A 144,179-nucleotide genomic window follows, 5' to 3' on the forward strand; every position below is an offset into this window, starting at 1 on the left:
GATTTAGCGACTTTTCAGACCCTCTAGCGACTTTTTTTTAAAAGCGACTAGCGACAAAAATATAGCGACTTTTTGTGGTGTTATTGGAGACTTTTGGAGACTCTGAGATGAACCCTCATGCTCTTCAGTTACTGTCCCCGTCCCACAGCACTCACAGTGCAGTCTCACAGTCAGAGCAGACCCCCACCATTCCACGTGCACACCGCAAATGAACTGCGCATGCGCCGCCGCTGACCTGACCCCGCCCCTTATTTACAGAGCGGGATGTACATATAAATGCATCTTCAGTGTAACACGAAAAGAAAGGAGGAGGGTTGAACGTAGAGCAGCAGTTCCTGCTAACTGCTACTCTTATGCTAACATTTAACAACACAGCAAAAAAACTGATTTATGTAATTTACGTAAAAATTATTTATACAAAGCTTTAAAGTCATGAACGTATTTTGAGAAGTGACTGCCTATTTCAAAGGCAACAGAAGTTCTTCATTTGTTCTGAGTTCATTTGTAGTTCTAACATAACATATCTAGGGTGTTTTTTTTCTCTCCCACATCGTTATTCCTTTACAGCTTCAAAAACATATATTATGAAAATTAGGCGATGACGTCATTTAGCGACTTCTAGCGACTTTTCGGACAGCCAATAGCGACTTTCCTTACTGAAGAGTTGGCAAAACTGTATGTATCCTGCCTCCTCCTCCCCTGGCTGGATGGCGGTTGCAAGAACGAGAACGGCGGGGAGAAAGTGGGTGGGGACAGAGCGAAAAGACCGAGCTCCACCGATGGTGGAGACGGCGCCCACCGCCTGTTATGCAACGAGGCTGCTTCACTGCACCTCACCTTTAATCCGGGCGGGGAAGCGAGCTGTGAGCTGGGGGCAGTGACGAGTAGGCGGAGCAGAAAGCTAGCATTACCTCTCGCCTCAGGTGTTCATGCTGATCTGGCTGGCAGCATGAGCATCTTTTAAAAAAAGCTGACAGCAGAGCGAGAGAGGGACGAGCAGCAGCAACAACAGAAGACTGAAGACAGAGCTGAAAATTTACTTTAAAAAGGACTGAAAAGTCTAGCTTTAGCCATCGAAAAGCATGGCTTTGGTTTTTTGTTTGCTTTGTGTTTATTTGGTATATGTAATTAAAATCTGGCTGCTGCAAACATTTCTCCTGCCTCCAGCGTCCTCCTTTTGCCTGCGGTAACGCATGACATGCTACACTCTGGTAGTCTAGAATGCTGCAGCCAGTGTCCCTACAAGAACTAGAAAGTTTGACCAAATTTGCCCAGTTTTATCAAACCTACACTGTTGCCAGTTAAATTCTGCATGGAGCGCAAAATTATTTTCCTTACATATAAAACAATGGCCTCTCCACTCAATACCTGAGTGTGCTTATCTCTTGTTATGACGTGTGTGAGGTGTGATGGTTCACATAGGAGTGATGGTTCACAAGGTGCTGGCTTACTAATAGTATCCTGAATAAAATAGCATTAATAAAGTTACATCAGGTAGACCCTTTTCATACAAAGCCCCCCAGCATTGGAATACACTTCCAGTCAGTGTCCTGGGCTTGTTTAGTCAAACCTATAGTAATTCATTTTTTTTCCTTTAGATAACTGGTTCAGATCTGAGGTTTCATGGACCTAGACTATTGTGGCATACTGAGAGTATTGGTGCTCTTGTCCCACTGCACTCACATGTTCATTCAACTTAGTTGACAGTGGAGTGGAGGGGCACTGACATTTCAGGAAGTTATATCTTTATTACCTTCTGTCTCTCCCTTAGGTTTAGGCTATAACAGCTAGACCTTAGTCACTCTTAGCAGAGCTGTTGTCCATTTCTTTGCTGTGCCTTGATCAGGTGCACATTGCTCATCACTCTCTGGACCAATTTGATGAAGATTGAGTTTCCTGCTGTTCAGTGCTATGTAAACCTCACCTGTATGCCATTGAACCTCCTGATGACATTATTTTGCTATCTGTTGTCGACCAGAAGAGGGTGGGTTGTCCTTTTGAGTCTTGGTTCCTCTCAGTATTTCTTCCTCTTGCTCTTTTCTTGCCACTTTGACTTGAATTAATATGAAAGACAGCCCGTCCTGGGAGATGTTTAATGTCTTAATATGAACTCTGTACAGCTCATAATGTCAAGCTGAAAAATTTATAAAACTATGTAGAGACAAGAATGCCCTAAACTATGTAATATTAAAATTACCAGCTAAAGTTTACATTTTCTTTCTAAGATTGGTCTATGCTTAGTTTCAGGAATGACAGGAGAGCTTTCACAAAGAGGGAAATATTTGTTGTGTGCCATGTATAAATAGTTATAATCAAAGTCAGAGAGTCAAAGGCAAAGTAAAAAAAAAAATCAGATTTCTTTATACACTGCTCAAAAAAATAACACTTAAAAAATACAATATAACTCCAAGTAAATCAAACTATTGTGTGATTAATTAAACTGTCCACTTAGGAAGTAACACTGATTGACAATCAATTTCACATGCTGTTGTGCAAATGGAATAGACAACAGGTGGAAATGATTGGCAATTAGCAAGACACACTCAATAAAGGATTGGTTCTGCAGGTGGAGACCACAGACCACTTCTCAGTACCTATGCTTTCTGGCTGATGTTTTGGTCACTTTTGAATGCTGGTGGTGCTTTCACACTCATGGTAGCATGAGACGGACTCTACAACCCACACAAGTGGCTCAGGTAGTGCAGCTCATCCAGGATGGCACATCAATGTGAGCTGTGGCAAGAAGGTTTGCTGTGTTTGTCAGCGTAGTGTCCAGAGGCTGGAAGCGCTACCAGGAGACAGGCCAGTACACCAGGAGATGTGGAGGAGGCCATAGGAGGGCAACAACCCAGCAGCAGGACCGATACCTCTGTCTTTGTGCAAGGAGGAACAGGAGGAGCCCTGCAAAATGACCTCCAGCAGGCCACAAATATGCATGTGTCTGCACAAACAGTTAGAAACCGACTCCATGAGGATGGTATGAGGGCCCGACGTCCACAGATGGGGCTTGTGCTCACAGCCCAACACCGTGCAGGACGCTTGGCATTTGCCAGAGAACACCAGGATTGGCAAATTCGCCACTGGCGCCCTGTGCTCTTCACAGATGAAAGCAGGTTCACACTGAGCACACGTGACAGTCTGGAGATGCCGTGGAGTCGCTCTCTGCTGCTTGCAACATCCTTTAGCATGACCAGTTTGGCAGTGGGTCAGTAATGGTGTGGGGTGGCATTTCTTTGGAGGGCTGCACAGCCCCTCCACACCTCCATGTGCTCGCCAGAGGTAGCCTGACTGCCATTAGGTACCGAGATTAGATCCTCAGGACCCTTGTGAGACCATATGCTGGTGCGGTTGGCCCTGGGTTCCTCCTCATGCAGGACAATGCTAGACCTCATGTGGCTGGAGTGTGTCAGCAGTTCCTGCAAGATGAAGGCATTGAAACTATGTACTGGCCCACCCGTTCCCCAGACCTGAATCCGATTGAGCACATCTGGGACATCATGTCTCGCTTCATCCACCAACGTTGCACCACAGACTGTCCAGGAGTTGGCGGATGCTTTAGTCCAGGTCTGGGAAGAGATCCCTCAGGAGACCATCTGCCACCTCATCAGGAGCATGCCCAGGTGTTGTAGGGAGGTCATACAGGCAGGTGGGGGCCACACACAATACACAATGAGCCTCATTTTGACTTGTTTGACTTGTGTGTGACTGCAAATCCAGGCCTCCATTGGTTAATAAATTTGATTTCCATTGATTTTTGTGATTTTGTTAGCACATTCAACTTTGTACAGAACAAAGTATTCAATGAGAATATTTCATTCATTCAGTTCGAGGATGTTATTTTTGAGTATTCTCTTAATTTTTTTGAGCAGTGTATATCGCTTTTTTTCAACAGGCGTTGTCACAAAGCAGCTTTACAGAAAATCCAAGTCCAAGCCCACATGAGCAAGCTAAGGGTAAAAGTGGCAAGGAAAAAGTCCTTAAGAACAAGAGGAAAAAACCTTGGGAAGAACCAACGCTTAAAGGGCGAGCCACCCCGCTCTGGTTGACACCAGATAGCGAAACAAAAACACAAGACAGAATAAGATTTTGCAACTATTACATTAATTAGTAATATTAAAGTATTGAATACAGAGAAGACTAGAATTTGGACATTTGTATGTAGATTAACTAATCTAACTAATGACTACATTTAGAGGCCTATTAGAGTAACAACGAGAAGCAAGGTTGATAATTGAGACCTATTGTTTTCTTTGATTCCACTTCTATTTCTTCTGGGCCTTATTCATCTCATTTATAGAAATAAATTTGTATAGGAACATGAAAGTCTGTAGGTTCTTTGCTGTTCCCATTGGTGTTTTCAGTCAAAAATGCCGGCAGCACTACCACAGCACCATCTTGCGGTGGTTGTCAAAAAAGCGCCAGAGTTTCAACTGTTGGACTTCTATGTTCTCTGGTCATGCTTTTCAGCTCTATCAGAGACCCTGCCTCAATGTGGAGACAGCAATCCTTGGTCTAAAAGGTCTAACGGGTACAAAAATGGAGACCAGATCAAGTTAATGAATAGGAATAAACAGAGGAAATGCCAGAGTACCCCCTGCAAACACCATTACGTTTAGACAATGTAGTGTTCTGGTGCCCCCAATGTTGTCTGCTTTGTGCTCTCTCACAACATTGAAATGTTATAATTGTGATGTTGTCTGACAACTTTCTAGTAGGTTGCAACCATGTTGTGACAACCTTGAGGAGACAGCAAAAGTAATCAGTACTACGTTGTCTGTACGTTGTCACAACTACCTAGAATCCTTGGAAAGTTCCATTTTATTCAATAGTAGTTTTTGATAACAAATGTAGTTTATTGGTGCACAGAAATAGATCTGTGTGTAATTAGGCAATTTAATTATTTACCAAATAATAGTAAATATGCTATCATGTAATAAATTTTGGCATTATCTGTCTGTTAATCTAATAACAAATAGACCTATCAGTGATAAAACTGTTGTATAATGTCAATAATTCACTCAAAGTCGTGTAGTTACATGGATATTACTGTTGGTGTGATGTGGTCGCGCCTTGTATCACCATACCGTAAGCTGCTGTCAGCCATGGTGGGCTCAACAAAATGGAGCAGCTGATATAGAAAACTAGAACACCTGTTTGAAATTATTGGCTCTCCCACGATTGTATCATAAAAGCACAATAAATAGTTTAGCAGGAATTCAATTCTTTTGCAAAAAATAAACAATTTTTTAAACGTAGAATAACAAACAGGAGCAGCGCAGACTGTCTCAGTGTTAAACATTTTGTCTGTTTTGGTCTATTTTAATGGAAACTAATCAAATGAGAAAAAAAAAAACTATCAGAGGCGTTGCCAGGCCAGGTGTAGGGAATTTTAGCCTAAATTTGACCTCACAGGGCACTGGAACCTGCGTTAAGCACTGTTATTATTTGCTAAAATTGTAACTCTGATATTTCAAAACTTTTGGGAGTACATGCAAAAATAACTCCACTGGAGTGACTCATTTCATTTTTGGATTTTATACAAAAGCACAATCCTCAGTCTGGTTGTTTTACTCTTAATGCTCTGCAACCTGAGGGGAGCAGGACAAAAAGTGTGTGCTGGGTGAGTGGGGTCCTTCATGATGCCAGTGGCCCTTTTTCTGCATCTAGAGGTGTAAATGTCCATGGTGGTGGGAAGGCTTCCATGCCACACGGTGAGCACAAAACGCTCTCCACCACACATCTGTAAAATGAGGTGAGCTCCCGAGTCCAGCACACCTCAACCGTCTGAGGAAGTAGAGGCGAAGATGTGCCTTGCTGATCAGGCTGGAAGTGTTATTACTCCAGGTAAGATTTTTACTTACTCCCAAGTACCTATAGCTGGAGACCACTTCCACTGCAGATCCTCCAATGTGTAGGGGGAGGGGAGGGATGGTGTTGCCCCTTCTGAAATCCACAATCATCTCCTTTGTTTTCTTCACATTGATGCAGAGATTGTTCTCACTGCACCAACTCTTCAGGTGTTCCACCTCCTGCCTATAGCCAGACTCATCACTATTTGTGATGCATCCAACCACTGCCGTGTCATCCGCAAACTTTACAATATAACAGCCTGGATGGATAGCTGAGCAGTCATATGTGAGCAGTGTAAACAGAAGAGGGTTCAGCACACAACCAAAATGATGGTGGAGGAGGAGATATTGTGGATCCTCACAGACTGCGGCCTGTTAGTCAGGAAGTCCAGGACCCAATTGCAGAGAGAGGTGCTCAATCCAAGTGTATGGAGTTTGTAAGCCAGTGTCTGGGGAATCATGGTGTTAAAGGCTGATGTGAAATCCACAAAGAGCATATGGACATAAGAATCCTTACTCCCCAGGTGAGTGAGGGCAGTGTGGACCACAGAGGAGGCATTTTTTCGGTACGCGTACTCGTGTGGATCCAGTGATCCTAACCAGTTTTTCAAAGCACTTTGTGACTATGGGGCTGAGGGCTACTGGCCGATAGTCATTCAGTCCTGTCACTGTGGAACTCTTAGGGACTGGAATGACAGTGGCAGGCTTCAGGCAGGCGGGGACAACTGCCTGGATTAAAGAGGAGTTGAAGATGTCTGTCAGCACCTCAGAGAGTTGGTCTGCACAGCATTTCAGCACACGCCCCAGAATGTTATCCGGGCCAGCAGCTTTGTGGGGATTAATCTTCTTCAGGATCCTCCTTACCTCGGTTTGTGTCACACTGAGGGACTGTTCTCCAGGTGGTGGAGGGAGTCTGGTGTTGGTGGGTGTGTTTGGGTTCTCAAAGTGCGCATAGAACGTATTGTGAGCATCAGGCAGTGAGGGGTCCCTAGTGCACTATGCATCTCTGGTGTTGTAGTCTGTGATGAACTTGATGCCCCTCCACATGCTCCGTGGATCCTGGGAAGAAAAATGACCCTGGATCTTCCAAGCATACGCGGCTTTGGCCCTCTTTATGCCTGCCATCAGCTTACATCTAGCTCTCCTGAGTTCCTGTGAATCACCAGACCTGAAGGCAGCAACCCTGACTTTCAGCAGAGATTGGACCTCTGCATTCAGCCAGGGTTTCTGGTTCGGGTAGTATGTCACAGTCCTGGTGGTGATGACATCCTCAACACACTTGCTGATGTATCCGAGGACAGCAGATGTATAATCCTCTAGATCCAGCTCCACATCATGCACAGCAGCATCCCTGAACACCTGCCAGTCTGTGCACTCAAAGCAGTCCTGCAGCACAGAGTCACCATTGCTGGGCCACACAGTAATGGTCTTCTGTGTGGGTCTGGAGCATCCCAGCGAGGGATGGTAGGCAGAGACCAGCATGATGGAGATGTGATCGGAGAGGCCAAGGTGGCGGCAGGGCACGGCTCTGTATGAGCCTCGTATGTTTGTATACACACGGTCCAGTGTGTTATTTCCCCGTGTTGGTATGGTGACATGCTGATAAAACTTCGGCAAAGTGTTTGTCAGGTCTACGTGGTTAAAATCTCCAGCCACCCCATAAAATGACTCCGGGTGCTTATTCTGAAGCGAGCTGGTGTGATCATGTAGCTCCCTCAGTGCGTCATTAGCTTTACCATCAGGCTGGATGTAAACCGTAATAATGAAGTGGATCAGCACAGTGTGATGTTCTGCTTTTCCCCCACCCAACAAGTAGTGGTGAAAACTAAATACAGTACATCACTTAACATTTCACTACCAACTAGATAATCAGAAAACTTTTAATGGGACCAAATTGAAACATTTCTAATTTAAATTCTCCCAGTGAAAAGCCAGCTTTACTGTTCAAATTTAAATATTTTTAAATCTGTTGACATAAGTGTTTATTTTGGAAAAAAGGTATAACATTAAATAATGTAGTAATTTATTATTTGAAATACAGGTCAAAAATAAATTACAAATCACTTTTCAGTTTTAATTTTAACATACCATATCAAACTTTTTATGATTCGGAGTTGTAGTAAATCTGGATGCTGCTCTTCTTTTCCCCAAAATGAAAAAGAAAGGACTGTGCTGATCCACTTTTCATAAGGAAGACTACCATGCTCACTCTTACTTGATTCTTACAAAGGCATAAAGAATTTGAAAAAGCAGACAGACTAAAAGTCAGAAAAAAGAAAGAATAAACTTTTATTTGTGGAATAGTAAGCAATGTTGAAGAAATACCATAGGGTTTTGATACCATTATGAAAATTACGGTTATAAAAACTTACTCAGTTACTCAAAACTATGTTATGTAAGGCTATGTTACTATAATCTGATTCTTGCAGTGCTACTGTAAGAAGGCCAACATGTTAATTAGTGGTTAGATTCTGCATTCAACAATTATCCTGTGTTTGAATATTGTTGGCTATTTAGGATCCCTCCTCTCCAAGCGCTATTGTGAAATCCTGGTAAATCTAAAAGGCAACAATTTTTTTCACTTTAAAGTCTACCATTGAATACATGATGCAATTTTACAGTTATTCTTACCAAGCCAGATGTATCAAGAAACTCGGTGAAGAGGTCTAGGATGACTGAAAACGTGGATCATGAACCAACTGTTGCCTGTGTTTGAACGCTGCTTTCATTTTATCCTTAACCAGTGAGTGTCAGCTGAGTGGTTCATCATTCTCATGCATTTTGCACCAGATAACCACTCCCCACAAACAGGTCTCTCACAATGAGTCTTTGGGTTATCTTTATAATTGGATATTTTGCTCTTCATCTCGCTTGCTCACTTCATCTCGCTTGTGCTGCACAGTTTTAGTCTCTTGGTCAGGTGCCTAGACCCACTCTGAAGGATCATAGCAGTGTTCCTGTCAATCCAAATCTAACAGACATGAGTAATTGCTACACAGATTTGCATGTATTCATCAGTACTTACGCAACCGTTCTTTGAATCTGAATCTTTCTAGCAAGGGGAAAAGTGTTACTATTCCAAGGGCATTTAAATGAGGACATTTAAAGATGGGATCCTCCTTAAAACCACACAAGTACTATTAAGAAACATGGCCAGTAAATAATGTACCTATAAATGTAACTATTCACTGTTTACTCACCTATGGCTTTTCAAAATATCTGTCACATATATGTTCACCATTGTTCTTCTAGTGCAATCAGATAGACCACTAGTTTTGTTCTACCCCTGAAACATCCAGCCACCACCTGGCCTTGAGTGCTACTTTGACCATCAGAAACAATAACATTTATATATGCTTTTAAAATGGTGCTTCACATTGCTTTGAAAGAAATGTCCCTACAAAAAGATAACCAGAGAAATTCACCCATATTTATGCATGTCAGAGTAAAATTAGTAAAAATACTCATCTAAATTCAAGTCTCATTAGTCTATTTAGCCTACAGAGTGAACTGTAAAAGACACAAAATGATTCTAGATCAGTATTCATACTCTGATAACTTTGATAAATATGGGCCATTGTGGGTAACCAGGACAGGACAAGCAAAACAAGGTTTCTGATACTTTTGTGTTTGTTTATTAATGCACTTCCAGTGCACATTTCCACACCAACTTTACATTATTATGTCTTTTGACTTTGTTCTATAAACGTGAACCGTACATATTCATACATATTTTACCATTACCATTTTACCTTTACCATTGACCTCTTAAAGCTGTTATTGCCTACAGTGGGTTTGCAACAAATAGCTACAATATTAATAACTGATTTGTGGTGTCTGAATACTTTTTTATACTATTTGATTATACTTACGAATACATACTTTTTGCTCATATTTGTAAGTACAGAGTAAAAAGATATTATGTGTGTGTATTAAGTGGATACATGCACTGGAAGTTTATTAAATAACAACAAGTGGGGTCAGGGTTCCATCAACCAACCGCCTTTGTTGTGCATTGGTAGGCCCTACAGTTGAGCCTAACTGCATTAAATGCACTGAGATTAAATGCAGTGTCTTGTTCACACTGTCAGTTGAGCTTGTTTGGTGTGTCAGGTGGAGATTAACAAACATTCTGACAATTTTGGGAAAGCAGCTACAAATAAGCTAGCTACAAATTTTTCAGTCGCCATCCCAGCCCTGCTCTTAACCTGCATGGGCCATGTAAAGAACCAGAGAAATTTACAACTAGTTTACATTAAATGGGCCATATGTAAGGCATCCCAGCTGGCATTTCAACATTTGTTTAAAGCTGAATAAACGTTGTGAATCAAAGTTGAATTTAATTTCGATTTTGAAAAGCAAATTAGCGTTGATATCACAATGTTGTTGCAATGTCTTACTTTTCAACACTTAATGAACTTCCAGATAACAAAAAACAGTCAGACCACGTTTGGGCCATATAATGCATGGCAAGCCTGAATCTCATCAGCACACATCTGGGCCAAATACTGTATGCCATGATATTTAACATTCCCCTGTCCATCCAGCCAAAATAAACTCAAGTCTTTCACTTCCCAATAGTTTTTACATATGTTTCGATCTCAACCAGATGTAGCTCAGTCAAAAGCATAGCATTGCTTATTCTGATCAGTGGCAACATCCACCCCAAGCCAGTGTGAATGACGCACTGCAAACCTTGGCTGACCAGATAACTGACTTGGAACAAAACTCATTCTGATTCATTCTTTTTAATCCTTAAACTATAATATTATATATAAAATATATTACTAATACTAATCACAGATATTACTAATATTTTGCATGATCAATAAATGAATGTGGCATCTTGCAGGGCCACACCTGGCTGGGGACTAAAGTGGGTACTCAGCCATAACTGTATGCCATATATAAACCAAATCTGGCCTACACCCTGTAATTATATACTACAGTATATAGGCCAGAGCTGGACCAGAACCCTTAGTTCTACCCACTTTACAGTATGTCAGCCAGATCTGGACCACATTTATTAGTTCGACTCACTTTACAGTATATTGGCCAGAGCTGGGCTACATCTGTTAGTTGTACTAATTTAATAGTGTGTTGGCCTCATCTGGGCCACATCAATTAGTTCTTCAGGTTTTACGCTATATGGACCAGTTCTGGGCTGAGGACCCAGCCAGAACTGTGCCAAAACAAAGCCAAGGATGAGGCTCAAAATTGGACCAGATAAATTTTGCTAACTGGGAAGTCGCAGTGTTAACTAACCAAAACCTAACATCTGCTAAACGTCTCAGTGCTAAAGTCCTTCTAATGTGGGATACATTTATACTAGACGTGGTATTTTGTGGGATGTCAGTTGTGGTGTTGAGAAAAACAAAATCTGTCTGTCAAAATGTCTCATACCAACTTCATACACATACTGCTGTTCAAAAACTTAAATATATTTATACAAACATAAATATGGTTAAAATATGCCATACCAATAAACTGTGATGTTACTGCTCTTTTAATAAATATATCTAATGTATTTTCCTGCTGACAAGCACACAACCACAGGACGTGCAGGCCCGTAGCCAGGGGGGATCAAAGGGTTCGTTCGATCCCCCCCTTGCCCCCTCCCCCCTCCCCCCGTACACACATGCCCCTCAAGATAGGTAGGCTATTCAATGAATGAATTGTTAATCTCCGGTGAATATACACCAAATCTTAATTTACAATATCACATCCAGACTAATAAAAAAGAAAAGTAGACTCAGAGAAGTGAGGAGTAAGAAAAATGGTTAATGTTTCTCTTTACACATTTTGTTCAGACAGTTTTACACCAATCCAGTAGGTGGCGGTAATTCCCCCATTTCTGTTGTTAGCTAGTGGAAAGAATAAGAATCAGGGGATTAAGTTACTTGAGAAAATGGGTAAAAAAGAAGACAAGGAGCGAAAACGGAAGAAATCGGTGGCAACATTGTCCCAAAACATTGGTGATTTGTTCAAAAAAAGGCCCAAAATCTGTAAGTATTTAAATTACAAACAGATGGTTTTGATGCTGTTTGAAAGCTCTTTTCTGGCTCTACAGAGTACACAAACAACAGTGAACTCAACAGTTAGCCGAGTATAAATTATGAGATATTAAAATACTAAAATCTGAATATTAAAAAAAAATAATTTAAAATGGTCAGTATCTTTTCCACACATAGCCTGCAATGTCATGAACAACCTCTGAAATATTAGTGCCAGATTCATGCAAATGCAGTCTTGGAGTTCTACCTTGCCACTAAAAAGGGCCTAACTGTTGAGTTCAATGTTGTTTGTGTACTCTTTAGAGCCAGAAAAGAGCTTTCAAACAGCATCAAAACCATCTGTTTGTAATTTAAATTGACATAATCAAGGTTGAATGTGTAGTGCCCTACCCTCTTACTTAAAACATTCTTAGTCCATTTCTCCCTTTATATTAGTGGCAGATTCATGCACATGCCGTTCCGGGGTTCTACATTGCCACTAAAAAGGCACACAAAGTTCCAAAGTGTCCGATTTCCCGTAAAATGACCCTAAAGGAGAGGAAAAACAGACAGACAGTGAAGGCAAGACCCAACTAAAAAATAAAGAAAAAGAAGGCAAGATACAAAAGATGGAGAGGAAAAATAGACAGACAATGAAGAAAAGCAACAGAGACAGACAGCAACAGAGATACAGAGGAGGGAGAGCAACAACAGACCTAGGTGAGCAGCAGAGAGAGACAATGAAGTCCCAGCACAGTTGTAGGAAGATTTGAATAAGACGGAACACTTCAATTTATCCATCCATCCATCCATCCATCCATCCATCCATCCATCCATCTTCTAAGCCGCTTCAATTTATATCATTATTAATTCATGTTTAAGTTTTAATGACCATACCGATAGTGTACCTCATGAAGTAATTCTTATCTATTTATGTCAACAGTAGAGAGATAGGCAATAAAGGACAGCAACATCAGAGACAGACAATGGAGGGCAGCAACAGAGACAATGGAACAAAGCAACAGACAACTGAGGTGAGCAACAGAGACAGACAATGAAGTCACATCACAGATGTAGGAAGTTTGAGTAACACTTACATTTATATCAAATTTATGTTAACAGTGGGGAGCAACAGACGAACAAATAAGGACAGCAACAACAGACTCACAACAAACTTATAATGAATAAAATATGTCTAAATAAAAAGGTTTGAAGTGTGCTCGTGTATTTAGGGGGCATTGGAGTAGAGAGCCAAATGAAGTCCACTTTTGGGGGAAAAGATCCCCCCATCACAATGCTGGCTACCGGCCTGACGCGAATTTCGGGTCACAGCACTATAGAGCAACAGAGTGGCATGTTTTGACTTATTCGTCACTCAAAATTCAAAAGTCAAAATAGTTGTAGGTGATTGGCTGAGGATGAGGAGAAGAGCAGGGGTGATTGGCTGAGGAGGAGGAGAAGAGCAGGGGTGATTGGCTGAGGAGGAGGAGAAGGGCGGAGGTGATTGGCTGAGGAGGAGAAGGGCGGGGCGCCGTTTGAAAAACCGCGGACGAGAATGAAGAATTCGAGCCGAGAGCGATGGAGACGGACAGAGACATACTGGCACACAAACTATGTGAGTACTGAGTAATTATAGTTTATTTGGATTGTACAGAAATGTGCGCTTTACTAAAGTTTAGTCGAGCTAATAAATTTAGATCGACTAACCTTAGCTGGTTTCTGTTAGCAGCTAATGCTAGCACCAGATTAGCCCGTCAGTGTTAGGTAGCCTAGCTACCACATTGTACTTCTGTACTTCTTGTACACAGCGTCCTGTATCGGAGCGTTGGAGGGAAGCTGGGTTTGTGATGCGGGGTTTGTACTGTGGAGCTGGTCCGCAGCCAGATAGACAGACAGACAGGCAGGCAGGTTGTTGCACAGTTTTCAAACGTGACTGACGTGCTGCAGCGTCTGACCCAGGTTTTTACTGAGCGGTTGGCAGCTGCTGTGTGTGTGTGTGTGTGTGTGTGTGTGAGAGAGAGAGAGAGAGAGAGAGAGAGAGAGACTTCTTAACCCTCCTATCGTCCTTGGGGTCAATTTGACCCCATGCAATGTTTATCATTCAAAAAATAGTAGTTGACTTTTTTCTTTTGCTTCACATGTCATGACTTTTCCTAATTTGATGGGGACAACTGATAAAGCATAAAATTGTCATGATGATATTTTTTCAATGTGCTGAACACATATTGCATGCATTGGTCGTCCTCAGGGGTCAATTTGACCCCAAGCTGTTTTAGCTGTTAAAACTTGTGTGTGTGACCTAACATGACCACACTTGCAGGTGCAGATGATACATTTGAGTTGATATATTTCATATATATATATATATATATATATATATATATATATATATATATATATATATATATGAATATATATGAAATATATTGATATATATCATGAAACGTGGCAGGTGTCAGGTCTGTCCGACCCAAAACGATTGTAAGACCAGCATAACCTGTTCAAAATGCAAAAAATATGTCCGCAAGGAGCATGCACATACACTCTGCACATCCTGTGTACAGTAGTGCAGACTAACAGCTTTACTGTGGGCATAAAGAACTGTTTCATATTTTGACTACTATCATGTTCACACTGTTTTGTAAATGGGTGGATTTTCATGTTTTCATGTTATTTGTCTCTAAAGACTAAAAGTTTACTGTGGGCATAAAAACCTATTCCATGTTTTCACTAATATCTGACATATCTGACATGTTCTCATTATCCATTTTCTGTCACACAAATGGTCCCCCCCTCGAAAAAAACCAAAACATAAAAAAAATAAATAAATAACTCTGCCACTGCCGGTCCCAAGCCCAGATAACAAAAGAGGAGATCTTAAAGTAACTAGACACAAATATATTACAAAAAATAGTAAATAAAAAATATGTAAATAAAAAAATAAGTAAATAAATATGTTTATGAGAGGAAAGGGTGAGTCACCAACATTAATCAACACGGTCATTCTGTGAGAGTCATGAATGTGCTCTCAATCTGAAAGTTTTTCTGATGGTGGCGCTAGAGTAAAGGTTCTATCCATCATCACCAAAAAAAGACTTGTGGTCATTAATGTTGAGAAGTAATTTTCATCAGGTTTGGCCTGATGGTGGCACTAGAGGATGGGTCAACTCATGATTTTCAAGGGATTATTTATGTATTCAACAAATAAACAAAGTGCCTGTCACACAAACATGGTCAACAATATTCTGTAAATCATTTTCTGGAGGTAAATATCCCTGGGGTCAGATTGACCCCAAGGACCAAATTTGTTATTATAGGGGATAGGAGGGTTAAGTATTTTGAGAGCATGTTTGCAAGGTGCCTTTATATCTCAGGGAAAAGGGTCTGTGGTCATTGGATTTTCATGTCCATTTTGAAAAACAGGAAAATGGGTCAGTTGTTGTTTTTGGTTGTTATTGTCACTGGAAAATCAAGAAATAGTTTTGATTTACAGTTTAACAAACATATCATAAAATAAAAATAATAAAAACAAGAGGAATAAGGGTCTAGTTTATGTATCTAATTTTAACATTTTCTATCACTTAAACAATAAATAAATATTAAGTGATCTTGGAAGAGACACCACAGAACTCCTGCCTGTCAGACATAAACAGCTCCAGGTCTAAGAATTAAATCTGTGAGTTGTCCTGTGTTCAGATTGTTCTTATAATTCTGTGACAGCTGGCTCTGGTTTTGGGAGGGAGCTTTAGAGGCACGGGTGGCACGATGGCATAGTGGGTAGCGCTGTCTCCTCACAGCAAGGAGGGCCTGGGTTCGATTCCCCGGCTGGGCGACCAGGGTCCTCTATGTGTGGGGTTTGCATGTTCTCCCCGTGTCTGTGTGGGTTTCCCCCGGGCTTTGGTTTCCTTCCACAGTCCAAAGACATGCAGTCAGGCCAATTGGATGTGCTAAATTGCCCCTGGGTGTGAGTGTGTGAGTGACTGTCTGTGTCTGTCTGTCTGCCCTGCGATGGACTGGCGACCTGTCCAGGGTGTATCCTGCCTTCCGCCCGAAAACTGGGATAGGCTCCAGCACCCCCCCGCGACCCTGACGGAGAAGTGGCTTAGAAAAGGATGGATGGAGGGATGGCTTTAGAGGCACATCATGCAGAGCTGTGCAGCGGCTCCGCACCAGTAAAAAAGGATGCTTTTGTGGTTTAGTGATGTTAATATCTAAAATGTATGTAGGTGTGATGTGTGTTATTCTGTGCTCTCTCCTGTGTCTCCTTCTTTATCAAGACACTGCCATTACAACAGAAAGCCATTCAGTCCTCCGAGTGCAGCACTGACAACCAGCACTTTTGTTACATTAAGCTAAACTCTCATTGAGAGAGGAGACTTGGTGTTGGGAGAGAAGACATCCTGTTGTGCTGTTTGTTGTGAAGAAAAGGGTGGATTAACTGTTATTTACACACAGAAACAACCGACATCGTGAGTGAAAACTGCAGTGTCCGTATGACTGCTGGAGGCACGTGCGTGCAAAGGGGAGTACAGATTTTGCACAGCGCTGACAAACAGGCCTGATTCCCAAGTTTCTGAGATCATGTCTGCACTCTGCACATCTATTTCCAGTTAAGGGGATATTTATTTAATTTTTTTATTTGGATAAATAAAACACTACCCTTTATTCAGTTGTTGTTTGTTTGTTTGTCATTTAATTTGATGAATAGTTTGTGAAACTGTAAGACAAAGCTGTTGTCTGAGACCAGTATTTTCTAAATGAAGAATTAGAAATGTGTCTGGAATCTGTCACTAGATCACCTGTTAAAACGTTAGGATCCTTTACATTATCAACCTATCAAGAAAAGCGACAACACATTACAAACCCCCAAGAACCAATAGAAACTCTTAATGTTTTGATGCTTTTTTTTCTTCATCAGGGACATTATAATCCACATTATAATCCATTGTTGCACATTAATTTAAATAATGCTTGGTGTGGAGCATGGTTGGGTATCAGCAGTGACTTTTGTTTATAGCAGTATCTGAGCTCAGGACCATCTTTCTCTCTAACCTACAGGTAACTAGCAAAAATACTTTCTCTAGATAGACAAAGCACTTCTTGTAAGTCGCTATGGATAAGAGCGTCTACTAAACGCTGCTGTAAATGTACTGCTGAAAACACTGCTGATGGCTATCATTATCATTATCATTTGGACTGCATGTTCAAGTCAGGGATCACAAAACCGTGAGACAGTGCTCTATACAAATCGCAAGAATCTGTACACCGTACACCACTGAGTCATATCCATCAATGAGATAAGCCATTCTCCAGACATATAGCCAATGAAATTTAAGGGGGTGTTCGTGGTGTGGGCGTTCTTGTTTTATGGAAACGCCTTTCATTACAGTTCAGCACAATTGTTTGGTTTAGATTAGAAGTGAGCCATGGCACTGGCCTCCAAAATTTGTGATTATCAGTATCTGCTGTATTTTTCATTTGTAACATTACAGATATGGATACATGTTGCATGTTCTGATGCACAGTGGGGTGGCTTATTGTCATAAGGCATGAATTCTAGTTCTGTTTGATGGCTATTTATGCAATAAAACACTCAAGGTTGTGTGTTAATGCATAATAATGTCACAGCTATGATTTGATACATGATTAGATTATCACAGCTGTGATGTTATATGTGATAACACATGACCTTGAGTGTTCTATTGCTTTTATACAACAGTTTCTACAAAATAAACAAACAAAATATATCAAAGTTTCATACTGAATATGCTTTAATACTGACAATGCCTTTTGCCAAAAAGTAGTTCTACAGCAAATGAGTTGTTGCTATGCAATGATAATAATTCCCTAGACCAGGGGTCGGCAACGTGGCTCTTTTACTGCCCTGTTGCGGCTCCACAGCAGAATTAGATTTTTAGGTAAAAGTAAAATAATTCTCCTTTACAGTAAAATAAAGCTCTGCTGATCGTTCAACACTGTTTAACAGTAAATTGTCTTAAATTAATGTAGAACTGCTGATTCACCCATGAACCCTGAAGATCAGCGCAGACTGTTGGTCACCATAGTAACACAGACAACAGTGTCAAACAGCTAGTAGGTACGAAACAGCAGAGAGAGATTTAAGATGAACATTGATCATTTGGAGATGAATGGACTTATTTGCAATTATAAACACTCCAGCTGGTTTCCTGATATGTTTAATCTGTAACAAGAAACTGCCAAACACTAAAGTTGCAAAGCTGAAGTCAGTTTCTTATTCAAATTTTCCCGTTCCACCTTAAATGATGCAGCAGTTATATTCTGTCACCTCAGGCACCATTTAAGGTGGAACGGGAAAATTTGAACATGAAGCTGGTGAATGAGAAACGACTTAGCCTCATTGAAAAAATCAAATGTTTAGAGACATTTAACAAAAAAAATATTCAATTTTCTTCTATGGTTCTATGGTAACTTTCCTGCTAGAGATGTGAGAAAAGTGGTTAAAGCTGAGCTAAAGCGTAAAGCAGATGAAATTAAGCATGTGTTTTCGCTAATATTTTTGTAGTCTGTACGAGGACATTAGCACATACTTACACATATTTGCAGCCAAGATGGTAAAATTGATTTTGTGGCTACCAAGGTGGGTTGATTTTTATTAAAGGCCAAAATGCCCTTTCTCAATATATGGGTTGCTGACAGATAGATAGTACAGATAGAGCCATAGAACTGTAGAAATATCAAGGCTCAAAATTTGATGTGCGTCTGCAGTCACATTCTTCTGTCCTAACGTGTTGCAGGTCAAATGTTATCTTAAAATCTAATTTCTCGTTTTGTATAGGCACAAATACAAAACTAAGTTTTGCATGCATAACGTCTGTAAACCTGTTACTTGGCAACATGTTTGCAGAGGGATACATTTTTTGTGTGTCAAAACTGTTGTCACAAATATCAGCACGATTAGAAAACTTCTCAACCCATGAGCTTGTAAGGTTAGAACCAAATGTTGCATGATTGAGTATATGGAACAAACGAGACTGTGATGTAGTTTAATACATAACTGGTGTATACTGATAAATCAGTGTGATGAGTCAGTTATTAACCTCAGTGTTACTGCTTTGAGGGATGATTAAACTGAGCAGTCTTCTGAGTAGCTTAAATGTTCACAAGTGATAAGCTTAGCAACTGTGCTGGACTTCTGTACCCAAGTTACATATAACATTATTAGATTAGATAAGAGTAAGGAAAAGTGTGAAATAAAAATTACTGCAGAGGTTTTCTGAGATACTCCAATGTATATGTATTCCAAATGTTTTCTGAATACAATACTTTAAGTATTGTAATGTGGGGTTCTCACCTTGTCCACCTGAAGGCCCACCTGTTTATCACTAGAAAGCAGGAAGGCCCACAAGATAACAAATCTGAGCCGTTTTGTTTGAAAATGTCATTTTTGGGAAATTTTCATTACAGTGATATGTAGGGGCCTACTCTTGCTATATTTATAGCATTTAGCCTTGTCTATGTATTTGAAAGAAAAAAACTTAGTTTTCAGCTGTTAATGAGTCATGTCAGAAATGACAACAACTTCCCACAGTTATTTCCCACCCAAGTAGTCTGTTCCACTCAGAAATATGTCAAGTTAAGAAAGAAAAATGTATTTTGATTAACAATTCACATAAACTTTAAGAGCATTTGAGTGTGGGTAGTTACATGTTCCTGTAGCTTGTGATTGAGAATTCTTCATGGTTGCATCTAAAATGAAGTGTGTGTGTGTGTGTGTGTGTGTGTGTGTGTGTGTGTGTGTGTGTGTGTGTTTGTGTGTGTGTGTGTTTGTGTCTGCCCTGTGATGGACTGGTGACCTGTCCAGGGTGATTCCTACCTTCTGCCCAATGACTGCTCCAGCTCCATCCCCTGCAGCCCCTGCCCCCCACCAGCGACCACAGAAACAGTTAACAGAAACTATTAGTTCAATAACTCAGCACTTTTTCTTATAATAGTTTAATGAAATACATCCATCCATCCATCCATTATCTAAGCCGCTTCTCCGTCAGGGTCGCGGGGGGGTGCTGGAGCCTATCCCAGCAGTCTTTGGGCGGAAGGCAGGATACACCCTGGACAGGTCGCCAGTCCATCGCAGGGCAGACAGACACTCACACATTCACACCTAGGGGCAATTTAGCATGAAATACATTTAACCTAAAGTCATAACGGAATTTATTAGTTTATGTTTATTTTGTTAATATGGTAATAATGGAAGCAGATAGATAGTGACATACTAGTGTCATCATAGTGTTAAAGTATAAAATGTTCAATCAAACAGAGACAAACTTATGTGATTTACACTGGTAGAAAAATTTGTTACTCCATTGCTGGTGGCTGATGAAGGATTTGCAGGTGACTGCGATTACAGAAGATAACATTACTTGGTTAAGTTTTAAAGTAGTGAAAGAAGGAGATTTTAAAAGCATTAGTCTGGCTGTCCTCTGGTCAGTGACACAGTGATTTCTTTTGGTACATTAATTATTTTATTCCACTTACAATATATAAATTAATATTAGCCAACATTAGCCAACAGTTTTTGCACACAGAGGAATTAAACCTCCGCATTTACCTTACATGCACACTAGTGGGCAGTAAGCACACTTGCCTGGAGCGGTGGGCAGCCCTATCTTTGGCACCTGGGGAACAGTTTGGGGTTAGGTGCCTTGCATAATGGCACTTCAGTCACATACTGTCAACTGAGGTGATCAAACTGGCAACCTTCTGGTCATAAGGCTAGTTCCCTAACCTCCAGCCCATGGCTGCCCATCATATATACCCAAGAAACGTACAGAACTGGTTAACTGCTAACATGTTAATGGCCATTCACACACCACCCACCACAAAACACGTTTGATTCTCTGCTCAAAGCACCACAGAACAATTATATTTTTATCCTGTCACTTTTAACATCTTTTGAGTTTGTACTCTCACATATGAGTCATTATCCTCTAAATGGGGGCAGTCATGGGCTGGAGGTTAGGGAACCAGCCCTGTGACCGGAAGGTTGCCAGTTCGATCCCTTTGGCTGACAGTCCATGACTGAAGTGTTCTTAAGCAAGGCACCTAACCCCCAATTGCTCCTCAGGCACCGTGGTTAGGGCTGCCCACTGGTCCGGGCAAGTGTGCTCACTGCCCCCTAGTGTGTGTGTATTAACTAGTGCGCATGTATATGGGTGTTTCCCTGCACGGATAGGTTAAATGAGGTCTAATTTCACAGTGTGCAAAACACAGTGACAAATGGTTTTTAATTCTAATTCTCTGGAACTGACCACGTACTGCAGGCAGGAGGCACCATGCCCTCACATTAGCTTAGCATAGCAGGCTACAGTTTAAAGCATTACAGAGCAGGTTTGATTTTGGCTTTCTCCACTATATCACGGCATTCACAAGCTGTGTCCCAATTCATAGGCTGCATCTGAAGGCCGATTGCATCACAGCGGTGTGACTAGGCTGTCCCATTTCGAAGGCTCCTTCATTTGTGGCCAGGAAATGTGTTTTTTTTTTCCATGGCAATGAAAGATCCAACGGATGGATCCTTCACCAGCCAACCAACATATCCTGAGGTGTGCTGACGAGGATTCAAGAACATTGCGGCATCAGCAGAGGAGCAAAACTTACAAATTTCGTTTTGTTTTTGGGAGCTTAGAGCAGAGAGAGAGGTCTAATAGATGGAAAAATACAAAAAAAAACTGAAATCAAAGTTTCTGGCTCTATTTTAAAAGAACTTTGAAAGAACTTGATGAGGGTGGCGTTTTGTGTTGCAACAGTAAGTGCAGGAACATAGGTGCTGTCGTGCCAATAGGAAATCCACTGTAGTGCGGCCTCTGAATTGGGACATAGTTGCAGTGTAATTGGATGAATCATACTTATTACAGTTGTCATTCAACAATTCTGGGCAGAAACCTCAAAAAGCATAGGTAGGCATGTATGTGACTTTTTATAAATGTAAATATATTCGTAAACAAACGCAACAAACCCAGCACATGACTGACTTAAAACATTGACATTTTTTACAGATAACAGTATTGGTTTTTATGAAGATGAAAATGTGCTAATTTGCTAACTCTCGCCACGGGTCCTTGGGACGTGAGCCTTGTTCTTAAATGTTCTGTGCTTCTGTCCATGGGAAATGCCACTGTTTTGCCTTCAGTGGAAATGGAAATGAGGTGTGCATATAGTGGAAAATGTGTGTGCAGATAGAGAGAGGCTAATCAATAAATTCCTCGCCTTGTGTTTTTTCCGAGCTGCTACTTGATGCAATCTCTGTCTTGAAGTGTACATTGTTAAAAACCACAAAGAACACTACTTTGGTTACAGAAAGTAAAACAATTTTGGTGAATGGGGTTTGTCTCTACCCGATTTGGACTATGGATGTGCAGCAAGGGTATGTAATTTCCAATATCATTTTGCAACAGTCCTGCGAATGCGTAGTCCAAATTGGGTTGGTGTGCATACACTTTTTGCACACGCATAGCATAATATTGATTGCTGTAAGGAGAATTTGGTAAATGGAACTGACATACCATGAAACAAAATCACTACTGTCTCATGTGTTTTTCCTTAGAAAGTAGGAAATGTTAAAAAATCAGGACACTTGTTGAGTGCCACGAGACATTTTATGTATATTGTCTCCCTCAACAACAAGAAATAGAATAATATAGTACCTCTCAAAAACAGGATAGATACTTCATGAAGCATTAGAAAGGTTTTATCATGTACACATAATATAATAATAAATAATTTATATATGTATATATATATATATATATATATATATATATATATATATATATATATATATATAAGCTGAAACAGAAAATGCAGTCAAATGAGTCAAAGAACATACTCATTTCTTACTTTTGTCTACATTTTTGTACAGATTAAACATAATACTTAAATTGGACATTTTAGCACTGCTTCAAATCAAAGTTATTTATCCATTCTATTTTTATTTTTATTCCACTTGATTACTGAATATGCTTTAATTTATGGCCCTCAAAATCAGCACCAGTGGACCACATCTGGTTCTGCCCAAGCAAAGATTGATAATTAGCTAATGTGCATTAAAGCAAAGAAAATTCACAAATGTGTGCAGTGCTGTGCAAATACAGGACTAGAGTAGAAGAAGCTTCGTTCTCATTAAAAGCCACTTCCTAGTTTGCTTCTTTCTAAAGAAATCAGTGATATTACATCAATTAACCAACAATACACCAACATAACAATTACACATTTTAGAGATGAGACAGTATTGGGCTACTTTATGTACCTTCCAATTAAAGGTTTATCATTTGTTGTTATTGTCTTTGATCATATTTCTAATTCTAGAAACACAATCACCTTGCTGGTTTTAAAAGTCCCTAATATGACAAAAAAGTATTTTGACACATACCTGCTAGACCAAAGTGCTTGGGGCTCTTACATTTACCTAATGAATAAAAAATTATTTTAATCTAAACAGAATGTATATATCTGGTTTTAGTGAGCCACATAAAAGAGCAAGTAGTCCTTATGGCATGCTCAAATGTAGATTTCACATTTCAGTAGCAGTGACTTGTTCATTGATTTCAATCACTTCAAATCCCTGGTTATCTATGCCATTTTTGGGGTAGTGATGACTTTGGCCATTATAGAAGCAGTGAGCACAATGTGCAGTTGGTACGGGCTCTACTCTGGCGAAATTGGAGAAATCCACACGATATTTGCCTTCTTTATTACGGGAAATGATTGGGAGAAACCTGTGGCCCCACTTGATCTCCTGGGGGATATAGGAAGACCTAACTTGGCAGGAGGAGCTGGTGGACTCATCTGTGGCGTCCAGAAACACCACCAACTCAAACTCTTGCTGGAGCAGTGTGTCTACAGCCAATTTAAAGAATGGGCTTGTTTTGTCAATTACATGGTACAAGGTCAAAGGACAGATGAAGAAGAGATTGTCTTTCCCAGCGTCAACCATAAAATCAACATTGACTTGGTCCAAGATGATTGTCTCACCTTCAGGTGTGATTGTTGTCCTAAGCAGCTTTCCATAGATCTGACTGCCAATCATCAAAGTTTTACGCAAGTTGGCGACTCGTATCTGGAGACAGAGGGCACCATTTTTAGGGCAAATGACAGCCATTTTGCTGAAGGTAATGGTCTTAGCTCTTTTCTTGGGCAAGGCAATTTTGGCCATAATTAATCCACACCAGAAACAGCTGATAAGTAAACCAATGATGGTCTGAATGATAATGAGGGCAACAGCACCAGGGCAGAATGGACTGAGGACTCGCAGACCATAACCAATGGTCATCTGTGTTTCTAGTGAATAGAGGAAGGCTGTTGTGAGGCCAAAAACATTATATATACATGGTTTGTGGTCTAATGGGGGATTTTGCCACCACAAGTCCCCATTATCATGGGCAATCCAATACCAGATGAGACCAAAGATAAACCAGCTGAGAGTGAAGGAGGCCACGAAAAATAAAATGATGAAACGCCAGCGGATTTCCACAAAAGTGGTCCACAAATCCAGCATATAAGCAAAGCGGCTGCTGTATCTCACGTTGCCATATTCAATGTTGCAGTGTCCATCTTTGGTAACAAGGCGGTTTTTGCAAATGCGTCGTTTGGCCAGGTAGTCTCTGATAAACTGATGCAAGGAGCGTGTCATCTTCAAAATACCCAAATCACTGTATAGAGAAAGAATAGAGCAATAAAGAACATGTTCAAAGTCATATCTTGTGCCAGTGGCAAACAAGTGGCTAGAGCAAATATGTTTGGTTCAAATTCTCATTCACAAAAGCATTCAATATTATTTCAACAATTCCAGGCAGCAGGTAGAAAAAGCATCTGAATGGCCATAAACCTGTAACTTAACTTTGCAATGAAACAGAAAACTTGAGCATTAGCTGCTAATAGCATAACATTGACCCAAGCTTTATCAAACTGTGAAAGTTTTTGTTCCTTTTTGGTACAAAAAATTCAGCTAAGTGATGGAAAGTAACCTTCAACTTACCTTTTATGGTTTGTCCTCAGTACCAGTTACATAGAGATTTAAGATTCTCCTGCAGGGCAGGGGAAAAGCCTTTTTTTTAATCCAGTATACTTAAGAATTTTAGAGATATAAGCAGTGTTAGCATTTCAGTGCCTCAAGTCAATTTTTAAACTGCAAAAGATTTATTCTACACACTGGCTCCCCGTGACAGTGAAGATCTTGTATACTTTGTACTGTAGTCTCTGACTACCCTTATCAACTGTTATCATGTTGTAATTATCACTAGGTGTGATTCATCCAGTTTGATATGGTGTATGTATCAACACTTCCCAAAAGAAGAGCAGGGTATAGCCTATCAGGTCTAGTTTTTTGTTAAATAATTTAAACATATTTGAAGAAGGAATATACACATACCTGCTACAGATAAAACATAAACTTTGTTTGTTCCTTTTTTTTCTCCATTGTTTACTTTAGAGGGTTTTGTTGTAACATTTTAAAAACTAATCCTGCTATGTAGAAACTGTACTTTAACCTGGCTGGCATTCACTTGTTATTGAGTTACTGAGTTATATGCTTCAGAATGGCACTACATTACAGCCATCAAGAGGGTAAATAGAATTTTATAGATACAATGGGAATATATTTAAATCTTTCTCACAAGTCCAAGACAAGTTTGCTCTACAATCAGGTGATGTCTTTAGATATGTACAAATGAGACATTACATTAGAAACTGGGATATTGTTAAAAGACAACCAACCAATATAGAAACCCATTTTATAAATTTGTCTGAACACTGTGCATCAACAAAAAAAACATAGCTCATATCTATAAAAAACTAATGATTGACTATCAAGACAACACTTTACATATCAAAGGACAATGGGAATTGGAAATTTAGTGGAGGATGAAGTTTGGGAAACTGTATATTGCAGATGTCACAGGGGGGTTGGGAGCCAGCTATGGAAAGAATTTGAGTGGAAGGTTAAAAAGGGGCATTTCAGAACCCCGCTAGTTGCATGTGTTTTTATTTTTTTTTTTAATTCTACCAATAAAGGTGGACAAACTGTGGTATGGTCCGTGATCATACTCATGTGTTCTGGGACTGTCCAAAAATAAAGAATATATATATAACTGTTGGAAGTGTTCCCTGAATACCAATGACCAGTGTTACATACTGCATGTTTTGATGATGGTTGCAAGAAAATTAATTACAGTTACTTGGATGAAGCCTAATACCCCAACGATTTTTCAATGGTTATAAAAAATCAAGCATACTTATATGATGGAACACATGACAGCCCAGCTACAATTAAAAGTATAATATATTCCTTTATAAGAAGATGGAAAATATGTATGGAGGTATAGAATGCATGGATATGCATATGTGTTCATGTTCTGGCCCTGCAGTATGCATGTTAAGTGACGCCCAAATCTCAAGGTGAATTTATTACGTTATTACATGTGTTATATATGTGTTAATGCCAATAAAGTTAAAAAAAAAAGAATATTATAGGTGTGAAAGTAGAGGAGGCAATAGATAGGGCAAGATTGAGGTAGATGATCCGCTGTGGCGACCACTAAAGGGAGCAGCCGATAGAAGAAGATAGGTACAAATTATGTAACACACAACGTGAATGGAAAAACTGTTACTTTCATACTACAAAAACTATGTCAATGGCAAATCGAGAAATACCTGTGATTCCTGTGAAAATACACAGATAACAATGCTGTGGGAATAAAAGAATGTGAATGAAAGCTTGCAACAAGTTATGTCCTGTGCTCCAATATCTCATGAAACAACAATAGTATGTAAATAAGCCTCAGTTTGTATAATTGTAAATGATCCTTCATAACAATGTTATAAATGAAACACATTTTCTAAGGAAAGTCATTTACTTCACAAAACATGTCATCTTGTATATAATGACATCAGGTGTTTTAACTAAATATCTTAAATTAAGTCATTCAGTGCTTGTGGATGTATTATAAAGTCATTATGTAGGTAATCTTTAAATAAAGCATATGACCACCAGAACAGTGTAGCATGACAGTAAAGTAAGCTCATGTAGTAGACTCCAGCGTGTCCAGTATTTAACAGTATGTGCTCATACCTGGCTCTTTTTTATGTAGTAGTTATGTACAAGTGGGCTAGTATTACATTGTGTTCTAAGGGGTCATTTTTGCTGTTCCCCCCCTTTAAGACTGTCATTTTGTAACATACAAAACAAAACACACAGGTACTTTCCTTCCCATATTTTGATCAAGGGGCTAGGCTTAGTACATTCGAATCATGCACTAACTGGCTCCTTTAGCAAGTCCTGCATAAATAAGTTTTGTTCCAATAGAACACAAAGTTGTAAAGTTTGTTTTGTACACAAGATTTTCTTTTTTCAAGGAAAAATGCTTGTGTGTACCTTCTAAAAGTTTATGAGTAAATAAATTGGCTTTAAATTCCGATCCGTGCACTTAAGATATTTTACCAACAGCAGTTAAATGAGTAAATTAGATAAACAGTAAATTGGAAAAGTAAAATTGTTACTTTCTGCTCGTCTCTTCATTATACTATTGTCCTTTTTCACACTAGTAATGTTTTTGCATTGTAATATGAATACAAATCAGGTCTGAACTCAGCCATCATTTGTTTCAAAAATTGGAAGGTGTTCAGGAGTCCAGACCTAGAGCTATTAAATCAGTATTCACATGGTAGCAACCAAAACGGCATGAGTAGCAGAATAAACAAAGGCATTCACAAAGTAATGAATCTAACCTGAGACAAGCATGATAATGTATATTCATGGCAGTGATATGACAGTAAGGAACAGATAAATGAGGGTAGTGTGTGGAGTCAATCTGTGATACAGTTCTACAAAAGAAAGCTAAGAAGAAAGGAATGTTTAGTTAACTTACCTGCTATAGCAGTTCTTTTGTGGTATACAAGAATTCTCTCTCTCTCACACAAATACACACACACACAAACACTCTGTTTTGTACTTAAGGATTATAAAAAGTGAAGGTCTTAAATTAAACAAATTATATATTTATATAATGGTGATACCATCACTGTTCCTGTTTCTTCCTCTTTTTCTCCCTCTTTAAGCATGACATGGGTTTTTGTATGGCCCCTTCCTTAAGGCTGGACCAAGTTTGTTTAATGTTTACCTGTACACAATAATCAAGAGGGTATATATTGACCTTATTATACCAAAACATGTTAAGAGTCAGTAGTTTAGTTCAGTGTTAAAAACACAGTACATCTTTGGAAATGTTTGCTTTTTCAAAAAGACCATTTGTATTTGAATAGAAGAATGTGGATATCCCAGAAAACTTTTCAGTCATACAGGGAGCAAGGAACTTGCCTTCAACTACTACACCTGTGATGTCCAATCTTATCTACAGAGGGCCAGTGTGGCTGCAAGCTTTTCATTCCAAATGAGCAGATGTACGCCTGACTTCCTTACGTGTTTAATCAGTTGCAAAAGCAACTGACCACTTGTGCTCCTGCTTGGTTGGAATGTAAACATGCAGGCACATCAGCCCTTTGCGGATAAGATTGGACACTCATATACTACATACTACAAATTCAAGAAGGCATGAGACAAAGATTAATTTGTGTTAACCACAAGTCTTCTCTGTTCTACTCAATCTTCCTGAATGACAGTTTGACCAGTTGTGCATACATTTCTATATAACACTTAAAGGGTGCAGAACTGTTGGTATTTCAATTAGCTCCAATGACAATACAACATCTACTTCCCATTTAAATACAGCAAATCCCATTTAATTATAAACTGAAGAAAGGAAGATTAATTGAGTTAGTGTTTGCTAGGCTATAATAGCAAAGCTTACAAAAGATCTATGAGTATGAGGCATGATCTTTTGCAAGAACAGTTTTTGAACATTTTGAATGCCAAAAATCTGCTAAAGTTTGGTCAATCCTCAAAGCAGTTTGTGAGCTTTTTATTGCACAAAGAAAATGTTTAATTAATCAAGGTTTCCTCTTTGTCATTTACTGTGCAGTACAAAAATTTCTGCATGGGGGGAAAGCAAAACGTCTTTTCAGAGGGAAAAATATTTTCACCACTCACCCTTCTGTAAGCACTGTGGACTAAACTTCCTCTGAGGTAAATAAACCATGTGAATATTTTCCTGGTGATTCCAAGTTTGATTATTTTCCTCATCAATTTTAATTGATGTATAATGACAAACTCCCTTTTGCAAAGTTTCTTTAATTTTTCATTATTAATAACATGCTGTATCTTTAGGCAGTTGTTAATAGCCCCTGACACCAAAAACAGTCTTTTCAAGATGTGAACACTCATTCATTTATACTGTTTCATGGAGCAAAACCAGGCCATTTCTTAAACAAAACTGTTAAGTTGTCATAATTGGACAAAAAAAACAGTCACAGTTTTCTCTGTGTTTCAAAAGAGAGAGATGGCAGTTTGTTACAATACTGTGCAAAAGTATTAGGCACCTAAGCACATTGTTTAAAACCATTTATCTGTGTTTTAACTGTTGGTAAACCAGTACAGCACCATTTGAATAAATGCAAGCCAGTATTAATGCAGGAAATATGTTTTTTGTTTTAAAAAAAAGCAGTTAATATTTTTTTAAGCTAGTTTGGTCTTAAACTTCTCCTCAAAGCCCCCAGCCATCACAGTGATTTGTTGGATTCCATCACCAGCACACCTGATCTAATTAATTAAAGATTGATTTGCTAAACCAGGGACTGATGATGACGATGACTGCAAATAATATTGGGCTTCCTTGGTGAGCGGTATGGAAATGGTTAAAGGAAAACTTTGATGTTTTTAAAATCAATACAATTTGCAAAACATAACTGCACAGATAACGTTCTTTAAATCTAATTTTCTAATCTAATAGTGCCTAAGATTTCTCCAGCACTGTAAATATGTTAAATGTTTCACCTTGAGTGCATTCTGTAAAAGCCTTGGTGCTTCAGAACATGGAAAGCTTTGCTTTACTCAGAATAGCTGTAGAGTTTAGGTTCAGGGTAATGCCACCTTCTTCATGTCTGACAGCCACTCGGTAAAGGATTTTATTGCACAAGTGTGAACATGCCTAACTATGTTCCAATGAATAGCCAGAATGAATTCCATACAATATTTTCCTCTCCCTTTCCCAAACATGAGAAAGCAAAGCAAGGAATTAAATTTAGATCATTGCAACACAATCTAACTTCTAAGACCACTGATTTATCCAGACGGCACAGACTGATTGATTTAGTAAAAGGGCCTACATGCCAAATTTTTGTTCCAGTCTGAATCTTTCTCGCCAATAAGGTTAATAATTGTCTGTAAATCCAAAGCTTTGCACCATTGATCTGTTAATAAAGCCCTCAAGGCCTACTTGGCACCTGGACCTGTTAAAAGGTCCATTCACATGACTACAATAAATCAAACCACATTAGACATTATCCATTAAAGGTCTCTGAAAACAGCTTTAGATAAGCTGATGTGACCAGAACATGAAACCTTTTTTTGCACATCAGTAATGTTTAAACTATGGTGGTTGGTCTGCGTTGAATACTAAAATGAGCTGTTTACATGTTTCTTTACAGTCAGTTTAATCATTTTTATATTATTATACAAGCAGCATGGTGATGCAGCGGGTAGTGGTGCCCAGCAAAAAGGGCCTTTCCAGTCTAATTGGAGATGCTAATAACTATGTATGAGTATGTATGTGAATATAAATGTCTGCGTGTCTGCCCTGTGATGGACAGGCAACCTGTCCAGGATGTTCTTGCCTTCTGCCTAATGACTGCTGGGATAGGCTCCAACAACCCCTATAGCATCTAACAACTATACAAGTAGTATAAGTAGTTTAGAAAATGCATGCGTGTGTGTGTGTGTTACTATTCTCCACCTAAAGTCACTACTGTAATACTACAATTCACTGGGTGAGCAGGCAAACAAAGTTTCAGGCAGATCTTTTGTACTAACCTAAATATTAACCTCAAAAGTTCAATAAAATAAAATGTAAAAAAAAAATTTTGACTCAGTCTTCTTCTTCTTCTTCTTATTATTATTATTATTATTACTATTAGTAACCTGTGAAGTATTACTTTAGACAAGGCATCTCAAATTTAATTATCTGGGGAGCACTAGCCAGGTGTTTTTATCCAAGGGTAAGCAAGCTGAAAAAATCCAATGAAAAAAGTGGCCTATTATTGAACTTTTCCCAACCACAGTGTAACCTGATTACAGTGGTTATAACTTTGTTCAAACTTTGTGTGGCTACATATCAACATGTGGCTGCCTGCAGTGTTCAGCTACATAGATAAATTTTCCCATAGTATACCCTAAATTACAACAAATCTAGGTGACCTTACTGAAGACCTGGATGCTGTCTAATTGGGTTAGGAGAAGTTTAAAGGATACATTTATGCAAAATCTTTGTGTAATTATTGATTTCTAATGTTTGTTAGCAATATTAATCTTGTAGCTCCAGTGTTAAACTAAAGAAGCAAAACAAAACACTGATGGACCTCAACATGACTGAACCACTTTAAGGCAATCTCAAATGAGCACATGTACATGAAAGGCTGCCAAAAATGTAATTCATTCTCAAAATTCATCTGCATCATTGCGTTCCTGGGATTTATTCCTGTGGACATGGTTTGGGATAAGTTGATAAAATGTTTTGATGCAGGTTAATAGATTACATTTACAAATGTATGCATTTATATAAATTTGTACAAGATTTTAAAATATATGCTTAAGGGAATAACTTAGGGTAAAGCGTAAAACTTTAGAATAGTGTTTCATAGTTAATACTTAACTTATTAGGAACTAAGCAGGAATGAATGAGTCATGCTACATTAACACTTGAGTAATGACCAAGTTACTTAGTTAACTACACAGTTACTAATTAACTAAGTAATATTGAACTAATGATTAGGATCCTTCCTAATGCCTTGTCATGGCAGAAGGGCTTGTGTGGTCTAGGCATTTTCAGAGCTATGTCGTCTTGAGCAATATGCTCCTGGAAGGGTCTCCCAGGGCGAACAGGTCTGGAGTGAAGATCCAGACTAACACAATCCAAAAAAAACCCACCATGAAAAACGGGCACAGAATACCATGTACCCTGCCCGGGATAGATTCACCAGGACCTACCCCTGCAGCCAGGCCTGGGGGTAGTTTCCCCGGCGAGCACCTGGTGGCCAGGCAGCCCACGTAACCCGGCCGTGCTCAGCCCGAAGAGGCAACATGGGGGGACCATGTGGGGCAGCATGGGGGGAGCGGTGCAGTGTTGCACAGGCAGTGGGAGATTGCAGGGGGGCCCTAGGGAGCCTAGGCCCTTGTGGCAGAAACTGGCTCTTGGCACGTGGAATGTAATCTCACTGAGGGGGAAGGAGCCGGAGCTTCTGCGGGAGGTTGAGAGGTACCAAATAGATATAGTTGGGCTCACCTCCACCCACAGTGTCGGCTCTGGAACCAAACTCCTTGATAGGCATTTGGCTGACACTCTTATCCAAAGCGACTTACAATTTGATCATTTTACACAGGTAGGCCAAGGTGGTGTTAGGAGTCTTGCCCAAGGACTCTTATTGGTATAGTGTAGGGTGCTTGTCCAAGCAGGGGATTGAACCCCAGTCTACAGCGTAGAAGGCAGAGGTGTTACCCGCTACACTAACCAACCATTAAAATTGCAGAGAGGAAAACTCTGACTGTTGTGTGTGCTTATGCACCAAACAACAGGTCTTAGTATTCGGCCTTCTTGGAGCAAGTGGGCAGGGTTCTGGAATGGGTCCCTCCTACAGACTCCATAGTCTTACTGGGGGACTTCAATGCTTTATGTTGGCAATGACTGGGAGACCTGGAGAGGCGTAATTGGTAAGAACGGCATGCTAAACCCGAATGGTTGAATTGTTATTGGACTTCTGTGCCAGGCATGGATTGTCCATAACAAACATCAAGTTTGAACACAAGGATGTTCATAAGTGTACATGGTACCAGAGCACCTTGGGTCAGAGGTCAATGATCGACTTTGTTGTCGTTTCATCTGGGTGGTGTTCCCCATTTTTGAAAAAGGGGACCGGAGGGTGTGTGCCAACTATCAGGGTATCACACTGCTCAGCCTCCCTGGGAAAGTCTATGCCAAGGTGTTGGAAAGGAGGCTTTGACTGATAGTTGAACCTCAGATTGAGGAGAAACAATGCGGATTCCCTCCCGGCCATGGAACAATCGACCAGCTTTTCACCCTCTTGCGGATTGTTGAGGGGGCACTGGAGTTTGCCAACCCAGTCTACATGTGTTTTGTGGATTTGGAGAAGGCTTAAGACCGGGTTCCCCAAGATATCTTGTGGGAGGTCCTCTGGGAGTTTGGGGTACCAGGGCTACTACTCCGGGCCATTCGATCTCTGTACTCCCAGAGTGATAGCTGTGTTCATATACTCAGCATTAAGTCGGACCCTTTCAGTACTAGCATTGGGCTCCGGCAGGGTTGTGCCCTGTCTCCACTCCTGTTCATGATATTCATGGACAGGGTGTCAAGGCATAGTCAAGGTCAGGAGGGCATTATGTGTGGAGGATGGAGGGTGGCGTCTCTGCTATTTGCAGATGACGTTGTTCTTTTGGCTGAATCACATGGATGCCTCCAGCACTCACTGGAGCAGTTTGCAGCTGAGCAGAGGATAACCACTGTTCAAAAGAGACATAGGCATATGTGGTCCTGTAGAAAAGAATGTTGTTTTTTTTTTTTAAGATGTGAGGTAAGCAGACTGGTCTACTGAATACAATAATATTTTAGCAGTTGTCCCATTTGTAGGCTGATGTGCAAATTGGTTCATACTGCCAAATATGAAGATGTACATTAGCCTTTTAAGGTTGCTGATCAAAACAAACACATAAGAGTACAGTACAGTGTGGTGTGATGCCCCCAGTCTTCTCTGACAATGTCTGTTTGTGTGAATAGAAATGGAGCATATGAGCCACTATAGTGTAGAGACTGCACACTGTGCAGTGTATTTCATTACTGTTAGAAGTGTTGGAATACACTATATCAGTTAGTAGTTCAGCAGGAACCTTGTAAGATTCAATTATTGAGCAATTAATGCTGAACTGATCGGTAATTTATGAGTAGTTATTCTAAGAAACCATAGTTACTAAATAATTCTCTGTGACACTCAGTCGTTATTGTTTATAGTGAACTACCAATCATTAGTTCACTTTTACCTATTGAGTAGTTAACTAGTAGTCCTTGGTAGTTATGAGTATTTACTTAAGTGGTAATGCAGCACTACTAATTCATTCCTGCTTAGTTCCTGATTAGTAATTTATTAACTGTGAATCAGTATTGTAAAGCGTTGCTGAAGATAGTGGAGTAATTAACGTTACGTACTAGTGTAAGGGTTCAGCCTGCACCAGCTGCCGCCAGCAGAGGGCGTCGGCAGCAAGGCGCCTAGCCTGCATCACCTGCTGCCGGAAGAAGGCGACAGCGGCGAGGCGTCCAGCAAGGTGCCGTCGATCAATTAAGACTAACTTGACACACCTGGAAGCCCCCATATATAAGGTGCTGGCAAACGCCAATGTTTGTCACACATCACAGGGGTGATCGGTATGGTACTTAGTCTTTGAAAAGAAAAGAAATGAAAAAAGAAACAAAAAGAAAAGAAACAAAACTGCCCCCAAAAATAAAAGGAGATAAAAGAGGTCTGGAAAGACAAAAGAGAGTAATTGCTCCAAAATTACTCACAAAAAACAAACACAAAAAAAAAAGAAATTCAAGCCACACAAAAGGTGCTTGCTCTAACAGCAAACACATTAAGCACAGTCTACCAACTGCCATAATTACGGTGGCAGCGTCTTTCCATTTTCGTTTTTGTTTGTTTCACCTTTCTAAATCAGCCTTAGTTTGAGCATGTTGTCCGTGGCATCCCTTTCATCTGCCCTTCACTTGCGCGTCTTTTTCCATCTTCCTCAAGGTGCCTTGACCATCACCCCTCGCTCACTTAAGTGGTAAAGCGGTAGCGCTGCAGACCATTGACAGTAACAGTGCCAGTTCGAACCTTGGTCTGGGCGCTTCATCAGCGGCAACTGCATGTTCCCTTTTCCCTTACTTTTGTTTTTGCTGGGCCATCCCGTAACAACTAGCACACGCTGCTCCAGTGTCCAGTGGTGTCATGCTTCACACCACCCCCAACCTCTTGTTTGGTATTGTGCATTTTGATCTTAGGTTTGCGTGTAGCTGCTCAGCCAGGGAAATCTATTTCATGAAGCAAACTCGTTTTGCTGATTTGAGAGGAACTTTGGAACTCAGTAGTAAGTGATTCAAGGATAGACACTGTGCGCTTCAGCACTCGGTGGCACCACTCTGTGAGTTTGTGTAATCTACTGCTTCATGGCGAAGATGCTTTTGCTCCTTGGTGCTTTTATTTCACAATAATAGCACTTCCAGTTGACAGGTGCAGATATTTCACTGACATGTGGCAAAAGTGGCATCCTATAACAGTGCCATGTTTAAAGTCACTGAACTTATGAGTATGACCCTTTCCATTGCCAGTGTTGAGACTTTGTGCCTAATTGTGCCTATTGAGACTGCAAGGCTATGTGCTTAATTTTACCCACCTGTTAGCAATGGGTATGACTGAAACATCTGACCTCATTTAGAAGGGGTGTCCCAGTATTTCAGTCTATATAATGCATAAACTTTTTGTTTTTCTTTGATAATTTTTTAAAAATAAGCACTTTACTGTATTAATAAGAACTTAAATCTCATGTACTTAAATTTCTCTTTCTCTTTTAAATTATTAAAGTGTTTATTCTTTTACATAAATGGTTGCAACTGTAATAGCTGCAATTTCCCTCATCAAGTTACATCAATAAAGGATTCTGATTCTGATTGATTCTAAATATTTTCCTTTTTGGACAACAAAAACAAAATTGCTACTTTTCCAAATATGTAAGTTTATGCATTATCATCATATATCATGCCAAACAAAAGCATAGATGTGTTTTAGCTTTAGAGTATGGGTTTTTTTTCCACATTTATGTGTTATTATGATGAATTATTATACCAGTGCATTTTGTGATGATAAATAGGTTATTGTGACACTAATACTTAAAATGTGTTTTAATTTTTTATTCATAATTTCTAAAAATTGGGAAATATCTTACTAGCCAGGGATGCGTAAACATATAAGATGAACTGCATCCCCAGGCCCAGAAGTCTAAATGTATTTGGTCAGCTTTTGGACAAGTAAACCTAGCAATTTTGTTTTCCTTCAGGAAGGGTTGGACAAAGTTCAAAACTTTGAGAGAACCATGTGTGAGAATTGAACTTTCTTTTAATTAAGTAATATTATTTCAAGAAAATATGGAGTGTTTAATGTGGTTACTCTCCATGCTGTTTGTTCCCCCCCCTGTCTCGTCTCTTTAGACCTTCATACTGTACCCACTCATCTCTTTTATCCTCGATGTATTTTCCTAGCTTTTTTAAAAGTCCTTTTTTGAAGCTGCAGTGTTAGTATTATTGTTTATTTGCCATTTTTCTCCCTCTAACTATTTCTCCACAGCCTTCAAACACACCATGCAGCAAGATGTGCACACAGACACACACATAAGCCATATACACAGTCACATAGACATATACACAGTCATGTAAAGGACAAATCTTGAAATAAGTAAGCTGGCATGTGGGGGAGGAAACATATCCTGTCTCCCACAAACACACACATGCACATATATGCATGCACAATCTTTCTAACTCTCTGTCTTTCTGCATACCCTGCACCACCCCCCTTCTCTCTGTCTCCCATCCCCCAGAAGTGAAAGGTAAGGAGAAAACAGAACAGTGTGAAACAAAGGCAGGCAGTGCAGTGCAGGACTATGCAGAGCAGCACCTCGGAGATGCTTTCACTAACAGCGGGCAGCATCTACCATGGCACCAGCATGGAGGTAAGAACAGACAGTATAGTAAAACAGAAAGTGAGGAAGAGGTTAGAGTTAGAGAACAGAAGAAGGAACGTTCTGGAATAACAGTAAATTGAGATGCGGGTGTGTGTTTGTGCATTTGTCCCATTGATGCAGTTTTGTTATCAATAGTAAATACATGTCTGTCATTGCAACATTTGATTGCCACACCAGCTGCTGTGGTGGATCAGAGAGAAACAATAAAGAAGGAATAAAGCATGATAGTGCATGCTTGTTACAAATAGAGAGAAAGGGAGAGAGAGAGAGAGAGAGAGAGAGAGAGATAGCGAGACAGAGAGACAGAGACAGAGAGAGGCAGAGCAAGAGGGAGAGATGGACAGACAGAGAGGAGGGTTACTCCAACCAGTAGCCTCCGCCTCATAAAGTATTGTCATGCATACACAATCGACCGTCCAGATGCTCCTTTGCTGATGAGGGTCAGATAGATGTAAGATGTAAATTGGAATTATCCCAGAAAGATGCTCTGTGAGTGTATGTGCATGCATAACCCATATTTATGTGTGTGTGCACGGACAAGATGTTGTTCTTTTAGTGCAATGCAGGTGTTTTATCAGCATGTGAACAGTAGGGGAGAGCTAAGGAAAGGTATGGCTTAAAAAGAGTACAACTAATCAGGTCAACATAAAGGACAAGTGGGATTATTAGAATGGTCATGATAATAATAGCAATGGAAATAGTGATAACTATGTAAATTGTGGACAATTAATTTAATTTACTTTCAAAATGAAAATTTTCACCACATGAATATGGACAATTGCTAATTTTTCATTTAGCCTGGTTTGTTATCCCAGCAAGAACAGCTGTGGCAAGTAGGGAGAGACTGACCTAAAAAATACATTTTCAAAGTTATGAAGAAGCTTTTCTTTTTTTTTTTTTTAACAAACCTCAATTCCAATAAAAAAAATTGAGACAGGATGTGAAATGTAAATATAAACAGAAAGCAATGATCTCCATGATAACCTATATTTAAACAAAAACAGTAACAAAGACATGAGAAATCTCTGTGTATAAAGGGTAAGGCAGAAAGCCACAACTGAATGCCTGTGACCTGTGATCCCTCAGCACTGCATTAAAAACCAGCATGTTTCTGTGATGGATTTCACTATATGGAATAAGGAGTACCTTGAAAACAGTTGTCAATAAACACTTTCGTGCTGCATCCACAGATGCAAGTTAAGATTTCTTTGGGCTTAATCTGAAAATGTTAATCTGAAATGGATTGATGCATTTTGGAAACGCATATTCTGGTCTGATTTGTCAACCTTGAGAAATAATGCACACTGAAGAAAAATTGGCCAAAGAAAAAAAAATGCAGATTTTTATAGCATAATGTTCAAAAACCAGAATCTATCAAGGTATGGGAGTGCATTAGTGCCCATGGCATGGGTAAGTTGCACAATGTAACCATTAATGCTGACATATATGTACACGCATTTAAATTCTACTTCCTCTTTTTTAAATACGTCTATTAATATTTCATCATGACAATGCCTCATCACATTCTACGTGTTACAACCACATAACTGAGTACTCAGAGAGTTTGGGTGGTAGACTGCCATGCCCAGAATTCAGCATCCCATTGAAAATGTCATGCATTATGTGCAAAATATGACAACAAAGGCCCTGTTCAGCTGCACAGCGTATGACTTATATAATAGAAGAATGACAAAAAATTTTGCTTTAAAACTTGAATGATTTGTCTTTGCATCCCCAAATAATTGTGAAGTGTTGTTAAAACAAAGGTGATGTAACACGATTGTACACATACAAATTGTCCCCAATTTCTGGGAATATGTTGCAGGCATAACATTTGGAATTAGTGTATAATCAAAAAAAGAAAGAAAAATGAACAATAAAACAACAAAGTTCATCAATAAAACATCAAATGTGATATTTTTATGCTCATTTTTATTAGAATTTCACATGCTACCTAAACACAATTTGGAATTGAAGTATGTCATAATAATAATGGTACTTTACTTTCAATATTTAATCTTTCTTACATGATAAACACATGAATGTAGGACACCTTATTAATTATTCACTTTTCTTGGCTTGAAACCCAGGGCAAGAACATTTGTGGAAATAAAACAAAGTGTACATTTTACTGTGATAATGTAATCAAAACATTCAATGTTCTAGAAATTATAAAGAGGATACATGTATGCATTTTCAAAATGTCCCTTAACATATTTAAATGCTCTGTGGCTATTTACCCTTTACAGAGATGTATTTAACAGGATGTCTGAATCAAGTGTGCATAATTAATTTTTAGACAAATTATTTTGGAAAGATAACAATAAGTATTAATTCACTTTCCATAAGCATTGATTCACTCATTTGTCCTTGCTTCACTTAAGACTGGATTAGCATTAAAGAAACCTCTCTTCAAAGATGTGGTTTCATATTTATGAGTGCAGAATGAGTTGAGCTTCATCAGGGGGTGGTACGTTGTTTGACTGATTTGCATACTGTAACCAAAGTATGAACACACGTCATCCACACCTATAGCAGAGTTGAACCAGAGGGGCAGAGGTGGAACTGATCACGATAAAATTATATTTTTACAATTTGGAAAGATGTGTTCATATTTTCAGCAAAGCTGATATGTTTTATTATTACAGAGCAGTGCATTTAAGCTGTTAATGGCTGTTTGACTGAAAATATATCAATGAACCATGGTCTTTCCAGTTGTTTTTTAGGACCTTATGAATTTTTTTTTCTCTTGTGGGAAAAATGATTAAATGTTGCAGCAAAGAGTGAGGCATTTTCATTGATTTCTTTCTTTGTTTTTTGTATGTCTATAGCAATGATTTTATTTGATTATTTACAGGTGGCAATGCATGTTTACAATGATCCAATAGATGAAATACAAATGTTCTCAAACGAATGTTCTTTCCTCAAACAGCATTCACATTATTGTGTAGAATTATTATGTTTTGCCCATTTACTTGAAAGCAGCTGTTTTTTGCCCTTTGCGTTGTGAAAATATACAGTACGTAGTCACAGAAGTTCAAATTTGACACCACTGTGTGTTGATCTATAAGTATATAGTCAACTACTGTAGGCTTTTTTCTAAACTTGTCACTGTACTGTACTTGAATTATAGATTAATCAGATAAAAAAAATAATTTTTGTAATTGATGATTAGTGGTTTATCACCTCAGGTGCTGGAGTAATTAAATCTATACACAGTATAAAGCAGCATGTGATGCACACTTCTTTTTTTATAATGTGAATACTGCTTAATGTGGTACTTGGGAGTTCATCTTGCTGCTTGTTCAGTGTTGCTACTGGTTTAAAACTGGCTTCATAGCTACATGTAATTGTGAGCTAGGATTCAAATAGTGTTTTAAGATGTGTAGCAATGGATATGTACTTCTGAACATAAAATTGAGAATCACAATACAGTCTTACTTTGGCTTCCTGAAAAGCTCACTACAGTCATCTCATCAAAGTTGACAACCTTGCTGCAAGACTTCAGTCTCACCTGGGCTTATAAAGACATTGCCCTGATTGGTTGGATTAGTTAGAGCAGGTCAAAGTTTGAACTAATGGTGTGTTTGGAAGGTCCTGCTAATCTCATAAACACTTCTCAGTTTACCACAAGGAAGCTGCCATAGACACAGTCACATAGTTCTATGATATAATGTACCACCAGCCAGTACATTCTGTTATACCACATAATCACAGTAGACCAACTTGGCACACATTATACCAAGTTAATGGTAAATGTTCCAGTGAATCTAAAGGCAGTGACAATTCCAAAAGTCACAACAAACAGCAGTGTTTCTATCTGCATTTCACTGAGCAATGTTAGTGATACATTCTAGTGGATGTATATGTTGTTCACACAGTTAACCTGTTGACAGTGACCATCTAAACATGATAGTCATGATTTGGTGGTGACAAATTTCCAAGGTTATGGTAAAATTCCTTTACTTAAAAGGCATGAATTTAGATAATGAAAACACACACAACACCATATCAACATTAAAGCACAAAAAATCAAAAATGAATGAGATAAAGATGAACATTAGAATGCATCATAAAATCTGCAGGGATTTAACTGTGCAAGAAGTGCTGCTGTCCACGAGAGACATATGGCTTGATATGCTGACACAAATTATTAGTGGAGAATGCATATTATAGTGTAGCTTAATCCAAAGCTGTGCTTCACTTGTGTCCTTCTACTATTATAACGATTCGGACACAGCCTTAAAGGACCATTGCTAGATAGGTTGATATAGTCTATTGAGGATTTATAACTGTAGCAATATAATAATTCCAGCAATAATTAGCTGAGAGGATTAAGTTTTAGGTGCTAGGTGAAAGTTTTGTGAAATAAGGTAAATCAAAACTGTTTTTTTAAACTAAAATTAAAATAATACAATATTTTTCACCCCAATCCATAGTTTGCTATATTTCTGCATCTGTGATATTTTAGTTTTGAACACAAGACCTTACACATTTCTCAGTATTTTCTCAGTATATAATTGGTTAACAATAATTAATATTGTGATTCCCTCTCTGCTGATGCCCCCCATCAGTTGCATCCTCAAAATGCTTCCAAAAAAGGTTACTGTCCCAAATGAGACATGGACATAAAGCTTTGATTGAGCATCTCCTTGTAGTAGGGTTGTAGAAGTTTGTAGAGTGACCTTATTATACAGTGCTATCCATACACACACCCCATACACCCACATACAGATGATGTTCTCCACCAACAGTGGCTGGTTTACTGTGCCAATTACCTATCACCATATAGAAACACACACGCTCATCCTGATGATGAGTTGGTGCCTATTGACTGAATATGCATACCCTGACTTTACATTACTGTATGACATTGGATTGATCATACAGTCTGACACACCACTACCCTTTAGAGTTGCCATTGAGCTGGCCATGCATTCTTCCTCCAGTAACACTCATGACTGTGTAAGAGTGTGAAGATGATTAGACATTGCTGTCCCAGCACCACAGTTACCAGTTCAGTTCAATCTTGTTGCTGCTATTCCTGTACCCGCAAGGCCAATGTTCTTGCACTTTGCTCTCCATTTAGGGACACTTTGTTCCCACAAGGAATAAAAACATTTACACACACACATGCACAACTGAATCACTGAAGACACTCACACACTCATGAGAAGATAATACTCTTGGCCAGGAGTCCAACAGGCTGCTTTTGATACCAGGGATGTTTTAAGTCATTTGCCCAGAGCAACCTCCAAGTGTCATAACTGTTAAAGATAAGATATAGAGAGCTATTCACTTCTGAATTCTGTTCTCGATTCTGGCACTCTTTTTTCTGCTTATTCTTTCTCTTTTACTCTCTATTTCTTTCCCCTACACACATATACAATCTGTAAGTAATGGGAAAGTTTCACAATTCTGTGTTGTTTTGGCTTTTTAGTCCAGCACATTTAGAACAATGAAACAGTAATTATAAGGTTAAAATATAAGTGGGTAATATTCCCACTGTGATAAATTACACTATACTTTATGTACAATAAAATATTTATATTAAGATATACTTTTCTGAATATGCCAGGGGTATCATCAGTAATGAAAACACTGAGTAACAGCGTCAGAGTGTGAGAAATAACAGTGAATGCTAAGTGCATAGACTGTACAGTAGCAAAAGTAGCTGATTTGGTCAGATGCCATTTTTTAAAATGTTTTAATTTGTTCTTATCAACTGTTTCATTTTTCCTCCTTTTCTTAAAATGGACTGTTATATATGGCTATTTTGGAATGTCAGAACATTCTGCATTACACCAGAGATTGGAAACTGCATGTTTTTTACTGTTAAAGCCATTTCAGAGAAAAAAGCAAGGAAAACCTAGACCAATGATATCACTGAGAGAGGAAACTCACTGGGGCCTGTAAGGTCAGCACATAAATGTAAAATGAATTTACCTCAGTAACTTTACTGAGCTGCAATAAATAGTTTAGAATCATATGAAGCAAGTACTCTTTCCAGTGGCTAATGCATACTGAACGGTTGATACAGACAGCTTCAAGTAGCAACTATTGACTTAGTCAGTAGTAACTATTGACTTCAGAGAGAATTCAATACTGCTTTGTGCTGTTTAAGAGTGTGTAAGAGTGAGGGTGTGTAGTGCAGACAAAGTCAAAAGCCAACTAAATTGAAACATGAACTACATGATCCACTACCATGATCTACAAAGCTGTTTAATATTGCTGCCCATATGGGAAAAATATATTGCAAATGTATATCAAATACATTTTTGCAATGTATGAAAATTGATTTTAAAAGTATTTATTACATATATTTTTACACTCAATTTATTATTATTTCAATTGTTTGTTGTTTGAACAGTACTAAATTTACATTAACCTTGTATATATGCGGTGAGACAGCACTCACACAAATGTATTTCAAATAAACAAGATATTAAATCACAACTGCATATTTACAGAGTATCAATACCTACAACACTTGCTTTTGCCATGTTAAAGGTTAATGTGCTAATATTTAAAACTAAGACAGTATTTTGGCTATTTTCATATACTTTCAAATGTATTTTACAGATACATTTATATACAGTACATTATTATTGTTTAGTAATAAACTATATTATGTTTCTATGTGTAATATTTCTTTATTATTGTTTTTGATTCATTCTAATTTTAGCCCCATTGTGGCCTACTTTACATGACCCTTCTGTGGTCATGCTGAGAGTCAACAGCAACAGACGTCTTATAAAAATCTTACATATAAATTAAGTATAAGGTGTCACACAGCTGGTCAAGAGACAGTTTAAAACTTGTTGTCCTATTTTTTTTCAGTCAGCTGAAATGAGAGGGGTATGTAAAAGGCTGTAGTAAAATGGTTTGCTCAGTATATATGCAAGTACTGTTGAATACTTCACTGTTCACAGGCTTTCTTACATTAGCTTCTACTCTGAGAAAGTCTGGTGTGTGCAGTTTGTTGTGCTCTTCAAATTATTTTTTTGTCTGTAAAAAGGGATGGTTCTGTGAGACCTCACTGCAATATCTTGATGAATCATGCTGTAATATACTGACTTACAATGCTCCACAAAATAAAAAAAGAATCTTATACTGATAGTATAAAATAAATCCAACCTTTCAGTGGGATAATATAATTTTAAAAAGAGATGTGCTACAGTTATTGGTGCCCCTATATTTAATCATTTTTGCATCATCCTTTTTTATGTGTGTTCAAATATTTACTTCAGAGCACTGTTCTATTGATTGGTTCAATCATGACTAACAGAGGCAGCCAAATTTTAATTAAAAATGTGCTTATACTTCATAGAGTCAAGGATGCTATTCTTACATGATTTTTGAAATTTTGGAAATTGTTCCATACATCACATATCAGAATCAGATCAGAATCTTTAATTTGCCAAGTACAACCCCATTTGCAAAAAAGTTTGCACGTTATGCAGCATGTAAATAAAAATAGGATGCGATGAAATGCAAAGCATGTAAACCATATTTTAAATGAAAATACTACAAACACAACATAACAAATATATGCCCATTTTGAATTTCAAAAAAGCTGGGATGGGGCATGTTTACCACTGTGTTTCATCAAATCTTTTAACAAACTCTGTAAATGTTTGTGAACTGAGGAGATCAATTGCTGTTGTTTTGAAAATTAAATATTTTCCTGTTCTTGTTTGATAAAACATGTATATATCATTCAGCATTAATGGCGCCTTCACAAATGTGCACATCACCCATGTCATGTGCACCTCTATACCATCATGAATGTTGGCTTTTGAACTGTGCACTGATAACAAGCTGAGTGGTCTTTAGCAATGAATGAATGAAAAGCAAAATTCTTTGATATTTTACGCTGGGAAACGTTATTCTTGAATTGTTGCACTATTTGCTTGCACAGTCTTTCACAGAGTGGTGAACCCCTCCTCATCTTAAGCCTCAGCCTCTCTAGGATGCTTTTTTATATCCACTCGTGTTACATGTCTTTATATCCACTCATGTTACGAGCCTTTGATGCCCTGTCCCAACTTTTTTGGAATGTGTTGCAGGCATGAAATTCAAATGAACATTTGATTTGTTGTACTTGCAATTAAATAAAGGGTTTAAAGGCTGGTTTTGCACATCATTGTGTTTTGTTTCCATTAACATTTCGCACATCGTCCCAAATTTTTTGGAAATAGGGTATATATAGATACGTAATATAAACCAGCCATTAGGGGTGTACTTTGTGTACTTCTGGTGCCGGTCCCAAGCCCGGATAAATGGTGAGGGTTGCGTCAGGAAGGGCATCCGGCGTAAAACTTGTGCCAAAACAATCATGCGGATCACAAATTGTCACGGTTGGCTCCTCCCAGTCCTGTCCATGTGCTCGTGTTTTGGTTTTGTACTCCGCCACTGATTGTTTTCACCTGTCCCTCATTGTTACGTGTATTTAAGCCCTGTGTTTGCCCCTTGCGTTTGCCAGTCTTTGTACCTTTGTAGCTTTGTACCTGGTCTTTGTTTGTGTTAATTCAAGTCTTTGTCATGTCATACCCTAAATGTGTACGTGTCGGCTCATTGACCCTGGACTGTATTGACCACGACCCTGGATTTGCCCGTAATAAATCTCGCTTATCTCAGCGTGTGCGTCTGCCTCCTCGCTCCCCCTTACAGAAAGACTGGCCACCACAGGACGCAGCAGGTAAGCGAGACTCCGGCATATGGTTGTTCCGTTGGGACGAAACTCCGGCTGTTTCTAAGCAGCCCGAGTTCGCCGTGTCCCAATGCCACCAAGCCGGAGACAGCAAATCCCCTGGCGCTGAGGGAACACAAGCGTCTCGTCGGTCCCGCAAGAAAGCGGAGGACATTCCCGCCTTGTGTCCGGGCGACGAGAGCTCAGGTAAGCGCCTTGGGTCTGCCCGTCTTGAGCGCCACTGCAGGGAGGAGCGACCTGCAGTGCAAGACGGGGTCAGACAGAAGGAGCATTCAGATGACCCATTTTTTGGTACTCGGCTTGTTCGCAAGCGTCACTGCGAGCTGCCAATCGCTCGAGTGAGCTTTGGGAACGGCCGAGTGGGTCCAGTATCTGTGTGTTCCTCCAGGTTGGAGCAGAGGTCCCCAGCCCGAAAGCCTGATCTCGTGGCCGCACCCCGCGGCACTCCTGATCCCGTGGCCACACCCCGCGGCACTTCTGATCCCGTGGCCGAACCCCGCGGCAAGCCCGCGCCTCCGGACCCGCGGCAAGCCCGCGCCTCCGGACCCGCCGCCAGTCGCCGCGCCTCCAGACGCGCCCTTCATGCATCAGAGCAGTCTCACACTACAAGAGACTCTCCTTTGGATGCGAAGATTGCTGTCTCCTGTACAAGAGACGGACGTCGCAGCAGGCCCGCCTGCCTCCGTGGACGTCGCAGCAGGCCCGCCTGCCTCCGTGGACGTCGCAGCAGGCCCGCCTGCCTCCGTGGATGTCGTAGCAGGCCTGCCTGCCTCCGTGGACATTACATCCCCTTTGTTCCCACCCATCCCGCCCTCGTCTGTGTCTGTTCACCCTGGGCCTTCCGTTTCTGTCTCTGTTCCCCGTGGTCCTTCTGTGCCTTCTGTGTCTATTTCCGTTCCTTTGTTTCTGCCCTGTTCAGTCCCTGGTTTTGTCCTTTTCCCTACTGTTGTGTCTGTCTCGGTTCCCGTTCCTGTTGTGGTTCCCGTTCCTGTGTCTCCTTTTGTTTCTGTTCCTGTTTCTGTTTCTGTGTACGTTTCCGTTCCTGTGTCTGTCTTGGTGCCTGTTCCCCTGTCTTTTGCGTGGTCTGTTGTTCGTTCTTGTTTTCCTCGTCCTGTGTCTCCGGTCGTCTCTCGGTCGGCGTCGTTTTGTGTTGTGCCTCCTCGTCCTCCCTCCGTTTTTTGTCCTCGTTCTGTTTCGTCTGTTCCTGTGTCTGTGTCTCCGTCTGCGTCTGTTCCCGTTTCTTGTTCTGCCTCTGTGCCCGTTTCTTGTTCTGCCTCTGTGCCCGTTTCTGGTTCTTCCTCTGTGCCTGTTTCTGGTTCTGCTCTGGCTTCGGTGTTGGTGCCTGTTGTCTAGTTTGGTTTTGTCTTTTTCTGGGTTTCGCTTTCTTGTTGGGTTGGTTTGTTTTGTTCTGTGTGGCACGCCCTGGTGTGCGTGCCTTTGGGGGGGGGGTACTGTCACGGTTGGCTCCTCCCAGTCCTGTCCATGTGCTCGTGTTTTGGTTTTGTACTCCGCCCCTGATTGTTTTCACCTGTCCCTCATTGTTACGTGTATTTAAGCCCTGTGTTTGCCCCTTGCGTTTGCCAGTCTTTGTACCTTTGTAGCTTTGTACCTGGTCTTTGTTTGTGTTGATTCAAGTCTTTGTCATGTCATACCCTAAATGTGTACGTGTCGGCTCATTGACCCTGGACTGTATTGACCACGACCCTGATTTGCCCGTAATAAATCTCGCTTATCTCAGCGTGTGCGTCCGCCTCCTCGCTCCCCCTTACACAAATATGTTTGCCATACCGGATCGGTCGAGGCCCGGGTTAACAATGACTGCTGTTGACCATGGGACCATGGGAAATGGGACTACTATAGGTCAAAGACCATCAAAGAGGAGAGGAGGAAGGCGGGTTAGAAGGCAGTGAGAGAGAAGGAAAGGCAGGAGTGTGGAGGTTAGTGTAGGGACTCTGAACATAGGGACAATGACTAGTAAAGGCAGAGAGAAGGAAGGTAGATATTCTGTGTGTCCAGGAGACCAGATGGAAAGGAAGCAAAGCCAGGAACATTGGAGAACATTCAAACTGTTCTATCATGGTGTAAAGAGGAACAGAAATAGAGTAGGGATAATCCTAAAGGAACAGCTTGTGAAAAGTGTTCTGGATGTAAAGAGGGTGTCAGACAGGATCATGAGCCTGAAGTTGGAGGTTGATGGTGTAATTTTGAATGTGGTCAGTTAATATGCACCACAGGTTGGTTGTCAGTTAGAGGAGAAAGAGGAATTTTGGAGTAAGATGGATGAAGTGGTAGATGGTGTCCCTAGAGAGGAGAGATTGGTGATTGGTGCAGACTTCAATGGACATGTTGGTGAAGGGAACAGAGGGGATGAAGAGGTGCTGGGTATGTATGGTGTGAAAGACAGAAATGTGGAAGGTCAGATGCTTGTAGATTTTGCAAAGAGAATGGAAATGGCTGTGGTGAACACGTATTTTCAGAAGAGGGAAGAATACAGGGTGACATACAAGAGTGGAGGGAGGTGCACACAGGTGGATTATATCCGTAGCAGGAGATGCCATCTAAAGGAGATTGGAGATTCCCCTTACCAGGGGAAAGTGTAGCAAGGCAGCATAGGGTGGTTGTCTGTAGAATGAGATTAGAAACAAAGAAGAGGAAGAGAGTGAAGAAAGAGCCAAAGATTAGACGGTGGAAGCTGAAGGAGGAGGATAGTTGCAGGCACTTCAGGGAAAAATTTCAACAGGCCCTTGGGGGCAGTGAGGAGCTACCTGAGGACTGGGAAACTACAGCTAAGGTGGTGAGAGAAACTGGCAAAAATGTGTTGGGTGTTTCATCTGGTCAGAGGGAAGAAGACAATGAAAGTTGGTGGTGGAATGAGGAAGTCCAGGAGAGTATTCAGAAGAAGAAGGCAGCTAAGAAAAAGTGGGATAACCAGAAAGATGAAGGAAGTAGGCAGGAGTACTGTGAGGCTAGTCGCATAGCGAAAAGAATGGTGGCAAAGGCAAAGGCTCAGGCCTATGATGAGCTGTATGAGAGGCTGGACAGTAAAGAAGGAGTAAAGGACTTGTATCGTTTGGCTAAACAGAGAGATAGAGCTGGAAAGGATGTACAGCAGGTTAGGCTGATGAAGGATAGAGATGGAAATGTACTAGTGAGTGAACAGAGAGTGTTGAGTAGATGGAAGGAGTAGTTTGAAGAACTAATGTATGAGGAAAACGAGAGAGAGAGGAGGACAACAGGGGGAGAGATAGTGGATCAGGAAATGCAGAGAATTGGTAAGGTGGAAGTGAAGGCAGCTTTAAAAAGGATGAAGAATGGAAAGGCAGTTGGTCCAGATGACATACCTGTGGAGGTATGGAGATGTTTAGGAGAGAAGGCAGTGGACTTTTTAACCAGGTTGTTTAACAAATTCCTGGAGAGTGAGAGGATGCCTGATGAGTGGAGAAGCAGTGTACTGGTCCCCATTTTTAAGAACAAGGGTGATGTGCAGAGCTGCAGTAACTACAGAGGTATAAAGTTGATGACCACACCATGAAGGTATGGGAGAGAGTTGTTGAAGCAAGGCTAAGGCAAGAGGTTCAGATCAAGTGAGCAGTAGTTTGGTTTCATGCCCAGAAACAGTACCACATATGCAATTTTTGCATTGAGAGTGTTGGTAGAGAAGCACAGAGAAGGTCAGTAGGAGCTACATTGTATCTTTGTGGATCTAGAGAAGGCATATGATAGGGTGCCAAGACAGGAAGTGTGGTACTGTATGAGGAAGTCAGGTGTAGCTGAAAAGTATGTTAGGGTGGTGCAGGACATGTATGAGGATAGTGAGACAGTACTGAGGTGTGCAGTTGGAGTGACAAATGGTTTCAAGGTGAAGGTAGGGTTACATCAGGGATCAGCTTTGAGCCCCCTTCTTGTTTGCAATGGTGATGGAAAGGTTGACAGATGAGGTCAGGCAGGAGGCTCCATGGACCATGATGTTTGCAGATGACATTGTAATCTGTGGTGAGAGTAGAGAGCAGGTGGAAGAGAATCTGAAGAGGTGGAGGTTTGCACTGGAGAGGAGAGGAATGAAGGTCAATAGAGACAAGACAGAACACATGTGTGTGAATGAGAGGGAGGCAGGTGGAAAGGGGAAGCTGCAAGGAGTAGAGGTTGTAAGTAGAGGTTGGGTCAACCATCCAGAGCAATGGACAGTGTAGAAAAGAGGTGAAGAAGAGGGTGCAGGCAGGATGGAGTGGGTGGAGACGGGGGTCAGGGCTGATGTGTGACAGAAGAATAGCAGCAAGAGTGAAAGGGAAGGTTTACAAGACAGTAGTGCGTCCTGCTATGATGTATGGTTTGGAGACTGTGGCTCTGTCTAAAAGACAGGAGGCTGAGCTGGAGGTGGCAGAGATGAAGATGCTGAGATTTTTGTTGGGAGTGACAAGGATGGACAAGATTAGAAATGAGCAGATCAGAGGGGCAGTGAAGGTGGAGCAGTTTGGAGATAAAGCCAGAGAGGCCAGGTTGAGATGGTTTGGACATGTGTTGAGGAGGAATAGTGGATATATTGGTCAAAGAATGTTGGAGATGGAGCTGCCAGGTAGAAGGAGAAGAGGTAGACCTCAGAGAAGGTTTATGGATGTAGTGAAGGTGGACATGGAGATGATTATACATATAAATACACAATACACATTGTAAATCTACAAACCATATAAAAAATGTATAAAAGGTGGTTTTACTACTCAAACACACCTGATTCAACTCAGCCACTTATTGCTAGGTTTAGTAAGTAAGACAAGCACAGGAAACTCACCATACTCATGAAATATTTTGATTTACCATTTCCTGTCAAAACCCATAAAATCAGGTTGTCAATTTTATAAACCCACTCACAAACACTCTGTCCTCTTGTGGTATCTCCATCCTCATTCACACCTGTTCACTTGCATCTTGAGTATCAGGATTATGTCTGGATAAAGCCACACAAAATAAAAATGAAATTGTAAGCACACCTAAGACACAATTAAAACAGATACAAATCCCATTGGTTAAACCACTCCAGGAGGTGGTCTGAGATGCATTTGAGCTACATGTTATATAGCATTGTAATCACATGTTTTTTCTCATGACCGATTCTTCTACCAAAACCCTTCCCAGTACAACCAAAACCCCGCCCTATGCAGGACCTCACTCCCTTTGTGAGCGAAACACACTGCAGACGCCTTAATCTACAATTGGTAAATGGTTGCTGCTCAACGAGTGGATTTATGCATCCCACACAGCAATTGGATTTTACTCTGATTAACTGTAGAAGCATTTAACTACCAAGTGTAAATGCACATAGCTTATCAGAATAAAATCCAGATACTAGTCACATGAAATATGGGTACCACCCATCTTTACTACATCAGTCTCTGGCTGTGTTTTTTCTCAGAAAAAATTGTAGAGAGAATCCATGCTTGTGTATAGATGAAAGGGCTATTGCAAACTTTTAGACATCACAAATTGCTAACACAACTTGTAAACGAACAGTAGTGAAAATTGGAAAGAAAAATTAAGCTATTCAGCTGCTCTGCTGTAAAGACGCAGCTAATAAGTTGGTTTGTTGCCGCTGGTGAAAGCACTTAGCGTTCACAGAAATATAAATATAAATGATACATAATCATATCCTAAGGTGGTTTGATTAATCAGATCAAAATGTGTCTCCAAATCCAGGCCTCCTGTGCATACACTGCTCAAAAAAATAAAGGGAACACTCAAATAACACATCCTAGATCTGAATGAATGAAATATTCTCATTGAATACTTTGTTCTGTACAAAGTTGAATGTGCTGACTACAAAACCACACAAAAATCATCAATGGAAATCAAATGTATTAACCAATGGAGGCCTGGGTTTGGAGTCACACACAAAATTAAAGTGGAAAAACACAATACAAGCTGATCCAACTTTGATGTAATGTCCTTAAAACAAGTCAAAATGAGGCTCAGTATTGTGTGTGGCATCCACCTGCCTGTATGACCTCCCTACAATGCCTGGGCATGCTCCTGATGAGGTGGCGGATGGTCTCCTGAGGGATCTCCTCCCAGACCTGGACTAAAGCATCCGCCAACTCCTGAACAGTCTGTGGTGCAACGTGTCGTTGGTGGATAGAGCGAGACATGATGTCCCAGATGTGCTCAATCGGATTCAGGTCTGGGGAATGGGCGGGCCTGTCCATAGCTTCAATGCCGTCATCTTGCAGGAACTGCTGACACACTCCAGCAACATGAGGTCTAGCATCGTCCTGCAGTAGGAGGAACCCAGGGCCAACCGCACCAGCATAGGGTCTCACAAGGGGTCTGAGGATCTAATCTCGGTACCTAATGGCAGTCAGGCTACCTCTGGCAAGCACATGGAAGGCTATGCAGCCCTCCAAAGAAATGCCACCCCACACCATTACTGACCCACTGCCAAACCGGTCATGCTGAAGGATGTTGCAGGCAGCAGATTGCTCTCCACTGCGTCTCCAGACTATGTCACGTCTGTCACATGTGCTCAGTGTGAACCTGCTTTCATCTGTGAAGAGCACAGGGCGCCAGGGTGCCAATCCTGGTGTTCTCTGGCAAATGCCAAGCGTCCTGCACAGTGTTGGGCTGTGAGCACGACCCCCATCTGTTGACGTTGGGCCCTCATACCATCCTCATGGAGTTGGTTTCTAACCGTTTGTGCAGACACATGCACATTTGTGGCCTGCTGGAGGTCATTTTGCAGGGCTCTGGCAGTGCTCCTCCTGTTCCTCCTTGCTCAAAGGTGGAGGTAGCGGTCCTGCTGCTGGGTTGTTGCTCTCCTACGGCCTAATCCACGTCTCCTGGTGTACTGGCCTGTCTCCTGGAAGCGCCACCAGCCTCTGGACACTGATAGACACAGCAAACCTTCTTGTCATAGCTTGCATTGATGTGCCATCCTGGATGAGCAGCACTACCTGAGCCACGTGTGTGGGTTGTAGAGTCCGTCTCATGCTACCACGAGTGTGAAAGCACCACCACCATTCAAAAGTGACCAAAACATCAGCCAGAAAGCATAGGTACTGAGAAGTGGTCTGTGGTCCCCACCTGCAGAACCACTCTTTTATTGAGTGTGTCTTGCTAATTGCCAATAATTTCCACCTGTTGTCTATTCCATTTGCAAGTGGACAGTTTGATTTCACTGAAGTTTGATTTACTTGAAGTTATATTGTGTTGTTTAAGTGTTCCCTTTATTTTTTTGAGCATTGTACTATATACTTATACGTGCCAGTGCACAGGACAGCAAGTCAGATGATCCCTTTTTATATGTATTTGGGTGGCAATTTGTTGACAGAAAAAAGGTCTTCCAAATAAATTGATGTTTGCTCTTTAGCCTGATATGCTTTAAACCATCAATCGCTCAAAGAATAGCACACAACCAATTCTCTAAAGCAGGGGTAACAAAACATTTTGTCTTGATGGCACTGAAGTGTAGTGTTTGTACCAAAAGGACAAAAAGACAGAATTATGTACAAAGAAGGTTGACAGGACTCAATTTTGAAAGAAATATTTTTAGAGCATTAAACTGTATTTTACAGATAAATAATTAAAAATTATTTATTAAATCAGTTATCAGTAGTATAAAAAAGTAAAACATGTAAACATGTTACCTGTAAAGATTTTTTATTCTTTCATTTGTTTTGTCTCATTTTATGTTTTTTTTTTTTTGCAGTGGTCGCCAACCCTGGTTGTGGAGTTCTACCTTCTTGAAGAGTTTAGCTCCAACCACAATCTATCACTGTCACACCTTCTTCAACTAATTAACTTTTAACTAAATTTTGGTTGGCAGACTTTCCTCAGCAGTGACACTGAGTTCTGTTCTAGGTCCTCTGTTATTCATGTTATACATGTTACTATTAGGCTTAGTTATAAATAGACATGGAATTAGTTTCGACTGCTATGCTGATGATACACAGCTGTACATATCAGCCAAACCAGATGATAAATCCAGATTAAATAAAGTAGAAGATTGTGTAAAAGATATAAGACACTGGATGCTGCAGAACTTCCTTCTTTTAAACCCAGATAAAACAGAAGTTCTCCTTCTTGGTCCAAAGGCTGCTTGGAATAAATGTTCAAATTTTATGTTAAATCTTGCTGATTTCTCTGTAGTACCTGGTTCAGTAGCTAAAAATCTTGGTGTAACAATTGATTCAGGTCTAACATTTAATCAACACATAGGTAACATTACAAGGACAGCGTTTCTTCACCTCCGAAACATTTCAAAGTTAAGAAATGCGTTATCCCTACATGGCGCTGAAAAAGTGGTACATGCTTTTATAACTTCAAGGCTAGACTACTGTAATGCATTGTTGTCAGGATGCTCCAGCTGAAACCTAAATAAACTTCAATTAGTTCAGAATGCTGCAGCTAGAGTAAAGTAACTAAAACCAGAAAATTTGCTCACATCAGCCCAGTTTTATCAGCGTTACACTGGCTTCCTGTCAAATTCCGTATCGACTATAAAATTCTTTTATTGATGTATAAAGCCCTGCATAGTCTCGCACTGGAGTACCTGCAAGATCTTATTTCCTAGTATGAACCATCACATTTACTCAGATCACAAAATGCTGGTTTTCTACTGTCCTAAAATTCAGAAGACTTCCATGGGGGGAAGAGCTTTTCTTTTACAAAGCCCCAAAATTGTGAAACAATCTCCCAGTTAATGTTCGGGACTCTGACACAGTCTTAACCTTTAAGTCTAGACAGAAAACATATTTGTTTAGTTTAGCTTTTAATAATTAGCCTTCCCCTTTAGATAAAGGCATGAAATCCAGGGGTTCATTGACACAGAGGCTTATAGTAAACTGAGATGTTGGTGCTGTTGACCTACCACTTCACATGATCACACAGGTTTGTTGAAGGTGGAGTGGGGGAATCCCAGTGTCTCAGGGTGCTCTCATATCTATGTTACTTTCTGGTTCTCTCCTTTTAGTTTATGCTGTTATAGTTAGATTGGAGTCACCAGCCACACTCTGGGGGAAATCATATTTATTAATAAAGGAAAAAGGAAAAAAAAATTCCTACAGTCATACTCCTGAGCAGAACTAATTTTGTCGCGTTACTATTCCTGAGATAATGACTGCCCTCCCGTCCTGCTGAACACTTTTGGAAGACTGACCATCAGGGCCTCCTCCTCACCATCACCAACTCTCCTGTTCATTTATGCCAACTGCAACACCCTCAATTACATCACTGTGCCATCCAGATGTACTAGCATTGAGATAGGATGGGACTGTTTCAGCTCACTCCCACTTTTCATAAAGACTCAGTCAGAGATGGGCTCAGTCAGAGACTGCCACTACCAATGCAGTTTCAAAAGCTTTACCATCCAGACTTCAAACAGAGATGCTCTTAGCTTTTATTTGTTATTTAGCTTATTAAATTGTAAATACTGTTTGACCAGAGGATGATGGGTCTCCCCTTGTGAGTCTTGGTTCCTCTCAAGGTTTCTTCCTCCAGTCTGAGGGAGTTTTTCCATGCCACCATCGCCTCTGACTTGCTCACTGGGGGATATACACTCACCGGCCACTTCAATTGTTCAATTGCTTGTTAACACAATTAGCTAATCATCCAATCACATGGCTGCAACTCAATGCATTTAGGCACATAGAAGTGGTCAAGACAACTTGCTGCAGTGCAAACCGAACATCAGAATGGGGAAGAAAGGTGATTTAAGTGACTTTGAATGTGGCATGGTTGTTGGTGCCAGATGGGCTGGTCTGAGTATTTCGGAAACTGCTGATCTACTGGGATTTTCATGCACAACCATCTCTGGGGTTTACAGAGAATGGTCTGAAAAAGAAAATATTTAGTGAGCGGCAGTTGTGTGGACAAAAATGCCTTGTTGATGTGAGAGGTCAGAGGAGAATGGGCAGAATGGTTCGAGATGATAGAAAGGCAACAGTAACTCAAATAACCAACCAAACTCTCTGAGGAATGTTTCCAACACCTTGGAAAGTATGCCATGAAGAATTAAGACAGTTCTGAAGGCAAAAGGTTCCAACCTTTTACTAGCACTAATACCTAATAAAGTACCTAATAAAGTGACCAGTGAGTGTATGTATGTTATAACTGTATGTTTTCAAACTTCGGTAAAGCTGCTTTGTGACAACATCATTGTAAAAAGTGCTATACAAATAAACTTGAGTTGAATTTAATTTAAAAAGCATGTTTATATAGTCAAGCTGATAACTTGCTTGAAAGCAAAATATATTTAATTTCAATCCATAAATCGGATTATAAGAAATAGAACAATAAATGTATCTGTCTCTCTCACTCTATCTTACGTTAACAAACATCCCAAATAGTATTAACAATAAAGTGGTGACTTTTAGTTCTTTTAGCTTTTTTGTACATCAAGAGAAATATTTATTACACCTTAACTGGATGCATTTTACTGGTGAAAGCTGAACTGACTATAAACTGCTATCAGCATTTATGTCACATATTTGTATACAAGTGTTTCCCTGGGTAGCAGCAGGGTTTCATGGCATGATGGCCTTGATGCAGAGAGTCTTTGGGGAGCAAATAGCACTACCTGAAAAAACACACTTTTGCTAAGCACAGCTGAGACTGCGTTTCTCTTTTAGGCACAGAGTAGCCAACCTGAATCCACACAGTCAGACAGAAACTATTCTTCCTAATGAGTTTTTAATTAATCATACAAATAACTGTTTGGTGTTATTGACCAAGGTGCTTTTGTTTGAGAGTATGATGTCACAGTGGTAATAAATGATTTTACAAGATACATTTATCTGCTACACTAATAGAGAAGGATGCAAACCCTTTTTGAAAAGGGATGTGGTAAATAATACTTGCCACAAGCTGTCTAAATTATACACATTTATAAGTGGCTCATTGTGTATCGCTGATGTTGGATGTTCATTTTGACTTATAATAAGTTACAGGTTCAATTACACATACTTTTTCCGCATTCTCAATCTTGGAGTCAGTCTCACATTGTAGTATTTCTTGCTTAAGTGACGATAACCCTATAGCAGACAAAAATCACATTTTGTGAACAAATTCTTTGATTGTGTGATAAAACTGTTGGTAATTGAATGTTTAATATGACATGCTCTGCGGCGACCGATTTACTGCTTCTGTCACCAAAGACATCCTATGATAAAGTTCTGGCAGTGTCAGAAATTTTTGTCCTTAACCAACTAACATTAAACTTGGTTTGATCTAATCCTAGTGGCAATGGTGATAGCATTGCTCTTTTTTACCATGATAAATGCTTTACTGTCCACATATATAAGTAGCAAGGTTTCTTTTTCCTATTTTCTGCAACTTTTATATGATCATATGTGATCTGTCATCTGTTTGGTATCTGTGTGACAAAAGGCTGACATTAAATTCTGAGTCTGTCTAAGCGAGCCTGCCTAAACATTTTTGGTCAGCAGTTGTGTCAGTGGAACAACTAAACAAATTGTAAATAGTTAACTCCTGGGGTTGTGTGTTACTGTGTATAACCTACTCCTTGTCATGATTTATTGCTGAATTATTCTGTTCAATCCCATTCTATTCTATTTTACTAAACTTCACTGGTCCTTTCTTTATTGCAGGTTTGCAGTTTGAGCTGAGGATGGCAGGAGACTCTTGCATCCACATGGACCACGACATGGAAACAGGAGTGACACCCAGAGAGGTTAGAAAATTTTCACCATATTACAGCCATACTACATTCCAACAAATATGTCAAATTATTTCCATCATGCTTTACTTTTCCTGAAAACTTTGCTCTTTATTTCTTTTTCAATCTACCTGTTTAGACAAAGCACATCACATTTTTAAGTTCTTGTTGACCAAAAGTTTCAGTTGTGTGAGGATCTGTTTTTGTTCAGGAGGTTATGTAGCAAAGAAAGAGTAAGAGGACACTTGCAAGAATATTAATTTGAAAGATATTGGAGTGATCAAATTAAAAATGATTTTATAATAAAACTACTTTATGATAACTCTTTATTACTAGGTGTCTAACACAAAAACAGTGTCTAAAAGAACTGATCAAAAGTTTTTTTTGTAATGATCACTGACACTCCAAAATATTAAGGCAAAATAAGAAAGATACAGCTGTAGATCCCGAAGTGATGAGGACAACTTCTGAGTGCTTTGTCATACTTTCCAAAGGCTTGTTTGTTTTTTGTTTTAACGTTTTAAAGGAACTGCTTTTCACATGTTCTCATCATTTGTTATTTTCTTTCTTTAAGTGAACAGACAGAATAAACACATCAAAAACAGATAAACATCAGTGTATGACATACATGCAATTGAAGGCAGACCTCAGATAAAAAGCTTTTTTAAATTATTTTTCTCATTGTTGATCAAAGAGTTTTTTAACAATTTTATTGGTTTTCTAGGCACTTGAATAATACTTATTCAATACTAAATATTAAATATCAATAATAATACTTTATACATATAAAGTATTATACACATTAAACTAATTACTTAACCTTAACTGATTGATCTCTCTCTCTCTATATCTCTCATTTAGCAGGTGAAGAAACTCCCAAAACACTTGAGAGAGGTGCAGATCTCAACAGATCACACTCATCTGATCGCAGAACCATTGAAAAAACCCCGGCAGCGTTATGTGCAAAAAGATGGAAAGTGCAATGTGCACCATGGCAATGTTCAGGAAACCTACCGCTATCTTAGTGACCTCTTCACAACTTTGGTGGATTTGCGGTGGCGCTTCAGCTTCTTCATCTTTACTCTGGTCTATGTGCTGAACTGGCTCTTCTTTGGGTTCCTCTGGTGGCTAATTGCACTCATTAGAGGGGATCTGTTGCACATGAATGAGGAAGGATGGACCCCGTGTGTGGAGAACCTCAATGGGTTTGTCTCTGCTTTCCTCTTCTCTATTGAAACAGAAACGACTATAGGCTATGGTTACCGGGTGATTACAGAGAAGTGTCCAGAAGGAATCATCCTTCTCCTGGTGCAAGCCATCCTGGGTTCGATTGTCAATGCCATGATGGTGGGCTGCATGTTTGTGAAGATTTCACAGCCCAAGAACCGGGCTGAAACTCTCATGTTCTCACATAAGGCTGTGATCTCGGTTCGGGACAACAAACTGTGCCTAATGTTCCGTGTGGGAGACCTGCGGAACTCCCATATTGTGGAAGCCTCAATTCGAGCCAAGCTGATCCGCTCAGAGCAGACCAAAGAGGGTGAGTTCATCCCACTCAATCAGACGGACATCAACATCGGCTTTGATACAGGGGATGATCGCCTCTTCCTGGTGTCGCCCCTCATCATTTCACATGAGATCAATGAGAAGAGCCCATTCTGGGAAATGTCACAGGCACAGATGGAGAAGGAGGAATTTGAAATTGTGGTGATTCTGGAGGGCATGGTAGAGGCCACAGGTATGGTCATCATGGGTGTGGGGATATTTCTATTGTATTCGCAAAAGTAATATCAAATTTAAAAGAGCTAAAATTATATTATAATCTATTTACCATTATCTTAATTTTTTCAACATTAAGCAAATCTCACTGATTAAATTTGTATCACTCTATGTTAATTTTAAATAGGTTTACGTTCAAGTTTCAAGAATGTCAATCAGACTTTATTGCCAGTTATTGTCATTCTAGTTAGGAAAGGGACCAGAGGGGAGAACTCATTTCCCACAAAAGGCTGAAGGAAACTGTACTGACAATGACATTAGTTAGAGATATACTAAAGCACTGCTAAATTGGGCAGATACAGTTGCAGAGTCAAGATGTTTAGAATGGGGTGGCCATGTTAGAACTGAATTTAGTAGACTGTAAACTAAGTAAAACAAAATCAAACAACAGCTGATGATTTTCTTCTATGCTTATATTAGGCCTACTTTATTAAAAGAACTGTTTTTATGAACTGGTTAATCACATAAAAAAACTGAAACTGATTTTGTTCCTACCAGTGTAAAATATTTATGATACTGTATGACTGGTTATAATCTTCACTCATGTGATCCACAATTAGCATGGCAAAACAAAGCGAAAACACTATACTATTTCACATATTTTAATGTTTGTAACTGTGCTTTTCTAATGTAGAAGGCTGCTTCTTTAAGCAAAATGGACAAGGCTAACATTAAAGACAAGTGTTTGACCAGTAATTGCCCTGATGGCAGATTTGCACCATGAAGTGTAAACATTAACACAGGGTACATATGAGAATATTTAACTGGTAACTTCTTTATTGATAATGGCTGACTGTCTCACTTTATATAACTGGGGTTGCCTGAAGAGTGGACATACTTCACACTAAGGTGCCAGCAGGTGGCACTGGCCACCTCTGCCCCAGGTTAGATTACTTTGGAATCTAGAGAGGGTACCTTATTACCCTCCTAGGCCATTATTTTCTGAAACATATCAAATGGAAGCCATTATCTCTCTTGTGCTAAAATCAGATTTACATGTAATGAATTGGTCATGATACAAGCACAGGGTAAGAAAAATCTTTATGGGAGAGCTTAAGGTAAGTGCCTTAATCCTATGTTCACATTACCACCCTGAAGTGGCACAAATTCAATTTTTCCCTTGAATGTGACACAGACCTGATGCTTTCAGATCTGTGTGAACACAAAAATGTAATCTTATGAAATCTTTCCTGAGCCACTTTCATATGTGGTCCTAGATCAGATATGTATGTGATTTGTGGCCATGCCAGGTCTTACAATATAAACAAGCAACCAGTCTATGCACATAAGCCCAAAAGTAAATGTATATACATGTATTATACACATATATATACTGTATATATGTATTTGTATATATGTACAAAGTAGCAGTTTCGTCTTATTAGACAGGTATAGTAGAGAGAGACAGGATCAGAGAGCAAGCCCAAATGAAATAAGGCCAAAACACAACCAACGATTAGCAATATTTATATGCGACTTTAATGAACAATAAGCCTAAAGTCACTTGTAATAAGTGGACTTGGCAACTGTGCCGTAATGAGAATACTAAGATAAGATAAGGCTTTATTGTCATTCGCATCACATGTGGTACATGAGTTGGAACGAAACATTGTACTCACGGTCCAGTTAACTCCCAAAAACACTAAAAACAGGGGTCTCTCTGGGAGCGTAAGAAGCTGCTGCACTACTGTGTGCCACCATCTTGGAAAAATGATCAGAATTCAAAAAAGATCAGAATTCAAATGTTCTTTTTTTCACCGTGTGTGTGCCATCTTGGATGTTCAATGTGGCAGCAGCACGTAATGTAGAGTCAGTAAACATTGGAAAAGCAATGCATCTGACCTTTGTCTCACTCTAAAGCTATGTTCACACTGCAGACAAATTTTGAGGCAACTATTTGCACTGTTATTTGCAAGTGATCATCTTTTTTTTCATCAACTTCTAATCTTTTTGTCTCAAGATTTGATGGGTCAAGACTAGATTTTCATGAATTTGTACTATATAAGTAAATCTTATCTTAATTTAGGAATCTTATATCTCTTACAACATCTTGTCTCAAGTCAGAAAATCTTAACTTACTCCACTGAAGTCAACTACCAACACTCATGTCTGGAACCGACCATATAGACACAGCTGAAATGTAAATGTGTAATTAAAATAATTATGTTAGCCAGATAGCTAACGTTAGCTACTGTTACTGATGTAAAAAAGGTCAAACAAAACTGAAGTATGATGAACTTGAAGTTAAGAATATTGTGAGAGCACTTTGTGCTATTTATCAGCACGTTGCTGCTCTCCAGATTTAGTCTCCATAAAGCTGAGCACATTAACATTATTCCCCCTAATAAACCGACACATTTTCAGCTCTCTCTGCTCATTATTCACCAACATCACTGTAATATTATATCTGACAAGTTTTCATCAACATCAACACACATAAGTAATAAGAGGAGAAGGTGAAGATTGTGTCTGCAGTGTCTGGGATTTTTAAAACAGTATTAGAAAAAATCTCAAGTCAAATTACATTTTTTTAATGTAGATAAATGTAACATCATTGTGCTAGTTAAAGTGGACTATGCTGTCTGTCACTGCATTAAATGACAAAAACAGATTATTAACAGAAGTTACAGAATTAAGGAAATTTTGTGTAGTTAGGATATTTCTGTGATACTGTTTTCTTATCTGGAGTTAGAATAAGATTATGAATGATACAATTATAAACAACAATAAGAGTTGTTGTTTTGTAATACCTTCTCTCCTAAATTCAGTCCTGAAGTTGTCATGGTGACTAAAGACAAAATATTTTAGGCTTAAAACATTTCTGTAATACAGCCCTAGACTGGATAGACATCACTACCTTATCTGCGTCAGTAACTACATAGCTAGCTACGCTGGTGACACGGATTTCAAATGTGGATGCAGGACAGATGGTGGTAGCACCCTTCTTGAATCCCAGCACTTCCATCACTCTGGATTTGACTTGTCGTTGTTTGTCGAATTGCCAAAGACACTTTGGAATCCAATTTGATTGGCCAGAGCATCCAGACTAAGGCACATCTGTTAAAATCTGATTGGAATTGCATTTCAAGACATCTCCAAATGTCGTTCGGATCTGATTTGTAAATATTAGATTTCAGATTTATTTTTGCTGTCTATACTTTACAAAATCAATGTGGATAAATATGGACATGGCAAAAATCAGATTTGGACTGGCAGTCTAAATATAGCCTAATATTAAACAGCTGAGAGCTGTTCAGAGCTATTTATCTTTGCAACAAGGGCCTGTTCTACTAGTTAGTTTGTTTGTGGTTCAGTCATGTGACATTCATGATTCACATGTGCACATGTTTCAGGACAGTTTTGTTCACATTAATAACATATTTAGGTCATTAGAAAAATGTAAACCAATATATTAGAAAGATTGGATCTGAGCAAAAAATCTGAATTGAGATATGAGGCTTGTAAATGTGAATGTAGAGATTTAAACATTTTAGCAATGTGATTCTGAATTAATGAAAGAAACCAAACCATAAAAGCAACCAGAATTTCACAAAAAATCATGTCTTAGACTTAGCAAAAATTAACATTAAGAAAATAAAATAAATGTAGCACTTTTTAAACAAATGTTCTTGGAGTAAATTTTGTACCAGAACTTATGCAGTCAGGATAGTTTATAGTGGTCTTCATAGGAACCAGATGTCTGAAGAGTTTAATGTCTCTAAAAGCTACAGAACATAATTACATTAAATATTATATGTTAAATATGTTACTGGATGCAGGCCCCATGTAAAGATATCACACTGGGGCCCATCACTCACCACCACCATTCCTGAAAATATAACACAATGCAGAGATGCACAGAACATAGTTTTAAAAATAAAATTTTCAAATCCAATATTTGAAAATGTATTGAGGAAAAACAATTGCAATGTTTGGATTCTTATAATTGAATAGGATTTAATAATTTTTTGGTAACACTTTCTATGAATGTAACATTTGTAAGCATGTATAAACACATTTATAATATGTTATAATGCATTCCTAAGTGTAGACATGTAAACATGGTTATAAATGTTTATGAAATTAATTATACTGAATTACACTTCATAGCCATGTTTATTATACATTATGAATTTTTGATATAATGCATTATAAGTGATGTTAATAAAACATTATACTGTCAGTGTCAAAGATGTCAGTCCTAGCTTGGAGAGCATGAAGACAAATGCAAAGTTTATTTATGCTCTGAGATTTCCAGTATTGTATTTCTCAGTGCTGGTGCTATTAGGGCTGCATCTTTGGGGCTTCAGTCCTGAATATTCAGATGTTCCAAACAGACTGTCCAGCTTAGAATTACTGCTACAATGTGCTTTTCTTAACCAGTGCTCTCACTTTAAATGTTACATTGCATCACAGCAAACCAAGTACCCATCAAGCCCCTCCCCAGAACCCCCTCTGACACCACACTTTGTGTGAAGTTACTCTGGACTGAAGGCCTGGAGAGGTAGTGGCGAGAAAGTAGAGTGCTGTCATTGTAATTTGTTCCATCACTGGTTCTAATGTCAGTCACTAGAACCCTTAACTCTGTAACAGCACTACACTACATTACAGTAATGTTAATTTTTGCTAGCATTCTATTGGATATGCAGTGTTAAGTTAGTGCCAAGCAAATGGTAATTTATAATGACTTTCCCACATCGTGCAAAGCACTGATGGCAGCACTAGTTTAAAATCTGACATTTGAAGGCTGTAATGTGCTTTATTGTGTATCTTTTAGTGTTTCAGTAAATCATTCAGTAAATACTTATAAGTACAGCATGCTTCACTTTACTTAGAGCGGACAAATACAAGTTCTTATAATTTGTTATGAACAATGTTTATAATGCATTGGTAACAATTCATAATGCCTAATAAGCATGGCTATAACATGTAATGCATTTTTATAAATATGTATAGCCATGTTTTTGATGCCTTATAACATGTAATGAGTGTGTTTATAGATGCTTACAAATGTGACATTCATAGAAAGTGTTACTCATTTTTCCTTTTTCATAATAGTAAAAAAAAGAAATTCTCACGTACCCCCTGCAAATATGCCAACTGACATGTTATTCAACACAATGCTGGCACCAGATAACTGATTTAGTATGAATAGTTTGTTCCTCTTTTGGCATTGATTAAAAGAGGTGTAAGATTTAAACATTCAACAGTTTTTTTTACTAAGGACTAAAAACTGCACAGTCACTGATCTCACTTTTAGCAAAACAGCCAAACCCAATATAGGAAAATATTTAAAATATAAAGATGACAGATTACAAATTTGTTTTGACATGTATATTCATACCTTGAAGTTCAGAAATCAAGCTTTGCTCCCCAAGAAAAAAATGAGTTTTGAGATTTTAACTGTATTTTTTTTTTTCAAGAAATTGGTACACTGAAACTAAAACCCAAGGAACAAGTAACTGATGTAGAATGATATAGTAGGCTACATTGGATGAAATGCAAAATTGTTAAAAACTATACTGTGACACCGCCACATAAAAGGGACCTGTGGGATCCCTATCTAGAAGTATTAACACTTACGTTCCTGATATTTAGGTGACCCCACGGATTAAAGTCCTTAGGAACCATAGGCTGTTCATTGAGATGTGTTGGGAGAAGGTGTGGCCTCAGTTTTCCATCAGTGTGGGTGTGTGTATATTTTATATACATTATTTTTTGTGACCTTTTCCTGTTAATTTCTGGAGGCGAAGTTTATTGTGAAAGTGAACCCTGGTTTGAGAACGGAAAAAAGGAAGTAGAGCAGCCATCTTAAGGAAGGTGAAAGTTTGGGGAAGATAGGCCTGGGGAAGTTGGCTGTTGAGGCCCAAACAGCATCTACTTTTTCTTTCTCTCATCCTTGTCTTTGACATGTGGATTACCCTTTTTTTTGAAGTGAGGTATGGCAAGGAACTGGGTGAGCTCGTTCCATTTTTTTTTCCCTTTTTTGGTATTTTCTTTTTTGTATGGCTGTTTTTCTTTTTTGTATGTTTTTGATTTTTTTCCTGGACTTCATTAGCTCAAACTGTTGGTACTGTTGGGGATTGTTTTCGGACTTTCTCAGGATATATATATATATATATATATATATATATATATATATATATATATATATATATATATATATATATATATACTGAATAAAATATATACTGGTCATCTTTGTTGTATACTGGCACTGCATGGTTTATACTCACCTAATTAGTCCTCAGACTTTTAATAGTAACAGCCAAGTGGTCAGATTGTTACAGATGGTGGCCTGTATGGGGACTGAATAGTATATGTGGTGAGTTTATGTATAGTGTTTTTGTATACTTTTATCAAACAGCAGACAGTGATGGATTCAAGTAGGCTTCCGCTATTGGAAGAACCTGTGGGCCAATTAGAGACTGACCTTAGCTCAGATAGGGTGAGTGTTTCAGAGTCCCCTTCCTTTGTCCCTGGGCCTGGTGTCACTTATAGAAATCCAGTACCCGTGGCTGAGATCAGCTCATTACTTGGTGAGCTTTACCTCAATAGTGATGAAGAGGACCAAATCCCCCAGAGACCCACAGGGAGCACCATAGATCGCATAGAGTCTGAAGTGGCAGGCCTGTCCCAATCAGTTCAGTCTTTTAAAACTGAAATGAGGAAGTCATGCTCAGAGAAAGTATGGATCAGCGGTTTGAAGCCATGGAAGAACTAATCAAAAGATCCATAAACCAGCTTGAGCAAGGTGTGGTTGAATGTCTGCAAAGGAGAGATGAGCAGTGGAAAAAGGATATGACTCGGTTGAGATCCAGCACCCCTTTGCCCAAGGCCTCTTTCTTCCCAGTGACTTCTGCTGTAGAAGGCCCATGTTCAGTAAACAGAGCATCCTTATATTCAAAACCACCTATCCATCTGGAATTTCCCACTTTTGGAGAAACGAGAGACGCAACGGGGATTTTGGACTTTATGGAAAAATGTGAGAACTTCTTATCTTTAAGACTCTTAACTGATAATGAGCTTATGGCTACCCTCAATGCTGTTTTAACTGGACCTGCTAGAAGCTGGTGGATGGCTGAGAAGATTAAAATTCATAAAAATTCATAGCTGGTTTCAAGAAAGCGTTTTTGGCAGCTTTTCTTCCCACAGACTATATGACCGAGGTTGAAGAACAACTTAAAGCCCTGGTCCAAGAGCCTGATCAATGTATACAGGATTTCGCCTATGATTACCGAGCCCTTTGCCTGAAATGGAAGAGTGACTTGCCAGAAGTAGAACTGGTTAGAAGCATTCTAAACAACTGTAATCCTGCCCTGGCAGGGAGCCTATGAGGGACGGTGCATACTGTGGAGCAGTTGGTCAAAGTCAGGTCCATGGTGGAAAGGGATTTAAATGCCAAAAAAGACTACTGGGCCAGGGTAAACCAACTTAAAGTACAGGATAAAGGCAGGAAAAAATTTTCCCGCACTAAAGTGGCCAATAATCAGTCACCAAGTATGGCTCTGGTTCAATCAGCCACACCTCAACTGTTAAAAATTGCCATTGCAGTACGAGGGATTCAGTTGGAGGCAGTGTTGGATACTGGCTGTACTTACACCTTGATGTAGAAGCAACTCTGGGAGGCCATGGAAAGACCGGGAGAATCCCTGACCAAAGATGTAACAAGGTCATTCATCCTGGCAGACAGGAAGGTTTATACCCCTGAGGGGAGAGTCCAGCTATCTTATGAGTGGCATGGACTTTTGGTGATGGTAGATACTTACATCATAACTAATGCACAGTTGGTGTTTCCTCTGGTCTTGGGACTTGATTTCTTGAGTAGGTCTGGGGTTCAACTGAATGTTGGGGAGCGCCATTACAGCCTGAAGATCAGAGGGAGGTGGAGTGTTTTTCCTTTTCTGACGTCGGGGGTGGTAAGCCACTCATGGGTAAAACCCAAAGAGCCGAAAGTCAGTCTTTATGTGGCTTTACCCCTTGAAGAGGAACATATGTTGGAAGCCACTAGTTCTTTCCAAACACAGGACTTTAAAGAACTGCTAAATATCCACCCCCCTGAGTTGCATCCCCTCTTTCAGAAATGGTCATCGGTCTGCTCAGAAAGTCTGGGGAGAACAAGTAGGATCAAGCATCATATTGTGACCACTGATGAGATGCCTGTCCATTCCAGAGCTTATAGAGTCTCTCCAGCGAAGAAAGAGGTTATAAGGCTGGAAATTGAAAGCATGCTCAAGGCTGGCATAATAGAACCATCTGATTCATCATGGGCCTCTCCTGTGGTAATTGTACCCAAGCCTGATTGAAGCAACCATTTCTGTGTGGACTATCGGCAGCTAAATGCTAAGACTCCCCAGGAGGCTTACCCCATGCCCTTCGTGCATGATATCTTGGAGTCTTTGTATGGAGCCAAATACTTTTGCACCCTTGACCTGAAGTCAGGCTATTGGCAAGTTGAAATGGATGAATGCAGCAAGGAAAAGACTGCTTTTATCAGTCCATTCGGTTTGTACCATTTTTTGACAATGCCGTTTGGTCTCAAAAATGCAGGGGCCACATTTCAAAGGCTGATTGAGCATGTGCTTGGTGAGCTAAGGGGGTCTATCTGCTTTGTTTATATTGATGATGTCATCATCTATTCCCAGACAAAAAGCCAACACCTGAGGGATTTAGAGATTGTTTTTGAGAGGCTCAGGGAAGCACATCTTACCCTGAACTTGAAGAAATGTCATTTTCTCAGGAATGAGCTAGTTTTTGGGTCATCTTGTGTCTGAAGGAGGGGTGAAGGTAGACCCAGAAAAAACCATGGCTGTAGCTGCTTATCCCACCCCCCATGACCTGACCTCTTTACAGCGTTTCCTTGGGTTGGTAGGCTGGTACTATAAGTTTATTCCACACTTTGCAGAGGTGGCAGCTCCCCTGAACCACCTCAGACGAAAAGGTGTGGTATGGGTGTGGACTGAAGACTGTCAAAGAAGAATGGATAAACTAAAGGCAGCACTCCAACAAGCCCCGGTGCTTGCACAGCCCTGTCCTTTTCATTCCTTTCAGGTGCATACAGATGCGAGCAATGTAGGACTGGGAGCCGTGCTTATCCAGATGGTGGATGGAGAGGAAAAGGTCATCGCATATGCCTCCCAGAGCCTAAGAGGTGCTGAGTTGAATTATTCGACCTCTGAAAAGGAATGCCTCGCTGTTGTCTGGGCTGTGGAGAAATGGTATTATTACCTGGAGGGAAATCCATTTGTTGTTTATACTGATCATGCTGCTCTTACTTGGGCTTTCAATTCTCCCAAATCCACCTCCAGACTGACCAGGTGGACTATAAGGCTTCAGCATTTTGACTTTCAAGTCAAATACCGAAAGGGGTGCATGAACATGGTACCAGATCCTCTATCCCGATCTACACATTTGTTGGACCCTGTGCTAGTGGCTACCTCTGGAACAAAGAATCCCCTCATTTGGAATCCTATGTTACCAGTGAGTCTGGCTGAAATAACACTGGCTCAGGGTGAGGATGACTACATCAAAGGGTTGAAGGATCAATGTAATACTAGTTGTGCCCCAAAAGATCGTATAAGATTGGAAATACAGCAAGACCTGTTATACAGAGCCCTACCATATGGTGAAGGAGGGGTTAAATATCAGCTAGTGGTGCCCAAGTCTCTCTCTGTCCCTTTTCTCAAGTACTTCCATGACAGTCCTCTAGGAGCACATCTGGGGAGGATGAAGACGCTTCTCAGAATCCTGGAGGTTGCCTGGTGGCCTGACGTACATAAGGATGTGTGGCAACATGTCAAAGAATGTCCTGTCTGTCAGAAGTACAAACCTTCCAATACTAAGCCTTCAGGGCACTGAAATCAAAGAGCCTGGTTATATGCTTGGAATGGATCTTATGGGACCTTTTCCAATGAGTAAAAGGGGTAATGTCTACTTGTTTGTCATTGTGGATTACTTTATCAAATGGATTAAACTTTACCCCTTATGGGACAGCAGAGGTCATCGGCTCTGTAAAATCCTTAGAGAAGAAATCTTCACCAGGTGGGGTGTCCCAAAATATGTTTTGTCCGACCGGGGGCCTCAATTCCTCAGTCAGTTGATGGCAGACCTTTGTAAAACCTGGGGGGTCATCCAGAAGCTTACAACTAGTTACCACCCACAAACCAACCTTACCGAACGGGTCAATAAAGTTTTGAAAACCATGATGGCCTCATATGTGAAGGAGAATCACAGGGACTGGGATAAGTGGCTGGTTGAATTCAGGTTTGCCATTAACAATGCTCGGCATGAAACCACCAGGAACACCCCAGCTGAGCTGGCATTGGGCAGAACTTTGAAGGGTCCCTTGGAGAGACTCATCCACCATCATGCTGTGACGCCAAATCAACCATCATATTCCCTTGTTGAGCGGCAACACCAGCTCCATGAGGAGGTAAGACGCTTCTCTCATGCAGCACAACTCAGACAAGCCAGGTATTATAATACTCGGAGGAAAGATGTGCACTTTCAAGCGGGAGACCTGGTCTGGATGCGTGCTCATCATATTTCCAAAGCTTCTGAACAATTCTCCGCTAAATTAGCACCCAAGTGGATGGGGCCTGTCAAAGTGGAGAAGAAGCTGGGACCAGTGAATTATGCAGTCAAGGGACCAACAGGACGTTGTACATGTGGCAAATTTAAAAAGGTACTTTGGTGCAGTTCCTGGGTAACTCCCGACTACGGGGGGGGGCCTGTGGGATCCCTATCTAGAAGTATTAACATTTACGTTCCTGATAGTGTTATTTAGGTGACCCCACGGATTAAAGTCCTTAGGAACCTTAGGCTGTTCATTGAGATGTGTTGGGAGAAGGTGTGGCCTCAGTTTTCCATCAGTGTGGGTGTGTGTATATTTTATATACATAATTTTTTGTGACCTTTTCCTGTTAATTTCTGGAGGGGAAGACTTTTATTGTGAAAGTGAACCCTGGTTTGAGAACGGAAAAAAGGAAGTAGAGCAGCCATCTTAAGGAAGGTGAAAGTTTGGGGAAGATAGGCCTGGGGAAGTTGGCTGTTGAGGCCCAAACACATCTACTTTTTCTTTCTCTCATCCTTGTCTTTGACGTGTGGATTACCCTTTTTTTTGAAGTGAGGTATCGCAAGGAACTGGGTGACCTCGTTTTCGGACTTTCTCAGTATGTATATATATATATATATATATACATACTGAGAAAGTCCGAAAACAATCCCCAACAGCACCAACAGTTTGAGCTAATGAAGTCCAGGAAAAAAATCAAAAACAGGGCCCAGCCATTCAAAAAAGAAAATACCAAAAAAGGGAAAAAAAAATGGAACGAGGTCACCCAGTTCCTTGCGATACCTCACTTCAAAAAAAAAATATATATATCTCCTGAGAAAGTCCGAAAACAATACTGAATAAAATATATACTGGTCATCTTTGTTGTATACTGGCACTGCATGGTTTATACTCACCTAATTAGTCCTCAGACTTTTAATAGTAACAGCCAAGTGGTCTTGTTACAATACTGCTGTTCTGAGACTTTTCCTAATTTTTACTTATTTATTAAAACCTGTTGTTTTTCATGCCAAAGTCAAAAGATAAATCTGATGAGACCCCTCATCAACAATAATCAGAAATAGAGGCCAGTCTTGAAACTCTGACTGGCCATCATTTGTGTTCTGTCTGCTGAAAGGCTGTACTAGCTTATTAGGTTTCATGTTCGTGATCTGACTTTGATGATTGTAATTTTTAGGCCCTAATTAGATCTGCGCAGTTTCAATTCAGAGTTTAAATTCAAGTTTAAATAGGCATTAAAAAAGGACCTAAGTGTGAGCTGATCATCTTGGTTACAAGTAAAGATTACACATGTTAACATTTTGCATACATCATTTGAAGCAAGAAATTGTACACATAAAAATTAAACTAACTCTGCCACCCACGAGACTTAATTCACTTTCTTTTTGTGTCAGACTTTTAGTTAAAGCCTGTCAGATTTAGGTTTTCTAAAGTTTTATTTATAGCTAGTCAAACTGTAGAATTTTACAGAAAAGAGAATAGTTTTCTGTCATCATGTCATGTGACATATTAATCATTAAAATATCAAATTTCTGTGAAAAAGTCAAGATTGCATTTGAATGTAATGCTGCTGGTAATCGCTCTCTTTTTACAATGTACCTGTAATCTGATTACTGCCTTTTGGAATGTAACATGTATGTAATAGTTTTTTTGCATCTCGATCACGTAATGCTGTTACATTATTGCGTTACCCAACCCTGTCCACCAGCACTCCTTACTGCCAATACAGAGACTCTTTACATGTTTACTTTTTGCCAAAACAAGAAAAGAAAAAAATATTAGTTTTATAAGTACATTGTAAGTAAAATATTCTATTAATGTTGCCAGGTTAATAATTTAATAGTGAAAAAATTATAAATGTTCTAATACTTTTTTAGAAAACTTATGTAAAGAAAGTAAAATAAAGAAAATCAACTCAGCATGTTTCTCTACATTGCACTTCATGTATCAAACCACTGTGAATGATTTTGTTTAAGTCATAATGACTGAATTAATCAAAAAAAGATACTTTGTTACTTTACTTCCTGTTGTGCTAATCTGATTGTCGTTGTTGCTAGGATTTTGACAATATTTTCTTTTATTTTTATAATTTTTGCAGATTTTGCTGTTAGTCATATTCAAAAGTTTGGGTGTCCCAAAATGAAACTTTGTTGAATTTTTTTAAGTGAACACACTTCTGCACTTTTCAAGGCTCAGTTACTTTATATTTTTCCATATAAAATACAGTCTGTGCAAATGTTATGGCACATTTTATTTCTAAGATGTTTAATTCATCTCAGAAGATGGTTCTTTCCCCCAGCAGTGACAGAACAAATAGTTGTAGCAGCATTCATTGGACTGGCATGTTTTTTTTGTTTTTTTTTGCCACTGCCATATGCCAGTCTCAAGTGGCTAATATTTTTGAAGAGTGAAATCTTAATGTTTATATATAATTATAGATGTTATTTGTTACAAAGGTTCTCATAGATCTAATTAAATAACCACAATTTAAGCAATATAGCTTTAACTACACATAACAGTAAAACATTTTCTGTATGTTGTGTGATATGTGTGTATTCATTTGAAAATGCCAGATTACAGGTACAATTCAGCAGACAAGTGTAGCTTATTGAGATGAACATAGACAACCATATGTCAAAAGAATGGTTTTAATACAGCCAGAATAGTTACCTTTTTATATCCTGGTCATGCTTGTATTATTTAAACATGCTTAATTGTCCCTGCTCATAACCCATGCTTGAGTCATCTGTAAAACATATATTCTTATATATATATATATATATATATATATATATATATATATATATATATATATATCAAACTCTGAAGGCAAACTAGGTTCTAGAAATGAAATGGTTATGGGTCAGAGAATTTGTCCCTTTTAAATCAGTTGATTAATAGATAACCTGAGATCTACCCACCTGTGAACTTAAAATTGCAGAAGCCAAGTAGAAATTCCAGAAGCAAAGGAACATTTCAGCAAAGTCAGTGAATAGAAAAAATATAGCAAAGGTTCTTAAAATGCTAGCAAAGATCAGAATCAGATGACACTATGTTTATCTTTTGAAAAAAAAAACTTGTTATTGAATTTTCATTACTTTTGTTTGCAACATTTTTTTCCTGCCTTTTTTTCTTTAATATAACTTTGAAAACTTCATGATAGTTATTTACTCAGAAAAAGTCATAAACTGGAAAAATATATATTGTATATCAAAAATTCAGGTTTATAAAGCAATTAGTTCCATGAATGTTCCATTGGGTACCTCTGAGTGGAACATGCCTGGAGCAACACTTATGTCACTGTCACCCCTATTCTGTGTGTGCATCATGATTAATGATGTTTCACTGTCAATATTCTGAACTACTTTGATGTTTTAAGCAGACACTGCCCATTTCATGGAAAACAATCAGTATGACAACATAGTGGAAAAAACAGGACTATAGATGTTTTGCTCTGTTGTTGTGCTCTCTGAATGACTTTCACTGATTGGCAAAATATTTATTTGCCAGTATAAAATACTCAAAATATTTGGTGTTCACACTAAAAAAAAGAAAAAAAAGAAAATTTGACTGAAAATTATAAGAGAACTTAACACACAGCTTAACTTACTCAGTATGAGTTTACCCATCTTAAGCTTCTTAGTGTTGTTAAATGTTTTGATATTTCTGCATCTGTTAGATAAACCATGCAAAATACATATTTTATTATTTTTGCTCAATTCCCCCATTAGATTTTAAGATTTCTGGTTTTAACTTTAAAAGTAACTTTAGCTTAAAAGGTAAATAAATATTATTACTAAAAATAAATATAAAAATATAAAACAATTGGTCAGCCCCAAATATTACTACTACTACTACTACTACTACTACTACTACTACTAATAATAATAATAATAATAATAATAAATATATTTAAATTCAATTGCATGTGGATGTGGATTTTTACTATTTTTTGTGAATCTGGATTTTTACTATTTTTTGTTCCTCGTACTGAGGCATATGGTGTTAAAACTGTACATAACTGTACTAAACTAGAACACCTTCAGCCAACATTTTTAAAATTCTTTGTACAGACAGGCCAAAAATATGTGAATATGCCATAACATTTCAGTTACAGTGTAGGCATCTGATGCTTTGTAATATTTTAAAAATTGTCTTTCAGTAGAAGAGTCCCAACATTGAGATGTCTGTGTCTGTTATATTCAGTTTTATTACTAAACTGAAACATCATAAATGTACCCACCTAGCTATTGACAGTGTAGCATGCATACATTTTAACTGAGAACTGTTAGTGGTTATTTCTAATTAATAAGATAGGGATTTTTGATAAAGTAGAAAGTAAAGGTAAGTAATGTTACAATTCACTGCAACTCTTTATTTGAAGGCTATCACATTCATTTTCTGAATTCTCCATTCCAAAAACTATGCAGAAGAAAATAGGCAGTATTAATCAAGAGATCAAGAGAGATACTATGAATGACAAGAGATCTCTACAAATTAACTTATTTTGCTTCTACCTCAGGTGTTCATCATGAACATAGTATGTCAGTTCATTTATATGGCCTATTTAACTTTTTATTTACCTGATCTTACTAATTACTGATCTTACTAATAGTTTACAATGCATAATCTGTAGCCGTTAATTGGGCTAGTCCTATTCTATATATATGGTCCATCAGCTTTATAGGAAGAGCTCTGAAAAGCTATTGTGTGTTTGAAACTGCTGTGAGAACCATTTATTTGTTAAGTGTATTTATAAAATATTTGATTGAGCAAAGGCATAGTACAGTGAATTTTATGCTTCATAATACTTTTTAAACAACTGCACCCTGAGCACTTTGTGTTGTTTATTGGCCTCTTTCATAAGTGACCCGATTTAGACTAAAAGGCACATGCTGTCTGTATGGTTTTAATGTATATTTTTATTGTACATACACTTGCTCCCTATGCAAACACTTGTTGATACCAAATAGGGGTAGTTAGTTCTACAATTACATATTCTAGTCCATTTGCACAATTGAAGGGAAGAGAGTGTCACTGCAGTGCTGAGAATATACCACCCAATTGATAACTGCTCTGTGGTTGTCATGTGGGGATTGTGCATATTGATGAATGGGGTAACATGGGGCTAACAAATCATGCAGAAAACACACATGGGCTCCAATGTATAATTTGAGAACTAAAAAAAGCACTTATTAACATACACAACATATCCAAACTAGCATCACTGGCTACATAGACATAATGTCACTAGATGAATATGTTAATTTGAATATAGTATACCAGTTCAGTTAAATAGTAAGACAATTTGAGAACTAACACTGACTAAATGAACTTAGCTGAACAATAGGGTCAAGCTAAATTGTACCAAATTCTCCTTTGTAAAATTCTTTAGGAAGGTGGATTTAATGGGTAGATTTAACACATTGATTCATTGTGGGGTAATTTTTACGTTTTACATATTTTATATTTAATTTTGGTTTCTGTCTTATCCAAAGTAAAATATAGCAAAAGAATATTGGTTTGTATGTTGTAAAAGAATGCATTTGTTTCAGAAAAGCTGTCCAGTGATAGTGGAATGCACAAGTGCAGGCAAAATTGAATGTCACTGTGTGGAATTAAGTCAGAGGCTTAGGAGTTGACTCTCAATTACAAAGTGCTAAGAATAGAAAATTCAATCCTTTTTGGGACTGTCCTGTTAAATCAGACCGTTCTTGAAATAAACATACATAGTTTTAGGCATCTAAGCAAACAATTTACCTCAGCAGTGAGTTTATCACAATATACATTAGAATAAAGTCATAGTTATAATTCAAATAAACATAAAAACAATAAAAAGTAACAAGAATTTTGGGGGTCCATATTTTTCCTTGACACCTTCATAGCCACCACAGAGACTTGTTAATATCATCAATTACATCATAAGCACAATTTAATAAAGCACTGATTGGTCAAACCAGGAATTGCTTTTAAACTACATATAATACTGCGCTTCCTCGAGGAGAAGTTTGAGAATGGTTAAACAAACACACTAACATCCATAAAATCACTATTTATTATTTTTATATTAATTAATATTCTATACATCTTGTTTATTCAAATATTAACACTTTTCTCAGCAAATAAACATATACTACATATGTAAATAGATTTTGAAAATGTGTCTTGGGTGCCTATGACTTTCTCACAGTACTGTAAGTCTCACAAGGTTGTATTTAAGCATATTTTTACAGTGAATTTAGTGGATTTTTAATCTAGTGTAATATTTCCACACTAATAAAGTACTTTGGGCTTCATGTTTAACATAAAAATTGCTTTCTGGACTCTCCTGCTGCCTGAATACGACTACTGTTTTTTCAACATTTTATTAAGACGCTTAGGCACTGTCCTTGGGTGTATCTTATATCTTTATTTGTCTGTCCTTTTTTCCTTTACTTGCATCTTTTCCTCACATCTTAGGGTCTCTCTTTAAGAATTCTAGAAAAAGGTACAAGGATAAAATGCAAGGATAAAAGAATTCACGCCAGATATCTTCTATCAAATGTGATGTCTTACACTCAGTTGTTAGTTACTTCACATGTTACTGGGTTTTAAAGGATCCACTAATAATAAACACTTATATTATCAGGAGATTTATTATTGGAATAAACTGATTTATTGGTTATCCAATGTCCTTTTTGAAAGAATTTTATGTATTTTCACACTCTACAGTGCATATTATTATCAAACGTTTAAAAAAAATTCATATTCTGTCCCTCAGATGGCACTGCATTAAAAACCAGCTTGGTTCTGTAAAAGAAATGGCTACATGGGCTCAGGAATACTTTAATAAACCGTTGTTAACAAACACTCTTCATCACCGTATTCACCATATGTCAGCAACAGAAATGGCACTGACTACTTTGAGCTCAAACTCATCTGAAATGGACTGATAAAACGTGCTGTGGTTTATTGATTCAAACTTTCAGATTTTTATGGACAAAGTTGTGTTCTCTGGGCCAAAGAAGTAAAAGTTTTAAAGTGAAGAGAGTCTGTCATGGTGAATGATATTTTGATGCTGAAAGACATATATGTTCATTTTGAATATATACTGCCTTTAAGATGGCTTCTTTTATAGGAGTGTCAAAGGTTATCATAACATGATAATGCCTGAAAATACGTGTGCACATGGTACAAAAGCATGTCTGTTATCAGAGAGTACAGGTACTAGGCTGGCCTATAGAAAAGAGGGGTGCATTATGAAGTGAAAAATACAACTACAAAGGCCATATATGGTTGCCCAACTGAACCTGTATTACAGAAGAATGACAAAAAAATCACTTTCAAAACTCAGTTGGTGTCTTCAATAATCTAATGTTTATTACAACCCCAATTCCAATGAAGTTGGGACGTTGTGTAAAACATAAATAAAAACACAATACGATGATTTGCAAATCCTTTTCAACCTATATTCAACTGAATGCGCTACAAAGACAAGATATTTAATGTTCAAACGGATAAACTTTATTGTTTTTTGCAAATATTCAATAATTTATTAAAAAATAAATATTCATTTTGAAATTGATGCTTCCAGCACATTCCAAAGAAGTTGGAACAGGGGCAACACAAGACTGTGAAAGTTGAGGAATGCTCAAACACCTGTTTGGAACATTCCACAGGTGAACAGGTTAATTGGAAACAAGTGTCAAGTGATTGGGTATAAAGGGAGCATCCCTGAAAGACTGTCATTCACAAGCAAGGATGGGGCAAGGTTCACCACTTTGTAAACAACTGCGGGAGCAAAGAGTCCAACAGTTTAAGAATGTTTCTCAATGTGCAGTTGCAAGGAATTTAAGGATTTCATCATCTACAGCCCACAATATCATCAAAAGTTTCAGAGAATCTGGAGAAATCTCTGCAAGTAAGTGGCAAAGCAGAAAACCAACACTGAATGCCCGTGACCTTCGATCCCATAGACGGCACTGCATTAAAAACTTCCATCATTCTGTAACGGATATTACCACATGGGCTCAGGAACACCTCAGAAAACCATTGTCAGTGAACACAGTTCGTCGCTCCATCTAAAAGTGCAAGTTAAAACTTTTTTTTGCCATGCAAAGCGAAAGCCATATATCAACAACACCCAGAAATGCAGCCAGCTTCTTTGGGCCCGAGCTCATCTCAGATGGACTGACGCAAAGTGGAAAAGTGTCCTGTGGTCTGACGAATCCACATTTCAAATTGTTTTTGGAAATCATGGACGTCGTGTCCTCTGGGCCGAAGAGGACTGTCTGGATTGTTATCAGTGCAAAGTTCAAAAGCCAGCATCTCTGATGGTATGGGGGTGTGTTAGTGCCCATGGCAAGAGAAATTTACACATCTGTGAAGGCACAATTAATGCTGAAAGGTACATACAGGTTTTGGAGCAACATATGCTGCCATCCAATCAATATCTTTTTCAGGGACATCCCTGCTTATTTCAGCACGACAATGCCAAGCCACATTCTGCACGTGGTACAACAGCGTGGCTTCGTAGTTAAAGAGTACGGGTACTAGACTGGCCTGCCTGCAGTCCACACCTGTCTCCCATTGAAAATGTGTGGCACATTATGAATCGCAAAATACGACAACAGAGACCCCGGACTGTTGAGCAACTGAAGTTGTACATCAAGCAAGAATGGGAAAGAATTCCACCTACAAAGCTTCAACGGTTAGTGTCCTCAGTTCCCAAACGCTTATTGAGTGTTGTTAAAAGTAAAGGTGACGTAACACAGTGGTAAACATGCCCCGTCCCAACTTCTTTGGAACGTGTTGCAGGCATCAAATTCAAAATGAGTGAATATTTGCACAAAAACAATAAAGATTATCTGTTTGAACATTAAATATCTTGTCTTCGTAGTGTATTCAATTGAATATAGGTTGACAAGGATTTGCAAATCACCGTATTCTGTTTTTATTTGTTTTATACAATGTCCCAACTTCATTGGAATTGGGATTGTAAGTGCTGTTAAAAGGAAAGGTGACGTAACACAGTGGTAAATGTGCACCTGCTTCTTCATAAGTTCATAAGGTAAATATCATAAGATTCAATATTAAATACGTTTTGCATAGTTTTCAGTTTAAAACAGGACAAACAGAATTTGCTTTGTGTTTTTATTGGTGTTGTACATACTGTCTCAACTTTATTGGAATTAGGTTTGTACTACCAAAGACTTTGCTGATGAAATAAACCAATTTTGCTAATATAGCCAAGCCTCCTCAGAGTTAAGTTTTAAGCTGGAGCATTTACTCTAAAACTGCAACATACACTTTTTTCTGCTAGAAGGGCACTCATTAAGATACGTTATAATTTTTTTTTGGCACATCATGATAATTTGTTTGAAGGGACACCCTAAGGGAATCTCAATCTTTTTTCCAGTGTGAAGGGTAGCCAAAAGGGCTCTTCTCAATTCATTTTTCAGTTCATTTTTGCCACTCTAGGAGGCACTTTAACAATGCTTTCTCAACCTTGGTGGCACCAAATGGGATTGATGACCCCCTCCCACCACCCGCACCCCAAGCCCCACCACCCGCACCCCAAGCCCCACCACCCCACCCCAAATGGATGACAGAAATCAATCTGAGTGACAAAGGCCTCAATATTGTGAGTGAGTCTCATATGATGTTACATGAAATGTGTGTATGCTGTAATGTTTTAATATAAGTTATATCATTTCCATAGTAAAATAAAAAACTTCTTGTTAAAAACTCAAAAAATGTTATAACTTACCCAAGCACAAAACGAATGATATCCAAGGAACAGTGCAGTCTACACTGGGAAACTGGGGAAAAAAGACTAATGGCAAATGTCACAAATGATCAAGTTATTTTTGTTCCAGTTAATGCGTGCCTGTGGGTTCTGACTGGATGTGCTCCACTAAGTCAGTTTTTCAGAGCTATCACTTCTCTCTACAAATAGCCTAAGGACCTCTGGCCTTGAGGCACCACATATTTATACAGATATTTATAGTCCTTAAACTTCACTCTCACACATTGTCTACTATCACTATCATTGTTATACTGTACACATTTGGAGCGATTCCACCAGCCAGTACAGCATGGTGCAGTTACAAAATCCAAATCCAAAAATATCTTCACACTACTTGAGTATTTCCCATCGTGGAACAGAATTTTTAAAGTAGCCAAAGTTCTCATTAGCTTATGTGGTTACATGATTTCTCATGCACATCTAGTGTTTGAAAATACAAACAACAGTAACAATGATGGAGGAGTTTACCTTTTGCTGCATTTGGTTTTAGGTGAGTGTCATTTTTGGCTTGCAGGGATTTTTTTGTATTTTAATGGCAGTCATTTGACTTCAGGGACATGGTGTGATGATTTTGTGACATTTGTGTTTGGCCAGTCAGTGATCTGTATTATTATTAGTTCCACCTGTACATTCCAGCTCGGTATGCGTGGTACCCCAGCAAGAAGGAAAACCAAATTCAGCATTCAGAAATTACAGAAAAATACGCAATCAGGATTCATTCAAAAGTTTTGAATTAATGTTTTCAATAATATACAGCCAATTTGGTTTCAGATACACATAATAAATGAATCCAGTATGCTACTCCTGAGCAGTTTTATAATGTTCAAATTATTAGTAGAAAGCTAGGAAGCTTTAGAACAAATAGATGTGTCCAGAATGAAAAACAAAGCTGCACATTTATCTAAAATTACTATGAAATCAACATCAAAAAATTAAGCTAAAAGAAACACTGTAGACACAAGATGTGGTAGGGTCCAAGTTGTATCATAGCAAAAATGCAAGTGTAATGAAAATCAAAATCATAATCCAAAGTCAAATCCAAATGAAGATTAACTGGCAATACTTCACAAAGAGTGGTGGCACAGTATACAGTCTTTATTGTGCTGTGACCTTTGAGACCATTTGTTTAATTTCAAGTCAAAACTGCCATAAAGCTTGAGGAGAAAAATGACCTATTAATAACTTTTTAAAGTCTATTTTTTGAAAGTTCTTTTTTTCCACTTTTCCTGTCCCCATTTTTTGCAAATGGATCTTATTTCTGATATTTGCACAGTACATTATATCCTAATGATTAGGCATGAGAAATCAATAACACTATAGTGTGTTCTGGAAGCAACCTTGGGAGTCCTCTGTGACACAAACACACAGAGTTAAGTGTGGTTGTAATATTAATAAGAGCAAGTACTACCTTTCCCTGCATGTTTCAGCTCTTACATCCTCCCATCTAAATACTGGAGGGAAAATCTACACAATGTCAGTTTCAGCAACATTCTTATACATCAAAGGCACACAAACACATACAGGCATTATTCTAGACGTATGTCACATAGAGATACTAATTAAACATTTGCATTAGAATACACATTATAATACAGTTTAACTACTTATAAATAACTACTTCTTCATTTGCACAAGCAAATAACATATTTCAAATATTTTAAATAACTTTCTAGTTATTTAAACAATATATATATTTGAAGTATTCAAGTATTTAAAAGAATTATTAAAAGACTAAATAAATTGTGTGGCGTTGTTCAGAGGAAGAATCAGAAGCCATGTCCTGCTCTGAAATGTTTACATTTATTTATTTAAGAACAAGCAGATAAAGGCACTTAGAAACAACTGAAAATTCTCCTAATGGTAAGGGCTGACTTTGGAAGAGTTCACGAAGTAAAACCATACCCCCAACACAAACAACACATAAAACAGATATGGTCTACAGGTACGTACCATGAGCCTCTTTGAATAACATCTGCATAACTGAGCTTATATACTTGTGAGGGCGGCATGTGAAAAGCAATGCCTTAATGTTTTTGAGTTGGCAGTAGTGATGAGGAATTGACTCCCAGGGAAATAATTATTTGACTGTGACATATCTGGGACTCTGTCAACTATTTACGATTTGAAACATTATATTGTGATTGGCTTAAAGAAATAAAAAATTATTATCAAAGAGTATTTTGAACTTGTACATGTCTTTAGAACATGTCTGTAGTGCGGGGGCCGACGCTGATTATTGCCCAGTGCCCTATTATAAATGCAGAGCTTTTGTGGTTTTTCCCTTTTAACAACCCTCCAGAGCAGTTGAACATTCATACATTTACAAATATTTACTATTAATAAAAACAATAAAAAAGAACTTTTCAGAGCCCCACACAAGATCCAGAACTATGTATCAAATCAGATTTTGTTGGAATTTAACTAACGAAATAACTAACATGACAGCAATGTTTTTTATTATTTTAATGTTTTAAACCTTTGGAAAAATAACATCTGATTTGTACTGACATTTTTTCATTGTGTACATAAAACGTGTATGTCCATAATTCTGGCCACATATTCTTAATTTTGGCCACAAGATTCATTTTCTGTGACACAGTTAATATTGTCACTATTTTTTTTTTCAATATCAATAGCAATCACTGTTTTTGTGTTTTGTGCTTATTGTAGTAAGTAGGTGGGCTCTCATCACAGGCAGAGGTAACTTATATGCTGCTCAAGCCACTCTAAATTTAGTTTACTAGTGTCATAACGTCTTTCTCATCATACTTTCTGTTGAGTTCCATCAAGCTGATTTTTTATTTTTTTTCCTTTGGATTCTTAGTTTCTAATTTCCACTAAAAGCCAGTCTCAATAGTGTCTGCCTTGTACTAAAACTCCAGCCATAGATAGCCTGACTAGAAATGCTAGTTGTCTTTCTCACTTTTTTCAACGTGTGTGTGTGTGTGTGTGTGTGTGTGTGTGTGTGTGTGTGTGTGTGTGTGTGTGTGTGTGTGTGTGTGTGTATAGGCATGACTTGCCAGGCACGTAGCTCCTACTTGGACTCTGAGGTGCTTTGGGGTTATCGCTTCACTCCTGTGCTCTCGCTGGAAAAAGGATTCTATGAGGTGGACTACAACAACTTCCATGACATCTACGAGACCAATACACCCTCTTGTAGTGCCAAAGAGCTAGCAGCCAGACTGAGAGAAGGCCAGCTGCTCCCTCAAATGCTGAGACCCGAATCCAGGCCAAATATCCTGGACCCTGCCCTCCCAACAATACAGAAGAGTGAGCAGGAGAAAGGAGCAGAAACTAACAACGGTTCAGCCAACCCTCAAGGGGAAAGTCCCTGAGGAAATCTCTAACATAGAAATATTAAGAAAAAACCCTGATTAGAGATTGTTTTCACTTTATCCTGATGAGTAACTGTCCTGCAATACTATACCAAATTTCTCACAGATTCTGTATGATGCAAGATTGAGGCTTGAGAAAAAGACATGAAAATACACATGCTGCATATCAACATAGAACAAAATATTTTTTACTTCAGTCTGAAATATATTTTCATTACACTGACCAATGGACAATATCCTGGGAATCTGGTAAGTAGCCATACCCCACTCAATGCAGTATTGCAGGCTGCAATTATGCACTCAGAAAGAATGACTTTGACAAGTCATACACTGCACTGCACCCTAATTAAATCTATCAGGTTTTCTAGACATGATGCACTTTTAGCTAAGAGGTAAATGCAATATTGCAGTGTTGCTGGCCCAGGGAAGCCAGTCATGCTCTACTGTATATATTTCTGCTATTTTCTGTTTCCACTATGTCCTAATTGTTTGGAAAAGTTAGGATTACTCATGAATAGTCTCATGAGGCCAGATGTGATCATCATAACATGACTATACTTAAGAGGTCAATTTAAAGTTTTGACACAAATGAAGGCATGCCCCCTCTAAAACTCATCCAGAAATTCCTCTAGTTTACTTTTTTTTTCCTACATCTGGAGTGACGTAGTGAAATGCTAACAAAACAGAACTTTTTCCTTGGAAAGAGGTAATGTTTATTTTTACCACATGTAATGTGTTCACCACAAACGTGACACACATACATGCTTTATTGGAGTTTTTTTTGAAGGGACTTTGTAACTTATATTACATCCACCTCCTAACAGGCTTGTTGTCTGCCAGACAGTGTTCACGAATGCACCATCACCTGCTACTTTATAATCCTTGAAGCATTGTATTGGTTTAGAAATTTCACACTCTTTTGTCTCCTGATAAGTCCATTATTCCACCGTATTTAGACCAAAGTTTCTGATAGTTGACCCCAGATGTTCTTGTTACGAGATGTTCTTGTTACGAGATGTTACGAGACTTCTGACTCCACAGGTACAGAGACATGGGAACGTGTTTTCAGGTAAGGATGATGAAATTCTAAGCAGCAAATACATAGTGAGAGACACTGTAAGTACACAGTGATGTCATGCAAAATGTATATGCCTTTTTATTCATTTAATTTTTTTTAGATCATTTACATCAAACAGAAAATCCCACAACATGCTATGATGTGGTGACACAAAAATAAAGTGATACAGAAAAGCTATTGCACACCTTGCCCACTCAGCACTAGGGGTTGCTACACAATTTTTCATGTCACTTTTGTTTCCTAACTAGTAATATTTTCTGTAGTAGATTTTCCACACTCACACTTTCTCTCTCTGTCTCCCTCTCTATCTCTCTTCTTGACAAAGTCACAGTGGATCTTTGCAGCCAGGCCAAAGTTAGGAGTTGATCAGTGATGAATGCTCTTATCTGTCAGGCACAATCAGCAATGCTAGGACAATGAATGATGTTTATAGTGTTTTACAGGTATTTAAAATACCAGTTTATACCAGCATGTAGTATGGTAATCCAGACACATAATTTCAGGCTCAAATTCAATAGACTAAATATACAAGACATTGTTCCAGAAAAACAATATTCAGCCACTTTGGGTCTCAGAAATAGCCTGCAACTCTGCAAACACTTTTACTCTGGACACAAATTTGCTTTTGATTCAACTACAACCCAACAATGTGCCCAACAGCAATAGATTTGGCTCCTGTAATAACAGTGCATGGCTATACTGCAGATATATGTAAGTAATTTTGACTTGGAGTGCATAGTAGGGACCTTGATAGTTTGCTTATCTGAATATGCTCCTGCCACATTTTCACTGTAATCACTTTGGTACTCCCTTCACATTATAAGCTTAACAACTGTAATTTTTTGATGCTGTTCCACTTAGAGAAGATGGCAGATCAGATAACATGCTTTTTAAGACTCAAGCACAATCACAGCAGTGGCAGAAACATTGGTATCTGGTGCAACAATCTAAATAAAAGCAGATGTCACTGTTTATTCAGAGTGTATTTCAGAATTGCATCTGAAACTTAATTTGTATACTACTACAAAACTGTATTTAGTATATTGTTTTTGTTCACTTACAAAAATCTATGTATCTAGTAGCTTAGTTATTATCTCTGCCTGGTTTATAATAAGGATATATTCATTTTTCTCTTGAAAAACTATTCTGGAGTTTCATATATGCGAGGTTACAACACCTTGAATTACATTTATTCTGAAGAACTGATTTGTAGTGTGAGCATGAATTAGAACCAGCAGGCAAACTCTACACTTGACAAACTCTAGACTTCAATACAGGGTATTTTCTAAGGCATGAAAATTCATTAAAAAACTTTAAAGAAATATAAAACAAAACAATGTAGAGATCAAAATTTATGGTTTGAATGTACTTCAAATATTCAAGTATGTACTGTCAAATTTCATTTGCATTTAACAGAATATTTACCCAAGCGCAAGCATATGTTTTCTGTTTGGGATTCCGTAGATTTCACCTTTGCTGACATTTAATGTATCCTCTGTGTCTTCAATGGAAATAAACTCTTAATTACCTAAATTAATAGTTCTTAAGGACCATATTGTTTTGAGAAAATGTTCTGCATTTGTGTGTGTATGTGACTCCAGACATATCTGTTCGATCATCTACTTTGGTGCACATGTTGTCTCACCCCATTTACACCTGGTTGTTTCATGCCACTAGTATCTGCATTACAACCCATGTGATTTTAACCAACATGCATTTACATCTCTAGTTAATCAGACTGCAGTCTGATTGCTGTACGGTGTAATGTGACAGAACTGGCCAGACGCTTGTGGGTAAAATCAGGAAAGAGGCTTTACTAGTTTGAACTTGATCAATATTCGTGGTACACAAAACAGGCATAGGTCAAATCCAGAACAAGCCAAACGCAAAAGGTACAAACAAAGACAGAAAAGGGCAAACATGATCCAAAAAGGGGTAGGGAAAAAAAGTGGCAACAGTCTAGGGGACAGTCCTTTCCAGCAGGAGGAGGCATCTTCAAAGTACTGAGACGAGTTTTTTGCTTGAAAGTAGTGTATAGAAACAGATACCTGATAGCTGTATATCTGGATTTAAAAAAACAGAATTTGAAAAAAATATATATAAAAAATACATTTTTACATAATGCAGTGGAAAATTGACTCAAAACGTTTTGAATAATCTTTGTCTTCTTACCTAGCATTGTTTGTCTGTGACCGATAAGTGTACAGTGTTTAAAAACCCCAGCGATACTGCTGTGCTTAATAAAAGTGCAAATACCACACAGAGTAAGCTCACTACTATGCTGGTGTCTCTGCTTTGGCAAGAATGATTCACCAAACAGATGATATCTGTTCAGTGGTCGTCCAGTGGGGGGTCCTTTTCCATTGATGAACACAGTATAGTCTGGCTGATAAATTGTGCAGCACACTACACTGTAAAAAAAACCAAGAACTGTATTATGTTACAAAGGAGTATTACATATTATTGAATTTTGGCTATTCATAACCTTGTAGAGCTAGCAATGTTATTGTTACTAATTACCAAAGTATTACATTGCTTAAACTACTTTTTGACCCTTTAACATATGCATTAGTTTCAGTTAAAGAACATACAGCATTAGTCTCTGTACCTGCTGTTTTAAACTCTGAAAAAAACATTAAGGTGAAAAAAAAATGACCAGAGGGCATATATCTCTGTCCATCCTTTATAGATCAGAAACTTGCCCTGATTGGGCCAGGAGTTGTTGATGATCCGAAATCCTGAACTTAACCTGCTATGGAGGAGCTAAAGCATCCAGGATAATTCACAACATAAATGCTTTAGACACCTGAGAAAATAGCTTTTTAGCAGTTTATAATAGCAGTTTATTTGCTATGACTAACATGTATATTGCAATACATAATATCAATGCAATAAGCTGTGAATGTATTTGTTCTTCATTGCAGGGTGACATTATTTGTAGACATCTTTCAGCAGCTGGTTTGACTCATCAATACTTCATTATACTAAATCACTAAACTAAACTATACTAAATTTGCTTTCATTCTAATGATCTATGGTGATCAAATCAAAACAATCAAAAATAAAATTTACAATCAAAAATCTGCTAGATAAAAGACTAATGCAATGTATTTTCATAGAAATGTATGTAAAGTCACACACTTAAAAAAAAAAAGGGAACTGAAAAAAGGGACAACATTTCTAAAGGTTTTCTTATTGTGTTTAAATGGTACATTTAAGGTAGTTGTTCAGGTTTATGTGATATCTAGTTGCAGATGTACTGTCTTTTTATTTCTGACCTGCCGTCTTTTTGGAGAGGTGTCAGTTGTTTGCAGATCAGGGAGTTCTCACCCCTCACGCTTCACACGTCATTGCTTGCTAGCAGCTCAATACAGGGACACATTTTACACACAAAGCCAAGAGTGTTCTGTTAATCTATATAACACAGTTACAGGAAAAACTAGATGTGCATTTCCTGAAGGAACTGCAAGAAAACTGCTTGAAAAGAGCTGCAAGTGTGTGTGTTTCTGTGTAGGTGAAAAACACCTCCTTAAGTAGGTGTCTGTTTGTTGTGTGTGAGAGGGAGAGGTGTGTGTTGGGGGGGGGGGGGGGGGGGGTCATTCAAATTACTGTCACTGTTATTATTAAGAGACCCCTATTATTCCCACAACAACAGGGAAATTTCACCTCCTCATTTAACCCATTCATGAAGTGAAACACCACATACACTCTAGTGAGCACACACACAGCTCTGTTAAGGGTTAACTTCTTTTAAGGTGGAACTGCACCAAGACAGCACAGAATTTTAAGGTGGAACCTCTATTTAAGGTGGAACTTCAATTAACATAGCACTATATTTAAGGTGGATCGGCTATTACATAACATAGCACTAAATTTGGCACAGTGTTAAAGGAGGAACCTTTTTAAGGAGGCACAGAACTTAAGGTGGGACGTTAATTAACATAGAAACAAAATTAAGGTGGCACAGGACTTAAGGTGGAACTGCAATTAACCTAGCACTAAATTTAAGGTGGCACAGAATTTAGGATGGAACTCTCTTTAAGCTAGCACTAGAACTTCAGTTAACATAGCCCAAAATTAAAGGAGGCACACAATTTAAGGTGGAAGTTTTTGTGAGGTGGCAGAGAACTTAAGGTGGAACTTGAAATAACATAGCACTAAATTCAATTGTGTGATGCGCGCTCGTATACAGCTTTTTGATCGGATGCATGGATTCCAAACAGCAGCCCAAAATATGTGAATTTTTGTCCCATTGAAAATGAATGGGGAGGCTGTTGGCAGACTGCCGGACATGATGTCACAATGCCTCATTCTCTCACACAACATCTACAAACCACGCTCGGAGCTCAATGTCTCACCAACTCCCAGCCTAATTCTCAGCAATTCTGTTAAGGTTTAACTGCTTTTAACGTGGAATTGCACCAAGATAGCACTGAATTTTAAGGTGGAACTTCAGTTTAAGGTAAAATACATCACTTCGTTGCACGACAGTCACCAAAATTCATGTACTCATTCTGGGAAGGCCCCAAGCTCTAAGCCACAACCATACTGACCTGCACTCTTCTATTTGTCGTTTTTCCATCCCTTGTTCCTCCTATTGAGTCCTACTCATTTTCGCCACCACTCAAACTCTATTACTTCTTTACCCAACAGCCATCCACACTCGCCCATATCATTGTTTTATCATCTCTTGTTCCTTGTATCGACTTCCATAGTATCCACTGTGCAACTATCCTGCATTTCCTTCAGGAAAGGTACATTTCTAGTTATAAATGCTGGCTCTCTAAAATCTTTTCAAAAGCATAGCTAGAAAACATTTCTTATCTTAAACCTTTAAACCTAACCTGGGACTCCAGTAGATTGTGTCCATCTCTTTATTAAATTCTCTCTACAAACCTGGACTTTGATCTGCCATAGACCATTTAAGTGATCAATATCACTCTAGCTAGCAATTTGGGCAAAACTTAACTTCCAAGTAGTAAAACAGGAGGAAAACTAGATTAAAATGACTAAATCTCTAGACCTTCACGCTCATAAAAAAGACACAAAAAATACTAGACAAACAATAGAGCTATATGAGAAATAAGCAAAGAAAAAGCAGAAGAGCTCAAGATAGAATTTGAAATTTGTGAAAAAAGAGATGATTGCGATGTCTGTTCATGTGTACTAGAGATATTAGAGCAAGACCTAAGGGAGCTGAATATTGCAGCTGCTGCTCAAAGCATCTTGTCCCTCTGGGCCCTGTATAATCTTTTGGGACTCCTTAAACTGCATGAAATGTTTTGATGTTTTTCTCTTTTTCCCTCTGTACCTCTAACATGTTTTGGCTGCCCACAGCTGTTGATGTCACCACTGCTTCTGTGTCATTCCAAAATGTTTATTGTGAAACTATGGAAACTTCCAGCTGGAAAAGAGCAACACTTTTTCACAGCTAATTCAGGGAGCCTCATTGCCTCAGGAAAAGCAAATAGTAAAGGGGCTTTGTGTTCAATGAGGGCTGTATTCCAAGCTACACAATGATGGTGGAAAGGGGTTGTTCCAAATACCCAGGCTAATGGTATATGTTGGTCATACGCATCCGGTACTATTAACCAATTTTTTTTTGTTTTGTTTTCACCAGTCATATCTTTGGGACCAGTGTTCTCTAGAGCAATCTTATAAACATTATAAACATTGCTGTACTTTGTTATGCTCTTTGTTAAAAATAAATAATACACAAAGAGTGATAAATTAAGCTGATATGTGGTGTGTGGCATGAAAGTGTTTTGGTACTGCTATTCAGGGATTACAAGATCACATCAGCTTCAAAACATAGGAGCATGTGGAAAGGAGTGGAGGCACACACAAACATTTTCTAAGCCGCTTCTCCCTCAGGGTCGCGGGGGGGTGTGGTGCTGAAGCCTATCCCAGCTGTCACGCTGTCACCGGGTGGAAGGCAGGATACACCCTGGACAGGTCGCCAGTCCATCGCAGGGCAGACAGACATACATACACAATCACACACACACACACACACACACACACACACACACACACACTTCAGCATGACCAATTGGCCTAACTGCATGTCTTTGGACTGTGGGAGGAAACCGGAGAACCCGGAGGAAACCCACACAGACATGCAAACCTTACACAGAGAGGACCATGGTCACCCAGCCGGGGAATTGAAATTGCAATAAATTTTAGGTGGTACAGATTTTAAGATGGAACTTCTTGTGAGGTGGCAGAGAACTTAAGGTGGAACTTGAAATAACATTGCACTAAATTTAAGGTGGCGCAGTGTTTTAGGTGGAACCTTTTTAAGGAGGCACAGAACTTAAGGTGGAACTTCAGTTAACATAGCACAAAATTAAAGGAGGCACAGAATTTAAGGTGAAACTTTAACATAGCAATGAAATTAAGGTGGCACAGACCTTATGGTGGAACTTGAAATGACATAGCTCTAAATTTAAGGTGGCACAGTGTTTAAGGTGGAACCTTTTTAAGGAGGCACAGACCTTAAGGTGGAACTTCAGTTAATATTGCACAAAATTAAAGTAGGCACAGAATTTAATGTCGAACTTTAATTAACATAGCAATAAAATTAAGGTGGCACAGATCTAACAGTGGAATTTCTTTTAAGATGGCACAGATTTTAAGGTGGAACTGTAATTAACCTAGCAAGAAATTTAAGGTGGCACAGAATTTAAGATGGAACTCTCTTTAAGCTAGTACTAAATGTAAAGTAGAACTTCAGTTAAAATAGCCCAAAATTAAAGGAGGCACACAATTTAAGGTGGAACTTTAATTAATATAGCAATGAAATTAAGGTGGCACAGACTTTACGGTGGAACTTGAAATAACATAGCGCTAAATTTATGGTGGCACAGTATTTAAGGTAGAACTTTTTGTGAGGTGGCAGAGAACTTAAGGTGGAACTTGTAATGACACAGCACTAAAGTTAAGGTGGCGCAGTGTTTAAGGTGGAACTTCAGTTAACATAGCACAAAATTTGAGGAGGCAGAATAATGTACATGTACTCATTCAGCGCAGGTCCACAAGATCAAATCCACTGTGTTACTCACCCACACTCTTCCATATGTAGTTTTTTCATCCCTCATTCCTTATATCGACTTCCATAGTATCCGCTGAGCAACTATCCTGCGTTTCCTTCAGGAAAGGCACATTTGTAGTTAATACTGTTATCCGATTTGCAATTTATATTATTCTTTTTATTATTTTGTTTATTTTTCTGCCGTTTCGTTGCCGTGTAACTAGTCCCACAGTTTTCGAGATATCGACGCCGTTCCAACTCATGATTGTCCGGCCCAATTGTGTGATGCATGCTCGTATAGAGCTTTTTGATTGGATACATGGATTCCAAACAGCAGCCCAAAATGTGGGAATTTTTGTCCCATTGAAAATGAATGCCTCGTTCTCTCACACAACATCTACAAACCACGCTCGGTGTTCAACGTCTCATCAACTCCCAGCCTAATTCTCAGCAGTTCTGTTAAGGTTTAACTGCTTTTAATGTGGAATTGCACCAAGATAGCACTGAATTTTAAGGTGAAACTTCAGTTTAAGGTAAAATACATCACTTCGTTGCCCGACAGTCACCAAAATTAATGTACTCATTCAGGGAAGGCCCCAAGCTCTAAGCCACAACCATATTGACCTGCACTCTTCTATTTGTCGTTTTTCCATCCCTTGTTCCTCCTATTGAGTCCTACTCATTTTTGCCACCACTCAAACTCTATTACTTCTTTACACAACAGCCATCCACACTCGTCCATATCATCGTTTTATCATCTCTTGTTCCTTGTATCGACTTCCATAGTATCCGCTGTGCAACTATCCTGCATTTCCTTCAGGAAATGTACATTTCTAGTTATAAGTGCTGGCTCTCTAAAATCTTTTCAAAAGCATAGCTAGAAAACATTTCATATCTTAAACCTTTAAACCTAACCTGTGACTCCAGTAGCTTATTGTGTCCATCTCTTTATTAAATTCTCTCTACAAACCTGGACTTTGATCTGCCATAGTCCATTTAAGTGATCAATATCACTCTAGCTAGCAATTTGGGCAAAACTTAACTTCCAAGTAGTAAAACAGGAGGAAAACTAGATTAAAATGACTAAATCTCTAGACCTTCACGCTCATAAAAAAAGACACAAAAAATACTAGACAAACAATAGAGCTATATGAGAAATAAGCAAAGAAAAAGCAGAAGAGCTCAAGATAGAATTTGAAATTTGTGAAAAAGGACATGATGATGATGGTGATTATGATCGCGATGTGTGTTCATGTGTACTAGAGATATTAGAGCAAGACCTAAGGGAGCTGAATATTGCAGCTGCTGTTCAAAGCCTCTTGTCCCTCTGGGCCCTGTATAATCTTTTGGGACTCCTTAAACTGCATGAAATGTTTTGATGTTTTTCTCTTTTTCCCTCTGTACCTCTAACATGTTTTGGCTGCCCACAGCTGTTGATGTCACCACTGCTTCTGTGTCATTCCAAAATGTTTATTGTGAAACTATGGAAACTTCCAGCTGGAAAAGAGCAACATTTTTTCACAGCTAATTCAGGGAGCCTCATTGCCTCAGGAAAATAGTAAAGGGGCTTTGTGTTCAATGAGGGCTGTATTCCAAGCCACACAGTGATGGTGGAAAGGGGTTGTTCCAAATACCCAGGCTAATGGTATATGTTGGTCATACGCCTCTGGTACTATTAACCATTTTTTTTGTTTTGTTTTAATAAATAAATAAAACACAAAGAGTGATAAATTAAGCTGATATGTGGTGTGTGACATGAAAGTGTTTTGGTACTGCTATTCAGGGATTACAAGATCACATCAGCTTCAAAACATAGGAGCATGTGGAAAGGAGTGGAGGCACACAAACATTTTCTAAGCCGCTTATCCCAGCTGTCACCGTCGGAAGGCAGGATACACCCTGGACAGGTCGCCAGTCCATCGCAGGGTAGACAGACATACATACACAATCACACACACACACACACACACACACACACACACACACACACACACACAAAATTCAGCATGACCAATCGGCCTGATTAGAACCCGGAGGAAACCCACACAGACATGCAAACCTTAGACAGAGAGGACCATGGTCACCCAGCCGGGGAATTGAACCCAAGCCCTCCTTGCTGTGAGGTGACCGCGCCACCATGCAGCCCCGCCACTCCTGGAGTGGAGGCAGTTTATGGTAATACTGCCATCTAGTGACCAAAACCAACAATTTGTCACCTCTTTTAGCCTGAAATGACAGCTTCACCAAGTGGTCACCGCATGAAGAAAATACAGTCAGTAATTTGATTTGCAAAACTAGGTGCAGGCAGTTGATATTTGTGTTTGTAGAATGCATAGTTTATTTCTAGTATGGGTGCTCCTTAATGGTTTGTCTGTCTGCAGAAGACCAAAACGTCTAGGTTTTGGTATCACTAAAACTTCTAGATAACCAAATTTGAGATTAATTTTTTTTGAAGACCTAAGTATGAGAAATTCTGACCTAGAATTTTAACTGTTGTCAGGCATCAATTTGGTAATGGAACAGATGAGTTGTAAATGCCTTTTGTCACGTGCTGTGTTTGTATTTACTGTAAATAATTAGCCTTCACTGAAAAGCAGCTGTGGTAGGACTGAATTCAGAGAACTGGTGTTGCAGTGTTTTTTTTTTTTTTTACTTGACAGTATTTATACAGCTCTGTGGAGGTTTGGGAGAGACAAAGAGTGAAAAGCCAAGAAGTTGGGAACTATTGGGGAAGCAAAAAAGCTGTGCAGTACTTAGGCAAAGAATCAATCCTACAGAAGCTAATTGCAACAATCCTGAGTGAAATGTATTCATATTTTCCTTTTTGTAAAAGCACATCTGTGTCTGTGATAGGTTTTAAGTGGACTCACATGACTTTCATGTTCCACTGGTTTATAATTGTGAGATGATGCCACATACCAACATGTGAAGACAATACACAGTTAAACAAAAGCTGTGAAGCTTTACAAATAAGACAGTGGCTATAAAAATACAACCCATTTCCATTATTAACACATTACATACGTTTTTGTGATTTACATGTCTGGAAGAGGACAACCTTATGCACAGCAAGTAAGATGGTTTAAGCTTTTGTTTTTGGTTCAGAGAGTTCTTTTAAGATGGACGGCAGCAAGAGTTGGCTGCGTCCTGGTAAGAGGATGCAGAAATACACTTTTTTTGGGACATTTCCATGCCAATTAACTATTTTGAATAACTGGCAGATAAAAAACAAACACACAAAATAGGAAATTTCTAAAGTGAAGAAGGATGATGGATCTTTAACGATGTGAAGCTCAGGGGCGTTGCCTGGGTATGTAAAGATCCGGGGCTCTGCCCAATTAATTATATATATATATATATATATATATATATATATATATATATATATATATATATATATATATTTTTTTTTTTTTTTTTTTTTTTTTTACAATACGTACCCTGATATATAATGTTTAACACTATAATATGGAGTTATATTTTTTTATTCAACAGATTTATATTTTAACAAAGGGTGCACAAATTCTGCAGAATGACTGTTGGTGACCTAAAGATAGTGAGCTTTTACTAAAGGATCTAACTAATTCCGAAGCTGACTAGTGACAAGCTGCATTTTATTAAGCACACAGTGGGTTTGATCTGTGTGTTTTGATTCGGAGACGTGTGTTTTTAACCAGCTATCAGATAGCTCCACAAACAATGTCATCACAGTTTACATAGTTAACTACCGTTACCTTTCTCCTTGAAAAAACGCCGTATATCCATTTTCTTTCACCGTCAGCTACCTGCAACCTACTGCCAAAAATGGCTAGAGCACATGTGCGCTCCCCCAGGGGGGTGGGGGTGGGCTCTCCTCCGCGCCCGCAAAACCAGCAAGCTGATTGGCTGTTTCTCCTGAAAGGCGGAACTTTATCCTTGAAGCGGCACTATGATTGGCGTTAAGAGATTTCCTATTCTCACAGCAGCATTGGCCTCCTCATTAATAGTACAGCTGAGCGAAAAGGTTCGGGGCTACTGGATAATCATTCGGGGCTGAAGCCCCGGAAGCCCACCCCAGGCGACGCCCCTGGTGAAGCTGTTTTACTTTCAAAAGTAACAGAAATTTTGTTTGGATGCATGACAAATGTGAAATGCCAAGAGACAGATAAAAATGTTGCTGTCTCTGCCAAAAGGCTAATACAGGGTTCATAGTTGCATCTTCTAGGGAGTTATCCAAAGCATACTTCCAAATACAAATAAAAAGTATTCACTGACAACAGAATAAGCTAACCTACAACTGGTGGGCTGTTCTGAAAAAGAGATTCTGCAGGTGAGAAAAAGATTCTGAATGATCTGGAGAGATGTTACATGGATTATTGGTCTCAAAATACCCTTCAGCATTACAGAAGAGTCAGTGCTGTTATCGTAATGGTTAGTTTTTAGATGTATTCTCCAATCCTGATAGAGAGAGGTCGGAACATTTGGTTAGCTATATTGTGGTATACATTACCAGTAGGAATGCATCAATACCATGCTCATGTACTTGTTCCCATAAAAATTCTTTAATACCAACATTCCAATACCAACTGTTAAGGTGAGATGTAGGCAGAATGCACACTGCTGCACCAATGAACAAATGACTCAAGCTGGCAGTGAAGTAGCCTCTGCTCACACAGAGAGGTGCTGCTGGCAAAAAGTTGCTGCTCCCATTTTCACCTTTGCATAATCCCACCACACCTACACTGTGATTTTAGCCCATTTTTAAAACGCACAATCAGAACTGCTTCCCCAGTATGGGTAGAGACATGTAGGCCATCTAAATAGAGGCAAAACTCAAAATGTCCAACCAAAGTTTGTATTTGTCAACTTTACTCTGTTTTACTGGATGAAACAGCGTTAATTTTTCATACAGTGTGACTACATAAGTCGTAGACTTTATCCGTACATGGGAGTCTATTCAAATGTACGAAGTCTCCAAAGAACAGGATTTCTAAAATCACAGTGTATGTCTGGCTTTAGACATCTGGCTCTTCAGCGCAAGCAGCCAAACAAAATTCTTCATACGTAAAACTATGTGCTTCAGATTCTGAAGTCTCAGATGTGATCACTGTGATCACTGAAAGTCACTGTGCTACAGAGACTGTTGTTGAAAGAGACAAGATCAAGGTTCAAACCTATGAAACATACTGAGAGTTGTACAGGAGTACTTTGCTGGAAAGTGCTTTTCTCCACTCTTCTCCACTGCAGCACCACTCAGTAACTAATTAGGTAACTAATGTAGCATAGCTCGATAATGCAAGTCATTTTAAATTAAGATCAGCTAGATTTGAATTAATCATACTAAAAAATGTTTTGATTTAGAGCTCAGTGCACCAGTTTGTGAATTTTCAGCATTAGTTAAGGATATAAATGGCTTCTAATTAGTTCCAATTAGACTCTCGCAGAAATATCAGCTTTGAAAGGCTAATTATGCAATGTTTAGGTGAGGTGCCGGTCAATTAAATGTAAAATTTCTGTTTTTTAATTTCTGGCTTAATAATTTCAGCAGATATCCAATTTAATAGGCTCACTAACCCAATCAGAGAACTCTATCTTAAAACCACCATCAACAGTATTCTAGCTTGAAATATACCATTGTGATTTTTCAATGTCCCCCTTAAAGCTTTCTTCTGTTTTACCCCTTTTTATTGAACACTTATTGATAAATATTAATACATTAATACACATCCTCTCCACTAGATGCTCATTATGAATGTTGCAAGGATGAACGGCGGTGGAGTGGACAGAGAGATGTAGTGAAGCTTCTTTCCCGTTTTATTTATTTATTTTTTTTCTCTTTTCTAAAACTTTTCATCAAACAAAGAAAATACAGTGCAACAGGCTTCAAGTTTGCCAGGCTAAGTCAAATAAATGACCCTGAACACAACTACTTAAAACAGCCAAGACACAGTACCTTCTCCCAAAGCATCTACATCAAAAAGAACCCCTGCTCTGGAGCCTCTATTCGGCTTTTATACCCGTAGCCCCTCCCCACAGATGAGCCCAATTGCACAAGTAAATCAATCAACTAAATAACAACATTCTAAATGCAAAATAACAACAGAAAAGACTAAACATAAAATACATAAACACCCAAAATAATTTTCACTAAACAAAAATCCCCACTACACATTATGAAATACATTTTCCCCAAACTCAGTAAAACACCCCCGCTAAAATAGTCTGCGCCGCCTGGAGCGCACTGACTCCCCCACAATAATTATAGAATGGACCAGTCCCTCGGTTTCGTCCGGGGAAAAGAAAGCGTTGGGCGCGTGTTGAAAATGTGAATGGTGAAATGAAAACAAACAAATGCTACGAAGTGGCGGTAGGCCTCCCTGCCCACTGTAACAAATGCAAACGAGATGCTATGGCGAAGGGTGAAATATGAAATGCTTAAACCGGGTAAACCAAGACAGCAAACAGGATTAAAAATACAGTGCTACTGTCGCAGTAAGTCAGCTGGAGTTTTAAAAATGCCGGCAGATAGCTGCCTCTGCGCCTGTGCGCTTGCGTGAATGACTGGGTGTATGAGAGTGTGTGTGTGATTGGCGTAAGCGTCACGGCTGCTCCGTGACATCACCCCCCCCTTCTGAAAATGCCCCCCGTGGCATCCTAGACAGAAAGTCCGCAGTACAGTTCATCTTCCCTGCTCTGTACAAAACATCAAAGTCAAAAGGCTGTATCGCCAAGAACCACCTGGTGATCCTGGCATTAGTGTCCCGCATACTCCCCAACCAGGACAAAGCTCTGTGGTCAGTTTCAAGCACAAATTTACGCCCCAACAAATAGTACTTGAAAGAGTCCAGTGCCCATTTAATAGCAAGGCACTCCTTTTCCACAGTCGAGTAATTCTGCTCCCGGGGTAGCAGCTTACGGCTAATGTAAGCCACTGGCTGCAGGTGTTCGTTGTCCCCCTGCAGGAGGACCGCACCCAAGCCTCGCTCCGACGCATCTGTCTGAACAGTGAATGGTCTTTCAAAGTCTGGACTGAGGAGCACAGGCTCTTGGCATAAAGTATCCTTCAAGTCCTGGAATGCCCTCTCGCACTCCTCAGACCACTGAACCTTGTTGGGTTGGTTCTTGCGGGTCAGCTCCGTCAGCACAGACGCCTTCTCTGAAAAGTTCGGTATGAAGCGCCTGTACCATCCCACCAGACCCAAGAACGACCGCACCTGCTTCTTGGTAGTTGGTTGCTCAGCTGACATGATTGCTTCCACCTTCCCCACCTGAGGACGGATAACACCTCTGCCCAAAATGTAGCCCAGGTAGGAGATCTCCTCCCTGGCCAAAGCACACTTATCTGGGTGGATGGTGAGGCCCGCATCCTTAATCACGGAGAGGACCTGCCGCAGATGTTGAAGGTGCTCCTCCCAGGTGGCGCTGTAAATCACGATGTCATCAAGGTAGGCGGCGGCAAAACATTCTACCCCCCTGAGAATTCTATCCATCAGTCGCTGGAAGCTCGCTGGCGCCCCATGCAGGCCAAAGGGAAGAACAGTGAACTGGAAATGCCCGAATGGTGTTCTAAATGCAGTAAGCTCTTTGCTACCCTCCGCCAGTGGCACCCGCCAATAACCCTTGCACAAGTCAAGCGTGCTTAGGTATCTGGCCTTGCCCAGGCGCTCAATGAGGTCGTCGACCCTTGGCATGGGGTACGGGTCAAACTTTGCCTGCAGGTTGACCTTGCGAAAGTCCAAGCAGAATCTCAGGCTGCCATCTTTCTTGGGGATCAGGATGACTGGGCTGCTCCACTCACTGAAGGACGGCTCGATGACCCCCAGCTGAAGCATCATATCCAGCTCCTCTTTCATGACCGGCAGCAGTCGCTCCGGCACCCTGTAACAAGGCTGCCGCACGGGATTATCATCCTTGAGCACCACCCGGTGCTCCACCAGCTCAGTCCGCCCAGGTCGCTGAGTGAAGAGGCCCTCTGGCAAGATATTGTAGAGGTCACGCTGACGCTCCCCTGGCAGGTGGCTGACATCCAGCTGGCTCTCCTCCTCTTGGCCAGGCAGATACTGTTCGCTGTACTCTTCCTCCTCTTTGACTGCTCGAATGAACAGCGCTGATGCCTCCTGCTGTGGCTCTGACTGTAGTTCTGGCTCCACCTGCTCTGTCCACCGCTTCAACATGTTGACATGGAAGACTTGATGTTTCTTTCGACGATCGGGCATGTTGATCTCATAGGTCACCTTTCCCATCTTGCGTGTCACGGTGTAGGGCCCCTGCCATTTCGCCAACAGCTTATTACCTGAGCTGGGCAACAACAGCAGGACCCGGTCACCAGGCTGGAAGCTGCGCGTGCGGGCAGACCGGTCATACCATGCCTTCTGTCGATCTTGGGACTTGCGGAGATTTTCTTGAGCCATGACAGTCACAGCAGTCAGCTTCTCCCTCATCTTCAAGACGTAGGAGATGATGTCCGTCTGCTCTGATGTCTCACCTGCCCAGGTCTCCTTCAGCACATCCAGTGGGCCCCGCACCTGGTGTCCGTACAGCAGTTCGAAAGGAGAGAACCCTGTTGACTCTTGTGGGACCTCTCTGTACGCGAACAACAGGTAGGGTAGCCACTGGTCCCACTCTTTTCCACTGTCATCCACAAACCGTCTGAGCATGTTCAGTAGGGTCTGATTGAACCGCTCAACGAGTCCATCCGTCTGTGGGTGATAGGGGGTGGTTCTAATGCGCTTTATCCCTAACAGGTCATAAACTTGCTTCAGTATTCTACTCATGAAGTTGGGGCCCTGGTCAGTTAACACCTCACGGGGAATCCCTACTCTAGAAAATAGCTGGAGTAGGCAAGAAGCAACTTGTTTGGCAGTAACCACCTTTAGAGGGAAGGCCTCGGGGTACCTGGTAGCGTAGTCACAGGTTACTAAAATGAAGCGGTTCCCTGACCTACTCTTTTCCAGGAGACCAACGACATCTACCCCTATCCTCTCAAATGGAGTGTCAACAACAGCGAGTGGCACTAATGGGGCACGTGCAAAACCTTTCCCTCCCGCTAGTTGACATTGGGGACATGATCTGCAGTAATCTTTCACTTGTGAAAACATTCCGGGCCAATAAAAGTGTCTACTAATACGTTGCAGTGTTTTCATGTGAGCTAGATGACCTGCCCATGGGATTGTGTGGCCTAGCTCCAAAACTTGCTGTCTGTACTGCTCTGGCACAACAAGCTGCAAACCATCTTCACTCTGTCTGCACAAGATGTTATTCTGCAGGATAAAAACTTCCTTACCAAGAGATGGGACAAAACAAGAACCTTCTTCTGCCTTCTTAAACAGTCTGGCTAGTGTTGGGTCTGTACGCTGCAATACAGCAACTTCACCAGAAAAGTGCACATCAGCCTCAGAAAGGCTAGGGGTATCAACATCAGACTCATTCTGTAGGCTTGACTGGTCTACAATGTCTAGCACTGTCTGTCTACGCTTGGCACATCTCTGCTCACGGGTGCATGCTGTCTCACCTAGGACATCCTCACCATAAAACGGAAAATCAGCCATGTCAATGGTTTCAGCCTTAGCCATAGCTCTTGTCACCACACAGCTTAAAGCAGTTTTCCCTACCAGATCTGACAATACTGGGAGGTCTCGACCTAACAGCATTGGGTATGGCAGTTTGGGGACCAGCCCCACCTTGAGTAAATACGTCTGACCACATACTCTGACATACACATCTGCTGTACTATGCTCACTTGTATCACCATGAACACAACAGATAGTCAACCTATCATTGTCATTTCTGAACTCAAGGGGCACTAAATCTGCATGAACCAATGTCTGCGCACATCCTGTGTCAACTAGGGCCGTGGTGGACTTCCCATTAAGCTCTATGACAACAACAGGATCTCTGCTCTGCTGGGTCTTAACAGATGGGCTAGGGTTGGAAACATAGCATAGGTGGGAATGCTTGGGCTTTCTGAGGGGGCAAGCGGGGCTCTTGTGACCTTCCCTACCACAGTTAAAGCATGATACCCCTTGGAGCGGCACTTTGCTTTGGGGAGGGGGTGGGGTGTTCCTACTGTAGTTAGGGGGCGCACCAGAACCACGTCCACTACCAACACCATCAGACTTACCCCAGGGTTGACGGTCCAGCACTCCAGCGTAGCGGTACCTCTTGGAGCCTTTGTGTGCGGCGACGAAGTTCTCCACTAGGGTGGCGGCCTCTGCTGCTGTCATCGGATTGCGTTCTTTGACCCAGGTCCTCACCTCCGGATAGAGAACACGCATGTATTGTTCCAGCACCATGGTTTCCATGAGGGCGTCTTTGCTACTGGTGTCATACTTCACCCATTTACAAAACAGGTCTTTTATGCGGATGTACAATTCTTGTGGCGTTTCGTCTTGGCTGGTGTCCATTGCTCTGAATTGTGAGCGGTAAGTGTCTGCGTTTATTTCATATTTTTTCAGAATGGCTTCCTTCAGTTTTTCAAAATCCATGTTATTTCCAGGGTCCATCGCAATGAAGGCGCTCCTGGCTTTGCCTGTTAAAAGTGGTATCAAGTGGATTGCCCAGTCCTCCTTGGGCCACTTACAGGCTACTGCCAGCTTCTCGAATGTCATCAGGTGGTCGATGTTGTCGGCCTCTTCCAGCTTTGGCATCTTCAGCTGGTATGACGTCCTACCCCCTCTGGTGGTGTCTGCAGCCGGTTCAGGTGTTGCACTGCGAGAAGGGGCAGGAGAACTCCCCCTCTCTCTCACGGTCTCCACATCCAGCTGGAGCTGTGTCACCTGGTGGGTAAGGACGGAATACTGCTGGGCTTGCCGTGCAGACTCTTTCTCCAGTTTCTCGTCTCTGGCTCGTTGCACCGTCATGAAGGACTCAAACATTCTTGCCAGCCGGTCCAGGGAAGACTCATCTCTCAGCTCTGCATTGGCTGTGGCTCCTGCTGCGGCTATCGCCTCTACACCACCCCCGACTGCTGCTGGCGCCGCTGCCTCTACATTGGTTTTGCTGTTTGCCTTCCTGGTCGCCATCTTTGTCTTCATCTCTGCCACTCCATATCCCACTTCTGACACCACATGTTGCAAGGATGAACGGCGGTGGAGTGGACAGAGAGATGTAGTGAAGCTTCTTTCCCGTTTTATTTATTTATTTATTTTCTCTTTTCTAAAACTTTTCATCAAACAAAGCAAATACAGTGCAACAGGCTTCAAGTTTGCCAGGCTAAGTCAAATAAATGACCCTGAACACAACTACTTAAAACAGCCAAGACACAGTACCTTCTCCCAAAGCATCTACATCAAAAAGAACCCCTGCTCTGGAGCCTCTACTGGGCTTTTATACCCGTAGCCCCTCCCCACAGATGAGCCCAATTGCACAAGTAAATCAATCAACTAAATAACAACATTCTAAATGCAAAATAACAACAGAAAAGACTAAACACAAAATACATAAACACCCAAAATAATTTTCACTAAACAAAAATCCCCACTACACATTATGAAATACATTTTCCCCAAACTCAGTAAAACACCCCCGCTAAAATAGTCTGCACCGCCCGGAGCGCACTGACTCCCCCACAATAATTATAGAATGGACCAGTCCCTCGGTTTCGTCCGGGGAAAAGAAAGCGTTGGGCGCGTGTTGAAAATGCGAATGATGAAATGAAAACAAACAAATGCTACGAAGTGGCGGTAGGCCTCCCTGCCCACTGTAACAAATGCGAACAAGATGCTATGGCGAAGGGTGAAATATGAAATGCTTAAACCGGGTAAACCAAGACAGCAAACGGGATTAAAAATACAGTGCTACTGTCGCAATAAGTCAGCTGGAGTTTTAAAAATGCCGGCAGATAGCTGCCTCTGCGCCTGTGCGCTTGCGTGAATGACTGGGTGTATGAGAGTGTGTGTGTGATTGGCGTAAGCGTCACGGCTGCTCCGTGACAATGAAGGTATGATTAGTAGTCTGACCGTATGTTGCCATCAGTGTTGTAAAACACACAAGAAAGTAATGACTTCAGGTATTTTTTTAGGACCCATACTATGACTTTTTTTTTCCCTATTCTTTTTTGGGGGGATTTATTCATTTCACGGCGGCACGGTGGCGTGGTGGGTAGCGCTGTTGCCTCACAGCGAGGAGGGCCTGGGTTTGATTCCCTGGCCGGGCGACCGGGGTCCTCTCTGTGTGGAGTTTGCATGTTCTCCCCGTGTCTGCGTGGGTTTCCTCCGGGTTCTCCGGTTTCCTCCCACAGTCCAAAGACATGCAGTCAGGCCAATTGGACATGCTAAATTGCCCCTAGGTGTGAGTGTGTGAGTGACTGTCTGTGTCTGTCTGTCTGCCCTGCGATGGACTGGCGACCTGTCCAGGGTGTATCTTGCTGAAGCAAGGCTAAGGCGAGAGGTTCAGATCAGTGAGCAGCAGTTTGGTTTCATGCCCAGAAACACTCAACAATTTTTGCGTTGAGAGTGTTGGTAGAGCCTTCCGCCCGAGGACTGCTGGGATAGGCTCCAACACCCCCCGCGACCCTGACGGAGAAGCGGCTTGGAAAATGGATGGATGGATAGTCATTTCACCTGCTCGTTAGGATTCCCCCAAATTTACACGATGCTATCAACGCTAGGAGTGTTAAGGCTAGCACAGGCTCCCTCTGAGACCTGTGAAACCAGCCACCGCTTCTTCACCAACTGCCACTCATGTAACGTCACTGGACAGCCAAATGCGCTTGGAGGAAAGCGCCAGATCTGCTACGTCAGCTAACAGACGCCTGCACTGACTAGCAGCCACCCTACTCACCCAGAGAGAGCGAGGCCAACTGTACTCTCTTGGACTCCTGGATAAGGCTGGCTGTAGCATCACCAGGGATCGAAGTCGCGACCTTCTGATGATAGGGTCAACGTTTAGACGGTTGCACCACTCGGGAGCTTGTTTTCCCTATTCCGATGGCTTACTTAGGTCAGGATGGACCATTAACTGAACTTGACATATTTAAGAACATGTAAAACACTAAAATATGCAGTGCATGGAAACTGTAACTGACAACCACTCAGAGAGTGTCTGCTTGTTTTACAGCAAATTTTGCACACGCACACACACACACACACACACACACACACAATCTAAGCTACTTTTTCTTCTGGGGCTCCTGGACAGGCCATCGGTCCATCACAGGGCAGACACACAGAAATTTAAACTTATACACACATTCATACATTAGGGCAATTTAGCATCTCCAGTCAGGAATGTTGATGAAGACAAATTGCCCCTAAATCTTCCAGTCTCTTCAAGGCTTGTGCCTCATGGTCGAGATCATGATAGGAGTAGTCCAAAAACAGACATTCTACAGTCAAACCGGCTGCCAAAAAGCAAAAAATTATAAAATATTATGATACTGAATTGTGCATAATTATAACTACAAGTTTCTAATTAGAAGACATTTTGCCTTAAAGGGCCCATATCCTTTATTTTTCTAGCCAATTATAGCCTTATGATGTTTGTGTGAGTTTATGTACCAAAAATAGTTAGAACTAATTTTTTTCACACACATTTTTCAATCCTTCTTATTCTTTAACTATTGCACAGGCTTTGTTGCTGTGCCTTCAAGACTGATGTGTAAATAATCTTTTCTTATTGGCTGCCCTGCATAGTGACTCACTCAAAAAGCCCAGGCTGAAACATTCCACATGGGTGGATATATGTAAGTGTAATTTAATTATTAAAAAAAAAGAATAATTGGCTGTTTTTGAAACTTTAAAACTTCAAAAATGTTTACATACTGCATTAAATCCTTTCAATTAAAAAGTGAGGCAAAGTTGTTTCTCTATGATATGAGCCCTTTAACATAAACTAGTATCACAAAGCTGCTTGTTATTGTGACCCAACAACCTCAGTGAAACTGAAGTCATAAAAACCAACCTTCATGGATTTCATAGTGTCAGAGCCATAGTAGTGGATGGGCTGTTTTGGATTTTGAGATGGTGGATATCCAAAGCCAGCCATATGGACCACATCACAGTAGTTTAGAGCCAAGAATATAGCCAGAATGCCTGTGGTTGGATGGGCACGTTTCTGGAAAAGAAAAATAAAACAGAGAGTGAAAGCGTAAGAGAGAGATAGTATTACACACATTAATTTATCTGCTCTCCTGCAGAGGGCAATGGTGTTTCAGTGAATATTACTCAGAAATTCATGCACAGACCACTGAACCTTCCTTGCAGGTATCAAAACTAATCTTGTATGCATTACCACATACTTAATACAATCAACTACTGTATCTACTTACAAGATGTTCCAAATTATTATGCATGTGCCATTTTTGTTTTTCCAAAGCAGTCAATATGTTTAAGGATTTTTTAACCTCAACAATTATACCACAATGTGGATGTTATTAAAAGTGGAAGTATTGATACTTGCAATGACTTTATTGATATATTGAAAAGAACACAAAATACATTGTTCCAAATTATTATGCAGAACACAGTTTTTGAAAGCATATAATGACATTTGTATAATTTTACATAGAATCTATTATATTTGCTGCATGGACAGATAATGTTTCAAAACAAAAAACGTTCAATGAAGATTTATATTTACAGATCAAGTTACACATATATATGAGCCCTTCTTCGGTATGAGGATGGTGGCAAAGCAATGAGTTTTTCTCATTTTATGCCCATAGCTGTCAAGGAGTCATGGTGTTTCTTGCAGCATGGAATGACTGTCCTGCATGAAAATGATTTTATTTTGGAAGCTGTGATACTTATATGCTTATTATACTGAAATCCTACAGATACATAGAAATGTCATCACTTGTCGGACAGAAGGACTGATCGGACTTTTTTGCAAGTGCAATTTCTATGTCCACATTTTTTATCTACATTTATGTAGTGGACAGGTGAACTAAGATTAACATCTGGACAAAGCATCCCTAAGCATGTAGTGGAAATTTAATTTCAAGTAATTACTTTAACAGCACAACTTTAAGTACAGATATTTACTTTTTTATAAGGCAATTAAATGAGTATTAAAAAGACAAAAATTTCCCACATTACAAAATCTTTACTTTTGTTTATCAAACAAGATGCTAGCTAGTCATCAGTACCAACCAGTTGTCTGCTCTGCACACTGTCACAACCTTTTTTGGAGCAACACATATTCCCTGGAAGAGTTTTATTTGAACCAGTAAACAAGTAAACCACGTCATTTCATGTAAGTGAAATGTTCTTTATGTGGCACATAATTTACTCACTTGTTCCTACACGTCATGCATATCCATCAAATGGCCCCTTCAAAATGCCACTCTCAAAGTAGCTGGTTCACAAACAAGTGATACATTTTTTGACATTTTTTGAACAAAACCCATTCACAGGTCATGTTGTGAATATCCATGAAAAATTTGAGCAGAATCTTTAAATTAAAAAAATATATATTTAATTCATATAACCATGCAGATTTTTAAAATAGTGCTCCAAATAAGTAAGATAGCCATGAAATTGGTCACATTCCTTTGCAAGAGATTCTCTGCATTCTAATATTCCATGTAGAAATTAAGATTCATAGAAACACAGAAATGTAAGAATTGTTACTACCCCTCATCATAATTTCTCTTTAATATAGCTGATGCTGCTTTCTGTGTGTTAGACTTTATTAAACTCATGTAAGCTTTGTTGGACTCTATTAAACTTATACAAGCTTTGTTAGACTTCCATAACCTTGGGAAAGTAGGCAGTGAGTACCTAGTAGTTTTTGGTAGCTTTTCTCCTGTTTGTTTAACTTTTGTCCAGGATGAGTCAGTTCTAAACCATTAGTAGTTTTCTTTGTTGTGTTGGCAAAAGGACATTTCTGAAGTGATACACTGACACATTAACATTGTACTCTTGAGTCAGAATTCAGTATTTAAGAAGTGATTTAGAACCTGCTGTGGAAAACAGAAAAATCATAACCAAAAGCTATATTGAGCATAGTTTTAAAATTCAGCATGGTATCAAAGAGACAACTGATTTTTTTGCCATTCTATTTTCTATGGCATGTTTCTCTAATGAAAAGAGAAAATAGAAGAAGGTAAATAACATTTAACACAACACTGATCACTGTAGCAATCCTTGAGGCTGATTTAAGATAGGTAAACCAAAATGGGTGCCCCTACATGTAACTGTAATATGACAACCACATTCAAATATCAAGTATATCTTTTCATCCCTTTATTCACATCTATAGTTAGTATTGATTTAGTTTTCTTGATCTCAAATGTCATTCAGAAATGGCAGTTAAGGGGAAGTGACCAAGAACACTCTCATTAAAAAGTGCTAGCCAAAAAGCAAAGCAAAACTTCAATATGAAAACTTTCTTGCAAAAAGATTTATCTGACATGATTTGCTAGAAATTGACCTAGTTAGCTAAAAAAAAAAAAAAAAAAAAAAAAAAAATATTAAAAAGATTCATTTCAAAAGACATTTCAAGAAGGTTATGAAATCCCAGTTAATTGCAAATCCCAGTAAATGAGTGAGTGAATAAACTCTAAATACTGTTTTGTATTTTAAAAGGTATGTAAATGGCATTTATGACATTTGTTTACCCACACTGGAAACCTGCTACTCATTGTCATTATACACATATAGTGCTAGCAATATTTTCTAACTTATATGAAATAAGTAATACATGCACATATTTATCCAATCGGTATTTAAACTTTTTTCCATTAAAATAAAAGATTTTAAATGTTTTTTTTGTTTGCAAATATTGTTAAAAAAGTAAAAAAAAAAAAAACATATGCATAAGTGTTCAAACCCCTCTCATTTGGAAGCTCCAACATGTACCAAATACCTGTTATATTATAACATATTTTAAAAAGCAATACATTCTGTTGCTAACCAGACATATCACTGTGTTCAGTGGAGACAACACATTTTGTGTTACTTTTAACAAATATGTATTAAAATGGGAAACAATATAACACAAGATGTGTTAAAACTGGTAACACAAGTGTGTTGAAATTTCACATTTTTAACACATCTCTTTTTAGAGTGAAGGATAGGCTTTCCACTAATGAACTATTAAGCCCCTCATAACCTAGAAAAAAAAGAGTTACTTCAAAAAAAGTAAGCATTAAGAATCAGGATTGCATGTTTTGGACTTTTAGATTTCCATTGTCCATTTCATTACAACACAGAAGTTAGCAATAGCAACACTGTTAACCAACGTCAGTGAGTAGTTATGAAGCTGCAGCTGCTACAGTTATATGAAATGTTTTTTTTGTGCAGCTATAGTGAAAATGTTCGCTACAGGCTTCAGGCAATTTGAGCAAAACCTGAACAAAAGAGCGTGGTTGTTCACCAGGCTGGTGTCTGAGCCGCGGACAGTTCAAGAAAACGGGCTCACGCTCGCCCCATGCGCTGATCACCCTTTACTAGCAGGCTTAACTCAGCGGTCGCAACCAAAATGTTAATAAGAGCCGTTTTGTCCTTTCAGCAATAATGAAACCACCTTGGGAGGCACATTTTATGTCCGTTTTACCATCTTGGCTGTAAGTATCTTTCTGTGACTTTCTTGTAAAATGTCTCACAATGTTCAACTTTTTATGATGCTGAAGTCACTTCTCATCCTCCAGCTTCTCGTTCGAATTGTCTCATACCACCTTAAATGTTGCCTGAGGCCAGATTGTACTGCTGTGCCATTTAAGGTGGAGCAGGAGAATTCGAATGAGAAGCCGGAGAAAGAGAAGCGACTTAAATTTTTTAATTGCTGCAGATTAAGCGTATCAAGAAACCAGTAATTTATAAATGTAAATTCATGTAAATTCCATTCATCTCCAAATTATGTATTAATTTCTTTCTCTGAGTTGCTGTGTGATCAACAGTCTATGCATCAGTCTTCAGCATCAAAGGTTGGTGAATTAGCAGTTATGCATTAACTCCAAAAATCTAGTTCTGCTGTGGAGCTACAGCAGCTCTGTAGCAGTGCAGATTATTCGGGCCTGATTCTCACCCAAACAGAGCCACAGTCACTGATGAGAATTCTGAGGGTAAAGTGTTGAAGTTTAATAAAGACTCTGAATGTACATGCCTGTACATGCACCAATCAGACATAACATTATGAGCACGTCCTTGTTTCTACGCTCATTTTTAAACACACACTCACTTGTCCACTCTATTAAACGCACCTGAAGATGTAAAAAGAGAGACGACATCTCTTGCTGTACAGTATGAGCTTATCATCCTCTAGTCCTTCATCACAAACATTCTGACAATCGCACTTTGAAAGTAGCTAAAAAGTAGCATACTACTCTTCAAAAAGTAGCTAAAAAGTATCACTACTCTTTTGGGAAAAGTAGCTAAATTGTAGCTAGCTACAAAGTAGCTAACTACTAATTTTTCAGTAGCTATCCCAACCCTGGTTATGAGACCTTTTTCTTTTAGTCTTGGTCTTAATGGGCTTCTATTCTACACTTTTATGTAATTTTTTTCTCCTGAGGTCCGGTTATAACATTTACATGCTTACATGCATCAAAAACTGTTAGTCACAAAGTAAGTATTTGTTGAAAGATTTTTAAGCATTAAACAAGCTGTTTTACTGTGACTAATGTATCTAAATGACTGCTATAGGTTAAATAGGCAGATATGTACTGTAGTTACATGAGTTGCACTAGGTCATATTACAAGACACATATGGTTCTGCACTAATGGGCTGACTGAGTGGTCAAAATAAAAGTGTCATTTACTCAAAAACATTTTGATTAACTAAAATTGGTCATTTTTCTTTTACAAAGTTGTATCACCATTTTGCTAAATGAATAAAACCTCTGGACACATGGGAACCAAGCAGTAGTGTTCTGACTATATTTGACCTAGCCATGTTTCGTTCAAACACTGGTACACAACATGTGAAAAAGCTCAACAACAGTGTCAATGGTATGCTACCAGAAGTATGTACAAAACACATTAACATTACTATGCTGTAATAGTATATTATAAATGATTTAACCACTCTTTATTTTACAGTTAATTATATTTACATTGCTCTTTACAGTGTGTCAAATTTTGTCTTTGAAGTGCTTTTGTTTTCCAATTACCTACTTCAACTATGTCCCTGATAAGCTGAGTGATACATTTCAGTATGAACACTTTTTTAAACTTATCCAAGGTTTAGAGCTGCCTAATCTTCAACTGTGTTCAATGATAAAAGTCTCTTTTAGAGCACTAGCCAAGTGGTTGGTGACATCACCTGCTTCCTCTTTGGTTCTAATGGCATCTCTAGCAGCTTGCTTGCAGTGAAATGGAGAAAGCAAGGATCCAGGATACGGAGCTGTCTGGTTTGGCCAAGCCAAATCTGTGGAGGTGGCTTCCAAGAAGCCTGTCCTGACCTGTCAAAAAAGGTTAAGCAACATAAAAGAAGAGTTACACTCTGACAAAAAAAATTAGATCCTAATACATGTGAACCAGATTTCCAAGTTTTTGAACATATCATTGTGTTCATTACAACTTTTATTACAGTAGCATTAAACTTGTCACCTATCATTGATTTAGTCTGTTTGGTCTTAAAGAAGCCCTATGCTGCACTTCTATTTTTTTCCTTGACGCCTCTTCAAAAAGTCTAAATTAATCTTCCACTGTCATTATTCAAACTTTTATACCCTTAGAATTAAGGCACTGCTGAATCAATAATCAGGATGTGCGAACCGCAGCACACCCAGACTATTATTGTTATAATAAGATAATAAAACATAAACAAATGCTAAAACAGTGAGGCAGGTGGCACAAAAAGATTCCTTAAAAAAGGTATCACTTGAATCAGAAAATGTGTGTTCCATTAAATTCAAGTGTGTATTTAACCTCCATGAGGTTCAAATACTTTTTCTGCTAATGACCTTGATTTTTAACATCTGTTCAATTGAAAAATTAAGTTAAAAAACAGACATCTCATTACAAAACCACATATATTAACATACAGTTGCAGTTAAATTTGACTGGTATGATCTTGGAGAACTGTTTTAACCTTTGACTTACAAAATATTTTTTTCAAATTATATCACAGTTTTACAAATATCATTAGAACATAATATGATCTAGTTTCCAAACATCTCCTAACGCCACACCTTTAGACACCCAAACCTGAATGAACTGAATGAAATGATGTCAGTTCCAATTTTCTGATTATTTTTTGGGAAGCAGTAATGGTTTCTTTTTTTTTTCAACTACAAATTTGATTAGATTTGACAGACAATTCAGAGTATGTGTGTAACCTCAGCTAATTTTCTTTCTAACACAGTACACACAGAGACAAGTATAATTAAATCATTATAGCAGTTGGGATCCTTTACCCCATTTCAGTAGTAGGAATAGGTATTTCAGTGATGTTTGACTTTTGGTGCCATTACTTTATTAATATTCAATAAAAATACATTTTTGTTGTATTCCATGCCAAAGAGGACAGCTATGGCAGATGCCTTGTCATTTCACTTGTCAATGCACTAAATGGCATCTTCATTAGTGGGAAATGTGGACCATAATATAACAGCAAATGATCAATGAACTCAATGACATTTTTTCACAGCAATTTGCTGTTGAAAAAAAAAACAACAGGTGCATTTACAAAAACTTGGTTTGTGAAATTGATGGTCAACTGCTTAGTCCAAAAACTCTGAAAATCTAAAAAATTTAAAAATAAAAATCAGAAAAGTAAAATTACACTATATATTTTTTGTGAGTACCTGATTAACAGGGAACAAAAGTAGTGATGCATGAATCAAGGAGCACCAGTGACTCACAGTATTGTGCAAAAGGCACAGGTCACCCTTTTTTTCAGTGTCAGGAAAAAATTTTCAGTCACAATTTTTCAGTGTCAGGAAAAAAGGGCAGGAAATGTATATTCTGTCAGAAAAAATTTTACACTTACCCCACCTTTTGTTTAGTTAAAACATGCTATCCCAGGCCATGTGCAAGGTCTTTATTAGATGTGAAAGACAACACAATTGTAATGAATAAAGTAATTGAATTTTCAGTATTCATTGTCCACTCTTATAAACACCCTCCATTTGTTGGGAGACCTGCTTTCACTTTTTCAAAGAAATTTCAAAGGATTATTTTTTCATATCTCCCAAGTTCAGTCTTAAGAGTTGGTTACAATTTATGCTTTTCATCTAGCAATCCCCATCAATGGTGTTGAGGTCTGGGGTCTGGGGCCTGATTGGCACCTGATTGGCAGCACTTGTGAGCATGGGCCCTGCTACAGTGGTAAGTAGGTGTCTGCTCCAAGAATCGGCATGCCACGTTTGACTGATCTGGATAGGGCCCATGTGACAAGGCAACTTCAAGCTGGTGTTTCGCAAAACCAAGTTGCGGCATTATTTGGAGTGAGGCCAAGTTCACTTCACTGTCAGACCCGTTTGCGCTGGTGTCGGCAACACGTGCACAAGGCACTAGGCACGATTCTGCCTACGGAAGTTGGATCGCAGGGTCAAAGTGTGGAGAAGACACACACAATGGTATGCTGATTGCTGCACCAATAGAGTGTCTTTTGGTGGAGGCAGTGTGATGGTGTGGGGCGGCATCTCCCTCACTGGAAAAACGAGGCTCGTCATCACTGGAGGCACTCAATGCAGAGAGATATCAAGATGAAATTCTGCAACCAGTGGCAATCCCACATGGACAGAGGGTCAAGAGGGCATTATGTGTGGAAGCCAGAGGGTGGCGTCTCTGCTATTTGCAGATGATGTTCTTTTGGCTGAATCACATGGATGCCTCCAGCGCTCAATGGAATGGTTTGCAGCTGAGTGTGAAGCAGTTGATATGCAGGTCAGCACCTCCAAGTCTGAGTCCATGGTCTTAGCCCAGAAAAGGATGGCATGCCCACTCCAGGAAAGGGGAAAGGACCTGCCCCAGGAGGAGGAGTTTACGTATCTTAGGGTCTTGTTCATGAGTGATGGGAAGAGGGATTGTGAGATCGGCTGCAGGCTGGGACAGGCAGCAGCAGTAATGTGGTCACTATACCGGACTGTAGTGGTGAAGAGGGAGCTGAGCCAAAAGGCAAAGCTCTCTGTTTACCGGTCGGTCTACATCCCGACCCTCACCCATGGTCATGAGCTGTGGGTAATGACCGAAAGAATGAGATTGTGAATACAAGCGGTGGAAATCAGCTTTCTTCATAGGGTGGCGGACTACACTCTGTTTGATAAGCTCCAACCCTCATGCCCACAGAAACCTTGTACAGCTCCCAAAGCACCTAACATGACACAACTTGAAGGTGAACTTGAAGTTACAACCCGAGTGTATATGTTACTGATCCTACAGCGCGACGGAAAATTTATAAATTGTGTTTCATAAGTTATAATTCTAGGGCACATAGTAGCAGACAGATAGAGCAGTGGCAATTTCTCGCAAGGCAAGGCAAGGCAAGGCAAGGCAAGGCAAGCTCATCTCAGCTTCCCCTAAAATGTCAAACATTATATGGTCAAATATGTACAGTTGTGTTGATATTTCATTGACTACAAATGTGTTAGTTAGTCTTGAGGATGAGTTAGTTCAGAATCAGCTATTTATCATGTAGCATCAATGCATTTGCCTGTAAAAGCTGAGCGTCTATTCACTTTTTTCATTGCTTCGAAACTCACCAGTCATTGGATAAATGCCACGATTTTGCCCTTCCCCGGACGCTGAGCGTCTCTTGGGATGAATGGAGCTGTGGGAGGGCAGGTCTGGACACGGGTCTGTTTGGAGGATCAGTCAAAATGCTGAAACCCGTTTTGATTGCCAGCTATTTTGACCTATTTACGTTGAAAGACAAACTGCAACCCATTTCGTGGTATTTGCTTGGTGAAATTACTTGTGCATTTCCATTGTTCATTGTGTAAATAAAAAACACTCATAGTATTTCCTTGTTTCAGTTTAACATAATTTCAACATTTTCGAGTTAAATTTTGTTTCTTTAGTTGTTCAATCGGTCGTTCATACTGTTGGCTAGGTCAGAGTGAACTAGCCAGCTAGCATGGTTCACACGATGGCAGACAATGCTAATATTGTCGTCTGAATTTAGTAGTACTGTATAACTGTATCCAAAAACGGTATTTAAAATGAAATTTATATGTATATATATATATATATAATAAAACAAATACATGCGGTGCAAAACATTTTTATTTTTAATTTACTGTAGAAAATCAAATATACTGATGATAATGATATGGAGATATTACACTAACAACAACAATCAGTATATTGTTCTGTGAATTAACATAATAAATGTTGACTTATGGTCCTGCTAATTGCTGGCAAGAAGGAGGGGTGATGTCCTGAGGATCCTGAAATCTCAGTCATACTAGTGTTAACAATGGTGATGATGATGAAGAATCATCCAGTCCACCAAACACCAAATGAGTCAATGGCAGAATAAGCTGCTTGGCATTAGCAGAAAGGATTTGGCTAATTTTTCATGGACGCAACCCACATACTCAGCTCTACTGCTCATCCCACAAATGCACGTTTCTTACAAATGTGGCACCATTTAAAAGGGAAATTAACAGGCTTTCCAACCGTATAAGATTTATTGTCAAAAAGTATTGTTACAACAAAGTAATAATCTACCAAACACAAATTTCCTTACTTCATTTTGATTACTTGAAACTAGTTTAAAGAGTATTTCCATTATATCAGAGATGAGAACAACATGCAGTACAATAATACATAAATTGGGTAATACTGCAGGGCTGTGTGTTTAAAAGGCTATATGATGACCTTTTACAACAACTGACATAAACAAAGTTTTTTCCAACATACTTCAGTTGTCATAGGGCTGCTTTTGTCAACTTGCATGTCAAGCTGACATAACACATGATGAACACCTGCTGCACACCATCATCTTGGACAGCAGGAGTATGTTCAGTGGCAGGTTAATGTCAGAGCTGCTCAACCGACAGATTTAGGAGATCCATTGTCCCACAAGCCAACAGGCTCTTCAACTCTTCCCAGGGGGGCCAGAAGAGGGAAGAGGAGAGATGAGGACTGAATCTGAATTTCATGTTAAATCATAGATTTGATCTCATGCTAAAATCTTTAGGTTTCATTTTATCCATCTGCACATCTGAACACCTTACTGTACATATTGCACTTTCTATAGCCCTGTCGCGTATCTTGCACATCTGGAGACACTATATTTTGGTACCAAAATCTGCACATATTTATTCAGTATTGTCATCATATGCAGTTACCTGTACATATCTGCACATATGTATTCAGTATCGTCCTTATACGGCGTTACCTGTACATATCTGTACATATGTATTCAGTATCATCATTATATGGCATTACCTGCACATATCTAGTCAGTATTGTCATTAAATGCCGTTACCTTCTGCCGTCTCTTTCATCTCAGGTTATAGATTTTATACCAGATTGTTGCATTTTTCTATTTGTATATATGCATGTAGATAGGTGTTTATATATGTATTCTTCCTGTTATATTTTTTACACCCTTACTACTGTTATTGTCCTGTGTGAATGCTAAATTTCCTTTGGGGTAAATGAAATATCTCTTTCATTTACAGCATTTAGGTGATACTTTGATCTAGAGCAACTTACAAAACATGCCGAAAGTGTCGAAAAGTGACTAATCCTCTGGATGTTGTACAGGAGAAACCTGCATGACCGAGCTGAGAATCGACTGGCCATCCAGAATTACACCAAGACTTCTTGCATCTTCAATACATCAAAAATACATACAAAACCAGTGAGCCAAAATGACCCATGATAAATAAAGTCTGCGACCTGACATGGACTACACGCATCACCTTCTCCCTTGTCAAGAGAATGCAGCTGCGCCTTCACTTCCTATGACGGATGAGAAGAGCAAACCTCCCGCCTCCTATCCTCACAAATTTCTACAGAAGCACCACAGAGACCATCCTGAACAGCAGCCTCCATGAGAATATTCCCTCTAAAAACACACAACACACTGGCCTATCAGGACTGTTGAACCCCTGAACATGCACACACACTGTCTGAACACTTTCTCAGAACTCTGTCTTCGATATAAAAATGCAGCTATTTTTTCTGTGCAATATTTATAATGTTCTCATCACTTGAGCACTTTATCACTATTCACCAGTGTCAAGTTTACATTTCCTGTTACACTGTGCAATAATACTATCAGTGAGAACAATGTGCAATAATTTTTTTCTATACCACATGCAATATTTGAAGGTTTTATGTCTGTCTATACTGTCTAGTATTTCTGTGGAGTTTTATGTATATATTTATGTATATTTTTGCACAATCTTGTTCAGCTGTGCACTGCTTGTTGTTAAAGCTCACTTTGACTTGACTTTGACTACTGTAGTATAAAGAAATTACTTTTAATCTTTTACCAACTTGATTGCATTTTTTGTAAATATAAACAAATTTTGAATTTGATCCCTGCAACACACTGTCGCACTTTTAGGTCTTTTCTCTGCCTCTGCCTCTTTCTCTGCACTACAAATCCCATAAATATCTGGGCTATCATGTCACTGACTCAACCAATCAGGAGCACTTGCTTAGAGTCACATTACTGGATCACTGAAGTGTTTGCACCTGATGTTCATTTCCCATCTGATATATAAATCTGTCTGTTTCTTACACTCGTGAAGAACCAACCCTGTTAGTTGCATACCAAGCATGCTTTTCCTGATTGATCCTTCCGTGTTTTATTTTTTTTTTCTCTTCATGACTTCACACAAGAATTGTCAAACAGTTCAAGAAGAACATCTCAATGCAAGATTGCAAAGAATTTAGGTCTTTCACTGTCTACCTTCTGGAGAATCTGCAGATCAGCCTAAATAGGGCAAGGCCAGAAACCACTGTTGAACATGCATGACCTCTAAGCCCTCAGATGGTATTGCATGAAAAACTGTCATTTTTAAATATAGCTACAAGGGCTTGAGAGTATTTCAATTAAAACAGTCTGCTGCTGCATCAAAAAATGCAACTCTTATGCATGGAGAAAGCCACATATCAAAGCCATATATCTAAATAGAAACACTGCCGAGTTCTCTGGGCCCAACTTCATCTCAAATGTGCTGTGGTCAAATGAGTCTACATTTCAGATTATTTTTTTGAAAAAAAAAATGGACATTTAGTTCTCTGTGCCAAAGATGAAAGGGATTATCCAGACATTTATGAGTGTGGTGGGGGGGAGCCACCATGGTTTTATAGACACAGAATGTGTCTCTCCTATTGAAAATGTATGCCACATCATGAAGAGGAGAATCAGACAAGAGTATTAACCTGGACGTTGATCAGAAAGCCTGTCTAAGTTGAATCTACTTTGGTAAACAGATTCCACATCCACTGTTTGGTGTTCATCTATAAGCCAAAACAAATGGCAAAATATTAACACCATAAAAAAGACATACCTTTATCTCTTAGGTGAATGCAGGAAAACTGAATTCATGCTGTTTTTCAGAACCCCCAATATTGCTTTTACCACTGTGAATCTCAACATCTTTTCAGGATTCCATATTGACTGATTGATCTTGTAAATTAATAAGTCAGTAAATGTGGTCAAAAGCTCAGGAACTTGTACCAATACAAGACATGTTTCCCAATGCACACTAGAAAAAGGACTGTAGTGACCACCTTATTATCCATCCTGAACTACAGTGAACTATAGACATGCATCTCAGAGAAGGCTTACACCACTTTAAACGATCACTTTGTTGTCAAATATTGATTCATTACTGGAGACCCTTACAACACTCATTATCGCACACTGTATGAAAGTTGCTTTTTTCTCTCTCTAGCAGCAGGAAACTCACTGGTTTGTTTTTATTTATAGGACACTCTCCAGCCACATGCTACGCTCTCTGTAAATAATGTTTGTTTGTTTGTTGTTTTTTTTTTTTTTTTTTTTTAAATCAGGCTCACTCTAGTGACTGGATCACCTGTCAAGGTCCTAGAGTATTTACTGAATTGGCTAAATGTGTTTTTTGCTATAGTGCAACAGGTGAATTGAAATACATTACAGGAAACTCTTGAGCTCTGATTGCTGGTGTCACTCAACCATTTTTAAGCTTTAATCTCCAAGCTCCTCCACTCAGGCCGCAACTGCTTTATCTGATGGTAGTTTTTTATTCTACTTTTTAAGTTTTAATTTTACTTTACTTAACAGTCAAAGAAAAAAAAATATACATAACTGTGTCAATACATTGTCACTGCCATAAAGTTTCTTAAAAATCTTCTAAGTGTTACGAAGTGACGGAAGCCCAGATGCTCGCGGATGAAAGGTTCCACTATTTATTCGGTTGGCTAACAGCCAAAGAAACAAAAAGGGGCAAAACACAACGGAGTAGTCAAAGTACAGTCCAAGAGTCCGACAACAAATCCACACAACCAGCAAAAGTACCAAAAGGGAGAGGCAACAGACGTAGTCGAAAAACACGATTCTAAATGGTCAAAAATCACGGTAAGACAATCAATAACAAGAAGGAATTCGCTCAGTAAGTTTCTAAGAAAACAATACCTCGCACTGACTGTTTGTCAGAGCTGGGCTCAGCTCTAATGAGGCACAGGTGACATTCCTCAAAAGTCTGGGGATTGTGAGTGCTGATAGGTACGCGTGCCTGAGTCCAGAGTCACATGATCTCCCAGGGTGTTCTGGGAGTTGGAGTTCGCTCGACGAGCTGAATGCGTGACACTAAGCATAAATATGACTCACTTTGCTAAAGGACCAGAGAAGCCATACACAATATAACAGTAATTTTCCATTTCAATGTCAAAATATCTTTATAACGTTATAAGAATAAGTTATTAACCCTTCATAGCAACTAAGGCATGTGTCACATGGCATTACACACCTACTCTTTAATGCCATTACTTCATAGTATTTGCTTGTAAGAAAATCTGTTTGGGTGTTGCAAAAATATGTAGTGCCTAGGCATTGCAGTAATGTTGATGTTAAGACAATGACAAATGATGCTCTTTACCTGATTACTATGTCAGAGCTGTTTTTGATTGCAAAGCCATTTCCGATGACCACACATGTTCTGCAGTCTAGACTTGAAACACATAAAAAGTCCATATTAAAGTAATGAGATCATGTAGCCTTTTAAAATAAAAAAAATGTTTAAAACAAATGTTTAGATCTTAAAATCCCCAAAAATAAATCTTAACTCTCTATGAGTGTGGGCATTATATAATTGCCGATTCTGTAGTTGGCCAAAATTTACAGGAGCAGTAACTCTATTAAAAAAATAAAACACACCCGAATTAAGAAATTAGAATTACAAAATGATATCATAACTGGCAAATAAGGCAGGGACCATAAGGCAGGGACACAGCGCTGACTGGTGCTCTTTCCAAAAAAAATCCTTCAGCTTCAGGAACAGCTCTGTTTTTCTGCTAATGTTGTATCAACACAACAAATACCATGTCAACATCTCTCTCATTCTGCAGCAGCATTTCACAACAAAAAATAAAAAGCAGGAAAGAGGACTTGATAACCTCTTTCATAACTTTATGCATGGCCAAATGTCCATGGTATTTTATTATGTAGCATTATAACAACACGTTCATTTTCTAAGCAAAATTAAATTAATCACCACCTCTGCATGGACTTGAATATGAGATTTCTCCTAATTTTAATACATAATTATTATTTAGATAGATTAGACAGACAGACAGATACTTTATTAATCCCAAAAGAAATTTAGCAGCCAGTAGCAGTCACACAACACAGGACAGTTATGATAATAATAATAGAGGGTGATGCAATATAAAAAGAAGAAGAAATACAAAAAAAAAAACTATCTACTGGCATATATACAACAAGAAATATACAAAAATCTGCAATAAGGTAGTGCAATAATGACTGTCCCAGGAGGTGCAGGTAATGGCATATAATGAATATATATGGCAATACTGAATAAATATGTGCATAGTACATTTATTTGCAGATTGTAAGATAATTAACAAAATAAAACATATAATGCAGCATGTGCGTAAATCTAGGGACCCCTGTAGTCAGTATTTAGCCAGATCCCCTGTGGCTGAAATTTCCAAAAGTTTCTTGTAGCCAACTAACAGTGTTTCACTTGCAAAACACTTCTATTTTCTATAATAATATTCTGTTATATTCTTGGGCAATTCTGGATGGACAGCATATTTAAGATCTAATCACAGATTTTCAATAATATGTAAAACTGGAAACAATGAAGAACATTTCAAATGAATAATTTCTTTAAGTAGCTCATGGTGGATTTTGAAGCATGTTTTGGATCATTCTCTTGTAATATCTAACCTTTTTTCTTCTTCAGTTTCCCTCTATCCCCACAGGCAACTGATATTCCTCTTTTTTTCCTCTCTTTGTGGCTATAGCCAAAGGGTTCAATTTTTCAGACCACTGCACTTTATTCCAAAATGCATCTGGCTTATCTATGTTTTGCATTATATATATCAGACACTAATTTTTGAGATGAGATTACAGTTAAAGTTACCTTCTGATTATCCATCCATGTAGACAATGTTTGTGCCACAACACTGCACAGTGGGCCAGTGCATCACTATTTTCATGCAAGGCTAATCAACCTCTAGGTTCTTGGCAGTAATGTGAGGGCCTTGCACATGTTTACAAGCAAGTTTACAAGCAAATTCCTCAACTTTTTCTGGTCTTACAAATCTTCATTTCAACATTTCTCTTTATCTTCTGTTTCTTAAAGATGCTTCATTAATGACAGTGGAGATTACCTGCAGGTACTGTTTGAATATCTCTTTTTTGCTTTTGCTATAGTGGAACCTCCTGAGAGGTTTAAACTGTCACATTAAATTAAATTAAATGACCCTTATTAGTCCCACAATGGGGAAATTTCACCTCTGCATTTAACCCATCCGTGAAGTGAAACACCACATACACACTAGTGAGCACACACACACTAGGGGGCAGTGAGCGCACTTGCCCGGAGCGGTAGGCAGCCCAATCCGCAGCGCCCGGGGAGCAGTTGGGGGTTAGGTGTCTTGCTCAAGGACACCTCAGTCATGTGCTGTTGGCTCTGGGGATCGAACCCGCGACCTTCCGGTGATGAGGCTGGATCCCTAACCTCCAACCCATGACTGCCCCGTGATAATGCATCATGCACTAAAATTGTCTACACCTGACTTCAATTAAGGCATCAATTGAAGAGTCAAATAAGCTCTGAAACCTTGAAAAAAAATAACACTAATGGATCAACTGAAAGGTTGCTCAAACTTTTGTACATACCACATTTTATTTTATTTTTTTTTCAATACATTAAATAAATTGTTATTTAACAAATAATTGTTAATATTGTATTAAAATTTATAGAGTAATATTTACGTTTGCTCCTTGTAGCTGTAGTATTCACTTTTATTCCCTTAGAAAATCAACAAAACATGTTATTTGACAAACAGCACCCAAGCTTTAGCATACAACCATAACTCTTTTAGGGGACTGTGCTGGTGACAGCAGGCTAAAAAAAAACAACAGCATAAAAGACAATTTAGCAGCATGCAAAGGGTACTTTTAAAAACAAATTCTATTTTTATATTGCAAGCCAAATATGTTTTTTGTTGCACCTTGTAGTAACAATACTACAAGACAATCTGAACATTTCTGCTATGTAGGGGATAATCACCGTCACTTTAACACCAGTCACCTCATTCACCCACTTAGATGTGGCTCTTTATTCTCTAAACTTGCCTCAGTGCAGCATCGGTGAGCTGTAATTGCTTGTGATGTCTGAAACTGTTTTAGCCTTCTCACTAAGGGAGCTAATGAGCATAGTGAGACAAGCTTAGCTGACAGGTCTATACATAAAACATGGGTTTGTTCCCAGAGATTCAAGTCTTCATTCTTAAAACATGGGTCAATGGAGTTTAAGTGAGCTATAATGAACCTGTTCTGTGTGTACTGTAGCATGCAGTAGAACACTTCTAAATACCAAGATCATCTATATATTTTAGCTGGGTTTTGTCAATTTGTTTGGGGAATATTATACACACACACACACACACACATACTTGTAATTATCTCTTAAGGGGGACACCAGTCAGGGACATGCTATTCGGGGACACCACTTTCCCGTGGTCCTACAGACATGAAAAAAATCATGCAAGTATAATTAAAATTAAGAAACACCATGATCATCTCAGATTTTTGATTTAACCAAGTAAGTTTCCCAGTGTGTTCTGATCCTGCCAAATGGGGACTTGGGACTAAATTTGCATAACACAGAAATTCTGTGATTATTATAACTTCATGAGGACGGTACTTGGGACCTAACTTGCATACACACAGATCAGTCAAAGAACATCAGGGGGACATTTAAAATCATTAAACTCCAAATGTAACTCAAAATATCTGTAGTTTCTTTAAGTGCATACACAAGACAGCCATCTTGGTTTAACAAATTATTCCTTTTTTATTCCAGTTAAATAAATGTATTTTGTATTCACATAACACAATACTAGTATATAGCACTGAGATTTAGTCTAGAGTGCTTTAGACTTAGCAGTTTTTAGCTTCAATGGACAAAGAACTACTATATGCCCATATACCATTTTCACTGCCCTACAAAACTTGAACTTATTTTTGTCCTTTTAAATTTAGAAAAAATTAAAGCAACAATTCGATTGTGAACAATGTGCCAAAACCTTTTTATTTTGGGTTATTTTTTTTTTTGGAAAAGTCAGCTCCTATACTGATCACACCGATCAGATATAACATTATGACCACCTCCTTGTTTCTACGCTCATTGTCCATTTTATCAGCTCCACTTACTGTATAGCTGCATTGTACTTTTACAGTTAAAGACTGTAGTCCACCTGCTTCTCTACTTTGCTACCCCCTAAACACTGTGTCCACTCACTGTCCACTCTATTAGACAGTCCTACCTTGTCGGTCCACCTTGTAGATGTAAAGTCAGAGACGACAGTTCATCTGCTGCTGCACAGTTTGTGTTGGTCATCCTCTCCTTCATCAGTGGTCACAGGACGCTGCCCACAGGACGCTGCCCACAGGACGCTGTTGGCTGAATATTTTTGGTTCGTGGACGATTCTCAGTCCAGCAGCAAAACTGAGGTGTTTATAAACTCCAGCAGCACTGCTGTGTCTGATCCACTCAGACCAGTGCAACACACACTAACACCACCACCACGTCAGTGTTACTGCAGTGCTGAGAATGACCCACCATCTAAACAGTACCTGCTCTGTAGGGGTCCATGGGGGTCCTGACCACTGAAGAACAGGGTAACAGAGTATCAGAGAAACAAATGGACTACAGTCTGAAACTGTAGAACTACAAAGTGCAGCTATACAGTAAGTGGAGCTGATAAAGTGGACAGTGAGTGTAGAAACGAGGAGGTGGTCAGAATGTTATGCCTGATCAGTGTATTTACATTTTCAAATGAAATAAACAATATTACACATTGTGGCTCAAATCTTTCTTGTAAGCCACAATGCGATTGTGAACATAGAATTTGACACTCTGCCAATCTCTGTTTTTAAGTGCTGAAGGCTCAGCTCTTATGCACTGTTCGCAAGGTAGCTTCCCTTGGACACGGCAAGAAGTGATAAAGTTTTTCAGGTGTCTTTCCACGGCCTGGATCTCGGTCACTTCCCAAGCTTTTCTTCTTTTCTGTGCACGTGTTTTACCTGAGTATGAGAAATAAATATTATAAAGGAAAACACAGTACAGTGATTAAGTAAATAGTGAATTTGTTGAACTGTTTCAATCATGTTGTTGAACTCTCACAAGAAATTATTAAAATGATTTTGTGTGGACATTACATTGGTATTTAAAACTTCAGATGCAAGCATAAGAACCGCTGATAATCATGACTCACAAAAGTTAATAAGACAAACAACAGCAAAAGAACAAAGTATACTAGGAGTGTTAAAAATCTATTTTCTGACCATTTTTGGCTTTAAAATGATCTGCCAGTTTAGTATTAACACTGTCTGGCCATTTTATCAGTAATCATACTATACAGATGCATTACATAGGTGTACCATTACTAACTGTAGCTCACACGTTGCACGTTGCACACGTTGGAAAAAAAAACAATTAAATGATATACATATATAATTAATTTGCGTGAACGTTTTGCATTTTGTTGCATGTTGTCTTTTATTCGTGATCACTTCTAAAATTGTTCCTTCATTTTCTTTTAATTGTGCACATTTTCCTCATTTCATGCGTGTTTTTTTTATTCGTGATCATGATTTTTTAATTCATTTTCTCATTTTCTTGCAACACTTATTGTTTGCTTTTTTGATTTGTGCGCAAAATAAATGTAGTAGATACAGGTCACATTATTTGTCCTGTGCAGAAGTAACTAACAGCTCCCTGAGCCAGTCTGACGGATTTTGATGTGTTTGATGAGATACTGGACAGAGATGCTAATCAGGTCTGATTTTGATTTGGGGCGTTATGACAAAACTGCAGCTCCTCTTCACAACAAACAGCCCTAAGATTCATCAGTGCAGCTGCAGTTTGGTCATGAAATGAAGTCAGACAATAAACTACAACCGTAATCTTCACTAAACTGCGTTTTCTAATGATAATATTTACCAGATACAAATGCAATGCTCCTGAGTCAAGCTGTGGTGTTGGAGATCATCAGGAAGATCATCAGGAAGAAACGATCAGCGTCATTTCAACAAACTCAAATACACACAGAAACGTTCATGTGGGATGAGGTCAAATGGCGAGAGAGATTAATAGATGGTCTAATCTATGGATTAGACGTAAATATATTAATGTGAGGATGCTGAACTGCTGATTATTTTGTCCTGTAATTGTGTGATGGTCTCTAACACAGCAGCTTGATGCAGGAGCAGAAACACCGTGTGCCATTTGCTGTGAAGGAGGACTACACTTTCCTCAACACTTACACTTTTCCTTAACTACCCAAATCACAATCAGACCTAATGAGCATTTCTGTTCATTATCTCATCACTCTAACATATAAAAACCAGTCAGACAGTCTCAGGGAGATATTAGCAGCTTGTGTCTATTACATTTGTGCACGAATCAAAAAACCAAATAACGCATGTTGAGTTAAAAAGAAAACATGACCATGATTAAAAGAAATGAGGGAACAATTTAAGAAATTGTAACCACAAATAAAAGAAAAACGTGTGTATGAACTGCAAAATGTTCTCTCAAGTTTATTTTTTTTCCTCCGTCCCCTCCAGGGCTCCATAATATATGGAAACTATGCTGCAAGAACAGCCAGTTTTGAATTCAGGTTCTGCATCACAGGAACCAACCTATTCAGCCTACAGCAGTTTATCCCTGCCTATTTACAGTGAGGTTCTAAAAAGTCTTTCACTTCTGAATGAGGTGCAAAGCACAATCTAATCTGAACAGAGATAACTGATCATATTTCAATCTTAGAGGCATAGAAACAAAAACCTTTGTTAATTTTGTTTAAAAAAAGAGGTTGGGAAATGGTCATGTAGAAATTATTTTGACCACTCAAGTAATACGTAGACCTCAAGAAAAAAAAATACAATTGAATGCATCATATAGTCCGTTTAAGCAATGACCAATGGCAAAAAATAAAATCTGTTTACTGTGGTCACTAAAACATGAGGTTTAGGCAATTTAACTTCATATCTTTATTTTGTGTTGACAATTTTATTTACACTAGATTACACTATTCCTTTAATTAATTCAGTGCAAAAATTTAAAATACATTTATATTGTATTTTATTGTATTTATATATATTATACATACGATTTAGAAGATGTTCCTGTTTTTCTGATGACATGTAATCAGGTAGTAAATACAGTGAAATAAGGTGTTCTGCCTGGCTCTGCCATTGCTGCTGCTAGTGAGTTTTGTTTCCACAGCTACAGTTTTAAGATAGAATTTTTTTCAGCATAGCTTTCATACCAACTGTTTCATTTTACTTGTCATACCAGTGACCCTGACCTATGCCAATGCAACAGGCACAGCAGTGTTGCTGTGTACACCTATCGGCCACTTTAACAGATATCTGTACTTGATAATGATAAGGTATGTGGTCCTAACTATGGACCATTCTGTCACACAAGCATTCATAATTTAAAAAAAAAAAAAAAAACTGTATGAGGATAATTTTCTTTACATGGCCTAAGTCAGCAACAACTTAAAACTTGTTTTGTGCTTTGTGGCAAACACACTGAGAGAAGCAGAATTAGCCTGTCACCTTTAACAGAAGGTAGCTTCAGTGATTTCTTCCTCTCTGGTAGGGAAATAACTGCAGTGTCAAGTGGTGGTACTTGTGTTGCTTCTGGTGACTCCTCTTGCATTGCTTCTAATGAAAATTTTAACATTATAAGCATTACACTTAAATTCTAAAACATATTTAACAGTAAGTGTAATCTATGTGTTTGTTTATAAAATGACTACAATTATCAAATCTTAGAGCTTTCAGCAATTATCTGAGTAAGGCAGGGGTGTTCAGCTCTGTCCTGGAGGGCTGATGTCTAGGACAGTTTGGTGATTTTCTTCTGCTCAAACACTCCTGATTCAACATATCTGTTAATTTTCAGGTTTAGAATCTGTTTAAGTAGGAGAATTATCAAACTGTTCTGGACACCAGCGCCCCAGAACCAGAGCCAAACATCCTTGGGGCCAGTACTTCTGTAATGTTTTCATAGTTTGCATAATAACTGAACATATTACATTTTGTTCCTATTTATTTCCTGTACAAATCAAGTATAGACTGCAATTTAGTTACTTTTTTTGGAAAACCAAGAAAAACAACTATTCAACTAGCCAACGAAATACCATGCTGATCTCCACTGATGATGAAAATACCTCCAAGTTCTTCATATGTTTCATCCTCTACCTCACTTCTTCCTTCATCATCATCAATTAGCTCCATCTCCTCTGCAAAAATACAAGCATTGACAAAATGTAAGTTAATAAGGCTTGTAGATCACAACATTAAAACATCTGTACTGTTGTATCATTGTGAATGAGATAATAAAAACACAGAAACTGTTATATACCATTTGGGTCAATATTGATCTCATCCAAATTCTTGCCCTTGAAGTCCGCAAGTCTCCCTTGTTCTAATGCCATAAGAACTTTGCTGACTTTTGCAAGTTGGAGGGTCTTTTCAGGAAGGCGATAGTACTCCCTATGAATTCTGATGTCATGTCCCAGGAAGTTTGCTAACTGATCCATGTCTGTGTCCTTCAAGTTTAGAACTGTAGAAAGAGTGGCAGCATGTTTTCGCAGTTTTGTGGATGTCAGTGCATCAGGACTATTTGCATTACAAGACTTCGCAAAGCTGCGGATACAATCTGATCCTCTGTAATGTGACATTGCTGATGGCCGGGCAAAGAGATAAACATTGTCTTTCAGCACTCCACAAGTCTCCCTGATCTTCACAAGCAACTCTACTGCATTCAGCATTTTAGGGGTCAGCAGAATGGGAACTGGACGTCCTCTTTTTCCTCTGATCACAATTCTGGAAAAGTGCCTGCAGAGTTTTTTCTCAACTTCAGAGAGGGCCCAATCTAGATCATCATGTGGATCACTGCTGTCCCTGGATAAGAAAGCAGACAGGAGCATACACGATACCTCTCCTTCTCTACGACGGTTAAAGAGGATGATTTGAGTTAAAGCGACCTTTGCAAGCTCAGACCAATATTTTGATGTGGGCTCTGCTGATAACTGCTTGATCAACTCATCTTGCATTTTATTCAGAAATGCATGAAGTTTTTGCACATCTTCTGTAAAAGGCAACACTGTGGGGGCATTCCACTTTGACTCCTCAAGATTTTGTGCTGCTGTTGCAGAGATCAGTTCACACCACCGTTCTTTATGTATTTCTTGGAAGTTACTGAAATTCTGTGCCAAGCAGATCAAAGCTTTAGCTTTCATGAGTTTGCTGAGCTTCAACAGGCTTATTCCAAGTTTTTTTGCTAGAGAAGGAGTTTTGTATGTGTTGGCTTCACTATCATATCCACATGTATGTCTGACAGCTTGAACCATCTTCATGTAGTTTTGAGGATGTATAAAATCTTCCATTGTCTTTAGAGATGCAACGTTTCTGCCAGTGATAAGTAGTTTTCCTAGTTCTCGCAACTTCTGTCGTATGCATGCTTCATGTTTTGCAGTTGATCCACCTTTGTTCAACAAATGTTCCCCCAACTGAATGATGCAGCTATCATTTTTGACAGCAGCTGTGATTTCATCTGCATGCATGAGGCTTAAAGCCTTCCACAGTGCTTTGCTTATGTGTGAAGGTACAGGCTGTGTAAATGCACAGAGAGACTGGACACGGTTCTTCCCAGGTTTTGGAGTAAAACCTTCAGGGCCTAGTTTACAGACCTTCATGTGTCGCCAAAGAACATTCCTGGTAAATAACCCTTGGCAATATGCACAATGCATAAAGTCAGTGCCTTGGGCTTTCTTCGGTGGTCGTTTGCATGGAATCAGTTCACCCTTGCCTGTTTTAATTACAGAAGCATTATGGACAAAGTTCCCTCTATATCGTAAATTATCCAATTGCATTTTTCTCTGTTTAGAACCCTTTGGGAAACTGCATGCTACAGCCACTTCTCTTTCACTGGAATGGACATACTGCAGATGTCTTGCCATCTTGCTAAAAGGTTTCAAACAAAACAGACAGTAATGTTTCTTGTCATATGCTCTACGACCATCACATTTTCTTCTGACTGCATTGACTACTACTGCCCCTTCTTCTTGCACAAGCTCAGAACTGCTGCAGACTCCATCACTCTCTATCACTTCAGGACTTTTATTTAGATCCATAACTTCAGGGTTGCTTCTCTCTGTAACACCCATGACACCTGAAGATGTGCTATGAGGGATAAGATTAGAGGGGGTAGCTTCATCCACAGAAGACAGACAGCTCCATTTCACTGGTTTACGGGAGGTACTACTCTCTGAACTACTTTCGTTCCTTTCATCTCTAGAGTCAGGGACGTACTCCTCTCCACTGTCTGAAGTAGAATCAAATAGCTCATCTGAATCTTCAGGAACAAACCCTCTCATCTAAAAATCAATATTACAAGGGTCATTTTTTAAATGCATCAGAACATCAGAAATTAAAAGGCAAATTCATAAACCAAGTCTATATGACAAATATTTGTCTCCTGCATGATTTTCTGAATATTTACTTTTTTCATGGATTGCTGAAAGACAAATGACTACTGAATCAGGATTCCAATATAACACACTATATTGCCAAAAGTATTCACTCACCCATCCAAATCATTGAATTCAGGTGTTCCAATCACTTCCATGGCCACAGGTGTATAAAAGCCCCTAGGCCTGCAGACTGCTTCTACAAACATTAGTGAAAGAATGGGTCGCTCTCAGGAGCTCAGTGAATTCCAGCGTGGTAATCGGACATTCGTGAAATTTCCTCATTACTAAATATTCCACAGTCAACGGTCAGTAGTATTATAAAGTGGAAGCGATTGGGAATGACAGCAACTCAGCCATAAAGTGATAGGCCACGTAAAACGACAGAGTGGGGTCAGATGCTGAGGGGCATAGTGCGCAGAGGTCGCCGACTTTCTGCAGAGTCAATTGCTACAGACCTCCGAACTTCATGTGGCCCACAGATTAGCTCAAGAACAGCATAGAGAGCTTCATGGAATGGGTTTCCATGGCCAAGCAGCTGCATCCAAGCCTTACATTACCAAGCGCAATGCAAAGCGTCGAAGGCAGTGGTGCAAAGCGTCAAAAGCAGTGCTGCAAAGCGCTGCCACTGGACTCTAGGGTAATCCGATGGATGAGCCTGGGTTTGACGGTTGCTAGAAGAACAGTACTTGTCTGACTTCATTGTGCCAATGGAGTCAGTCGTGGGCTGGAGTTTAGGGAACCAGCCTTGTGACCGGAAGGTTGCCAGTTCGATCCCCTTGGCTGACATGACTGAAGTGCCCTTGAGCAAGGCACCTAACCCCCAATTGCTCCCCGGGAGCCATGGATAAGGCTTCCCGCCGCTGTGGGCAAGTGTGCTCACTGTTCCCTAGTGTGTGTGTTCACTAGTGGGCATGTATGTGGGTGTTTCACTGCACAGATGGGTTAAATGCAGAGGTCAAATTCCACAGTGTGCAAATGTGCAAACACAGTTGGCTGATGGTTCTGAGTTCAACTCAAGTGTAAAGTTTGGTGGAGGGGGGATTATGGTGTAGCGTTGTTTTTAGGAGTTAGGCTCAGCCCCTTAGTTCCAGTGAAAGGAACTCAATGCTTTTAGCAGACCAAAAGATTTTGGACAATTTCGTGGGAATAGTTTGGAGATGGCCCCTTCCTGTTTCAACATGACTGTGCACCAGTGCACAAAGCAAGGTCCATAAAGACATGGATGAGCCAGTTTGGTGTGGAAGAACTTGACTGTCCTGACCTCAACCCGACAGAACACCTTTGGGATGAATTAGACCGGAGACTGCGAGCCAGGCCTTCTTTGTTGAAGCTGTTATAGCTGCAAAGGGTGGGCATCACCCACGACATCATATCAAACACTACGGATTAAGAATGGGATATCACTCCAGTTCATATGCGTGTGAAGGCAGACGAGTGAATACATTTGGCAATATAATGCATGTACAAAGAAATATTTTACAAAAATATAATTACATCATTCTGAAAAGGGCTGTGAATTTGTTTCTAGTTTTGTGCCATACTACCTGACATACAAATTATAGAAGATCTTGGATGTCTAGTAAAACAGTCACTACATTCTGCAGAATGAACATCATACCCTTGTTCAGTCTCAGTGATTCTAGTGTCAAAGTATGGGCATGACTTGGCTCACTGCAAGAGGCATTGGCAAAAAGGAATTCAGTGGTGTATTTGAGAATTTCACAGGAGGATATCAGCTCAATTAGTTTAGAAGTAAACCTGGTGTTCAATTTGATCAAACAGCAACAGAACAAGTGAAAATACAAAATCAAGCATACTTAAGTCTAAAGAAAATGAGAATTAGAGATATGGAATGCCCCTTAGTCAATACCCAGACATAAATTCCACTGAGATATCATATTAAGTCAACTAAAGATCAAAACTTTTACCCCTTTCTGTAAAGAGCATTTACTTTACCTTATTTGCACAGATTGAAGGAGATATGAGTTGTGCGAAATATTTCATGAAGCTCTATTTTAACTGCTGAAATGTTAAAAACTTCTCCTTTCACGATTCCAAAGTGATAAGCATCCTGTATTATGTCACAGTTTGCCATAGAAATTAGATGATATAACAAAAATAAATTTTTAATAATAATAATAAATTGCTGACTACATTTGAATATTGTGCATTTTTTTCCTCATCTTGCTTGGTGTGTAATAACCTTAACACGTGCACAACACTGCAGTGGCAGTGAGAGTTTGTTAAATAATGGCTGTTGTGTGTCTATGGCCTGCAGCTTTTTTAATGTTTTGAAGTTCACAATAACATTACTGTGTGTCTTTAACATTGCAATATACTGTATATACATTATACTGGCACATGCCCATAAATTCATTGAAATTTTAAGTTATGAATTAATATTCTAATGAAATTTATCTGCTTTGGAAGGAATATGAAACACTTACTAGAATACTTCTAGTCCTTCTTAATTTAGGTACACATGCATGCTCGTCATCAGTATTTCCAGACAAAGAACTCTTCAATAAAAGAAGAAAAACATACAACATTGTTGAGGAAGTTGCAGAGTTAAATCAATGTAAAAAAGAAGTATGCTCATAACATAGTTGCACAAATGTAGTAACAGGCTGAACTTAAAAATAATTCCATACAGTATTAAATCTACGGACAATTTAACTAAGACTGGCAAGGTGTATTGACATGAGAGCCTATACTACGTTCTAACATTTCTTCTCAAAACAGAAAATTGTATGAAAGTTCATTCATACTGAATTGTTAGTGTGCTATACTGTAATTAGAACTTCTTGTCATTCAAAAGTTCAAGTTCAGCTGAGCCCATGTCCTGATTACAACTTCAGAAAGCTTTTAAAAACTAATGACTTTTAAAGAAATGTACCTGCCCAGAACTGCTGTTGTTGCTGTGATCCTTCAGAGGCTCTGACTGACGAGACATAGGGGTGCAGTCTTCTCAGGATTGGAATTTCTCATCTGTAAAGTTCAAATGTACATGACTACAAGAGACTTGAACATGAATAGGTAGAACAGGTAGCAAGAAGGAGTCTTGACTACAACAGTGGCTAATGATTCTCTTTGACAAAACAGCAAAACTGTGTCCTACTCTGTCATCTGTAATATTATATATTTTGGAATTAAAATGTGAGATATGGGTAAGACATACTTTGCAAAGCCCAAGGTATGCTTAAAATCCTACACAATTTCAGTATTGAGTATATAACTTAGGCTGACAAGTATACACACACACACACACACACAAGTTAGTCAAGTATGAAAATGACCTTAAAGCAAGCAAAATCTGTACTGTGCCCTAAGAAGCACTTGTACAAAATTCAGAGTTGGTGATTTTCATGCCTAACAAACACTTGTGAATAACCGCAAGAGACTTACCTTATCACTTGCTGAGGAACAGGCAGACAGAGCAGGTCTGGACTGCAATGGCAGACAGTTCTCTTGAGCACGGCTCTCTGAAATTGTGTCCTTCTTGGTCCTTTGCAAATATATGGTACAATTTTACAAAATCATGAGTTAGTACACAACTGAAGAGATGCTATGCAATTGAACAAAAACCCCTTTAAGAATATTATCCTTTAGACAAGAATGAGAACAGTCAAATGGCTTCAACTCCAGACTTTAAACAGATTTTCAGAAAGTAGGTGGTTAAATCTTGGCCTGTCATGATCACTTTTGTCATACAAATAATAGTGATTAATGATTTAATTGTTCACTGTGTGCAAGCCAAAAGTAGCTGAATTAGCTGATTAACCTGTGTTTACCTGTGCTTAGTAGCTAAATAATAAACTACACTGTTGTGTGCATATACATACTCACAAGTGTCTACAGATTAGTAAGTTATGAAAAGAATGAGTAGAATTTTTGCCCACAAAGAACTAAATTATCAAAAAAAATGAATTTTGCCATCATACATGCTGAAAACATTAGAACTAGCTGCACTGTTAACAAAAATAAAATCACTCTAAGTCATAACTGTTTTCATAAGCCTCATAATGTCATCAAGTATATTTATTTCCTCACCACAATGCACCCAGTTCAAATTCTGCTTTTTGTAACAATGACTGTGAAATCTAATGACTTACATAATTGTGATCATGTCAAATAAATTTAGCGTTTATGTAATAACTGTGACAAGCTTACATTAATGAGGTACATCAATAGTTCCATTCAACAATAGTGAATACAAAATTTTAAAAAAATGAATTCAAGGTCAAAAATACTTTGAGGACGCTTAACACACTTCATGACCGTCTGTTTGTCACAGCTCAAGATATACTTTTCCCCTTTGATTTTCTAATTCTACATATACTGTAAAGATGCTAAATTCAATTTAAGCCTTGTTGGCAATTTTCCGATCTAAGAAACACTTGGGAATGACCACAAGAGACTTACTTGATCACTTGCTGAGGAACAAGCAGACAGAACGGGTCCTGATTGCAACAGCTGATAGTTCTCTTGAGCACTGTTTTCTGATATTGTGTTCTTTCCAGTCCTCTGTAAATATATGGTATAAATAGACAGCAAGTGTGACCAAAGTACAAGAGATGCTATGTAATTTAAAGACATGTTCTCTGTTTATGTATAAAAACATCGACACTTTAGAATCACAATGTAACAAATCAGAAATCTTCAGCTCCAGACTTTGAACTGGATTGTCTGCTGGATTTTCATCTTTGGTTGGAATAAAACTGGTCCTTAATTACATAAAAGATTTATTTACAAACAGTAAAAAAGTAAAAAAAAACGGAATTCAAAAACTTACAGGCCTCTAAGGTAAAAGATTTCAACATTAAAATCGGACATTTAGACAGGCTTTATAGTGCACCGACATTCATTCAGATACATAAACATTTTTGTAATTAATGCTTACATCTGTCACTCAAAGTGCTTATGCACATTAAGGCCTAAACATTCTTTGTGAGGACGCTTAACACATTTTGTGACCATGTGACTTGTGGGGACACTATCCTAGCTGAGAGTATTTTCCCAACATCTCTCTCATTTACACACATTTGACCAAAGCCTGCATCGTGGGGACTCAGTGAAGTCATCACATACAACAAACGTAACTGACAAAATATGATTTTCTGGAACTTCCAAACTTGCTCACGATATACTTTTGCCCTTTCATTTTCTAATTCTATATATCGTAAAGCTACAAAAATCAAAGTTGGCTATTTTCATGTCTAAGGAATACCTGTCAATGGCCAAAAGAGGCTTACCTGATCACTTGCTGAGAAACAAGTAGATAGAACAGGTTCTGACAGGGATGGTGGCTGACTCTCTTTGATGCTACTCTTGGAAACTGTGTCCTCCCTAACCTGTTCAAATATGGTACATTGAGAAATGAACTAAGAAATTCAAAGACAGACTTCATATACACATAACACTTCTATTACATTGGACCAAACCTAAAGCAGAAGACATGTTACAACTTTTGCATATCTCAGTGCATGTTTGATTTTTGCAATGTAGTGTTTCCTCACTGCTTACACACATTAAGGCTTAAACATTCTTTGTGAGGACGCTTAACACATTTTGTGACCATGTGACTTGTGGGGACACTGTCCTAGCTGAGAGTATTTTCCCAACATCTCACTCATTTACACACATTTGACCAAAGCCTGCATCGTGGGGACTCCGTGAAGTCATCACATACAACAAACATAACTGACAAAATATGATGTTCTGGAACTTCCAAACTTGCTCACGATATGCTTTTGCCCTTTCATTTTCTAATTCTATATCTTGTAAAGCTACACGTATCAAAGTTGGCTATTTTCATGTCTAAGGAACACCTGTCAATGACCAAAAGAGGCTTACCTGATCACTTGCTGAGAAACAAGTAGATAGAACAGGTTCTGACAGGGATGGTGGCTGACTCTCTTTGATGTTACTCTTGGAAACTGTGTCCTCCCTAACCTGTTCAAATATGGTACACTGAGAAATTAACGAAGAAATTCAAAGACAGACTTCATATACACATAACACTTCTATTACATTGGACCAAACATATAGCAGAAGACATGTTACAACTTTGCAAAAGTCAAACATGCACTGAGATATGCAAATGTAGTGTTTCCTCACTGCTTACACACATTAAGGCTTAAACATTCTTTGTGAGGACGCTTAACACATTTTGTGACCATGTGACTTGTGGGGACACTATCCTAGCTGAGAGTATTTTCCCAACATCTCTAAATAAAATACATCTGAACATAAATTAATGAAAAAAGACAGTAAGGCACAATGCTATGTTTACATTCACAGTCTGAGACAAACATTTTCCAGTACTGTTAGTCACTTTCGAACATTTGTCAATTAATAAATTACAGAATGTACTGTCTTTCCTTTTTAAATTTTTTCATTAAAAAAAACTTTATATACCTTCTTTCGCCATGGCCAGTCACCTCCTCCATAATCGTAGGTGATTTCATCTCCCTCTTTTATGTCCTCTATGGCAAACAGGCAGAGATGTGGCCTTCCGTCTACTTCAATCATCTTCATTCTGCAATTTGGGTGCTTGTGGTCATCGTTAACCAACCTCCCAAATGATCCATCTTCTTTGGAAGCATCAATACTTTACAAGAGAGACAGAATGAGAAAAAGGATAACTGAAGGGATAACAAGTATATACTTGTTTCTATCTGACACACAGGAAGTGAGATCACAGCTACGTAGTTCAGCAACACAAAGTCATGTACAAAAAAGACCATTAAGTAATTACTGACCACTCAGACTGCAAGTGCTAATATCAATTACAAGGAGCCTATTATGCTTATTTTCAATGTTCATAATTTCATTTTTGTGGTCTAATTGAATACGTTCCAAAAACACATTTCTCATACTGTACATCTGTTTGCCCTGTTAGAGCTCCTGTGTCTTTAAGCCCCGCCTCCTGATGAGCCCAGTGAGCTCATCAGTGAGTTGGTTTATTGAACAACCAATAGAGTGCTTGAATGCCTTCAATAGCCGCTGTGTGCTGTGTGAGGGCGTACTGAGCTCGCCATTACGCGGGCAGTAGGGACTGTTATGACACTGCTTCGTTTTATAACAAAGGAAAAGGCCAGGAATTCCAATGAGGCATTTCAGGCAGTTGAGAAAAGTGGGTTCTGTGGGAGAGAGTTTCTCCCTCTGGAGTGAACTGTGAGCTTTGTAACCTTACAGAACGTTTACGTACACAAAAAGCTACATAAACTAAAGATAAAAAAAAGAACAGAATAACAGGCCCCCTTTAAGTTAAATTTCCATTTCATTCCATCAGGGCAGATCCTTTTACTTGTACAATCTGAACAGGGTTCTTGCAGGTTTCAGTGAGTTAAATTTAAGACTTTTTAAAGACCTTTCTCAGTGAAATTTAAGACCAACACAACATATTACCAGAAACAATCCAATGATCCCAGAAACTCTTAAAACATTTTATTTTGATTAATTTAGTTACAGGATTACATTAATTCAATATTAAAACAGATAATCAAAATAGTAACATTCTCAAGCCAAGCAACCTTACCAACACAACACTAGCATATCTACATACAACATCACCCTACATATGTCTGAGTTCTTCCTTTTTAGTACCAATCTCAGTTTCAAGGATTTTGACTTGGGCAAGCTTTTCCTTGTATGCCCTTCTCAGGGCATTTGACTTGGAAAGGAGCTGAGCCATCTTGGATCCAGCCTTGCCCTCAGCTTCTTCTGCAAAAGAATCTACCTCTCTAGCAAGACAGGTGGACACATCTTCCAAGCTTTTCTTCCTTTTCTTAAGGTCCTCTGACTGCTCAGTCAGCTTTCTTTTCTGGCTCTGGGATTCCTTTTCTTTCCTGATTCGTTCCTGATCCAGAAAGAGTCTGTATTTTGACCGGGCTGCACCCACAGATGCTAAGAGTTCCTTGGTGAGGGGAACCTGTGTGACACCTACATGCATTGTGACACAGTCACATATGAGTCTGTGTGTGACAATTGTGTCCTCTTGCATGTTTTCTGCCTCCACCTCCTTGTTGACAGAAAATCCCCTTTCAACTGAGGCCTGTCCATGCGAGAGCAGCAGCAACTTCTGGCAAAAATCCCAAGCAGCTGGGTAGAGACGGCTTAATCTCTCATGCAGAAAGGTGTCTAGGCGCTTCTCAAATGGCTGGAAGGTCAGAAATTCTTCGTTCCTTACCTCAACAGACAGGAAAGATTCAAATTGCTGGACAATGGCATCCCCTACAATAAAGTGAGTGGGGAAAAAAAAAAAAAAAAAAAAAGTCAAATACGCAAATAGATACATGGCTGCAAATACTGGCACCCCAGGCTTTTTCTGCTGTTCCAATGTACAAAATGAAAAACAAAGTGTATACCAAACATTTGTAAATGCTACCAAATTCTAGAAGAAATTGTACATTTTCTGGAAAATGCATAGGGTTTCCCATATTTTTCAGCCATGACTGTAAATTACAGTGTGAGGTAAAGAGACTCAATCCATCTCTTAATCTCTAAATGACTGCAATAACAAATGATAAAATGATGGAACTTATTCAATAAATAAACTGCACACAGAACAGGTGCAGGACCATTAGAAGGCATGACTAAAGCAAAACATCCATGCTGCATGATGCAAAACTACTACCCTGATAGGAGAGGAGAAAAGGGTCAAATAACAGAGCAAATGTCTACAACTAAGAAGTAATGTTCTAAATAAAGTCTAATGACAAATGCTTCTGAGTGTCCTGAAAGGCACTATATAAATAAAATGTGTTGTTATTATTACTAATACAAACCAGATAATAGTTTAGCATGGTATTCAAACTTTGGTTCATAGCCCCTTTCAAAACTATTCCTACCAGCAGGTACACCTCCTGTCAGCTGCTTGTCCTTCAAGAAAGTCTGAACGAGAGACTTCATCTGATTCTTGCATTTGTCTGGGTCCCTAAACATGAGAGATGGGTCCAGACACTCCATCTGCCTTACTGTTGCATATTTCTTACAATGTTTGAGAGTCCCTGCATACAATCCCTCCTAAACTCAAGGACCTTTAGCTCTGCAATTTTACTGTCCTGGACAGGGGAATGTGCAATGTACAAGTCAGTAGTATCAAAAAGTTCAATTTAAAAAGTACCACGTGGCATAAAATCATATCATTGGGCAATCATGTGACTTTATGCGATGAGGTCTTTAACTGCTGTGTTTGGGATGCCTCAGCAGAATCATGCTTGCTTCACGTGATCTACGTGGATCTATGCATCACTATGGGGAATCACCACCCAAAGAGCATTGCTTTAAAGGGAGGTGGCAATTAAAAATATTGGTTCCATATTGGTCTGTATGCACATACAACCCTTAAAATTCCCTTACCCACCCCTTTTGAGTCCAAACCTTAAGATGTCTAAAGAATTCTTAAGAATCTGAGACATCTCAAATGCACAGAACACTCTTGCTGCACACTTTACAAATGAGGAGGGTATTTGACCAGTAAAACATCTGGCTCTTTATACATTCAGTCCAGTGTTTTCAAATTAAATTGTCATGTTTATAGTATGCTAAGCAAAATTACACTTGCTATCTGCATATTGATCATAATTAATATGGAGACCAACCTTGAGAGTTGCTTCAGCACCCAAGCCGATGTCAACCCTCTGTGGGAGAAGGAGCAAGTTCTTATCAGCCAGATCCAGTTTGGTGAGTTGAAGGGGAGTGATGTCCATAAGGACCTCTCTCTTAACACAGCGTCTCAGTAGACTCTGTCAGTTGGCAAAAGTACAATTAGCCTATGTAACTTTTTATCTTGCACACAGACATCATAATTTTAAATTAATTTATTAGGATTTTATTCATTAAACAAAGCAATTAACCTGGACTTGCTACAATGGCCCTACAATATTTTACATGTTATTTTAACAATGTGACAAATGCTTTTAGTTGTTTTGGATAAAAGCATCTGCCAGATGAATAAATTAACAAAAGATGAGGCATGGTCAGAGGCTTATGCACACAAGTGATATTACCCATAAATTGTAAATTATTACCTTAATCAACTCAGCCAAGTCTTTGCCCAAAAAAGGCATCACAGGTTCATCGGTCTGGTATTTTTTCATGAACGGGTGGAAGGTCCTGGCCACAGTCATGAAAAAGTGCATCTTTGCAATTATAAGGGGATCCTTTAGGGCTGCATCAATGGTGTCAAAAGATGCTGTCTTGGGGTTTGGGAGTTGTTTTTTGAGCACAGCGTCCACATACAGCATGAGAGATGGCCAGACTGCCAGAGCCCGTTCAACAACTGGGAGATTTTCAAGCCACCTGTGTCCACAAAATGGCTTCGGAAACAGTATGGATTTTGTGACTTGTACATAGTCCTCCCTCCTTGCTGGAACATTGTGGAAGAGAGTGTGCATGGCCTTCAAAATTTTATCCACATGCCACATCGAAAATCCAGCCCTGAAGGCATTATGAAGTGTGTGGAGCCCACAGCTGCCTACAGACACCAGTTGTGCACCCCCATACTTCTCTGCATGGTCATGTTGAAGTAGGTCCATAAGCTTCCAATTAACATTGGGTCCGTCCATGGAGACTGAAACCAGCCTGCTGCGGTCCAATTGATGCAATGCCTCCTTATGGAAAATAAGAAATAAAAAGATAGACGTACATCATCAAATTAAATAATCATACACACATTATACATTTAACAACATGTAGACTCAGCCTATCTTCAAGTATGTCTAAGGCATGGTTTGACCAAAATCCTCACACCCTGCAGCTGATAAAATATTATTAAATATTACATTTTGGTTAAATTACTGAAATAAACGAAATTATAAAATTAACTAATTACATAAAGGCTCAGAATTTTCTTTCCCCAGGCCATCTGTATCTTAAAACACACAAAACTTTTTTAACCCCCTACCTTCTTTTCTATTTATTATCCCGATGAAACCAACTTATTTTGTCTAGCCATGCTGAATATGAATTTGAATGTTAACATTGAAAACGTTGGGACACACTACCTGTTTTTACCCTATGTATATATGCCCACTAAAAGGCAATACATCAGTACAATGTAAATAAAACCATGTGCAATCCATGAAACAGAGCATGGGACAGTGGAACATGTTTCAAAACATGAAATAACCCATCTACAGGGCATAGTTGTTTTTTTGTTAGTTTTTTTTTTTTTTTTTTTTTTTTTTTTTACATTTTACATGATTTAAATATATATAAGTAAATATTTTTTTTCCTCTAGCTGGGATTTAGCATGTATTGAAACATTTCTCAAACTCAATGCCATGGACAGTACATGGTTCTGAGATGTATTTGTATTGTAGCCTAATTGTACAAAATGGTTTACACATTGAAAAGAAAAAGACTGTGGAGCATAAGTAAGGATCACTTACTTTGATAAGTTTTAGTAGATCCTGTGCTGTTCCATGGCCCATGAAATGAGAGCCCATGTACCTCGATTGCACATATCCATTGCTCCAGAACCGAACATGAAGATCCAGCTGTTTGGATTTTGTGGTTGAATTAAAGCTTTCATCGAACATTAACACATATGGCCCGGTAAGCGCGCGTATCAACTCTCTCTTGATGAAGTCTGCCAAGCCAAATCTAGCTATATATGCGATTTTGTTTGGTCCACACGTAAAAATCTTCGCCATATTCGAATCAGGGAACATTGCCTGGAAGAGGCTGCTAATTTCACTACTACTGTTATATGATAGATGTTTTGTTATTGAGTGAAGAATCCAAAGCACCTCAGATTTGGATGTTTCACTGGATCCTAATGTAGCCCGAATATCATTAGCCAAAGCGCTAGTGATACTGCGGTGGAGTCCGGCGGGACCGGGCACTGACGATAGCGAAGGCGGCGGGGATGAGGCACAAAATTGCGTGATGGCTTGAGTCCGCTGAAGGCTTTTCGTGGCAAGCTGGTGTTTCTCTGCCTTGGCATGAGACTCAGGCGCCTTCACACCCAAGGTCCCTAAATGAATGGTTTTCTTGCATAGTTTGCAGTGAGCTTCATATCGATTACTGGAGACTGCTTGCAACCAACTGCGAAAATCGCTGTTATCGAGCCAAGTCTCATTGAAAACACACTTTCCCATGTTTTACTAAGCAGCCAAATGACCGAGGCAGTAGATATCCACGGCTGTCTTTCGCGGGCAGGCAGTGTGCAATGCAATCAGGGCCGTTTCCTGCCTGCGGTTATTATGGGTTTTGTAGTTTAATTAACACGTACCAACACCTGTAGCCCCGCACAAACAGAGACAACACAGAACTGACTTCCGGAAGTTCCAATTAAACTACACTTCTCTAAAATTAACTAAGGTAAAATTTTAAGACCTGACTAAATTAAATTTAAGACCTTGGATGAAAATCTGGTCGTTTTTAAGTCTTTTTAAGACCTTAAATTTAATGTTTTGAATTTCAGACATTTTAAGACTTTTTAAGACCGCGGGAACCCTGATTAGGACACCCTATGAAAACCATTGTCTTGTTAACATAATTAAAAATGTGGACATTTGATATTCATTGTAACAATATTAAGATGAAGGTCATATAACTAAACAAATAAAACTAAAGAAATGTCTTTGAAAAAACATTTGGACAATGGTTATAGGAAACGTCTAATTGAGGTTTTTTTCAGCCGAAGGGTGAAAAATACAATACAATCTAAAAAAAAAAAGGTAAAATACAAATGACAACTGTGAAATTGGACACAGTATTAGAACTTTGCCTTTTTGTTGAATCATTTTACTGCTGTCTAGGTGTGAGAGTTTTGCCACTGAGGACGTGTGAAAAGATTTTTACCGTCGTCCCCGATTAAAAAAAATCAAATCTGAACAGGGCTTTAATAAACGTGTCCCTGAATATTTGTACACATTACAAACCTGAAACCCATTGCTATTATTAAATGTCTTAATTGAACTCACCGTGAATGTATATCTCACATTGGACTTACCATGAGGTAGAACCTGTTGGCTTTGTCTTGTATCCTGAAAGCTATCTGAAAGGAAATTTCAGAATCAAATGCAGAAACAAACTTGATTTCACATATTTGATTATAATCATTGTTCAGGGCTGCTCAGTAAAGTAACTTACATGGGGTCTGGTTAGATATTGACCACTCAGAAGACTCTTATTGTATGGCAGGGGCTGTTGGAACAAAATTGCTGTTACTACTAATCATACATTCTAGAAATCTGACAAGAATTGCCATTAAAATTATTTTCATAATGGGCCCTTTTTTACCACAATTCCAGCCTACGTCTTTCAATCTCTTAAGTGGATGTTGAATGCGACTGATTTGTTTGTGATTGTGTTTAAACTAGATGTGCATATAAATAAAAAAGACAAAGTTAAAGATTACTTAGACAGGACACAATGGTTATAGATAGAGAGATAGATAGCGATGTAGGTAGATGAATAGTTAGATAAGTTAGAGTTACAGATATGTAGGTAGATAGTTAGGGAATAAGGGTTATAGCTAGAGCTGTAGATAGAGATTTATAGATAGGTTGTTAGGTAGATAGGGAATAAGGGTTATAGATAGAGGGCTGTAGGTAGATGGATAGGTAGATAGATAGTTATAGATGGGTAGGTAGGTAGTTAGGGAATAAGGGTTATAGCTAGAGCTGTAGGTAGATGGAGTTATAGATAGGTCGGTCGGTAGGTAGACAGATCAAAAGGGAATAAGGGTTATAGATAGAGAGAGAGAGAGAACATGAAATGGAAAGGAACAATGACAACAACTTTTGAAACACATTTAGACAAAGGCAGTTCCTTTGTAACATTTTATGAAACTTACTCTGTGACATATGATGGCCTGAGTGTTCCCATGGAGAAAATGGCCTTCCTAAATATAATTTTAAAATATATTGTTAGTAATATTTTTGTGACTACACTCCATACAGATACAGATTAATATTGATGATCTCAGTCCTTTTATATTACTTAATGATTGGTATTACCTTGCATTTTTGACAGATCTGTATAAATATTGTCTCCCTGCTGGTTGTCCTGGGCTAAAGATGAAACAAGTTAAGGTAAGTTAACTGCCATACTATAAATTGCCATTGTTTGAGAATATTAGTTGTTTAAAGAGGCATACATTGTATTACTGTTGGGCTACTAAGTAGTAATGTTTGAAGTAGTTTTTATCTGCTTTCCTGTACTTTCTTTTAATAACTTGATTACCCAAGGATTGTACTTGGATTTAATATATGCTTTTTTTATAATTACAGGAAATCGTTTAAATTTTTGTTCATGGCAATTGGCAGTGTGCTACAGATGCAAGACCGAGATCAGAATGCTATAGTATTCATTTATCCACCCCATGTAAATGTTTCAGGCATTATACCTTGAACATCTGATGGTTTGTTGCACCACTCTTGCTCTGCTCTTGCTCCCGACTGGAAGCTGCAGGACAAAGCTGAGAATGCAAAAAAATAAGTAAGGAATAGGTATCATATGGGACAATATTATTAAGGGACATTACGCTGGTTTAACTATTGTAGCATAAAACTCTTTATATTTGTGGCTTTACACTTAAATATTTCACAGAGATACAGAAGACTGTGTAAATGTCCATTTTTTTTGCAAGTTCTTGATTTTTCAGGATATTTCAGCATATCCTTTATTCAGGATATTAAGAGTCCTTAACGTCTTTGAATGTCATTGGGATGTCTTGGATAGTGAGAAGCAGAAAATGCTCCAACTTCAAAGACTGAACTTTGTAGTTATGGAAAACCTCTCTGCAGATCTCTGCAGAAAAACTGAAAAGAATTACAGCTGTAACAAAGGTAAGGGTGGAAAACTTGCACTTAATGTTATGATAAATAAAATGTGATCTCTGACTTTAGCACAGTACTGTAAACGTAGAGTAATAAACCATTATGGTAGCATTCTTATTGTGAAGTTAAATGCAATACCATTATGTGTTCCAGGTCCAGGCTGTTTACAAGTCTGTGGTGGGGCTGGGGGTCTTGGGGCAGTGGGAATTATTTTTTTCACCGGTGGCAATTCATCTTCCTCCGATGAAGAGTATACTTTTCTTCTACAAGTAAAAGCATGTTAATAACGGGTTCTATCACAGAATTGTTCTAAAACACTAATTGTACAGAATGCACAGCTTACTTGCTGACTCTCTTTCCTAGAATCTCTGTGTCAGAGTTCAGATTTGACGTGTAGCATGACTTTTTCCATTTGGAAACAACGTTATCAAATGACGGGGAAAGAATGACGGCCATGAAAAAGAATCATCTATCATGCTATGATAAGTTTACAACAGTTCCAAGAATAGGCCATAGTAGTGTTGGTGAACTTTTGAAAAGTGGCAGCCCATCAATGTTGATTTGAAGTTTCAAATGTTTGTTACTGATCAATAAACTCTTGTTTTT

The 144,179-nt window shown here is 39.1% G+C and overlaps 3 protein-coding genes across 6 annotated transcripts; 1 reads left to right on the plus strand and 2 right to left on the minus strand.

The window, feature by feature from the left end:
• Positions 1-22,709: 22,709 nt before the first annotated feature.
• On the minus strand, positions 22,710-27,924 carry LOC108443054 (ATP-sensitive inward rectifier potassium channel 1-like). 3 transcript variants are annotated; one of them, XM_017723452.2, is made up of 4 exons: positions 27,742-27,924; positions 26,528-26,561; positions 24,855-24,903; positions 22,710-24,528 (listed from the first exon to the last, which is right to left on the minus strand). In XM_017723452.2, the coding sequence occupies exon 4, from the start codon at positions 24,507-24,509 to the stop codon at positions 23,391-23,393; it is 1,119 nt and encodes a 372-aa protein (XP_017578941.1). In that variant the 5' UTR covers positions 24,510-24,528; positions 24,855-24,903; positions 26,528-26,561; positions 27,742-27,924; the 3' UTR covers positions 22,710-23,390. The 3 variants fall into 3 exon arrangements, with proteins under 3 accessions (XP_017578941.1, XP_017578940.1, XP_017578938.1); XM_017723451.2 differs by having other exon boundaries at positions 24,855-26,561; XM_017723449.2 differs by lacking the exons at positions 24,855-24,903; positions 26,528-26,561.
• An 8,717-nt stretch (positions 27,925-36,641) lies between these two features.
• On the plus strand, positions 36,642-85,225 carry kcnj5 (potassium inwardly rectifying channel subfamily J member 5). 2 transcript variants are annotated; one of them, XM_017723448.2, is made up of 4 exons: positions 36,642-36,752; positions 57,069-57,151; positions 57,998-58,874; positions 82,285-85,225. In XM_017723448.2, exons 2-4 carry the CDS (start codon positions 57,089-57,091, stop codon positions 82,608-82,610), a joined length of 1,266 nt encoding a protein of 421 aa, XP_017578937.1. In that variant the 5' UTR covers positions 36,642-36,752; positions 57,069-57,088; the 3' UTR covers positions 82,611-85,225. The 2 variants fall into 2 exon arrangements, with proteins under 2 accessions (XP_017578937.1, XP_037396026.1); XM_037540129.1 differs by having other exon boundaries at positions 57,998-58,676.
• Positions 85,226-103,920: 18,695 nt separating this feature from the next.
• Positions 103,921-127,359, minus strand: LOC108443045. Its single transcript, XM_037540211.1, has 9 exons — positions 126,666-127,359; positions 126,472-126,543; positions 125,858-125,965; positions 123,193-123,313; positions 118,933-119,049; positions 118,632-118,703; positions 109,904-110,042; positions 104,599-104,752; positions 103,921-104,006 (listed from the first exon to the last, which is right to left on the minus strand). Exons 1-9 carry the CDS (start codon positions 127,357-127,359, stop codon positions 103,921-103,923), a joined length of 1,563 nt encoding a protein of 520 aa, XP_037396108.1.
• Between the last annotated feature and the right edge of the window lie 16,820 nt (positions 127,360-144,179).

The sequence above is a fragment of the Pygocentrus nattereri genome, chromosome 7, assembly GCF_015220715.1.
Source record: "Pygocentrus nattereri isolate fPygNat1 chromosome 7, fPygNat1.pri, whole genome shotgun sequence".
NCBI classification, from domain to species: domain Eukaryota; kingdom Metazoa; phylum Chordata; class Actinopteri; order Characiformes; family Serrasalmidae; genus Pygocentrus; species Pygocentrus nattereri.

Coding starts and splice junctions, on each gene's coding strand:
- LOC108443054 (XM_017723449.2), bottom strand. CDS start 24,509: ATGACACGCTCCTTGCATCAGTTTATCAGAGACTACCTGGCCAAACGA.
- kcnj5 (XM_017723448.2), top strand. CDS start 57,089: ATGGCAGGAGACTCTTGCATCCACATGGACCACGACATGGAAACAGGA. Junction 57,152..57,997: donor CAGGAGTGACACCCAGAGAG/GTTAGAAAATTT, acceptor TCTCTCATTTAG/CAGGTGAAGAAACTCCCAAA. Junction 58,875..82,284: donor GGGCATGGTAGAGGCCACAG/GTATGGTCATCA, acceptor GTGTGTGTATAG/GCATGACTTGCCAGGCACGT.
- LOC108443045 (XM_037540211.1), bottom strand. CDS start 127,359: ATGCAAGATGAGTTGATCAAGCAGTTATCAGCAGAGCCCACATCAAAA. Junction 125,966..126,471: donor AACATATGAAGAACTTGGAG/GTATTTTCATCA, acceptor AATTTTCATTAG/AAGCAATGCAAGAGGAGTCA. Junction 118,704..118,932: donor GCCAGTTATGATATCATTTT/GTAATTCTAATT, acceptor ATGTGTTTCAAG/TCTAGACTGCAGAACATGTG.